The sequence below is a fragment of the Acanthaster planci genome, linkage group LG14 (assembly GCF_054643075.1).
Source record: "Acanthaster planci isolate LZ-2023a linkage group LG14, COTS_SCS, whole genome shotgun sequence".
In the NCBI taxonomy this organism is placed as follows: Eukaryota; Metazoa; Echinodermata; class Asteroidea; order Valvatida; family Acanthasteridae; genus Acanthaster; species Acanthaster planci.
Window position 1 is genome coordinate 10,054,895 of NC_141790.1, and position 118,757 is coordinate 10,173,651.

At 41.6% G+C, this 118,757-nt stretch overlaps 6 protein-coding genes, 1 long non-coding RNA gene and 1 pseudogene across 14 annotated transcripts; 2 read left to right on the forward strand and 6 right to left on the reverse strand.

Moving 5' to 3' along the window:
• Positions 1–6,784: 6,784 nt before the first annotated feature.
• LOC147796835 (ATP-binding cassette sub-family C member 4-like) lies at positions 6,785–24,877 on the reverse strand. Its single transcript, XM_087146063.1, has 27 exons — positions 23,939–24,877; positions 22,863–22,973; positions 21,471–21,591; positions 20,828–21,043; positions 20,568–20,657; positions 19,686–19,849; positions 19,441–19,566; positions 18,806–19,055; positions 17,025–17,396; positions 16,666–16,755; positions 16,089–16,280; positions 15,455–15,636; positions 15,050–15,146; positions 14,605–14,793; positions 14,215–14,352; positions 13,442–13,519; positions 13,123–13,327; positions 12,706–12,785; positions 12,328–12,478; positions 11,312–11,542; positions 10,672–10,778; positions 10,351–10,542; positions 9,739–9,894; positions 8,958–9,047; positions 8,339–8,511; positions 7,878–7,983; positions 6,785–7,515 (listed from the first exon to the last, which is right to left on the reverse strand). The coding sequence occupies exons 1-27, from the start codon at positions 24,088–24,090 to the stop codon at positions 7,297–7,299; spliced, it is 4,278 nt and encodes a 1,425-aa protein (XP_087002189.1). The 5' UTR covers positions 24,091–24,877; the 3' UTR covers positions 6,785–7,296.
• A 2,598-nt stretch (positions 24,878–27,475) lies between these two features.
• On the reverse strand, positions 27,476–47,594 carry LOC110980773 (ATP-binding cassette sub-family C member 4-like). Of its 2 annotated transcripts, none has more exons than XM_087145901.1 (28): positions 47,373–47,594; positions 45,635–45,745; positions 43,300–43,420; positions 42,650–42,865; positions 42,390–42,479; positions 41,471–41,634; positions 41,227–41,352; positions 40,603–40,852; positions 38,816–39,187; positions 38,454–38,543; positions 37,865–38,056; positions 37,327–37,508; positions 36,966–37,062; positions 36,520–36,708; positions 36,203–36,340; positions 35,387–35,464; positions 35,068–35,272; positions 34,657–34,736; positions 34,241–34,391; positions 33,353–33,583; positions 32,704–32,810; positions 32,382–32,573; positions 31,774–31,929; positions 30,999–31,088; positions 30,363–30,535; positions 29,538–29,643; positions 29,060–29,153; positions 27,476–27,756 (listed from the first exon to the last, which is right to left on the reverse strand). In XM_087145901.1, the coding sequence occupies exons 1-28, from the start codon at positions 47,555–47,557 to the stop codon at positions 27,602–27,604; spliced, it is 4,341 nt and encodes a 1,446-aa protein (XP_087002027.1). In that variant the 5' UTR covers positions 47,558–47,594; the 3' UTR covers positions 27,476–27,601. The 2 variants fall into 2 exon arrangements, with proteins under 2 accessions (XP_087002027.1, XP_087002028.1); XM_087145902.1 differs by lacking the exon at positions 47,373–47,594 and adding an exon at positions 44,875–44,980 and having other exon boundaries at positions 45,635–45,721.
• An 8,426-nt stretch (positions 47,595–56,020) lies between these two features.
• LOC147796836 (uncharacterized) lies at positions 56,021–65,165 on the reverse strand. The gene is made up of 6 exons (XR_015427730.1): positions 64,908–65,165; positions 63,747–63,862; positions 60,509–62,582; positions 59,503–59,595; positions 58,447–58,512; positions 56,021–58,149 (listed from the first exon to the last, which is right to left on the reverse strand). It is a non-coding gene; the product is annotated as an uncharacterized LOC147796836 (long non-coding RNA).
• A 1,079-nt stretch (positions 65,166–66,244) lies between these two features.
• LOC110980776 (uncharacterized) lies at positions 66,245–73,677 on the reverse strand. 4 transcript variants are annotated; one of them, XR_015427729.1, is made up of 5 exons: positions 73,042–73,677; positions 70,652–72,501; positions 70,031–70,169; positions 69,703–69,795; positions 66,245–68,503 (listed from the first exon to the last, which is right to left on the reverse strand). XR_015427729.1 is itself a non-coding variant. In XM_087146062.1 (4 exons), the coding sequence occupies exons 1-4, from the start codon at positions 70,808–70,810 to the stop codon at positions 67,928–67,930; spliced, it is 393 nt and encodes a 130-aa protein (XP_087002188.1). In that variant the 5' UTR covers positions 70,811–71,070; the 3' UTR covers positions 66,251–67,927. The 4 variants fall into 4 exon arrangements, 1 of the variants encoding a protein (XP_087002188.1); XR_015427728.1 differs by lacking the exon at positions 70,031–70,169 and having other exon boundaries at positions 66,246–68,013; positions 68,316–68,503; positions 73,042–73,662; XR_015427727.1 differs by lacking the exon at positions 70,031–70,169 and having other exon boundaries at positions 66,246–68,503; positions 73,042–73,670.
• Positions 73,678–74,718: 1,041 nt separating this feature from the next.
• LOC147796837 (uncharacterized) lies at positions 74,719–82,400 on the forward strand (annotated as a pseudogene). Its single transcript, XR_015427686.1, has 4 exons — positions 74,719–74,725; positions 76,055–76,312; positions 76,460–76,714; positions 78,566–82,400. The product of XR_015427686.1 is annotated as an uncharacterized LOC147796837 (transcript).
• Positions 82,401–86,425: 4,025 nt separating this feature from the next.
• LOC147796838 (uncharacterized) lies at positions 86,426–114,617 on the forward strand. 3 transcript variants are annotated; one of them, XM_087145810.1, is made up of 12 exons: positions 86,429–86,565; positions 104,410–104,455; positions 105,051–105,407; positions 105,582–105,809; positions 106,233–106,400; positions 107,498–107,815; positions 108,197–108,430; positions 108,707–108,871; positions 109,570–109,803; positions 110,080–110,244; positions 110,676–110,776; positions 111,347–114,617. In XM_087145810.1, exons 1-12 carry the CDS (start codon positions 86,470–86,472, stop codon positions 111,410–111,412), a joined length of 2,178 nt encoding a protein of 725 aa, XP_087001936.1. In that variant the 5' UTR covers positions 86,429–86,469; the 3' UTR covers positions 111,413–114,617. The 3 variants fall into 3 exon arrangements, with proteins under 3 accessions (XP_087001939.1, XP_087001936.1, XP_087001938.1); XM_087145812.1 differs by lacking the exon at positions 86,429–86,565 and adding an exon at positions 99,043–99,200; XM_087145813.1 differs by lacking the exon at positions 108,197–108,430 and having other exon boundaries at positions 86,426–86,565.
• Positions 89,936–93,247, reverse strand: LOC110983644 (uncharacterized). The gene is made up of 6 exons (XM_087146114.1): positions 92,985–93,247; positions 92,488–92,590; positions 91,857–92,050; positions 91,127–91,347; positions 90,644–90,803; positions 89,936–90,525 (listed from the first exon to the last, which is right to left on the reverse strand). Exons 1-6 carry the CDS (start codon positions 93,241–93,243, stop codon positions 90,308–90,310), a joined length of 1,155 nt encoding a protein of 384 aa, XP_087002240.1. The 5' UTR covers positions 93,244–93,247; the 3' UTR covers positions 89,936–90,307.
• On the reverse strand, positions 93,318–95,755 carry LOC147796839 (uncharacterized). Its single transcript, XM_087145773.1, has 2 exons — positions 93,835–95,755; positions 93,318–93,323 (listed from the first exon to the last, which is right to left on the reverse strand). Exons 1-2 carry the CDS (start codon positions 95,560–95,562, stop codon positions 93,318–93,320), a joined length of 1,734 nt encoding a protein of 577 aa, XP_087001899.1. The 5' UTR covers positions 95,563–95,755.
• Positions 114,618–118,757: the final 4,140 nt, after the last annotated feature.

Here is a 118,757-nt window from a genome sequence, read left to right on the forward strand (position 1 = left end):
AAAACCCTATTTCGTGCAAATCAAGCGATACGGTGGCCTGGAATTGGTACTAACATTGCCCAGCCCATTCAGCAACATGACTTCTGCAGAGAAAAGCAACCAGCACAGAGAGCAGAACCCATTATAGCCCACACCCTTACCACAACGAGCATGGCAACGCATTGCTTTTGACCTTGCAGAGCTGAGAGGGAAGGTGTACTTGGTGATCGTTGACTACTTCTCGAGGTGGATTGAGATTCATCACCTTGTGAAACCAACAGCATTGGTAGTCATCAACTTAATTTGCATGATATGAGATCCCTGAAGTTGTTGCATCTGATAATGCCCCACATATTCAGGGACGGTTTCAGCGATTCGCAAAAGAATTTGGCTTCAACCACATTAATCGCAGGCAGGAAAAGCTGTCTATATTACCAAGAGTATCCTGTACCAACCAGATCCCATTCAAGCTCTCGAGACATACCGAGCAACCCCACTCTGAAGCCTGGATGTTAGTTCAGGAAGTCTGATGATGGGCGGAGAGTTACGCACTACCCTACCAATGGTGCCCAATAATCTCCTTCAGGGGCCACTAACTAGACAAAGCTGCATCCAATTCTAAGGGAGAAGTTTACTTCAGCCAGAAGCACGGTGCCAAGTCATTGTACCAACTGGAGATTTTGCCCAGGTGAAGATACGGACGAAGGGAAAACTTGGTCCAGTCGGAGATGCAATGTCCGTACTGCTTACACAACCCTCTCCTACATCGGCAGAATTAATGGCACAGAGTATCGCCGGGATAGGCGCCGTATTGTCCAGATAGCACAACCACCAGCTGCACTGGACTTCGTGGAAGACCCAGCCCAGCATAAGCCAGATTCTCAGTAACAGAGAGCGAGACAGTCTGAGCGAATAAGAGAACCACTAGTATGGCAGAGGGATTACATTATGTATTAATCTATGAACTGTCGCCACTGAGTTACTCATACTCGATCAGCTGAACTAATCAATCTCACATTATCTCACACTGGTCTCAGAATTGTACACTCAGTCTGATTTATGTCCAGAACTCTAGAAATCTTTATAAACCAATGACATTGGACTCTTAAAGCTAATTTTGCACTCAACAATTTCTGGACTCTAATGGCACTAAACACTCAGATCCAGTCCTGTGTATTAACCAGTTTATGTTATCAATGGGACTCAAAGGGACCCAAATGGAATGTAAACCCCACGACTGTCTCCCATTGAAACCAACTGGATCCCATTTGGCCCCATTGTATCCAATTCGAACCTACTGGGTGCCATTTAAATGACCAATGGGATTCAAATGGACTCAACTGGAATGTGAAGTCCACATGAACATTTGAAACATTGAAACAAATGGGATCCCATCCGGTCCCACTGTACCCAGTTGGAACCCATTGGGTGACATTAAAATGACCAATTGGACTCAATGGGATTCAACTGAGATGTAAGTTTGTGTGAATATGTCCCATTGAAACCAATGGGGTCAAATCCGGTCCATTGTATCCAGTTGGAATCCAGTTGGAACCCATTGGGTGACATTAAAATGATCAATGGGACTAAATGGGATTCAACTGGAATGATAAGTCTTTGTGAATATGTCCCATTGAAACTAATGGGGTCACATCCGGTCCATTGTATCCAGTTGGAATCCAGTTGGAACCCATTGGGTGACATTAAAATGATTAATGGGACTCAATGGGATTCAACTGGAATGATAAGTCTTTGTGAATATGTCCCATTGAAACTAATGGGGTCACATCCGGTCCATTGTATCCAGTTGGAATCCATTTGAAACCCATTGGGTGACATTAAAATGATCAATGGGACTCCATGGGATTCAACTGGAATGATAGGTCTTTGTGAATATGTCCCATTGAAACTAATGGGGTCACATCCGGTCCCATTGTATCAAGTTGGAATCCAGTTGGAACCCATTGGGTGACATTAAAATGACCAATGGGACTCAATGGGATTCAAATGGAATGATAAGTCTGTGTGAATATGTCCCATTGAAACCAATGGGATCCCATTTGGTCCTTTTGTATCCAGTTGAGTTCTATTGGGTCCCATTGAAAAATCCAATGGGATTCAATGGGAATCAACGTCACGTTTTCAGAAATCATGCCGGGAAAATATTGAAGCAACTTCATTGCAAAATACTAAGAATATCCCGACCAGTCTCATAACCTTTGCGCACAGTTGTAATGTTCCGAGTATGGAAATCTGTGGTCCAGTTTCCTTTCCTACATGATTGAACTTTTACCACCGTAGAAAAAGCCCAACCATGGGGGAGTTTATAATCAATATGGATAGCTCCCTGATATGAGCAGGAGGTCTTGGAAACTGGTTTTAACTCACATGAAGAATGCTTTAGAGAAGACTCCTGCCCTTGACAGTGGATGTGTCTGTCTTTTGCTTTGGCATGGTGCCTCACAAGGTTTGATAATGACCCCGGACTCTTGAATTCCATTGCTGTCGCCCGCTGATGAACTCCAGCTGTCATGAGCCGCCATGAGAAGTTGGCCGGGTTTGTGTCTGTTGTGCTCCGATGAACCATATGGACGAACCATGGAAGAACAATATTACATGTACACGTACATGTACTTGTATTTGGTCGGGCTACAAACCGGAGCTTAATAGCCGTAGTACGTCCTTGACCTACTAGTCATGTTGATGTGCGCATGCCGTGCACACGTGGAGCACGCACTCTTTTCAATCGACTGGACGTTTATTGTGGTGGTCATGCTTTTTTGATCATGCCGGTCACTTCAAAATGGAGTCGCAAGTACGCTTGTTGATTTGGCTGGGGGACCCGGTAACCAACAATTACTGCGGTGTAAAAAAGCTCGATAAATCCACTTGACTATGCTGTAGCCTTAATGAAAATGATTGAACAGACCATCTCCATGAACAGACCTAACTGCTGTGATCAGTAAAAATAAAACGTTTTCTGTTGGAAACCTGTGCCATGTGACTTCGACCTAAAACTTAATGGTGTGACGTTAGCTCGTGCTCTTTAATTACTACTTTGCGAGGGGGGCTTGCTGGACTGTTTCAAACTTTACTGCCGTGGGAGAGCACACAAGACCATTATTCGCAAATATTTTTTTTTTTCTGTAGCACAAACTCGCTTCTCATCCCGCCTCCCCCATGTATGCTTTACACATTCGACCTTGCGGGTCCACCAACCCCTTCTACCAGCTACCAAACAGAATTACCTCTCTTTTCAGCCATACGGCAAAGCTTTATTTTACTAGCCATGCAGCATGCACGAGCTTCGTCCTGTCTGTCAGTTCATCCTTGCAACAGTATACATAAAACTTGATTTTTATTTTTTGTTGTGCCAATCTCAGAATTGGTGTTTTTCCCTTGAACAGAAATGTTCTCAGGGCTGCGAGTAAACCCAAAGACTTTGATAACGATACCATGCATGATATGGGCTAGAATTCGAATTTAACAAAGGCCGAAATACTGCAGGAGCTACCTCTGCCTTTATTCTTCAAGTTTTGTATGTTGAAGAGCTTTAATTTGAGAATAAATCTTTGAGTGACACTAACCAGTTATCACTCCAATCTGCAATGGAGACGTTAACGTGAATCGTTGGGCTCCAATGTACAATTGGAACTAAAGACTGGCAGGTTTGCAATATGCTCGTTCGCAAATCTGTTCCCGTATCGTGGCCCCCACAACCTGTCCAAGAAAGAAAAGAACAACTGGGGAACACCTCAATCGTCCAAGTTAATCCTGCTGTCTATGAAGTAAATTTGCTTCTATAGGTTATCGCCATGAGGGATCCATTCGACTTTCAAATCTATTTATTTTGTGGCAGAAGTAGAACATATCTATAGTCAGATCTTGAAGTTCTGGAACCATGCTGCCTTTGGTGATAATGGATACCACTCCTTTATTGTCAGTGCGTAAGTGCACAGTTTTGCCTCTGAGAGCTGGAGTAAACACTTTTAGTGAAAGGGGTGCCCCTTTTAACTCACGCCATGTGAAACTTTTGCTTCTCTCAACAGCCGACCAGTATTGCTGAGATTCCATTTTAATTCTTCGACAAAACAGTCCATGCACCGCACCCGGACTCGCTTAAATCCGTTTAAACCAGAACCATGCATTATGGGGAGGGAATAATCAAACAGTACTTAGTATTAGTACTTAGTATTTAGTTTAGGCAGGTCTGATTTCTAGAACATGAGTTCTCCGATAGCTTTACTACTGGGATGTATAGAGAAATTGAAGTCCCAGTGTCCTGTGTGCAATATATAACGCGACTTCAGGTGACAGATATTACCCACGACGCAAAAAAAAGGTATTTTCCCAGCTACACACAGACACCAACTTTCAGGCGGTCATTTTAAGTAGTTTTGTCAAATAATTGTAAAAAAAAATTATATCGTTTCTACTTAATCTCTTTCTTCTGTTGTTTGAGTGGAACCTTCTTTCCCTTCCCATGTTATTCTTAGTTCAATTGAGTTGTTATGTGGGTGGCTATTTTGATTTTTCCATGTTGGGAACGAGCCATATACGCGGCTAGTCTTTACCTCTTAAGCAATTACGTCACAATCTTGTTCCTCCCTTCCCTATCCATCATATACTTATTTACTTAATCTTCTTTCCCGCCGATACTTTCTGCCTCCATTTGACCCTGCCCCCGCGCGCGCGACGTAGCTGCATGTACATGTTGCACCTAGCCCCATGTAAGGCCAAGCTCTTTCAGTTCTGGTACTGTCGACCTCCTCCATGTTGTTGTGGGTCTTCCCGCTTCCTCTTTCCCGTGGTGTCCATCTCAGCGCCACCTTAGGGATGCGCTCCCTGGTCCATTCGGAGAACATGCCCCAGCCATCTCAAGCGTCGGTGCTTGATCTCAGCACTCATACCGTTGCACTTGGTCTTTTTGTAGAGTTCTACGCTCCAGATTTTCTCCGGCCAGAATATACCACATATTCGTCTACGGAAGTTATTTTGGAAGACATATAATTTCTTCATGTCTCCCTGTATAACCCTCCAGCATTCTGAGCCACAAAGCAAGACTGATCCACCGTATAGGTAAACTACAATGCACATACCTTCAATGGGCCACTAGTGGTCTGATAATCTTAGTAAATATATATGGAGCGGCAAACCATCAATGGTAGCACGTTGAATGCAATATATAATCATGTCACCCTGAACATGCAATGCAAACCCAAGGTACTGAATGTGTTCGCTGAAAATTTTGACGTGGTGGTACCTTCATTTTAAATCAGCAGAGAATATAAAAAACAGCCTTTTTGATATATCATAGTGCTCCATTCTAGTCCTCAAACTTAATCTATTCTTTCCTTACAAACTGGTTGACTACCTCAGATCTAGAATAAGTCTTTTTTTTGCCAGATCGTTGCACTGAAACCGTAGAAATTAAAAGACACGGCCCAACCGTATATTTCTTGAACATAGGCCTATGTTTGGTCCGGCAGCAAACCGGAGCCTTAAACTGACCCAGTAGCATTGGTACGTCCCTGGCCCAATGCGCACGACCTGGGGCATGCATTTCTTCAATCGACTGGGATGTTCATTGTGATAGTCATGCTTTGCTGATCATGTGGGTCACTTCAAAATCGAGTGGTATGACACTTGTTGATGTTGCTGCCCTATATACAACGATGAAACGGTGGCGTGAATAGAAGTCCTGGAACTGATTGTGTGGAGCGAACTGTCCTTACGAGCGGGTAACTGATGAGGGCACTGATAAGAGGGCTACTTTGAAAAAAAAAAAAACCCAAAACCGGGATGGGGCGCGGACTATAGTTTCTTCTAGAACTGTCGCCGTGCACCTGATTCAGGCAAATGCGTGCTCCAACTAGTGCTTACTCCAAAAGTCTTTACTTTGGGCAATAACTGCCCCGTTTGGGCTTGGAAAATGTGCAGAGAAGATTGTTTAGACGGTTGCCGACTGGCGAGTGGGGGTGTCTTGACTTGCCTTAGTTCTTATAAACGACAGTACTCTTTGTGTTATCATCAAGGTTGTCTTTGTGCAGTGTTCAGTGTGAGCAGAGATCTACGTGCGCCGTCGGAGTACATGTAGTTCCTCGTTGATACCCTTTGACCTTGTGCATGCGGCAAAAAAAGTGTAGCTAGTCGCCGCTGCAGTCGCATGTGTGCACTGTCAGCACGACCCGTAGATGGATTGTTTTGCCAATATGTCAGTAATTATCTTCAGATGGGGATCATTCATGTAGGCCTATTTATGTACATGGTGTATTGTTTTGTTGTGTCATTGTAACCTTTGTATTGCTTTGGCAAATCATTTGCAAAGTTTCCTATCAATTGCGAGAACAAACCTGTACATTCTGCGGTTGAGAGATTGAAGAATTTTTGTGCACATGTATACTGAATGGACGTCGTGCCTGTGGGTAAGCCGAAAAGGTTGCAATTATTTGTCCTTCTGTTATATAAATTACCATTGCGTGTAATAATGATTGAAACACTATATACACATGCATTTCTCTGCTGTGCAGGGGTTTTGTTTTAACTGTTTGTCTTGCTTGGAGTGCATTGCATTCTCCAAGAAGTCAAGGGGTCAATAAAAGTAGAATTTGGAAGAAAATGCCAGCTTTCTGATTCTACTGGTTCCAAGGACTGTCTTCCACCACCTGCTCTCTGATCACACACAGGACACCCCGGGGCACCTCACAGTGCGCCACCACTGAACCACAACTTTGTCAGTGAAAATTTAAACGTATGCAGGCATGAAATCTTTGTATCTGTAAAAGATAAACTTTATTAAATGCACTTTAAAGGCGATTTTATTTTACAATTTGTTCTAGCATTATTCAAAAGCAGTACTGTTACAGCAAACTAACGTTGTTGTTCTGTTGTTGGTCTGCCCAGTGTTGCAAAATAAGTAACATTTTTTTCTTGATACGTCAACCCTTTGGAAAAAAGTACTTATTACATAATAAAAATCTTCCTGTAAGAAGGTTGTAAACGCTTGATACCATGCAAAATTTAAACAAAACCTTCAGTTAGGAACGGGGAGCTCCCACAACAGTTTGCGAAGCATAGCAAAAAATCCACCCACAAAATTGCAGACATGAAAAGAGAGCTGGCTTTTTCAAGAACGCAAGTACGACTCTGTCATACCAAGCCCGATTCTGTCATACCAAGTACAACTTTGTCATACCAAACAACATATTTTACAGTAATCCACGGTCAGTGAACGAATAAAATTCCACACCAGCATGATGAGTGGCATTGACTTTATCGCATATCACTTCGGAAAATTTTAAATTATTTGTTGTCGCTTCAGGCCGATTGATTCTTTTTCATGTTACAAACAGACAGGTTATCAGCGTCTTCCGGGTCGTGGGCAGTTTTCTCCGCGTGTTTGTCAGCAGCGATGTGGAAGAGTTTAGCCTCCTCAGCCTTGCCTGTCTCTTGGACCATCCTGGTGAAGGTACTGCCCTCCTTTTGGAGCAGAATGTAAGGCTCGTCAAACTCAATCAGACGCCCCGCATCAAGTACCTGGAAAAGGTCAAGACTGAGCTATGAGCGACGTGAATGAGCCGAGTTGATATTTCAAAAAGGGCAATGTCATTCGGGAAAAAAACACATGTGCAGGGGCGTTGGTAGACCTCACGTGTTCGCATGACGGTTCCCTCCCTTGGGGGAGTTGGAGAGGCTTTATTTTGCGAATGCGTTGTTGGAATAAACACCTCAAGTAGTCAGAGAGTTGGGGTGAGATGAATTACGGTCTATTGTGCTTTACTATTGCACTTTCATACTCAACATGCAGTGTATGGACTCAAAATGTGACTAAAGGAGATTGTTTAAAGGAGATCCATTTGGGGTTTAAAACGGTGCACCTTCCATTGAAAGCCTCTTACCATGACCTTATCGGAGTCCATGATGGTGTTGAGGCGGTGAGCTATGGTTAGGACCGTGCAGTGCTTGAATCTCTGTCGGATAGTCGCCTGGATCAACCGGTCAGTTCTATATATGCAATAAAAGCAGCTGCGATTACTCGTATATTAAGAATGATGAGTTTTTTGTACGGTAGACAGACCTGATACGGGTCGACCATCACGACTGAAGAAGTCTTACAAAAAGAGAAAAAAAATGACTACATCCTAGCCAAAGTAACGAACCAGTTCCCCGTTTTCAAAGGGCAAGGTCATTCGAGAAAAAGCACTCGACATCACACCAGTTTGATCATGTCAGCGTGTGTCTGCCGTGTGGATAGGATCGACCTCGGACACACGTAATGATGCTGTATGACAGGCTTTACCTTCAGCTGTTAGTTGGGGTATACTTTGTCGAAGTATGGAAGCGAAACAAACACTCTAACCTGACGTCCACGTTGGCCGTGGCCTCGTCCACTATCAGGATCTTGTTCTTACGTAGGATGGCCCTGGCCAGGCACAGCAGTTGTCTCTGACCCACACTGAAGTTGGTGCCTCCCTCTGTCAGGACTGCCTCCAGTTTGTCAGGAAGTTCTTCCACTGCTGGCTTCAACTCCACCTGTCGAAAAGGTTTGGTTTTTGTTTTGGGTTTTTGGAATGCCAGGAAACAGCCTTCATGATTAGTGCGAGATTGGAATTCATACACTGGACTTGTGCGCAAGTGGACGAAGGATATTTCGATTAGGGACTGTTCCACAATGAGACACCTCATTTTCTTGATCCACATTTCTCAGGTTTATTTCCAATATCCAATCGTCCATCAAAATGATTCAAAGGCGCTGAACTTGATTTTGATAACTATGCCAATCAGTCCATGCTTTATAACTCGAAGTGGGCATACTCACATCGCCTGTTTAAAGTCTTGTAAAAAATGGCCTGACTAAAAAATATGTCCAATCTTGCCTTAAAATACAAGTAGTGCACACTGTTTGATCATACTGTGATTGACACGTGTGACGAAAATGGTATGAGCTAGTTTCACCCAATGCTTTCTACTCAACACACCTCTTCAATGGCTCTCCATATATCACAATCAGCGTGCTCATCGAACGGATCCAGGTTTTTCCGCATTGTTCCGCTGAACAGAATTGGATCCTATTAAAATTACAAATCAAAATAATATAATACAGCGATATATTTTGACGACTGAGTAAACACAATTACTTGACAATATGTCAACCAATCGTAAATACCCCAGACAGCTAAGCCACTCCTGTTGGTCGAGAGCCTGGCACGTGGCCAGTTTTACAAAAAGACGAAAAAGCACCGACTCGCGTGGCGGCAAAAACCATAACATGCCTGGAGGGTTGGGAGCACATTTTTCAGAAAAAAGTGCTTAATTTTGTTTCAACTCCTGATTCAAAAGGAATTCATGAATAAAAATAAAGAAATGGGATGAACAGGTGAATCGACACAATCAATTATGGAGCCAAAGGCAATAGTTGCGTCTACTCTGCTGAGCCAGTTTTGAACGGTTCTGACCAGCCTAGCACATACTGCGTCCCTTACTAAAGGCCTACAATCTGTTTCACAAAGTAGATAAAAAGATATACAGGCTAGTTGACTTCATTTTGCTAAAGATGCCTTCCGTAACTGGCATGATTAAAATGCATTACAATAGCGTGAAAATAAAGCTCAGTAAAGACAATACGACCTCTACAATCTCACCAGTGTCCGACCAAGTACTTGACAAAGGACTCTATAACGCAGAGGGTCTTGTGCTCTCGAAGGAGATCGAGGCTTTTTGAGCCCAGTTGAACTTGTGCTAATAAACTGGACCTTTTACCTGTGGGATGAAGGAGACCTTTTTGCGGAGGTCGTGCAGCCCGATCAGCGTCGTGTTGACACCGTCTATCATGATGGTGCCCGTGGGTTCGGCAAGTCGCATCAATACCGTCATCAGGGAGCTCTTGCCAGCCCCAGTCCTGCCCACGATGCCCACCTGAAAGCCGGAACGATCGGTACTAGTCATTTTAATACCACCTGTAATTTGCTTACCGTGCAAGCTTGATGAGTTTGACCTCAATTTAGCTCGATGTACATAAAATTATCAACCAAGATTTCTTGCACAAGTAGGTATCGGAACTGCAGTTGTTTTCAGCCATTATGACAGCCGTCGGAGTTATAAAGTAAAATGGCAGGCACAATGTCTTAAAGGTTCAATTTATGAATTTCTGAGATCTTCTAATAATTTGCACTTCCGAAACCCATACGTTTTAACATAACATGTTTTGCTCCCCACACAGACTTGATATGTAAAACTTATCAGAATCGGCTTTTTTCCTCTGAACTAAATTCCGATTTCAGGTTACAGGTTTATATTTTCCTTTGACACCGAAAGGGTTGTTCTTCCAAAGGTGGCAATCCTGATATCAGACATTGGTCTATGTAGCCATACCTTTTCTTTTGGCTTGATGGAGCAGCTGATGTTTTGCAGCACCTGAGGCCCGTCTTCAGTGTATCTGAGGGAGGTATCTTGGAGCGTGATACCTCCATCTTGTGGCCAGTCAGGAGGCGGCTTATAGTCGGTCTCCAATGGAGCCTCAGGCTCGATATCGATGTATTGACACACACGCTCCACAGATGTCATCTGAGTTTACAGAGGTTGACACTGGCATTGCCATTATTATGCTACTAATTTTGTCAAATGTACCATTCATATATGGATTTTCACTAGTCAAGCACAAATTTCGACCGAAATTTTTACAGGTAGACTTACCTGGTTTTCTAGCTCTGCACTCTGTCGAACCGCCCACTGAAATGACCCCGTTAAGCTGATGGCGTACGTCAGCGACAAGCCAACAATGCCAGAGTTCAGATCAAGGACTGAGCAAGCAAAACAACATTGTTGTGACATTTGTTATTTTGCGTTACATTGAGCGATTAATCTCGGTTTTACTGTAAAACCAAATGAGATCTTTTAAAAAACCCACCAATTACTGTGTACTACATTGTTGTCAAGATGAGACGCATTGGCAAATTGAAACATTTTTAACGATAAACACCAAACAATTTACGACTCAAAAGACCAGAAACGCGCATGCTTTCAAATTGAGGAGACTTGCACAGATGGATAGAGTTGAAGAAGCCTCGCCCAAATATCGAAATTAAGTACACGTCATAACAACTGGCTTGTTTTGTAATTATTGTCTCTATGACGCGCTCGTAAACAAATACACAAATGCGCACTTTTTGTAATGCTATCTGAGCAATGTTTTAATAAGAGTCATTGTGAACTGCAGCTTCCAAGAAAAGATGCATGTGGCGATGACCACTAAAATGAAAGACCAAGTCATCAAAAAAGATGTAAAATATGACATGTATATCGGTTTTATCTGTAGTGCGGTCGCCCTACTTACGGCCAGCCGCCATGACGCTTGTGAAGCTAACCCCACAAATGAACAAGCTGCTAAAGAAATCCAGCTGCACTCCTAACCAGCGGGACGTGGCCAGGAAGAGGAACCAGGCCCGGGTGTGGCCGTCCAGGTACCCGTCGAAGTCCGCAACGAAGCGCCGCTGGACCTTGAACGCCCGGACAGTGCTTAGACCAGTCAGAGTGGCTGACAGGTGAGAAAACACGGGGCTGCGAGCTGCAAACAGGAACACAAGATAAGACAATATTTGTTATCTGAAACTGCATTTCACTAACGAACTAAAGGAGTGGAAGACAGCGTAGTCATATTATACGGTAAAGCTGAAGTACATCAGCATTTGATGGTACATGCATAAAGGTAAGATTACAAAGCAACATAATGACTTCAGACCTTCACTGTTTGATTCAAATTAACTTTTTAGGACAAAAAGTACTCGGAAAGTACTCGGCCGAGTACTTTCCGAGTACTTTTCTCCTTAATTTAAAACTTAAATTTTACACAACCGGGAGTGTCTGAAGTCTAACATTTATTTTGTAATCTTACCTTTGCACATTTACCATCAAATGCCTGTGCACTCTGGCTTTTTTCCCTCTTACCCAGTTCAGTATTCGTATTTGGTACTCGGAAGGTACTCGACTACAACACTGGGAAATACCATCGTCTTTTACCAGATAAAATTGTTAAGGAAACTGAGTTTGTAATAAAGTAACGAATGCAAAAGTAGCTCCGGGCATTTACAACGACATACTTCTTTAATCTGTAAATCAGATGTTCTTTTCAACTTTTTTCTTGCGCCTTTCATCTTCAAGTAGGGAATTCAAAATCCTGCAAGGGTTGTTGAAAAACATTGCAAATGGAAAATATAAGTTGTCTCAACTAATTTGCGAAACTGTGTGAAGTACACATGCCTACGTCCTTTAAATCAGACATATATTGCTGCCAATGTCTTCAACTTTACTTCAACAGGTTTGTGACCTCTCCAATAAGATAAAATGACATACCTACTCCTTCTAGCCTCTTGACGTCCCGAGAAGAGGCTAAGTAGTATCTCCTTGTGAGGAAAAACACGATGGCGATTGGTATGGTGAATGCGAGGCAGAAAGGGTTGAAGATGGAAATCAAGGTGATAATGGCCAAGGTATTCACCGTGATCTGGACAGGAAGGTTAAAAAGAAGCCAAAAATCACAATTTACGGGACAGAAAAAATAAGCTTACCAATTTTGATGCAGTCAAAAATTATTTGAAGAACTGCTACAAAAAAGTAAGTTCACTTAAGGTAGGATGAAGAGGTTTGGGCTTTCGTCAGGTTTCCCATCGACACATTCAAATTAATGTTAATTTATATTCAAGTGTTCTCTTGAGTCTGAAAAAACCTTACCTGCAGAAAGTCTGTGAATGTTCCTGGCAAGACATCATCCATGAAGCCGATATCCTTGGCAAAGCGATTCAGAATCCGACCTAAAAATAGAACAATATATACTCAGTACCCCCAATCGTCTCTGTAATTTCTATAAAGTCGCAAGGAATAACGAACTAATATGAAAATGGTCCCTTTAACAGAGCATACACAGTCAATGCAGCATGTCACAATGCGAATCACTTGTCCAAATGTGTCCAATGAGCATCTACCAGAGTGTCGAGCTTGGCGCGGCCACCAGAAGGCTTTAGGCCACTTTTTTCCTGCAGGCAGCCATTCCTAATTCATAGATTCTTGGCAAATTACTACAAGACAAATACATGTAATTCCATTGACTTCGCACTAAAGGCGCTCTAGCACGCAGTCGAGTCGTCTTACCCACTGGGTTTGTATCAAAGAACTGCATGGGCGCTCTTATTATAGAGGCGAACATTTGGTTGTGAAGAGCCCTGGAGGCCGTCACGAACAGGTGGAAGAACAGAAAGCTACGGACAAACAAGAGAAGCGTCGATCCTCCACACAACATGGCGTAAATTCTGACGTAATACGACTGGTTGTCGTATGTGGTCGCATTTTGGTTATCCTGTAGGAAATGCAAAACGGATGAGACGGACAGAGAATAAGTGGGAAGCAATTACATCAGTAAATGTCTCAGGTCTTTTTTAAAACGCAGTCTGGAACATGATCATCAGCTGACCTGATTTGTGGCCGCTAAATACTGCTCTTCCTCGTAGACCCACGTCGCCAGCCAGAGGTCCGTGAAAGTCAGGGCAGCCTGAGTCGGAGGCAAAGCAAAATATGAAAGTGTCTTGTTGATTTGTTGATCACAATGCTGTTTGAACACCTTGCCAGTTTACCGTACAGCCCGATTTAACATACTTCTTCGGGTGGAATTTCTTCACTGTTCACAATTTTTGTACCGTGGCAGACATAGACCACTGTATACTCCTCAATGGACCATTCCGATTTCTTTATTACTAACCTGTGACAGTCTTCAGATTTGAGGACTTAAATGTTTCATTAAAGTGTCAGGGTGGAGTTGGGATGAAATAGGCTTTGCAATTCTTGCTAAAACGTAGCTTCAAGAATTTGAAATACTTGGACTTTCTTTTTAAGATTTGGTGGATATTCCTGGATAGGTCGCCTGGCACTGAAAATCTTATCTGCAAAGTACCTCACAAATTAATAGTCCTTGCTTCCCCAAAATGCTTTATTTCTATATGAAAACGTATAAAACTGAAGTTTTGGCTATTATTAAACAGCAGTCTGAGGTTTTGGAGGACAAAAACACTCAGCAATGCTTTCGCTGTTTCTCTTATAAGACTATCGTGAGCCGGAAAATTCGTTTTTCAGCATCATGCAAACGATTCAATACATATATGTATGTATGATATTGACAGTAAGTAGGCATTCTCCGGTGTCACTCGCTCCCACCTTCATTAGGTCCCCTTTACTGAGTTGTATTTTTACCTGTGCACCAACCACGATGATCAGCCAGACGAGCAGAAAGAGGAATCCCGCCGCTGCTCGGAGGAACCGTATGTACACCATCCACTCAACTGTACCTACCGCCATCTCCTCTGGGGCAATGCCCACAGGCGTCTCCACCTGACACAAGGGCGAAGAGGACGTGAGAAAGGGTGGAATAAAAGAAAACAAAAAGGAAAAATTGCCAAAAAAGAAAACGAGGCAGATACCAGCGCAGGAATCATCAAGAGTAGCAAAGACTCTTCAATGAACGTCAATTGTTTTATGTATAGATTATACACTCGGCAAAAACAAATGCATGTATGACAAAACAATGTGAATTTTTTTAACCAGGGTCAACAATATCTATATCTTTAAAACTAGGACACCAACCTCATCTTGGTCTGTACAAAACGAAGTGTTGGAGCACGTTGATATTTTCCTTTCTCTCCTCCACCCTTCGAGGACCTTTTCCTTATCTCCAGTGTCGTCATCGTCATCAGATTTCTTCTTCAGTAGGGCTGCAAAGTCTATGCCTTCCCTCTGCAACTCCTGGTAGGTTCCGTAACCAGATGCACTCCCCTGTCAAATTATGCCCCACCCCAAAGAAAAGCAACATGAATTATTACCAGAGTAATTTGGACAGCCCCTCAGGTCTAAGATTAGTATTCTGTACTGAAATGTCTCTGCAACCAGACAAGTGAAATGTGGCAAATGGCTAAATATCTTCAATGGTATGAAACTAACTGAATGCTTCAGTATCCACAGATTTGTGAACCGGAAAATGGACACTTCAGGTTTGAAGTTTTCAACGGCTTTTAATTTTAATCCGAATTACCTGTTTCAGGATGAGAATCTTATCGGCTTTGTCCAGGAACTGCAGCTGATGAGTTACCAGGATCCGCGCCTTGTCCCTCATTTGATGAAGGATGCACCTTTGGAAAACCACCTTCATTATTTGACTCTTAAATCAAAAAGAGAACTTTAGATTTCTGCAAATAAGCTTAATATATTGCTTAGATTTTTGTTTGTAATATAGTTTTTCCAATGTGCGAATCTGCACTGGCCAGAAATTGCAATACAGTACTTTACCGACACTTGGCAGAAATTGCCAGCAACTGTTGTGCTGTGCCGATCTTTAAATAAGCGAAGTTCAGATGGAATATTCTTCTCAAAGGATAGGATGTCAAAAAAAGGATATCAAATTAAAAAATGGATTCTATGAGAAATCGAGATGGCTTACCTTTCAAAGAGGTGTCTCCCAACCGCGGGGTCAACTGCACTCAGCGGATCATCCAGCAAATACACATCAGCATCACTGTACAAGGCCCTGGCCAGGCTGACCCTTGCCCTCTGACCTCCGCTGAGGGTCACTCCACGCTCGCCCACCAGTGTCTGATCTCCATGCGGTAACAGCTCAATATCCTATGGATACAAGATTTTTAAAATCCTTGAAGCCAACAATTGAAGCAAACAATTGGCGTTTAAGCTTGGTACATGTTCCTTGCTAAAAAAAAAAGCCTCACAAAAGAAGAATATGCAGTTATTCCAAGCTTTGGAAATCCAGTCAATTAGATTTTAATTTTTTTCAATAGAATTTCCATTTTAACTTCAATAAGCTCCTATTTGGGGGGGGGGGAAACTTTGAACTCTTGGCAATCTTCTACACCTCTAGCTTCGTGAATGTAGTCTCTTGGTTTGAGCCTAAAAATTAACCCAGTGGAGCCCCTTTATTATCTCAAGAAAGACAAAATCATTTCATGTGATAAAAATTCTGTGTATCCCATTCAAATATTAATGATACGGGAGCAGATGTTCAGCCCAGGCTGAAACAATACCAGGATTTCAAAAATAGCCTCTGTCTGCTGCAAACCTACCCTGGTGAGCGCGCATTGCTTGATGACTTGCTTGTACTTGGCCGGCTCGTATTCACTCCCAAAGAGGATGTTGTCCCTGAGAGAGCCAGACAGGATCCAGGGTTGCTGAGCCGTGTAGCCAACCCAACCGGGTAGGGCGTTGACTCCTGATACGGTCGGAAGCTCCCCCAGCAGGGCCATCAACAGGGAAGACTGTCAAGGGAAAGTAAACAAAGCAGACATGATAATGATGGAAATCTTTCTTCAGTTTGGCATCTTGTCCTATATTTGTGCAGCATATATGTAGATATCAAGGGTGGTACTGACCTATCGTCCCACAAGAGAACTGATTATACATATAAAGGTGCCTAATGCCCGTGCAGTTTCCTATACTCTAGTGTTATAAAGATATTAAGGCTGACATATGTCCATTGTCCCACAGGGCTGTATACAAGTAGATACATGCATATCAAAAGTATTGAGACTTTAGGTCCACTGGTCCCAATATACACTACGGGTGTATTTACAATGGTGCTGACTTAACACCACGCTTGTAGAGATATAGGCCTAGAATTAGGCCCTAGTATTCAAGACTCACCTTTCCACATCCGACGGGACCGACCACCGCGAGAAGCTCTCCAGGCTCAACGCGAAAACTGATGTCTTGAAGCACAGTGTTGCTTAAATCCTTGTTTTGAAAAAGTCAAAATAGAATGAGATTTCTCCACACAAAGGCACTTTAATTATACCAAATGCACGACACTGTGTTCACTGCCTAATTACAACTTGGGTGTGTGCGTCTGAAAGTGAACATAATGAGGCTACCAAAGAAATGTTCGCCAAACTACAAGCAAAACTTTTGTGGTGCCGCATAAACCATCTCCCTTCTCGCCGGAGTAATTGGATTAGAGAGGTACAGCAACGAATTTCATTTGTGAAGGCTTCATGTAACGGTACCTTGTTCCAGGAACCATATAAATTCTCCACAACAATTCCTTTCTCCTCTTCCGTTTCAAGAGAGGGTTCCGGCTTCTCAAGATCGTCATCTTCCTCCATCTCAGAGGGCCCAACGTAACCTCCAACCTCCTCAACTCCCTCGGATTGGATCAGATAGTTTGTACTGCTCATTTGTGCTTCTTTTTCCAGGCGCTGTGAGGCGTCCGTCCTTTCTTCCTCGGGGCTCTCATCATTAGTTTCCCTCGGCGCAAGAGCGCCATTTGCAGTTATCTCTTCCAACAGAATCGCGGACTTTTCCAATCCAACATTGTCGTTAATATCCACAGTGGCCTCACCGTCTTGTCTCTCAAGCTCTTCCATAAGCAGAAATTTCTGGTTATCAAAGGTAGAAATAGTTTGCATACGTTGTAAACACCTACAAGATCTCGAGACTCAATTAAGCACTGAATAATTTGGATGAGGAAGTGAAGGCTTCATCCCATTCAGAGTCGAGCTCTCTTATGGATTGATGTGGGAATAAACTTGGGTACTTTGTGGGCAAAAGTAACTGGGTAAAATACCCTACCCAACCCACTGCTTGGGTAACCATGACACTGACACCATTATTTACACCCTCTCGAGACTCCATTTTAGTCTCTATGTGGAAATTAATTTCACAAAGATGATACTGGCGAGAACGCATTTTCGTCCCTTCGGGGAGTCATTAGCCGCACGATTCCTGAGGAATCCAGGTATGGTTTTAGTGAGTCAGTGGCACTCACAAGATGGGAAATTTGGGTAGCCGTCTGTATGGGACATGATATTAACCACACATATTAGTTGGATGGGTTTTGTTCACCCAATAGGGAAGCTAGGATATTGAGGGTGTCATCGCGTTCTTCAGGTGTAGAGGACTGGTCGTTCTCGACATGGCTGAGTTTGGCTCTGACAAAATTTTTTTCTGGATGTTAATTGTTGGCTCTTTTGTAAGCAACCAGTGGAGGTTTGGGGAAAATCTCCCTGAGTAGTGGGTTGCTTGAGATAAGGTGCCAATATTCCAGAAGAGCATTTCTGACATACTTGTGTTTCAGTTGTGGATGGTGTGTAGTGGTAAAGACGAGGGGGGGTGCTCTTTCTTTTCCTTCGTCTTTCGTTCTGTGTGAATTAAAGATATCCGTTGTTGGAAATCGATAGATTGCATCGACTTCTGAAATTCCGCTTGGGTATAGCCTCGAATTCGAAGTTTTTCTTTGAAACGTTGCACCTTTTATAGAAAGTCAGCCTCATTGTTTGTATTTCTGCCATATCTCAGGATTTCACCTTTGATAAAGCCGTGGAATATGTGTTGTGGATGGGATGAATTCCTTTCCAAAATTGGAATGTTTCCGTTGGTTTCGTGAATACTTTATTATCCAGGGTACCAGTTTTGCAGAAACGCGGACCTTTGAATATGGTAAGGTCCAGGTAGGTGATGGAAATTTCAGATGCGTCAAAAGTAGATTTGAGGGTGGGACGCAATTGGTTCATATGGTGAACAAGTTTGGTGAAGGAATCAAGATGGCCGTTGTAGATGATGAGTATGTCATCTCTGAATCTTGCCCAGAAAAGGATTGCCTACGTTGTAAATACCTACAAGATCTCGAGACTCAATTGGGCGCTGAATAATATGGTTTGTAATCTGATATTCACATTAATTCAAAGCCTTCGAGGACGATGAGGTACTCCAGTTTATTCTTGGTTATTTTGGATAGTGAGAGATGACCATCCACCTCGTCCAAAGGTTTGAATTCTTATATCCTTACCTGAATCCTACGAATGGAAACGAGTCCCTCTGCCCCGTTCATCACACCCAACGGGAAAAATAAGGACAAGCAGAGTCGAGCGCCATAGAACAACGAGACCACCGGGTACACCTTGGACGACGTGACGGGGTTGCCGATTGAGGAGTAGACCACGAACGTGACGAATGTTGTCAGTAGGGTGGAATCGAACAGCAGAGCAAAGATTAGCGCTCGTAGGTAAGAGCTGTACAATATCTTGCGTATCTCCTTGCTGCAGACCAAAACAGCACAAGCAGAAATCGCTACATATTCTAATGTTTTACAACAAAAAGACTGACAGGAACTATGCTCAACTTGCAGTGACAAAATGGAGAGATAATGGTCCAAAAATCACTCCGTGAGTTCTCAACATTTTGAGCAGTAATGAATGATTGTCTCCAGCAAAATTCCTTGTCAATGTGAAACAATTGCTGTCGTGCATGTCCCATTGTTTCATTCCAGTTAAAACTTTTTCAAAGGGCTTCTACGCATTGTGCATGCATCCTTTTATTGAACTGTATTGTACAATTCCCGCAACCAAATTAAGAAACGATACGTTGGTATCAATTTTTTTTTGGCTGGTTTAAAATAGCATGCTATAATGACAATAAACTTACCCTCGGCTTTCAGCGACTAGTTTTCCAAAGGATTGTTCCCAAGCGTAGATCTTGATGACGCGCATTCCAGATATCACCTCATTCATGATGCGGAGTCTTGCATCAGACAACAAGGCCGTCTTAGATCTGACAAGGAAGGGAGGAGGAAAGGGAGAAAGAACGTCAAGAGTGTAAAGGGGCAGAAAGATAGAATGGACGTGTGCACTCAGGAACAAGCAAGTATCTCTTGACAAAGTGGATCTTACCTCAACTTGGAAAACAGCTTTCCCGTGTAACCCTGCAGGGGCGCCATCAAGATCAAGACGGAGAGCCCCGCCAGGCAGGAAACTCCGATCTCTCGCCAACATAAGACGAAAAGCACAGTCAGCTGGAATGGTGCTATCCACAAATATTGTACGAACATAAAGGCCTGCAAAACAGAGCCAATTATAGGTCCAGAGAATAGAGGGTGACAAAAAGTTTCGAAAGGCCGGTGTTCAAAGGAAAGCAGCTATAAAAGCAGTATAAAAATATGTATGCAAACATTTCACAACATTTCCAGACAAAGGAGCCACTCTGCTTTTGAGCATGTTTCGTGTGTCACAGGTTAAAATATTAGCCGGATAACGTATACCCCCGTTTATCTTAAAACTGTTTTCATTTCAATAACTTCATTATTGTTTATGAAGCTTGCAACCAATCATTTGAAAGGATCATTCGCGGGCCCCGCGGCTAACCTCAATCTATTGCTTGCCATAGCCGTGGTCAAGGAGGCATCTTATCGATGCTGTTCCTTTTCCCGCATTCATTACAGAATTGAAACTCCACCACGCCTAGCAGGTGTCTTTCAAGAGATAATAAGAACCAAAATCACAAGCCTGCTCTACCAGAATGGACAGGAACTTATGAAATTTGTTCACTAGTGTAGCTATTTTAACTATTCGACCTCTGTACTGGCTGGGCTAAGCCATCTCATGGGTTCATAGGAGACGGCAACTGGTGAAATGTTTCTCATAGGCTTCATCTAGATGTATTTTGTAGTAGAGTAAAGCTTAGGTCTCTGTTCCTTTATAATTCGTGGGGACACGCTGATAAAGTGATAAGACCTGTTGTTCGTGAAGCCTGTTTCCGACCCTCAGGCTACTTACCTGATCGAATCTGTTGACGTCATTTGATAGGATGTTCACAAGTTGACCGATTGTGGTCTCACCGAGAGCGAGATTGCTGAGCTTCAAGGCCTACAGCAAAATAAATTTGACAATGACAGGTCTAAAATGACAGTGCAACGTCTATTGTATATTGATTGCACGTCATGTTTTGCCTGCGTATCCGTATTTGGACAAACAAGGTGGAGCCCACTGGATTCTGGGAGATGCCGCCCAGAGCAAAGAAAACAAAGACCCATTACCTTTCTGAAGACAAGGGCCGAGCAAGCAGTTCTGAGTCTCATCCCCGTCAGGCCAAAGCCGAAGAAGCAGCAGTGGTGAGTGACGATGAGACATAGGGAAGACAGAGAGAGACCGGCGGCTTGCAGGTAGGCCTCAGTGGTTGATACAAGGTCCGTGGAGAAGTACAGAACCAATCGTGCCAACATCACCGGCTGGACCATCTTCAAGAAGACCTCCTACGAACAATGTCCTTGACCAGAATAATTACAATTAACACTAACAGAGCCGGGGGCAGAATCCACCCCTCCTACGACATTTTCTTTGATATCGTCGCAGTACATTTTTTTTGCAGGAGTGCAGCATTCAAGAGTTGTTGGAGTAACTCTTTGCAGTCATTGAGACACCAATTGATGAAAATCGAACACACTGCGAGTTATCTTCCAGCGTCCAAAATGTTACACAGTATTTGCAAATTATTCAAGAATTGTTTCTTAATGCTCACGCCAATACATTTTTTTTGTCTTACACCTTAAAGCATCTTTTTTCGGTTGTTTTTGCTTCTTCGGTTTTGAGGCTCCATCCAAAATGATCTCTTCAACGCTAAAGGAGTTATCCCATCAGTGGAAAACATTATTATCAAAAATTGAGCAACAGTTACGTTACCTCAAAGAAAGCGGGCAAACCGTATAACATGAACTTCACACCAAACGCTCTAATCAACGCCCAGCAGAGGGACGGAGGCCTCCCTGTGACATTACTTGTTTCCAGTTCTTTATTCCATTCCCTAGCAACAAAAGTAAAGCATTCGGTGGCTGTTAACAATTGTAATGGCGTTAAGAAAACCCCACAAAGATATTCATTCAGTGAACCCCAATACTTTATTGGGGGAAATGTCATTCTGTTGGTCAGAGTGTTTATAGTAAGTACATTTGTAATGGTAATTTACATTTATAGACGAAGTGATCCAATGCTTTATTATACACAGGGAATACAGACAGACAGTCGGGTTAATTCGCAGCCAGGCAGACCTTAACAGGGTGCCGTCCACAGCCGCGGCTTTGTGTGAGGATTAGTGCATACCACACTTACAGTCACCCATCCTTACACAGCTATACTTGGGGATATTTCCTTTGTTCTCGTGTACAAAACTCCCACACAACACGCAAAAAAAATTAAATCACTCCAATTTAAACCAAATTCACTTTCCTGGGTTGAAATTTCGACCGTATGTCCCATATAATAAAACACTTCAATTTGCGAAAAATTTCCCCTTTTTGAGTTATTTCCAGATATCAGTTTCGTGGGATACCAATTTTACAAGGTAAAAACTGGCCGTGTGGGGTAATTCCCATTGTTCCGGTACCCCACAAGGCCCCATGTATAAGCAAACACAAGTGTGTATTTGCTTGCAACTGGGGACCCCTATTGTTCCTCTTTTGTTGGACTTCAAACCCTTCACGCTGGGATTCTTTTGACCGTGGCTGCTGGGCTGTGGTATGCCCAGTATGCAAAGCTCTGTCCAGCAGCAGGCCCCATTGAAGCAGCAGCTGCATGGTGAATAGTGTGTGTGTGTGTACGTACAGTATGTATGCTTCTTCTTCAATGGATGAAGACTGCATGGAATCTTGCAAGAACTGAAAAGTGCATTTTTTTAAACATCCAAAATTGACTAAGCATGTGCAGACAAGTGAGGGCACTTTTGCCTTGATGTAAATCCAGGAAAAGACTACTCAGTTTATATGTCTTCATCAGAATGTATTCTCAGTATATTTTGTTACATTTACCATAGAGCAATGCTGGAAAGTACTTGATCTGTATTTGGAAAGGGGACCAACCATGCACTGATTTTTGAATGAAAAAAATCAAAACCAATTAAAGAAATAACAAAAGTATAAATGCAATACACCCATGGACAATGGGGGATCGATGCAAATGCAATACATTCATGGCCATGGGGGGAATCCTTTCCTTTAATCGTCATGGAAGCAACGAATGCTCGAAAGAATGGTGAAATCATTTGAAATTGTACTTATTAAACCAGCAAGACTTGCTTACCTTTCGAGTTTACTCACTAACACATTCGCAGAGTCTTCCGGCAAAACATCATACAAGTCTTCCTCCACAAGAGGTCTCTTATATCCTCGACGGAAGAAGCCAAACATCCAGCTGCAAAATCAAACAGGAACGCCATTATTATTACTGTTATATTTTGCGAAAGGCTGGATTTGGATTTTGGCTAATCAAATGATAATCACTTATCTTGACAGTGGTAAATATTGAAATGTTCGTTTCGTTTGGATAAAGAGTAACATTGTTATTTCACATTGTAAGTACTGAGCGGTAAATGTCTTGCATGCACTTTGATTAAATCAGTAAGTTATGAATTTCTCAAATCATTTATTCAATGGATTGCCCTTTGTTTTTGGTTCACTGCTAAACAGCTGAAAGTTACGGTGAAATTGAAGCGTATGGCAGTTCAAATGTGACACGATTTAAAAAAAAAAAATCAGGACAGCGACATGAGCAGATAACCGAAGGTGATATTCAATGAAAATCTTTACAAGCAAAATTTTACAATACCAAAAGCAAAGAAAACTGAATTAAATGAAAAACAAGAATAACAAACGTAGAAAAACAATAAGAACTGAGAAAGAGAATCAAACAACCTTCTAACTTCAATGAAGGTTGAAATCATCATAAAAAAAATTTAAAAACAAAGAACAGCAAAATGAAAAAAGAATCCCAGAGAACTGTTCGTATGGCAAGATCCAGTGAGCCAAAAACTTGACTCACAATTTAGGGCATGGAAGCGTTTCCTTGCAAAATACTGAAACCTTCAGACCAATGCGTCTCATGAGGCTTGTGCACAGGATGTCTTTTGTCACGTCCGTATATGTCATGCATGTAAAAACCTCTTTCCCAGTCCATGGTAACAGTGGTGCTATATCTCTTCTCCGTGATTGAACTTTTATCACTTTAATTTCCTTCCTCTATGCTATAACATAAAAGCCAGAAGACGTGAAGTCTTCTATGCGTGGATAACTCCATTATATTAGCAGGAACTCGAAAATAACCTGGAAATTAACAGATCACCAATATGCAAAGACTACATGTATTTCAAACCAACTTACATGAAGAACGCTTTAGAGAAGATTCCTGCCTTTGACAGTGGATGTGTCCGTCTCCCGCTTTGGCAAGGTGCCTTATATGGCTCGGTGACCCTGTACTCATGAGAACCCTTGCTATCGCCTGCTGAAGAAGGCTTTCTGTGTTGGGCCGCCATTAGAAATTGGGTGTGGGGCTACCTGCACGAGTGCTCCGATAAACCGTATGGACGAACCACGGATGAATAATATTACATATTGGCCTACATGTATTTGGTTCGGCTGCAAACCAGAGCCACAGTCTAATAGCCATGGAACGTCCTTGGCCCACTTGTCACGTTAAGCGCACGTTCACTCCCCCCACTTAGTTTTGCTTACTGTTTAGGGACGAACCTGACCCTTAGCGCAGCCTTTGTGGTGGAAACGAGATGTTTGATGTAAATCTTTTGTTATTTAGTCATCTAAAGCAGCAGCAGCCTTTTTCAATCGGCTCAGATGTTTATTGCGATGGTCATGCTTTGTTGATCGTGCGGGTCACCTCGAAATCGATTTGTAAGTAGCGAGCCTACACTTATTGATCCTGTTAGGGGGTTTAGGTAACGTGCCAACCTGTGGTGTACTAAAGCTCCAAAAATCTACTTGACAGTTTGTGCTTGTAGCCTTATGAAATTGCTTGAGCGGACCTCATCGTTGTGATCAGAACAAGCATTTTTCTCTGTTTGCTGTCTGGCTTCAACGGACCTAAAATTACGTGTGTTTTTAATTACCACTGCAGGGGACTTTAAAAATGCGTTGTTTAAAATGGTGCTGACCACAAAAATTGATTAGTAAAAGCTATCATATACAACATCAATAAATACCCATATTTCAAACAGTCAGGGAATATGCTCACAAGTTTCTCAGGTGTTCAACCTGAGAATAGGGCCTATCAAATTTAAGCTCACTATCCCACCTTTCATTTTCCTTTCAATTATCACTTTCAATGATATTTCTCTGCAGAGATATTCAACCCTCAAATCAGTGTTGGAGGGCCATCTTAAATTTGAAAAATTGATGCCTAGAGCTCAAATGCAAAATTGAGCGACTTGGAGGGCCCGTCGGGTCAGATGCTTTCAGAAATACAAGCAGTCCCGCTGCTAGATTAATTCCATCCAGTCCGCGTAGGCAATATAGTGGGCCAATTTACTGGCCTAGAAGCTTTTGTATTGAAGGTCCATTAATAAAACAAATCACAAAGTTTACCTGGAATCACAAAGTTTACCTGTAAGGTAAACTGCCTTTACCTTGCGGGTAAAAGCAATTTACGTCCTTAACACTGGATTTGGTAGAAGATTTTAATACAAATACGCTTATAGCTCATTGTGTATGTCGCATCAACAACTTTACTTCGTGCGTTCCTCACTCGCAGGGTCTATATGAGTTGCAACAACAGAGGAAATGGCAAGACTGATGTCAAAAGTATCGGGCTTGACCCTTTCAAAGTCCCGGACAATTGTTGCTCGTTCAGGGATTCATTATCACAGGCCTCCCGTATCATGTCAGCTTCCAGGTAAAATGAGATAAAAATGTTCATTACACAACCGCGACGCTACTTCAGAACATCTAAGTGACTACTTTGAAGAGCCGGGCTTTTTCCGAAATTTAAGTAAATGTTCTACGTTTCATTGTTCGTGTTGAGCAGTGTCATTTTTTTTGCAGGAGACTACTCTTTGAATATTACACGTGGTGCAGTGCTATACCCCTTGATTCTTACTCTAGATGTTGGCTGGAGCACGATCTCCTATAGTGCTTGTGACAAGAAGGGAGTTTCGACATTGAAACGATCTGTCCAGTGTGGAAATGTAAACAGGTCACATGCAGTAACTTTTGAAAGTGGTATTTCTCCTGGGCGAGAACGTAACTCGCCGCAGGGCATTAGTCTGGAAGTACAAATGAGCGAGTGGGTGAACATCGACGCAAAGTGGGCCTTCAGGCGATAGCTATATTAAGCTCTTTTGTCACGAGTAGGGATGTTTGCGCGTTTACGTGATTTAGTGCCAGTTTTAGTGGGAATCATTTTCTGCTGCTGTCTACATCTTTAAAATTGGATGAAAACTGTAACGTTATTGGTATCTAAGTGAAAAATAAAGGTCGCTCTTAAACTGAAAGTTCTGAGGGTCATGAAAAAAACCTAGTTCTCAATCTGTTGTCATGTGCCAATTAAAGCTGTTGTGAAATACTGAAATCAAAATTTGTCTCAAATATCACATTTTAGCTTTTTGGAATTAATATAGCATATCACAAGGGGAAATATTGGATTTAAGGTTAAACAAGGATTGCGATCAAATTTTACACCGCATAAGCCTTTTTAAGTCCCACGAAAAGCCTACGTAGTGTAAAGGTTAATGAAATCCACATAGATGTGCCTTTGTGTCTCAGTAATTTCAACGACCCACAACAATACATTATATTTCACGAGTTTGTATGCTTCATTCGCTACAATCTTCAGGGCTATTTGATACATTTTACTGTTTAATTAAAAATTCCACAAAAGAGTATGCAAATTAAAAGGGATGAATAAATTGTCCAACACCGCATTGGGATTTACGACCTTAAATTCTGTAACACCGACGCAAAGTTTTCTTTCCAGACTTATGACAGAAGCAACACGTTCATCGCTCTGTTTCTCTGCAAAATGGTTTCAGACTTTTTTAGTAGAAGGGGTGTTACTCCCAGGACATGTAAATGACATGTAAATACATGTCATTTACATGTCTGAACTACTAAAGCCACTGTTGCTGTACCTCGTGATTCGGAGCAAACTGTTCCTTAGTAACATAAGAGACGCCTTGCAACAATACACTGTTCTCAATGGATAAGAAAGGCAAAAAGGAACCAGTCCATCCCAGAGATGGTGGTCGCTATGCAAAAGCTTGCCCTGAATCACAAAGTATAGCAACAGTATACCCAGCAAGAAATGAGACTGAAGGGTACCCCCCCCAACATGTCCAATCCCTATACACATTCCAGACTATTGTTACTTAACACGTCCCCCCCAAGATGTCTGAAAGGAATTCCCCAGATTCCTGTGAGACAATGACCAGCACAAAGCGGGGGGGTTCTCTCCGTCTCATACCTTGCTGCATATGAGCAACAGTGTCTTTAGTCTGAGGAATTCAAATTGTTACGTTTCTGTACACTCAGATAACACAGGGTACCAGACTTTATTCAAATTTAACTCGCAAGTTGCTTATTGGAGTGACCGCGCGGCATATTCAATACAATGGCCTCCAACTTCAGTCCGTTCATTAAGTGCATTCATGCACAGTGCTGAAGTTATACATGGTGTGTTTAATTATTGTATCACTGCACCAATGTATAGCTTTGGCAGATCATTTGCAAAGTCTCTGATTTGAGCTGCATGTGCACTGAACATTCTGCAGTTGAATGAGCGAAGATTTCTGTGAACACACACTGAATATTGAAGTGCTGCCCGTTGGGTAACCCCAAACGGTTGAAACTGTCTGTTGTATTAATTACCATTGCGTGTAGATAGATCATAATAATTGAAACATAACACATGTATGTCTCTGCTCTGCAGAGGTTTGGTTTTATTTCTTTTCTTGCGTGGAGTAGGTTTTGTTCTCCTAGTAGTCAAGGGATCAGAAATTTTTTTAGCAGAAGTTGGAAGAAAAAGCCTGAGTTCTGACTCTACTGGCTCCAGAAACTGCGTCTCACCACAATGATCTCCAAGCACACGCCAGACACCCCGGGCACCTCACCGCGTGACACCACATTCATTTTCACACTGAACCACAACCTTGTTAGTGAAATCTTAAACGCATGCAGACATGACAGCCTCGCATCTGAAAAAAAAAATTCAATTCAACAACACTTATTTCTATTATTCCATGTATAGAATATAACAAAAATGCAAGTAAAAATGATGACAATAGAATATATTCAAGGAGTACAGATGCGAAAAGAATAAAGCAAACCGAAAGAAGCAGCCGCATGGCAATAATGGAGGTATTATCAGAAAGAGAAGGTCTTGTATAGACATGCGTTGAACAAAACAGGACAATACGGGACAGTAGGACGGGACAAAACAGCGGACAATTCAGTTAAGAGACGGGCTTAAATCTTAACTGGGATGGACAAAAATTAAGTGAGGCAACATAGATGGCTCATGACAAAAATGTTAGGACTGAATACAGAAGAAGCTATTCTAGATGACTCGAGACAAGGTACTTTTTGAACCTTTTAACCAAGCCAGAGATAACCGCGATTTGGTAGTGTTACCGATATTATTCCAAAGACGTGCGTGGTCTGTGAAATCTGAGGGTGTGCATGAAGAGAATAAGTGGTGCGTGTATATGGAAGAGGCTGGAGCGTGATCTAGTATAGTGATCATGCATGGATGTGAGTAATTGGTGAAATAAGAGGAGAACGCATTAGGCAAGAGATTTGCATATACTTATACATGAAAACACCAGTTTATGAATATCCATGAGTGTGAGAATGCGCAATGAAGCAAGTACTGGTAGCTATAAATAAATAAATGCAATTTAAAGGCGGTTTTATTTTACAATTTGTTCTATCATTATTCAAACGCAGAAATGCTACAGCAAATTAACGTCGTTGTTCTGTTGTTGGTCTACCCAGTGTTTTTAAAATAAGAAGCTTTTCTCTTGGTACCTCAACCATTTGGAAAAAAGTAATAATTACATAATAAACATCTTCCTATGTGCATGTAATGAATGCTTGATATCATGCAAAATTTACACAAAATCTTCAGTTGGGAACGGGGTGCTCCTAAATCAGTTTGTGAAGCATAGCAAAAAATCCACCCACAAAATTGCAGACATGAAAAGACAGCCGGCATTTTAAAGAACGCAAGTACAACTCTGTCATACCAAACAACATATTTTACAGTAATCCACGGTCAGTGAACGAGTAAAATTGCACACCAGTATGACGAGCGGCATTGACTTTAGGCCTATCGCATATCACTTCAAAAGTTTTAAATTGTTTGTTGTCACTTCGGGCCGATCGATATTTTTCATGTTACAAAAAGACCGGTATATCAGCGTCTTCCAGGTTAAGGGGAAGCTTTTTCCGCATGTTTGTCAGCAGCGATCTGGAAGAGTTTGGCCGTTTCAGCCTTGCCTGTCTCTTTGACCATCCTGGTGAAGGCACTGCCCTCCTTGTGGAGCAGAATGTAAGGCTCGTCAAACTCGATCAGACGACCAGCATCGAGTACCTGGAAAATACGAGATCGAGCTGTGAGCGACATGAATGAGCCGAGTTGATATTTCAAAAAGGGTAAGGCCATTCAGGAACAAACCACATTATGCAAGTCGGGGGGCGACCCCACGCCTGCGCGTGGCTGTTCCTGAATGACCTTGGAGGCGCTTCATTTTGAGCATGCGTTGTTGGAATACAACACCTCAAGTAGTCAAAGAGGTGGGTTGAGATGAATGTTACGATGAATATTACAACATTATATTATGTCTATTGTGCTTTACTTTACTTTATTATACTTAACATGCAGTGTGTGGACTCAAAATGTGATTAAAGGAGAATGTCTGAAGGAGAGTTCCAATTGGGGATTACAACGGTGCGCCTTCCATTGAAAGCCTCTTACCATGACCTTGTCGGAGTCCATGATGGTGTTGAGGCGGTGAGCTATGGTTAGGACCGTGCAGTGCTTGAATCGCTGTCGGATAGTTGCCTGGATCAACCGGTCAGTTCTATAAATGCAATAGAGGCAACAGCAGTCACACGGAAGAGCTTAAACACTACCAGCCGATTACTTATAACTGAGAATAATGACTGTTTTTGTACGGTAGACAGACCTCATGTGGGTCACTGTCACGACTGAAGAAGTCCTATAAAAACAGAAAACACTGACTATTTCCTTGCCACAGCAACGAACCATTTCCATATTTTAAAAAGGCAAGGTCATTCGAGAAGAAGCACCCGACATCACACACATACCTGTTTTACATGGAAAGTGTAGACACTCTTTTGTTCTCCTGTGGTTAAGGAAACTCGAGGAAAATGCTCCTATTTCTCCAACCAGGATAACTCCTTCGAGGTGGATTTTTGATGATGATTTCCTGGGCTGTTCCTCTTCATTTTGCCACAAATAATCTTGACCCCAAAATGCCTCTGAAACTGTTTTTCAGAGAGGGGAAAACATTGTGTGGACGTTTGCGAGTCCATACAACGCCATCGCACCCTACATTATGCGGACTTCTTTTGTGGACAGGTCCACACTATATATGCCACGCCTGCACACCAGTCCGACCATGTCAGCGTGTGTACGTGTCAGCTACTGCCTTGCTGCCATAGGACCGACCTCGCACACACAGATATGGATGCTCTTTGGTACGACTGACTTCACCTTGAGCTGTTAGATGTAACTCTGACCTTTGTCGTAGTATGAAAGCGAAACAAGCACGCTCACCTGATGTCCACGTTGGCCGTGGCTTCGTCCACTATCAGGATCTTGTTCTTACGCAGGATGGCCCTGGCCAGGCACAGCAGCTGTCTCTGACCTACGCTGAAGTTGGTGCCTCCCTCTGTCAGGACTGCCTCCAGCTTGTCAGGAAGCTCCTCCACTGCTGGCTTCAACTCCACCTGTCGACAAGTTTTGTTTTGGTTTTGGGTTGGTTGAGAATGCCAGGAAACAGGCTTCATGGTCAGTGTAGGAATGGAATTCGTACACAGGACTTGTGCGAAAGTAGAGGAAGGATATTTTGATTCAGAATTGCTGAAAATCGGGACACCTCATTTTTTCATCCACATTTCTCAGATTTATTTCGAATTTCCAATCGTCTATCGGAATGATTCAAAGGAGTTGAACTTGATTATGATAATTATGCCAAGCAGTTCATGCTTCATAATTCGAAGTGGGCATACTCAAACACATCGCCTGCGTAGAATTCTTGTAAAAAATGGCCTAACTGAAAATACGTCCAATCCTGCCTGAAAAGTTCTCTTCAAGTACAAGTAGCGCACACCTGTTTGATCATAGTGTTGTCACGTTTGACGAAAATTTCTATAACAGCTCGCTTCACCCAACGTTTTGTAATCAACACACCTCTTCAATGGCTCTCCATATGTCACAATCAGCATGCTCATCGAACGGATCCAGGTTCTTCCGCAGTGTCCCGCTGAACAGAATTGGATCCTGTTTAAATTGAAAATCAAAAAAAATGTCAATACAGCAATATGTTTTTACCAAAGGGTAAACATAATTTTACCCAAGATAGGTAAACCATTCGTGTTGGTTGAGAGCCCATCATATCACGCGGACAGTCTTACAAAAACATTAAGAAGGCGCCGACTAGCACGGCCGGCGGCACAAACCATAACATGGCTGGAGGGTTGTTGGAAAAAAAATTGTGAAAAAATTTTAGGAACCAATTTTTTCCAATGTGGAAATTTGTCTCAACTCTGGACTCAAAAGATGTGCATGAATAACAATAAAGAAATGGGAGAAATAGGGGAATAGACGCAATTAATTAAAGAGCCAGAGGCCAGGGCATTAATTGCGTCAATTCTGCTGAGCCAGTCGTAAGTCTTTCAGACCAACAAACCAATCTGTTTCACAAAGTGGATGGAAATATACAGGCCCTACAGGCTAGTTGACCTCATTTTGCCAAGATGCCTTTCTGTAACTGGCATGATTATAATACATCACAATAGCCTGTCAATGACTTTGACGAAAGACAATACGACCACGACAAGCTCACTGGTGTCCGACAAGTGCAAAATAAAGTACTCTACAACGCAGAGAGTCTGTGCTCTCGGAAAAACCGAGGCTTTTTGAGCCCAGTTAAACTTGTGCTCATAATATAAACTGGACCATTCACCTGTGGGATGAAGGAGACCTTCTTGCGGAGATCATGCAGCCCGATCAGCGTCGTGTTGACACCGTCTATCATGATGGTGCCCGTGGGTTCGGCAAGTCGCATCAATACCGTCATCAGGGAGCTCTTTCCAGCCCCAGTCCTGCCCACGATGCCCACCTGAAAGCCGAAACGATCAGTACTGGTCATTTTAATACCAGCTGTAATTTGCTTACCGTGAAAGCTTGATGAGTTTGACCTCAATCCAGCTCGATGTACATAATCAACCAAGGTTTCTTGCACAAGTAGGTATCGGAACTGCTGTTGTTTTCAACCATTATGACATCCATCGGAGTTATAAAGTAAAATGAAAGGCACAATGTCTTGAAGGTTCAATTTATGAATTTCTGAGATCTTCTAATGATTTGCACTTCCGAAACCCATAAGTTTCAACATTTCTTCATGTTTTGTCCCCCACGCAGACTTGATGTAAAACTTATCAGAATCGACTTTTTCCCTCTGAACTAAATTCTAATTTCAGGTTACAGGTTTATATTTTCCTTTGACACCGAAAGGGTTGTTCTTCCAAAGGTGGCAATCCTAATATCAGACTTTGGTCTATGTAGCCATACCTTTTCTTTCGGCTCGATGGAGCAGCTGATATTTCGCAGCACCTGAGGTCCGTCTTCAGTGTATCTGAGGGAGGTACCTTGGAGCGTGATACCTCCATCTTGTGGCCAGTCAGGAGGCGGCTTATGGTCGGTCTCCAAGGGAGCCTCAGGCTCGATATCGATGTATTGACACACACGCTCCACAGATGTCATCTGAGTTTACAGAGGTTGACACTGGCATTGCCATTACTATGCTACTAATTTTGTCAAAATGTACCATTCATATATGGATTTTTACTAGTCAAGCACAAATTTTGGTCAAAAGTGATACAGTTGGACATACTTGGTTTTCTAGCTCTGCACTCTGTCGAACCGCCCACTGAAATGACCCCGTTATGCTGATGGCGTACGTCAGCGACAGGCCAACAATGCCAGAGTTCAGATCAAGGACTGAGCAAGCAAAACAACATTGTATTGACATTTGTTATTTTGCGTTACATTCAGCAATTAATCTCGGTTTTACTGTAAAACCAAATGAGATTTCTTAAACAAACCACCAATTATTGTGTACTACATTGTTGTCAAGATGAGACGCATTGGCAAATTGAAGCATTTGAACGACAAAAACCAACAATTTACGACTCAAAACCCTAGGCCAGAAACACGCATGCTTTCAAATTGTGGAGACTTGCACAGATGGATAGAGTGGAAAAAGCCTCGTCCAAATATCGAAATTAAGTACACGTCATAATAACTGGCTTATTTTGTAATTATTTTCTCTATGACGCACTGGTAAACAAATACACAAATATGAATTTTTTGTAATGCTATCTGGGCAAGCAATGTTTTAATAAGAGTCATTGTGAATTGCAGCTTCCAAGAAAAGATGCATGTGACGATGACCACTAAAATGAAAGACCAAGTCATCAGAAAAGATGTAAAAGATGACAGGTATTTTGTTTTTATCTATAGTGTGGTCGCCTTAAACTTACGGCCAGCCGCCATGACGCATGTGAAGCTAACTCCACAAATGAACAAGGTGCTAAAGAAATCCAGCTGCACCCCTAACCAGCTTGACGTGGCCAGGAAGAGGAACCAGGCCCGGGTGTGGCCGTCCAGGTACCCGTCGAAGTCCGCAATGAAGCGCTGCTGGGCTTTGAACGCCCGGACAGTGCTTAGACCAGTCAGAGTGGCTGACAGGTGAGAAAACACGGGGCTCCGAGCTGCAAATGTGATCATAAGATATGACAATATTTGTTATCTGAAATTGTTAACGGACTGTATGACAGCGTAGTCAAATTATACAGTAAAATGAATCCAAACGGAGTTCTATACTTGCACAGTGGAAATCTTGTACAATGGAAAACGGTGGAAATACCATCGTCGTTTACCAGATAAAATTGTTAAGGAAACTCAGTTTGTAATAAAGTAACGAATGCAAAAGTAGCTCCGGGCATTTACGACGACATACTTTTTTCAAGATGTATTTTTTGCGTTGGGGAGATGTTAATTATATATATAACGGTTTTTTGCCCTTACCCAACGTATATTAATAAGCACTGTATGCTCAGTGCTTGTCCGAGAGGGTAAGGGCAAAAACCGTTTTATATATATAAACGACATACTTCTTTAATCTGTAAATCAGATGTTCTTTTCAACTTTTTTCTTGCGCCTTTCATATTCAAGCAGGAAATTCAAAATCCTGCAAGGGTTGTATGAAAAAACATTGCAAATGGAAAATATAAGTCGTCTCAAATAATTTGCGAAACTGTGTGAAGTACACATGCATACGTCCTTTAAATCAGACATATATTGCTGCCAATGTCTTCAACTTTACTTCAACAGGTTTGTGACCTCTCCAATAAGATAAACTGACATACCTACTCCTTCTAGCCTCTTGACTTCTCGAGAAGAGGCTAAGTAGTATCTCCTTGTGAGGAAAAGCACGATGGCGATCGGCAAGGTGAAGGCGAGGCAGAAAGGATTGAAGATGGAAATCAAGGTAATAATGGCTAAGGTATTCACAGTGATCTGGACAGGAAGGTTAAAAAGAAGCCAAAAATCACAATTTACGGGACAGAAAAAAATACGTTTATGTGGTTATCAATTTTGATGCAGTCAAAAATTATTTGAAGAACTGCCATGAAAAAAAGGAAAGTCATTTAATGGACGTTGTAGAGGCTAGGGGTTGCGTCGGGTTCCCCATCGACACATTTCAAATTAATGTTCATTTATATTCAAGTGTTTACTTGCAGTGCTTGATTAAGCAATTCCATTGAGTCTGAAAGAACCTTACCTGCAGAAAGTCTGTGAATGTTCTTGGCAAGACATCGTCCATAATGCCAATATCTTTGGCAAAGCGATTCAGAATCCGACCTGAAAATAGAAAAAATATATTCCACGCCCCCAATCTTGTCTGGAATTCCTACAAAAGTCGCAAGAAATAATAATTTAACAATATGAAAATAGTCCGTTGTATTAAACAGAGCATGCACAGTCAACGCAGCATGTCACATGTGCGAATCACGTGTCCCATACTGCCCAATGAGCATCTACCAAAACATCGAGCTTGGCCATGAGAAGGCTGTCGGCCATTTACTTCCTACATGCAGCCATTGCCATAATGGAAAATTACCACAAGACAAATACATGTAATTCCCTTGACTTCGCACCATAGGCGCTCTAGCATGCAGTCGACTCGTCTTACCCACTGGGTTTGTATCAAAGAACTGCATGGGCGCTCTGATGATGGAGGCAAACATTTGGTCGTGAAGAGCCCGTGAGGCCGTCACGAACAGATAGAAGAACAGAAAGCTACGGGCAAACAAGAGAACCGTCGATCCTCCACACAACATGGCGTAAATTTGGACGTAATATGACTGGATGTCGTACGTGGTCGCATTCTGGTTATCCTGTAGGAAATGCAAAACGGATGAGACAGACAGAAAATAAATGGGAAGCAACTACATTAGTAAATGTCCCAGGTCTTTTTTAAATCGCAGTCTGGAACATGATCATCAGCTGACCTGATTTCTGGCCGCTAAATACTGCTCTTCCTCGTAGACCCACGTCGCCAGCCAGAGGTCCGTGAAAGTCAGGGAAGCCTGAGTCGGAAAGCAAAGCAAAATATGAAAATGTCTGGTTTATTTGTTGATCAAAATGCTGTTTGAACTCCTTGCCAGCTGCTTGTCCGATTTAACATACTTCTTCAGGTGGAATTTCTTCACTGTTCACAAAAGGTCCAATGTGACAACACAGTTTTTGTACCGCGGCAGACATAGACCACTGTATACTCCTCAATAGATAATTCTGATTTCTTTATTACTAACCAGTGACAGTCTTCAGATTTGAGGACTTAAATGTTTCATTAAGGTGTCAGGGTGGAGTTGGGATGTAATACGCTTTACAATTCTTGCTCAAACGTAGCTTCAAGGATTTGAAATATTTGGACTTTCTTTTTAAGATTTGGTAAATTTTCCTGGATAGGTCGCCTGGCACTCGATCACTGAAAATCGTATCTGCGAAGTTCCTCACAAATGAATAGTCTTTGCTTTATTTCTATATACACATGTATGAAACTGTATTTTCTGCTTTGAAGAGTTAAAACAGCAGTCTGAGGTTTTTGGGACAAACGCACTCGGCAATACTTTCGCTGTTGCTCTTGCTTTCATTATGTACAGAGCTCATATACTATCGTGAGGCGGGAATTCGTTTTTCAGCATCATGCAAACGATTCAGTACAGGTATTCATATGTGTTACAGACAATAAGTATATTGGCATTCTCTAGTGTCACTGGCTCCCATCTTCACTAGGTCCCCTTTTTAATGAGCAGTATTTTTACCTGTGCACCAACCACGATGATCAGCCAGACGAGCAGAAAGAGGAATCCCGCCGCTGCTCGGAAGAACCGGATGTACACCATCCACTCAACTGTACCTACCGCCTTCTCCTCCGGGGCAATGTCCACAGGTGTCTCCACCTGACACAAGGGCGAAGAGGACGTAAGAAAGGGCAAAGAAAAGAAACCAAAGAGGAAAAATTGCCAGAAAAGAAAACAAGGCAGATACCAGCGCAGGAATTCTCAAGAGTAACAAAGACTCTTCATTGAAAGTCACTTGTTTTATATATAAATACACTCTCTAAAACTAGGACACCAACCTCATCTTGGTCTGGACAAAACGAAGTGTTGGAGCACGTTGATATTTTTCTTTCTCTCCTCCACCTTTCGAGGACCTGCACCTTATCTCCAGTGAAGTCACCGTCCTTGGATTTCTTCTTCAGGAGGGCTGCAAAGTCTATGCCTTCCCTCTGCAACTCCTGGTAGGTTCCGTAACCGGATGCACTCCCCTGTCAAATTATGTCACACCCCAAAGAAAAACCACCATGAGTCAATACCAGAGTAATTCGGACAGCCCCTCAGGTCTAAGATTAGTATTCTGTACTGAAATGTCTCTGCAACCAGACAAGTAAAATGTGGCAAATGGCTAAATATCTCAAATATTATGAAACTAACTGAATACTTTTATATCCATGAATAGGCGAACCGGAAAATGGACACTTTAGTTTCGAAGTTTTCAATGGCCTTTAATTTTAATCAGAATTACCTGTTTCAGGATGAGAATCTTATCGGCCTTGTCCAAGAACTGGAGCTGATGAGTTACCAGGATTCGCGCCTTGTCCCTCATTTGATGAAGGATGCACCTTTGGAAAACCACCTTCATTACTTGACTCTTAAATTAAAAAGAGAACTTTAGATTTCTGCAAATAAGGTTAATATTGTGCTTAGATTTTTGTTTACAATATACTTCTTCCAATGTGCAAATCTGCACTGTCAAGAAATTCCAAAACAGTACTTTACCGACACCTGGCACTGTTGTGCTTTGGAATATTCTTCTCAAAGGATAGGATGCCAAAGTAATGATGTCAAACAAAAAATGGATTCTATGAGAAATCGAGATGGCTTACTTTTCAAAGAGGTGTCTCCCAACTGCAGGATCAACTGCGCTCAGTGGATCATCCATCAAATACACATCAGCATCAATGTACAAGGCCCTGGCCAGGCTGACCCTTGCCTTCTGACCTCCGCTGAGGGTCACTCCACGCTCGCCCACCAGTGTCTGATCTCCATGCGGTAGTAGCTCAATATCCTATGGATACAAGATTATTTACAATCCTTGAAGCCAAACATTGAAGCCAAAAATTGGCTTTTAAGCTTGGTACATGTTCCTTGCTATTAACTTCGATAAGCTCCTTTTTTGGAGGGGGAAATTTAGAGCTCTTGGCAATCTTCTACACCTCTAGCTTCGTGAATGTAGTCTCTTGGTTTGAGGCCAGAAATTAACCCAGTGGAGCCCCTTTATTATCTCAAGAAAGAGAAGATCATTTCATTTGATAAAAATGTTGTGAATTCCATTCAAATATCAATGATAGGGGAGCTGGTGTTCAGCCCAGTCTGAGACATTACCGGGATTTTAAAAATAGCCTCTGTCTGCTGCAAACCTACCCTGGTGAGCGCGCATTGCTTGATGACTCGCTTGTACTTTGCCGGCTCGTACTCACTCCCAAAGAGGATGTTGTCCCTGAGAGAGCCAGACAGGATCCAGGGTTGCTGAGCCGTGTAGCCAACCCAACCGGGTAGGGCGTTGACTCCTGATACGGTCGGAAGCTCCCCCAGCAGGGCCATCAACAGGGAAGACTATCAAGAGAAAATAAACTAAGTAGACATGATAATGACGGAAATCTTTACCCCAGCTTGGCATCTTAGTATTTGGTCCATTGTCCTATATTTGTGCAGTATAGATATCAAAGGTGGTACTGACCTATTGTCCCATGATTATACATATAAAGGTGCCTGATGCCCGTGCAGTTTTGTATAATCTAGTGTTGTAACGATATTAAGGCAGACATATGTCCATTGTCCCATAGAGCTGAACACATGCATATCAAAGTGTTGAAGGCCTACTACTGTGCTATACTTTTGTGAGTCTGTAGGTCCACTGGTCCCAATATACACTACGGGTGTATTTACAATGGTGCTGAATTAACACCACGCTTGTTGAGGTATAGGCCTAAAATGAGTATTCAAGACTCACCTTTCCACATCCGACGGGACCAACCACCGCGAGAAGCTCTCCAGGCTCAACACGAAAACTGATGTCTTGAAGCACAGTGTTGCTTAAATCCTTGTTTTGAAAACATAGTCAAAATAAGATGAAATTTCTCTAAAAAAAGGCGCGTTAATTATACCAAATGCATGACGCTGTGTTCACAGCCTAATTACAACAAGGGTGTGTGCGTCTGAAAGTGAATATGATGAGGCTACCAAAGAAGTGTTCACTGAACTACAAGCAAAGCTTTTGTGGTGCCGCATAAACCATCTTTCTTCTCGCCGGAGTAATTGGATTAGAAAGGTACAGCAAGGAATTTCATTTGTGAAGGCTTCATGTAACGGTACCTTGTTCCAGGAACCATATAAATTCTCCACAAGAATTCCTTTCCTGTCTCCCGTTTCAAGAGAAGGTTTGGGCTTGTCAAGATCGTCATCTTCCTCCATCTCAGAAGGTCCAACGTAACCTCCAACCTCCTCATCTCCCTTGGACTGGATCAGATAGTTTGTGCTGCTCGTTCGTACTTCTTTTTCCAGGGGCCGTGAGGCAGCTGTGACATCTTCCGCGAGGTTGTCATCATAAGCTTCCCTTGGAGAAACAAAGCCGTTTGTAGCTATCTCCTCCAACAGAATCACGGGCTTTTCCAATCCAAAATTGGCGTTAATATTCACAGTGGCCTCACCAGTGTGTCTTGCAAGCTCTTCCATAAGCAGAAATTTCTGGTTATCAAAGGTAGAAATAGTTTGCATACGCTGCAAACACCTACAAGATCTTGAGACTCAATTAAGCACTGAATAATTTGGATGAGGAAGTGAGGGCTTTATCCCATTCAGAGTCGAGCTCTGTTATAGATTGATGTGGGAATAAACTTGGGTACTTTGTGGGCAAAAGTAACTGTTTAGTCGGAGGTTTGTCTTTTTCCAATTAATTTCCACATAGAGACTAAAATGGAGTCTCGAGAGGGTGTAAATAATGGGGAGGAACTGACTACTATAGAATCGGTGCCATGGTTACCCAAGCAGTGGGTTGGGTAGAGGTGTTTTACCTGATGCTATCGAGAATGCATTTTCGTCCCTTCAGGGAGTCATTAGCCGCATGATTCCTGAGGAATCCATGTATGGTTTTAGTGAGTGAGTGGCACTCACAAGACGGGAAATTTGGGTAGCCGTCTGTATGGGACATGATATTAACAACACATATTAGTTGGATGGGTTTTGTTCACCCAATAGGGAAGCTAGGATATTGAGGGTGTCATCGCGTTCTTCAGGTGTAGAGGACTGGTCGTTCTCTACGTGGCTGAGTTTGGCTCGGACAAAATTTGTCTGGATGTTGTTTGCTCTTTTGTAGGCAACAAGTGGAAGTTTGGGGAAAATCTCCCTGAGAAGTGGATTGCTTGAGATAAGGTGCCAATGTTCCAGCAGAGCATTTCTGGCATCTTTGTGTTTCAGTTGTGGATGGTGTGTAGTGGCAAAGACGAGGGGGAGTTCTTTCTTCACCTTCCTTTTTTTTCTGTGTGAATTAAAGATTTCCGTTGTTGGACATCAATACCTTGCATCGACTTCTGAAATTGGGCTTCGGTACAACCTCGAGTTAGAATTTTTTCTTGAAACTTTGCACCTTTTTCAGAAGTCAGCCTTATTTTTAGTATTTCTAGCATATCTCAGGATTTCACCTTTGATAAAGCCGTGGAATACGTGTTGTGGATGGGATGAATTCCTTTCCAAAAATTGGAATGTTTCCGTTGGTTTCGTGAATGCTTTATTATCCAGGGTACCAGTTTTGCAGAAACGCTGACCTTTGAATATGGTAAGGTCCAGGTAGGTGATGGAAATTTCAAATGCGTCAAAAGTAGATTTGAGGGTGGGACGCAATTGGTTCATATGGTGAACAAGTTGGGTGAAGGAATCAAGATGGCCGTTGAAGATGATGAGTAAGTCATCTCTAAATCTTGCCCAGAAAAGGACTGCATACGTTGTAAATACCTACAAGATCTCGAGACTCAATTGGGCGCTGAATAATTTGGTTTGTAATCTGGTATTAGGACAATGAGGTACTCAAGTTTATTCTAGGTTATTTTGGATAGTGAGATATGGCCATCCACCTCGTCCCCAAGTTTGAATTCTAATATCCTTACCTGAATCCTACGAATGGAAACGAGTCCCTCTGCCCCGTTCATCACGCCAAACGGGAAGAATAAGGACAAGCAGAGTCGAGCGCCATAGAACAACGAGACCACCGGGTACACCTTGGACGACGTGACGGGGTTGCCGAGCGAGGCGTAGACCACGAACGTGGCAAATGCCGTCAGAATGGTGGCATCAAAGAGCAAAGCAAAGATCAGCGCTCGTAGGTAAGAGCTGTACAATATCTTGCGTATCTCCTTGCTGCAGACCAAAACAGCACAAGCAGAAATCGCTACATATTCTAATGTCTACAACAAAAAGACTGACAGGAACTATGGTCAACTTGCAGTGACAAAATGGAAGGATAATGGTCCAAAAAATCACTCCGTGAGTTCTCAACATTTTGAGCGGTAAAGGAAAATTCCTTGTCAATGTGAAACAATTGCTGTCGTACATGTCCCATTGTTTCTTTCCAGTTAAAACTTTATCAAAGGGCTTCTATGCGTTGTGCATGCATCCTTTTATTGAACTGTATTGTACAATGCCTGCAACCGAATTAAGCAAAAATTCCTGGGTATGAAATACTTTTTTTTTTACTGGTTTAAAATAGTATGCTATAATGACAATCAACTTACCCTCGGCTCTCGGCGACTAGTTTTCCAAAGGATTGTTCCCAAGCGTAGATCTTGATGACGCGCATCCCGGATATCACCTCATTCATGATGCGGAGTCTTGCATCCGACAACAAGGCCGTCTTAGATCTGACAAGGAAGGGAGGAGGAAAGGGAGAAGGAACGTCAAGAGTGTAAGGGGCAGAAAGATAGAATGGACGTGAGAACTCAGGAACAAGCAAGTATCTCTTGGTAAAGTAGATCTTACCTCAACTTGGAAAACAGCTTCCCCGTGTAACCCTGCAGGGCCGCCATCAAGATCAAGACGGAGAGCCCCGCCAGGCAGGAAACTCCGATCTCTCGCCAACATAAGACGAAAAGCACAGTCAGCTGGAATGGTGCTATCCACAAATAATGTGCGAACACAAAGGCCTGCAAAACAGAACCATTATAGGTTCAGAGAATAGAGGGTGTTAAAAAGTTTCAAAAGGCCGGTTTTCAAAGGAAAGCAGCTGCGAACAACACAAAAGAGCGATTAAGGTTTTAAGCTCAGTATAAAAATATGTATGCAAACATGTCCCATTACTTCTCAACATTTCGAGACAAATGATCCACTCTATTTTTGAGCATGCTCCGTGTATCACAGGTTAAAATATTAGCCAGAAAACGTATACCCCCGTTTATCTTAAAATCATTTTCATTTCAATAATAAAGTTACTTAATTATTGTTTATGAAGCTTGCAACCAATCATTTAAAGGATCCTTTGCGGGCCCCGCGGCTGACGTCATTCTTTTGCTTGCTGCAGCCGTGGTCAAGGAGGCATCTTATCAATACTGTTCCTTTCCCGCACTCATTACAAAACGGAAACACCACCATGCAGACTGTCTTTCAAGAGACAATAAAGACCAAACTCACAAGCCTGCTCGATCAGGAACTTAATAAATTTGTACACTAGTGTAGCTATTTTAACCATTCGACCCCTGAACTGGCTGGGTATAGCCATCTCACCATCTGGGTTCGTAGGAGACGGCAACTGGAGAAATATTTCTCATAGGCTTCATCTAGATCTATTTTGTAGTAGAGTAAAGATAATGTCTCCACTCCTTTATAAATTCGTTGAGACACGCTGATAAAGTGAAAGGACCTGTCGTTCTGGAAGCCTGTTTCCGATCCTTAGGCTACTTACCTGATCAAATCTGTTGACGTCATTTGATAGGATGTTCACAAGTTGACCGATTGTGGTCTCACTGAGAGCGAGGTTGCTGAGCTTCAAGGCCTACAGCAAAATATATTTGACAATGACAAGTCTAAAATGACAGTGCAACGTCTATTGTATATTGATTGCACGCCATGTTTTGTCTGCGTATCCGAATTTGGACAAACAGGGTGGAGCCGACTGGATTATGGGAGATGCCACCCAGAGCAAAGAAAGCAAAGACCCATTACCTTTCTGAAGACGAGGGCCGAGCAAGCAGTTCTGAGTCTCATCCCCGTCAGGCCAAAGCCGAAGAAGCAGCAGTGGTGAGTGACGATGAGACATAGGGAAGACAGAGAGAGACCGGCGGCTTGCAGGTAGGCCTCAGTGGTTGATACAAGGTCCGTGGAGAAGTACAGAACCAATCGTGCCAACATCACCGGCTGGACCATCTTCAAGAAGACCTCCTACGAACAATGTCCATGACCAGAATAATTACAATTAACACTAACAGAGCCGGGGGCAGAATCCGCCCCTCCTCCGACATTTTCTTTGATATCGTCGCAGTACATTTTTTGTAGGAGTGCAGCATTCAAGAGTTAAAGGGTAACGTACTCTTTGCAGTCACTGTGACACCAATTGGTGAAAATCGAACACACTGCGAGTTGTCTTTCAGCGTCCAAAATGTTACACAGTATTTGCAAATTATTCAAGAATTGTTTCTTAATGCTCACGCCAGTACATTTTCTTTTGTCTGACAACTTAAAACATTTTTCTTTTTTGGTTTTTCGGTTCTTCGGTTTTCAGGCTCCATCCAAAATAATCTCTTTAACGCGAAAGGAGTTACTCCATCAGTGGAAAATATTATTATCAAAGATTGAGCAACAGTTACGTTTTATACCTTAAAGAAAGCGGGCAAACCGTATAACATGAACTTCACACCAAACGCTCTGATTAACGCCCAGCAGAGGGACGGAGGCCTCCCTGTGACATTACTTGTTTCCAGTTCTTTATTCCATTCCCTAGCAACAAAAGTAAAGCAAATCGGTGGCTGTTAAGACAACCCCACAAAGATGTTCATGCAGTGAGCCCCGGTAATTTATCGGGGGAATATCACTCTGTCGTTAGAGAAGAGTGTTTATAGTAAATAATAAGTAATAAAATGCTTTAAAGGTGGAGAACACAGACAGATGGTCGGGTGATCGTGGCCAGGCAGACCTTTAACTCTGTAGGACGACCCGATGACAAGAACCAGGAGCGTCCACAATAAAAGATGCACACTGAACGCTTCCTCATCAGCCAACGCACTGCTGACCAAAATCACCTGCTCATCAAGCTTAGGAATGCGCGCCCGAGTGACGGGGACACCACAGTAATAGTGGCAACGAATCGGTCTATAAGGTGCATGGCCATCATACAAATCAATCTGTACTTGAAATGCCCCTATTCTGTCCGAATAGTTCAAGTCACCAGTGGCCATGATACAATGCAAGTACAATGTTACAGTACAAAGGTTACACAAAAACTTGCTCATCATTGTTAACCAAACCGTTTGTGGCCAAAAGTTACGACGGTGTTGAGTGAGGGTAAAGCGGGTGGAAACGGTCAATTATATACGTTGGATCTAGCAACCAGGCAATCGCCTTGTCGACGTACTTTGCCAGGTTTACCGAAAAGACTCAAACTATTTACCCTCATACCTGCCGCCTGTCAAGAGGCTTGAGTTTTTCGGTATTCGCAATTTGAACAGATTTTCCTGGGCAATTTTGGAAAATGTGAGAAGCGTTTTATTATCGTGCAAATAGAATGAACGTTCAAAACCTGTTATGCGTGAAGTTTAAAAAAAATGATTGGGTGTGTGTGAGTTTGTTTTTGCATGCAATTGGGGACCCTGAACAATAGAGGACAATAAAGTCCCCGATTGACAGAGGGTCCCCGATTGACAACTGTGTGCAAAACGTATGGGTGGTCTTCTAAAAAATGTTGAAGTACAAACAATAGAGGAACAATAGGGGGTCCCCAGTTGCAGGCAAATACACACTTGTGGGTGTGTGTGTACTGCTCTTCTTCATTGGATGAAGACTGTATGGAATCTTGCGAGAACTGAAAAGTGCACTTTTTAAAACAACATGCAAAATTGACTGAGCATGTGCAGACAAGTAAGGGCACGTTTGCTTTCATGTAAATCCAGGAAAAGACTACTCAGTTTATATGTCTTCATGTTCGATTTGTGAACTCGAAATTTGCTATGATGACATCATTATTCTGTTCATAACATGCAAATGTGCATTAGCATAAAATAGAAAAGCTCTGATATCTGGGTTGAAATAGTAAAACAGTCATTTAAAATCAGGTTAATTGAAACCAAAAGGTGTGATTTCAAGGGGTTTTAGTAAACTTTGATAACATATTTCTATTAAATGGCCCCTTTAATGATGAAAATGACAATTAAGTTGTAAAAAAGTGAAACAATTACCAGCACAAAGCAAGGGGAGGTTCTCTCCGCCTCATATCTTGCTTCATATGGGGTAGGCGGCCGTAAAATGCAAAATAGCGGTGTCGGAGTGAACAGTTGAGCCGCTCTGTGTTGTGGATATAAATTGGATTGCAGGCAAAGGGGTCCCACACATTCTGTGTCTAGTATAATCCTTGTTGCTTCATCGTGAACCAGTGTTCCCATACCCATAGCCGACCCCTTAGCCTGTTAAACCTGTACTACCGGGTTTACTAAGAGCAACACTGAGCAGCCACATAGGCCTACACGTAAATATAAGCTATGGCGGAAATTGGTTTGTTTATCGTGTTCGTCCATGTAGGCCTACATGTATAAAGACGGATGTGTTTTGTAGGGGGACCTTTTCTGTTCAAATAGAGTTTCGGGTCAATACCTATATACTATTTATGTCTGCACACAGAATGTATTCTCAGTATATTTTGTTACATTTACCATAGAGCATTGCTGTAAACTACATGACCTGCATTTGAAAAGGGGACCAATCATTCACTGATTTTTGAATGAAAGAAATGAAAATTTAAAACCAATTGAAGAAATACCAAACATTTAAATGCAATACACTCACGGACACGGGGGGGTCGATTCAAATGCAATGCACTCATGGCCATGGGCGGAATCGATCGAAATCCTTTCCTATAATCGTCATGGAAGCAACGAATGCTCGACAAAAATGGTAGAATCGGTTGATATAGTACTTATTAAACCAGCAAGACTTGCTTACCTTTCGAGATTAGTCACTAACACATCCGCTGAGTCTTCGGGCAAAACATCATACAAGTCTTCTTCCACAAGTGGTCTCTTATACCCTCGACGGAAGAAGCCGAACATCCAGCTGCAAAAATAACAAACAGGTATGCCATTCCTATTATTATTTGGATTTTGGCTACTCAAATGAAAATCACTTATCACATGGGTAAATAGCAAAATGTTCACCTATGTGGAATCGTTTCGTTTGGCAAAAGAGTACCATTGGAATTTCACACTAGAAGTATACTGAGCGGTAATTGTCTTACATGTTCTTCAATTAAATCAGTTATTTGTCAACTTCTCAAAATCATTTTTTCAATGGATTGCCCTTTGTCTTCGGTTCATTGCTAAACAGTGGAAAGTTACGATGAAATTTAAGCAAATTCAGGACAGCGAAATGAGCATAGAATCAAAGGTGATATTCAATGAAAATCTTTACAAAGCAAAATTTTACCATACCAAAAGCAAAGAAAATTGAATTAAATGAAAAACAAGAATAACAAATGTAGAAAAAAACAATAAAAACTGAGAAAGAGAATCAACCAACCTTCCAACTTCAATGAAGGTTGAAATCACCATAGAAAATTTAAAAAACAAAGAGCAGCAGAATGAAAAAAGAATCACAGAGAATTGTTCGTATGGCAAAATGAAAACTTAACAAAATGCTGAGAGAAAATGATAACTTGAACGTGTTAAAATCCCTAATTTCCGAAAAATCCTTAAATCCAAGAAACAGTTTTACTTGGAGATATTAAAGCGTTAATGGATGCTATACCTCTTTCTGTGACTGAGGTTTCATTTCGAATGAGATGTTTCAGAGTCGGAGAAAAAAAATCAAAACTACACTTTACATAGATTTTTTAAGAGCTCTACCTAACTTCATTGAGTGACTTCACAGGAGTAAATTAACACGTACAACAAGGGTATGCTTGTGTGGCATAGGCCTAACTATGCCGGTACGGTCTTGACAATGAAAAAAAATCGATTCTTCTTTCCTACTGTAGTTTGGCAGACTCGTTCTTGAATAAAAAACTAAAAAAAATACAAACATGGAATTCCTGTCACGTATAGGCCGACCCTGCATGCTCTTCGATCAGGAAAACACCATGGCGAGGGTGCAAGCAAGCAAGCGCAGCGTTACGGAATTGGTAAGGTCATGCATTCAACAAGAGAAAATGGAATTGCAAACACCCAAGTACCAGTCAAGTTAACCAGTTGTAAACTGTGTATAAACTTGACTCACAATTTGCAGGGTGGCCTGTTTAGACTGAATCAGGGTGAATCGTGTAGTCTTTTACGTATCAAAAGATTTAACGGGCTCGGAGAGATTTTTTCTGAAACAATTAAACATCAGAATGCCACAATAAGTCACATTTTAGGGCCAAGTAGGAAATATATGGAAGCGTTTCCTTGCAAAATAATGAATCTTCAGACAATTTGCCTCATGATGATTGAGGCTTGCGCACAGGATATCTTTTGTCATGTCCGTCCATGTCATGCATGTTTAAAACTTTTTCTAGTCCATGGTTAGAGTAGTTCTCTCTCTTCTCCGTGGTTGGACTTTTACCACTTTTCCTTCCACCATGCTATGACATAAAGCCAGAACGGGCAGTGTCTAATGCATGGATAACTCCATGATAACTGAGCAGGAAGTTGAGAAGAATCCTGGAAACAGATCCCCGGTGTGCACAGACTGTTTCAATCCAACTTACATGAAGAACGCTTTAGAGAAGATTCCTGCCCTTGACAGTGGATGTGGCTGCCTTCCGCTTTGGCATGGTGGAGCTTGACAAGGCTCGGTGACCCCGTCGCCATGAGAACCCTTGCTGTCGCCCGCTGAAGAATGCCTTCTGTTTTGAGCCGCCATGAGAAATTGGGTGTTGGGCCACCGGCGCATGTGCTCCTATCTTAATATTGTTCAGGGCCGAACCTGAACCCTAGCACATCCTTTGTGATGAAAATGAGATGTCTGATGTAATTCTTTTGTTATCCCGTCATCTAATGCAGCAGTAGCCTTTTCCAACGGCTCAGTTGTTCAATGTGATGGTCATGCTTTGTTGATCGTGTGGGTACGTCACCTCGAAACCGAGTTGTAAATAGCTAGCCTACACTTGTTTATCTTGCAAGGAGTTTAGGTAACGTACCAACAATTACTGTGGTGTACAAAAGCTCGACAAGTCTACTTGATTGTTTGTGCTTGTAGCCTTAATGAAAATGCTTGAGCGGACCTTACCGTTGTGATCAGAACGAGCAACTTTTTCTGTTTGCCGTATGGCTTCAACGGACCCAAAATTACGTGCGCTTTAATGGTTGCTAACCACAAAAATTGATCAGTATAAGTTATCATATTCAATATCAATAAATACCCCTATTTCAAACAATCAGGAAATATACTCACAAGTTTCTTAGGTATTAAAGTCACATAGGACCTATCAAATTAAAGCTCACTATCCCATCTTTCGTTTTCCTTTAAATTAATACTTTCGATGTTATCACAAGATACACATATCACAAGATACACTAGATTTGTTCTGAACATTATTAAAGCTAGATATGGAAAAGGAATCACCACAATTAGTGTCGCAGTAACCTCACTCTTGAAAACGTCTAGAGTATAAGTCCCACTTTGAACTAAATCTTCGATTTTCACTGTTCACAATAGATAATTTTTTTTTACAGAGAAAGTACAGCTTAACCTTTTTTAAAAACTAAGATAGAGGGGAGCCTATTGTTCATCTTTGCTCTATAGATATGGAATCTAGCACATAAAAGTAGTAAATTAAGACATTCTAAAGTAACATTAATATTACCAAATAGCATAGTCTGATTGTCCAAGTACAATTTTTATACATGTTTTCTCCTTAATCCACGAAACTAGAGAGGACCAGAAGTTTCCTGAATAAGTACAGCAACAGAAAAGATGAATTAGGCATTCTTCCTTAGTTTTACAACAAGTACAAGTGTTGGAGTCAGCCTTGTTGATTTTGAAAAGAAATGAATTTGTACCCAGTATTCCATGAATTAGATGAAGCTGAAACCATCTTAATGTTGTGTCAGTTGTGCATGAGAAAGGAAACGTGAAAAATAAGGACCATTGACTTAAAATCATAGTCGATATGTAGCTTGTTATTCCATTTTCTACGTATTTCCTTACTACTTTCTTTGAAGAAATAAAAGTCTGGGAAAATCTCTTAGAACCACTATTATCCCGTAAAAGAACTTCAAAATTAAAAGGAATGAAGGGGTGGTTCACATTCCTGTTCTCCGTTTCAAGTATATCTTGAAAGGTTCGCTTAACAGCTTTAACAACAGCACCGTATTCAGTAAAGTTTGTTCGAACATTAAATTTGTCTTTAAAAGAATTAAGTGGTAGAAACCTTCCACTGTCATCTAGAAGATCACTAATATAAAGAATACTGGCCGACGTCCAGTGTCTATAATAAATACATTTGTTACAAACTTTAACAAAATCGTTGAACCAAAGACTACTTTTTAAGACGTCTTTGTTGGACATAGGTTTATGACAAGAGGTAAATTCATACCAGGAGTTTAATACATCTGCCCAAATTTGATTGTGTTCATATAAATGGTTATTAGCAGTGAACCAATGTTATTACATGGGTCAAAAGTGACTAGGCAAACTTAAAGCCTACGGAGCCAGGTAATTTTTAGAGCATCGATATCAGCTCTAGTATTTCTTATCTTCAAGCCACCCACGCTGTAGTCTTGAACCACCTGGAGCATCGATATCAGCTCTTGTATCTATCGTCTTCAAGCCACCCGCGCTGTAGTCTTGAACCATCTGGAGCATCGAGACCATCGATATCAGCTCTAGTATCTATCGTCTTCAAGCCACCCACGCTGTAGTCTTGAACCATCTGGAGCATCGAATGCATCGATATCAGCTCTAGTATCTATCGTCTTCAAGCCACCCACGCTGTAGTCTTGAACCATCTGGAGCATCGAGACCATCGATATCAGCTCTAGTATCTATCGTCTTCAAGCCACCCACGCTGTAGTCTTGAACCATCTGGAGCATCGAATGCATCGATATAAGCTCTAGTATCTATCATCTTCAAGCCACCCGCGCTGTAGTCTTGAACCACCTGGAGCATCGATATCATCTCTAGTATCTATCGTCTTCAAGCCACCCGCGCTGTAGTCTTGAACCATCTGGAGCATCGAGACCATCGATATCAGCTCTAGTATCTATCGTCTTCAAGCCACCCACGCTGTAGTCTTGAACCATCTGGAGCATCGAGACCATCGATATCAGCTCTAGTATCTATCGTCTTCAAGCCACCCACGCTGTAGTCTTGAACCATCTGGAGCATCGAATGCATCGATATAAGCTCTAGTATCTATCATCTTCAAGCCACCCGCGCTGTAGTCTTGAACCACCTGGAGCATCGATATCATCTCTAGTATCTATCGTCTTCAAGCCACCCACGCTGTAGTCTTGAACCATCTGGAGCATCGAGACCATCGATATCAGCTCTAGTATCTATCGTCTTCAAGCCACCCACGCTGTAGTCTTGAACCATCTGGAGCATCGAATGCATCGATATCAGCTCTAGTATCTATCGTCTTCAAGCCACCCACGCTGTAGTCTTGAACCATCTGGAGCATCGAATGCATCGATATAAGCTCTAGTATCTATCATCTTCAAGCCACCCACGCTGTAGTCTTGAACCATCTGGAGCATCGAATGCATCGATATAAGCTCTAGTATCTATCGTCTTCAAGCCACCCACGCTGTAGTCTTGAACCATCTGTCGCATCAATATAAGCTCTAGTATCTACCATCTTCAGGCGACCCACGCTGTAGTCTTGAACCACCTGGAGCATCGATATCAGCTCTAGTATCTATCGTTTTCAAGCCACCCACGCTGTAGTCTTGAACCATCTGGCGCATCGATATCAGCTCTAGTATCTATCGTCTTCAAGCCACCCACGCTGTAGTCTTGAACCATCTGGAGCATCGATATAAGCTCTAGTATCTATCGTCTTCAAGCCACCCACGCTGTAGTCTTGAACCATCTGGAGCATCGATATAAGCTCTAGTATCTATCGTCTTCAAGCCACCCACGCTGTAGTCTTGAACCATCTGTCGCATCGATATAAGCTCTAGTATCTATCATCTTCAAGCCACCCACGCTGTAGTCTTGAACCACCTGGAGCATCGATATAAGCTCTAGTATCTATCATCTTCAAGCCACCCGCGCTGTAGTCTTGAATCGTCTAGTTTCTAGTAACACGATCTTTTCCCTTCCACAAGAAATTGAAAAACACATTGTTCAGATCAACCACAATATACTTCGGAGGGTCAGGAATGGTCAATACACAGTACGTACGTTTCGACCTAAGAAGAGATTTAACTACAGTCACTCGGCCAAGAACCGTCAAATTCCGTTTCGACCACTGAGCAATGTCTTTCCTTGGCGATAATAAGACTCTATTATAATTAAGCGAGGCTATTGATCACAGATCTGTTGAAAAATAAATTCCGATCACTTTTAAAAGTATCCAGGGCTTCAATCCAGTTAACCATGAGGTCCTTACACAATTTTGCACTAGAATTTTTCATTGATCCAAACCAAAAAGCATTAGTTTTATCTACATTGACTCTCAATCCAGAAATATTTGCAAAACGGTCAAGAAAGCACCGTACATAAATCTTTCAGTTCCATCAAGAAACAAAACTGTATCATCAGCATTCTGAGATACCAAGAATTCAGAACCGTCCACCTGAATACCTTTCACATTCTGATCATTACATAACATCACAGAGAGTACTTCGGCGCATAAAGGAAATAAATATGAGCTCAAACTGTCGCCTTGTTTACAACTTCTCCTTATATCAAAAATTGTGAAACAAAACCATCGAAAAAAACAGAGGAGGTCGCTTGATCATAAAACACATAAATCCATTTTTTTGATGGAGGGACCGAAATTAAAGTTGTCGAGAACATTAAATAAAAAGTCGTCAGAAACTGAATCAAACGCTTATTCAAAGTCTATCGAAAGAAGTAACCCTGGAATATTTTGTGCTTCGGCGACACAAAACAAGTCGTACATGGTGGTAATATTTTCCCCAATGTACCGGCCAGCCATGGAACCTTTATGACGATCGTGGATAATCTGTGGAAGATAAGTTTTAATTCTCTCAGCAATACAACCAGAAGCTAGTTTATAAGCAGTATTGAGGAGCGTGATAGGGCGCCAGTTCTTAAGAAACTGACGAGGTTTATCTCCCTCTGGCAAGAGTAATAATACCATTCTTTTGAGTGACTGACAATTTACCTACAGTGTAGGCAAAATTCAGTGAACGAAGGAGGAACCATTACAGATCAATAACAAAAAACTTGTAAATTCGAAACTAAATCCGTCCGAGCCCGGAGATTTTTCGTTTGCATTTTTCTGCTCATTCTTTGACAGTAAGAGCAGAAATTTCTTTCTCTAAGCAGTGCAGGGTATTAACAGCCTGCTTTTTCTTCCACGCCGAAAGGATATTGTCTTAGCTCAGATTTTCATTAATAGGACCTCAAAAAAGCTGGTCATTAATTGTGAAGTGAATCCATTAATTGAATAAGGAGATGTGGCATATTCTTCTACAACTTCCCAAATGGTTTCCTTAACCAAATGTGCATAATTAACATCTGTGAGTAGGGCGCTATTGAACTTCCAATAAGCATTACCACGATCTATTTGGTTCAAGTCTAACTGCAAATCAATTAAAGAATGGTCACTTCTGTAACCTGGCTTGATATCACAACTAACCAACTTTAAATTAAGTTTAGCAGAGATCAGAAAGAAGTCCAATCTGGACTGTTTTAGAGTATCATGCTGTCTCCAGGTAAACCTCTGCAAATATCAGCTAAATCCCAATCGCCGCACAACTGCATCACTCTCTGTCTCGACAGAGGTTTATTAACCCCTCAGTAATTAACACAATCTCTGGACACATCTTATATCAAGTTCCAATCCCCACAAATAATCATGCGTGCGTAGCAGCAAAATCACACAGAATGTTAGAAATACCCTCACAGAAATTAGGCATATCTGTATTGGGTCCATATAGATTTACAAGCGTAATGTTATTATAACCAGTATCCATGTTTAAAACCAACAAGGTCCCATTATCATCACCCTTGACACTTCTAATTTTATAATCAAAATTATTACTAAGCAAAATGGCGACACCTCCTGCGTTACTTCTAAAGGAGCTAAAATAACACTGTAATCCCCATTCACTTCTCACTTTTCCATATCTTTGTCAAAATGTGCATCATGCAAACAACATATGGAATACTTCTCATTTCATAAAAGTGCAAAACATCTCTTCTTTTAACAAAGTTCTCCAAGCCTCGACAATTCATCGAGGCAATCGACAAATTGTTATGACCAGGCATTACTCCCGGTTACCCCGAACAGAAGTTACTATGTACCCGCTTTGCATATCAAATGCAAAGCATTTCAGCAATGTAGGCTTAATTTGCCTAACACCAATATGGGAACGCATCATTTGAGGAACGCAACTATGTTGCATACAAAGCGAACTGCGTATCTTCATCTGAATAATACCAAAGTGTGAGCCTGGGAATTTTACATATTCCACACCCCACCCGAAAAGAAACAAAAATACATATCCTCCCACTACCCCAGAACACGTACCCCTGGAAAAACCCAGACCCATAGAGCATTATACCCACACCAAAGAAAAAAAGACAGTGAGTCAGAAAAAATAGAAACCCCTCCTAAATGCAGCAACCAATGACACACAGCGTTTTTACCCCTGATAACGAGTGACGCACAGATGTACCCATCGGGGCTCACGTGTTACTAAAACATTAATAAACGATCCGACTAATCTGCAAGCCAACCAAAAGTAAAACACTTTAGTCAGGAATACCTTCAAGTTATGACCGAAAAAAACAACCCCACAGGGTACAGATTACGGAAAACCTGTTGGTGATTATACCCCTTACACGGGAATGTAAAGGTACCCAAAATTACGATTATTGAGACCTAAATTGTCCGATTAAAATCAAAGGGGACGCCGTTGTTGCTCCTCCAACGACCCGCGGAAAATCTCAGTTTTATATCCTTTTCATACGAAGACGGTACCTCCGTCTTCCAGCTTAGTTTTTCCCTCCTGTCCATTGCCGTCAGGTCGTCTAAGGTGAACATAGGCGTTCCCTCCAGAGCTTTACGATGTTCTTTCATCACCTTCAGCTTGTCCTGATAGCTCAACAGTTTCACCAGGATGTGAGCTGGCCTCCCCTGCTTGTCGGGACCGTCACGGTGGGCACGTTCAATCTTCGGAAAATCGCACCAACCGACGTTTGTACCGAGAATGTCCACGAATTTCTGCACGCAATTTTCTCCTAGGATCTAGGTACAGCCACCACCATGGACTGTTTTTCTAGCATGATCTTCGTCGATGAGAGCTCTGCTTTCAGGCTGCTGACTTCATTCTCCAACACTGATTTTGCTCTCTCGAGGTCTGAGATACGTTCACTGTTGAACTCAATCGATGCGGCTAGCCTGGCCTCAAGCTGTTTCTGACCGTCCATCAGTTTTACCTACATAGACCTGACGAACACCTCGAACTCCTGGCAGCTGGTGCCATCATCTTTTTCACTGGAGTCGTCAGAATCATCTCAACGGGAGGCCATCCGCATTTGTCCGGCAGAAGATGTACTTGCGCCGGTCCTTTTTCCACCACGTTGTTTAGGCGGCATTGCAGGTTGTTCTCGGTCGAGTGAGCTTGAATATAGCGGAGTCCCGTGAGCGTACGTCTTACTCCGACGGTGTCATCAGTTCATGAAAATACACCCGTAGTGTATATTAGGACTAGTGGACCCAAAGACTCACAAAAGTATAGGACAGTAGACCTTCAACACTTTCGATATGCATGTATCTACTACGATGTTATTTCTTTGTAGAGATATTCACCTCTCAAATTAGTCTTGGGGGCCCAAATCAAATTTGAAAAATGATGCCTACAGCTCCATTGCAAAATAGAGCGATTTCGAGGGCCCTGTTGGGTCACATACTTTCAGAAATACAAGCAGTCCTGCTGCTGAATTAATTCCTCCTTTACAAACCTCTACAAACCCATCCAGTCCGCGTTGGCAATAGTGAGCCTATTTCCTGGCTTAGAACTTTATGTATTGAAGGTCCATCAATAAAACAAACCCCTACCTCCTTGCAGGAAAGGCGTTTATGTCCTTAACATTGGATTTGGTCGAAGATTTTAATAACAAATACGGTTGTAGCTCATAGCGTACGTCGCATCAACAACTTTAATTGACGCATCCCTAAGTCGCAGGGTGTATAAGTTGCAGCAGCAGAGGAAATGGCAATGACCCCTGATCAGCTGCCGAAGTTCGATGGTCATCTGCTGCTTCGGGCCAACGGGGCACCGGTGCACACCGTCACATCAACACCACCATCATCACGACAGCCTCGTTTTCGACTCAGTCATTATCGTTGCCAGCCCCCCCCCCAACTCAATCACACTTTTTTTCTGCTCTCAAGAGATGCCTGCATCAGGGTTCAAGAATAGAACCGATTTACACGTGTGAGAGACACAAGCCATTATATAAGGTGAAAGAGATAAAATAATCATTAGACAACCGCGAATCGACTTAAGAACATCTAACTGACTACTTTGAAGAACCTTTTTTCCAAAATTCAAGTAAATTTTCCTTCTTTTCATTGTTCGTGTTGGGCAGTGTCAATTTTTCTTAACAGGAAAGTACTCTTTGAATATTACAAGTGGTGCAGTGCTATACCCTTTGATTCTTACTCCCTATGTTGGCTGGAGCACGATCTCTATAGTGCTTGTGACAAGAAGGGAGTTTCGACATTGAAACGATACAGTGTGGAAATGTAAACAGGTCACATGCAGTAACATTTGAAAGTGGTATTTCTCCTGGGCGAGAACGTAACTCGCCGAAGGGCATTAGTCTGGAAGTACAAAAGAGCGGTTGGTTGAACATCAACGCAAAGTGGACCTTAAGGTGAGAGCTATATTAGGCCTAAGCTCTTCTGTCCTGAGTATGCATGTTTGCAAGATTGCGTTTACGTGATTTAAAGGGGATAGTGCCAATTTTAGTGGGAATCATTTATTGCTACTGTCTATACCTTTAGAAGTGGATAAAAACTGTAACATTATTGGTATCTACCTGAAAAATAAATGCCCCTTTTAAAACGCTGAGGGTCATGAAAAAACCTTGTTCTCAGTTTGTTGTCATGTGCCAATTAAAGCTGCTGTGAAAAAGTCCAAATTATCTCCGAGGTATCAAATTTTAGTTTGGAATTAGTATAATAAACAGCAAGGACAAATATTGGATTTAAATCTAATGTAATTTAATGCAACATTTGCCGAATTTTCCACTGCTCGTGCTACTCCCGTTGCAGTAAGTTGCACTTCAAAGTATGAGCCGAAATCATAACCAGAGATTTATAAAAACTACAGAAATATACAAGGCAACTGCTGAAGACTTTGTAACACAAAACAAAACAGAACGAAACCCAAAACATCTGTAGCAGTTTTCATGACTATATACTTTTGGATTCCAGGGGAAACAAAAATCTGTCCAAATTTTCAACATAATGAGATGTTGGCATGATACCCATATAAACCCTGTTTTGGTATACAACCTGACTCTTTAAAATAAATTTCACTTCATATCAAGGTTCGGGGTCCTTTCGTTCCGACCCAACCGGCAGAATCTTTCTTAAAAGGCAACAAAAATTACACATGTACTCCTTTTACTTTAAGGAATTCTACTACCATCATAACGCAGAGCCCTGTTACTTTTAAAATTTGTGTATTTTTATAGTAACCTGATGGTTCTATCAAAATCATGTTTCCACAACGTTCACACGTGTAATATTAAATGTTACATGTTTGAAACTCTTAATTACTCATTTAAGATTTATGTTAATGCTTAGCAAATTATAGTACGTAAGAATATAAGTATAAAAAGAAAGGACTGCCCTCTACAAAAATGCTCCAGCTTGAGGTCAAATGTAAAGAAGCAAGTCAAAAACAAGCTTCTTGTCTAGCATTCATAATCCAAAAAATGGTTTGATGTGAGAGTCTACTTCAACCATGGCAAAGAGGATTGACAGAAGGAAATAACAAGAATCAAAGTTTTACCACTTATAGGGTGGCACGTGAATAAAGCCCACCACAAATCTTCAACATGAAAACGAAGTGATGGTAAAGTGATGAGAAAATGCATACAGACTTCAAATACAGGGGAGTGGGCTATTCTAGAATTTGGGGCTCTGGGGAAACAGTAAAAAGACACCAGTGTTTGCATTATAATAGCAATCTTTGAAAATGATATCTTCGTTTGCCCCACCAAACGTCGAATGTCGTCACTTTGTGGCCCCTGCTGCTCTGCACCGTTCAAAAGTGTGAGAAAAATGAGAGATGATTAATTCCAAGCTTACCCTGGAAATCCAAAATGCTACCTTGAATCTCTTCTGATTGTACAGCTTTCAGATGTTACGACATTTTCTCAAGAATGAGAAGGATTAATCTACAAAATGAACTATGGTAACTGTACTTGTCAAAATCCCTCCGACAAAGTTGTCTAAGACCCTAAAAACATTGTGGCAGCATTTTTTTGTTTCCTATGGCTCAAACATCATCTTGAACGATCCGATCATGGATCTTCAACAGAAAATCGGTGTTTTAAGCGATCGCAGCTTTTTCCCCACACGATCGACGTTCGAAGCGAGGCTCAATGTAAATGCGCCTACAGTACTGCACATAACCAAAAGGTTACGGTTTACTGCTTACAGTGTCGCTCCATGTGTATGGAACACCTACATATCCATCAACCAATCAATATCCACACCAGTACCTGTTAATTAATTAACAGTCATTATGAGATAGAGATACATATTTACAGAGATTGTTCTCCTGGAAAAGAAAGTCCCCTTTTTGAGAGGCGTGTAGTCAAAAAATGTGACTTTTTTTTCGATTTACATGAAAGCATCTTAAATTGTCGACGTTTGAAAAATGATTGGATCAAGTTTTACCTCCTGTTCTTGTCCACCTACAATAACAATTTTGAAACGTGAAAAAAAACTCTAAGGCATTCCAGGTTATCAGACATCCTAATGGACAATTACTTCTCGATAATTCCCAGACATTGGAAGAATTTTTTTATTGCTGCGACGATCGCAAAACCAGAGAAGAAAACTAAAAGGCCACTCTTACAAGTAAACCCTTCCGATGCTATGGACCGACATGCAGCTCCGAGTACTTTGGCAATCGACAACGACCATCCGGAACTCATCTCGTTTATGGTGTCGGAAAAATTCATCAGTATATCGGCTATGGAGTCCGGTTGTATACCATTTGCCGTGCATCCTACGAAAGGCGCACCGAATTGAACAGCCAGTAGTGCCACTACCCCTCCAGCGATTTCCCAGCACATCCTGAAGAAATTGCAGGTTTGCCTGAAATGATGTGAGCCGGAAAACAATTTTTGTGAAAAATAAGCCGGCTCACAAAACAACGAAAAAAAAAGGCAATTACCCGGGGTGACCCCTATCCCTTGTATCAGCCCTTACCGAATCAACCCAGCCCAACCCTTCCTGAATTGTAAATGATGCCATTTGCCACTTTTCAAGGTTGAGACAAAAAACTCATCTGGTACAACAAAACATCCAACAATGATGCCTCCAATGAAAAGCAGGAAAATTACATTTTTTTACAGTATCAAAATGGACGGCCTAATTATTGTTACTACTTACCCAAAATCACGGTGATAAAGCGTAGTCCAATTGACTGTGATGAGTAGATTATGGAAGGCCTTTCACCTTGATTAAAAAAGATCGACAATACGACTGTATGAACAACCTCTGGCAAAAGGGCGTGGATAATACACTTCTTGTTAAATAAATTGCTGGCTGGAGGTGTTTTTATACGTTTCGAGACGGTATAACCGGTCGTCAGGTAGAATCTCAAAAAACAATAAACAGTACAAAACGAACACGACTTAAACAAAACAGTACAATGGCATGTACGTGTAATATGTAAAGTTCTGACAGATAGCATAGAATTCCATATGGTATGTGAATGCATTTTGCATTTGTTATGAGCAAAGCCTTTAATGCAGCATTATTTGATATCATTCATATATTCACAAAATGAATTTTGGCAACTGAAAATCAGTATTTGTTTGTAAGAAGAAATTGAACACACGTTTAAAACCCTCAATAATGCTAAAAAGCTCATGCTAAGGAAGGTCTATGCCTCAGAAGAAGTACAAGTAGAGGCTCAAGGCGTCAGTCATCGACATATAAAAAAACGACTGTGGCGCAACTGAAGACCGTTTCGACCACACTGGCCGGTTTTAACCATCCTGTGAACTGTCACTGGCGAGGCTAGATAGTCCAGTCCCTTGAAAATACAAGACCAGGTAGTCTGGTTCCTTGACAAGGGATGAAATATTCCGATTCCTTGACATTACGATCCACTAGGCCTACTCCTTTTACAGGGTTTTGGTCAGGTAGCCTCCATCAACAAAATGGCATATTCGCTTGGAAGCCCCGAAGTGCCATCGTGAAATATTTTGATCTCATCGCTCGCATTTGCTTTAAATCTGAGGGTGGGCATTTTCTGAAAAATTCATTACGTGTTGACAAGAGGATAGGACACGCATTGAACAATCCAAATACATCAATCTTAAAACCAAATCAACGAAGCAAGCTTTGACAACAACTTCCGAAGAGCACGGTCAAAAAAAACCGGTCATTTTCGGCGCTGGATAAATTTGTCAGGTTTGTGTACCTGATTCTGGCACTTACCTGACTTTTCTTAACACTGAAGCTCGAGTCCTGCAGTGTAAGTTTCACTTTGACGGGGCGATCCCTTAATGATCTTCAGCCCTTGAATGGAGGCTAAGGAAACAAACCACGTGGTATTTCAGGTGTCGCGTACAAAGACCGGGTCTATTGATAAACGCATGTGCTGAAACACGACAGGGAAATCCCCCCATGAGAAATACTGCACTGCGGGTTACGCGGGTGTCTGCGGGTCAGAGGTTGACTACACTTGTGTTCTTGTATAAGCTCAAGTTTCCATCCACAAAATGATCTTAACAATATCACACACTAATTTTCATAAACACATGAAACCAACACAAAAAGTAACACTTTTTGGTGAATGCCGAAACCCTGTGATGCTATAATTCAACGCCCCGAAAAGGAACAGAACTCTATAACAAAAATTATGCCACATGCTTGTCGCCTGGGATGTTATAAAATGACTTTCTGTTTTATTTGCAATGATGCCATCTGACTAGTCACTGACGACACATGCTTCTGCGTTAAAGGCACAGAATTAATAAAGATGTGCTTAAAAACACATACAAATATCGGAATAGTTCTCACACAAAATTTAAGTTCTTTACCCAAATATTTTCCAGACAGCAAACGAAGACATGTTTAGACGAAATTTCAGTTTGAAAATTCAATATCCAACATAAGCACAGTTCAGTTCTCGGGCTGTATGTGTTGGGACGTTAAACAGACCCATAAAGTTAATATTGGACAAACGTTAACAATCAAATTATGCATGGAAAACATTGTAGCTCCTTTACGCTACTCAACGAGTTAGGAGTTTGTAGCCCGAACAGATTTTGAGATAAAAAAGAAACGAAGAGAACAAGTTTAGGAGGCATGTTTATTTATTGTGTACGCGCAGGTCGGCCCGTTTCCCGCGCTTTTGGATAATCAGAGATTGGATATGGACCATTAAAGTCACTTGTAACTTAACTGAAATAAAATGTCCATAAGCCAAAGGTGTACTCACCAAATGTCGATCATGCAGTGAGTGTGGAACTAAGGAATAGGTCAGATTATAGACTGAAATGTAACCAGACCTGTTGCTCTCGTTTCAATTTATTGTAAGTGCACAGAACTAGCTCGAGCTGGATTTGCATAAAGAACATAAAGGTCATGCATGTACGGTGGCCTAAAAGTGTCATGGGATATCAGTAATTGTCACAATAAGCCACTTGCGAGTTAAATTTGAATAAAATCTTTGTTAGAAATACGCTGTGTTTTCTGATCGCACAGGAAAGTAACAGTTTGAATTCCCCAGACTAAAGACACTGTTGCTATACCTCGTGATTCGAGGCAAGGTTTTGCATAGCGACCACCATCTCTGGCATGGACTGGTTCCTTTGTGCCGTTCTTATATCCATTGAGTGTTGTTGTAGTAGTGTATTGTTGAAAGGCGTCTTCATGTAACTTAGCAAGCGCTTGCCCCGAATTACAATGTATAGTAACAGTGTTTTTATATTGGAGAATTCAAGTTGTTATGTTCACGTGAATTTAAAGAACTCAGCGTACCAGTGATTTTGTTCAAATTTAATTATCAAAGGGCTTAATAGACTTCTTGACGCGTTCAGTGCCAGAGCAAAAAGTGTTATGGCATGCTTTTAATGTAAATCAGCTAATTTTTAACTATGTCGTTTTACAGACGAAATCAGACGGCTATGTTAGGAAATGACACACCACTGCTGTCAGTACTTTTGCTGCAAATCGCTTCAAGATTTGACAATTTTCAATTTTGAGATTGAAAGAACAAGTTTATGGGGATTAATTTTACTTTGTGAAACTTATCCTCAGGGCTGATTCGGCTAATCTAATTAAAAACTCGTTTTAAACACTATTTCCAAATTATCTATGTCTTTCCTGGCAAATGGAGGTGCTATTGTTGTGATGTCATAACGGAAGACACTTTGCTTTAGGTGGGAGTCGAATTCAATTTATAAAAATATTTGATTATAGGGTGAACAAAAAAATTGGCTGGAGCGGTATTTGAAAGTGCAACCTCGGGAATACCATACTGGTGCCCTACGTTGGAGGTTCTTCCCATTTGTCAACAACAGCTCGGTTTCTAAAAGTACGATGACAAAATATCTCCAGTGCCCTCCACCCCACTCCCAATACATCACTGAAGACAACCCTTTACTGCTATGTATATTAAAATAGCTATAAAATAGTCACACAATCTAAAATCATTTCGGTTTCTGTGACAGTTGCTTGAATGCTGGTGAAGATATGAAATTAGGATAGTAAGCGTAATTTAAAAACTAAACAAGTCTATCTTTTTGCCAAGTTTGGCGGTAGATACTGAAGAGGGCATTAGTATGCATAAGTAGGTAATGAAAACGCTATCTGAACTCAAGGGTTTTTTTCATATACAACTTTAAAAGCCTGGGAGTAAATAGTACTACCGAGAGCATTCATCACAAACTGACAAATTTCATACCGCATCCTTTCGTCGAGGAACACGTGAAGCATCTTAAGAACTGAAACAACCATTAAATCTCTTATTTTTTTCTAGGAAACTGGTAAATATTTGAAGATGACCGTTTTGAAAAGTGCTAAATCCAGCCCAAAATAGATTAGATGAATAAAAATTGAACAGCTTTTAGCAGTTTGCAGTTAAGTTAACCAGACCCCGTCTAAGTTATTTGACTACAGCCGGCATTAACACAGACGTTGAGGGAAGTGGCTGCAGCCGCTTCTAAAAGGTGCACGAGTATATCTAGCCCTAGCCTCAAATTTAGGGCGTATTTGGCTTATATTGATCCTACACCTGAGCGGAAGATAAAAATATATTTCTCTTCAAACATTTTGCTGACAGACTATGTCTAAATCGGTAAAAATTTCTTCCTTATAACAGGTTTTTATTAACTTTGAAATACAGTGTCCAATGCCAAAGCAGAAAAAAAAGCACACCCCAGCGCAGCAAATGACGCCCTCATTAGGGCACTGGTAGATTTGTTTTGCGACATAACCTGCCGCTATGCTTCCCAGCAAAGCAATTACTTCTCTGAGCATTGTCGGTCCTCAATGTCGGATCGTTTTTCCAGCTGAAACAGAGCATCAACAAATCTTCAGAAATATAATATAATTCATTGGCTTAATTGATCTGTCCGTTGATCAAATCAGTTATACTCTCGATACATGTACGTGGGCTGTCTTTCTGTCTGTCGGTGCAGCAGTGTTACATTTCTTTGCGATCAAATCCCTGGACTTGAAACACTTGGCTAAATATGCGTATGGCAAATGCCCAACTGGATCGTACGTAATAACTGTTATTAACCAATTGACTACAGGCATCGCCTATAGGAAAGTTGGCAACCAGTGATCATTGCCCGTGCATCTTGAATGCTCATAACTGGTCTCAAAACAAACATTGTACGCTGAACTTTCTAAAGGCAATCAGCTTGGACATAGGGAGAAACTAATTTAATGTTTACTTTTGTTCTATGCAAGTCCACAGACGTAAATCCTGCGGGACTGGGAAGAAATTTCGCATTTCCCAACAACCAATATGTATTCAATAACAATTTGAAATACATAATTATATGGATGTGCAGTATTAGTGTAATATTTTACGCGCATCTGTACAGTAAACATCACCCATATTGTGGCAGCTCCTTCCCCTCCCTGTCCCTTTCCAAATTTCTATAGCCGGGTGAGTCATCCCTGCACAACCCCTGACCTCCAAAGTTCCCAGAAAGAAGTCACGCTACTGTCATATCCAAATTTACACAGACTGCCTGCCGTGGCCTACAAAAAAACTCCCTACAACAAACGGCTTTCTGTCACGTGCCATAATTCCTTTACCGCGTGACCAATTATTTGTTAGTGTTTGTGATGGGTAGGGGTTGTTACTCAGTAGTGTAACTGGGGTACATTTGCAAGGAGGAACCCGAGGGCCATTGAGGGACACGGAGGTTTTCTGGAGCGAGCGTTCAATGGGTTTTGTCCTTTTGTAATTTCTGAGCTGGGTGGGCGTGGGGAGACACTGGACGTGGGCTCTATCATAGCGTGGGGGTACGGCTTATACATTCTAGTAAGCGCGCTATCACATAACATTTACTTAAATTAACACAATATCCTAAATTTCAATGCTAAAAAAGGCATGTGGTTGTTTGAGGACTAAGCCAAGCAATATAAAAGGAACAACTCCTTCCTAAAAATGGACAAAATGCTTCTTTATATCAACAAGACCAGTACATAGTACACACCTCAAGGAAATCAACACGAAGTCCGACTGAGCCTTCTTGATTCGTATAGATAATGGAGGCCAGCAAAAGCACCAATTAATTAAGATGTCCTCTGGGCCTCCTTCCTGATCTGGTACCTTTCAATAAGTAAAAAGAAGTAGAGTGACCCATCATTTTTTTCTCCTTGCAGTGTACCATTAATTTGAATTTTAGTATAAGTCACTGATCAATGTCATTTTATGTGCCTGTTGTAAAGTTTCATTCTAATTGAGTAAATTAATTTAGCCAAAAAAAGAGGGGAGTGTCATGAGTTTTTTTTTTTTGGCAAGCGTTCACAAGCTGAAGACAGCAACATTTCCCGGGGTGGGGCAATGGTTTAAGGAAAGGGGTGGAATTGTTTTTTAAAGGGTGATACAAGATGTTAGACTTTTACTTAACTCTTCAAGTAATATTCAGACAATAAAATTCGCCTGTCTCTAGTTTTAAAAATCTTCTTGGCTGGGGGGGGGGCAGGCGGCCCCGTTCGTTGCCTCTGGATTTTCCCCATTGTAATTGCCCGTAACGATGATTTTGGCACAAATACCTTGATATATGTATATAATCTGACAAAATTGCTCATGTGAAATCTTTCCAAATATAGGTTGTCCAACAATGCGTTCTCCGTGACACAATACTCAATGCACACTGAGACACGCAGTCTTTTATCAGTGTCATGTGATATCACACATACCATTGTCAAAACACGGTCATCAGAGCAACATATGTAATTTGCGCAACACTGTTCCTGCTGGAATGAGGAATTCCCCTCATGAGAAATAGTTCGATGAATTGTAAGTAGGTCAGTGCAGAGTCAAGGTTGGCAACTCGCCCGGTATTCTCAGCACATGTGTATGCTCCCCCTGGCGTCTAAGTATCCACACATTTCAGTTTTCAGCTGTGTTTCAAAAGTTCACTCAAAATACAGAGCACCTCATTAATTAAACACAAAACTAGTCCTGTTGCAGTACAGTCAGATCAGAAAATAGTGAATTTTAAGGTCTAAATAGCAGTAACATACCACTGTAATTAAGTAACATCTCATAAACCACGTTCACATGGTTCCACGTATTCCTATTTAAAATATTCTGCTTTTTCAAGGAGTTACAAAGAGTTGAAAGAAATGATAGAAATGGATATACTAACCAAACCATACGATGATACTGCGTTCTGCAAGAGATCTGTGATGCCCCGACACGTCGGCTTGCATGGGTTTCAACGTGAACAATGTGAACGTCTTGGCGACTTCCCTGCCCGCGCCTCGTGTGTGGTGCGATTGCGCACATTCAGTTCACAAATCCAGGCTTTGTAAAAGTTTCGTGTCTTCAGCTTCGTTTCAAAATCACTTAAGAGAATTCCATAGGTTTGGCTTTGTTCGGACATGTAGAATTTTAATGAAAATAAAAAAAACACAAAAAGGAGTTGCACTAGTACTGCAACAGAGGGTCTGATGGCACGTAAAGTTAAATGTCAAACCAAAGCCTGAAGCCACTGGTGCTGACGAAGTCGAGAATTGAAAATCACAATGCTTACTGACCAGATTAATCCGTTGAGGGGTTTTTGGAGTTTGCATAAATCTAAACATTGCTCAGCCGTGCACTGTAGAAGCCTGAACGTTTTTCATTCAATATTTGAACATGCAGAGCGTTTATAGACGTGAAACGAGTTTGACTTGTAAAGTGTTTATCATCGGGACATAAAACGCCTGTTTAGAGCGGATTAAAACGTGAACCCCACTATGCCACGCATGCCAAACAAATTCCCTAATTAAAAATTGCGTTTATGAAATAAAATTAGCGTTAGTGTTCAGCATATGAACATGTGGTATGTGCTCATTTATATTCGTGTCAAAATGTTTAAAAAGTGTCAAAGGTTTCCGTTTAATTTGCGTTTAGAAGTCCGCTTTTACAGTGTATTTCTCTGTGGCGAGATAGTAAATTAATCTGGAAGTACAAAAAGCAGGGGTGGAGGGCGAACATCGACGCAGGGTGGACTTTAGGATGAGAGCTATATAATTAAGATTGATTATGACTGTGCGTCAGCCTCAGAAAGGGGTAATAGAAATTTAAGTGGGAAACATTTTCTGGAGCTGTCTGCATCCTAAAACGGGAGGAAAACTGTAACATTAATTTCTCGTTGTCTGAGTGAAAAAGCCCCTTTATACCGTCATAATATGACAAAACCTTGTTCTCAATCCGTTGTCATGTGCCAATTAAAGCTGTTCTGAACTTCTGAAATCCAATTTATGTCCCAAATATTAGATTTCATCTGATTTGAATTAGCGGCAGAGTAATTCCAGGGGACAAAAAAATGTATTCAAGGTTGTACGACGATGTATATGAAACTTTAAATTGTACAAGCCTTATATGAAACGCCTAAGCAGTGTAAAGTTCAATTTCATTATAGATGTTGCTTTGCCTCACAGTTAACGCCTCAAGCTGTGAATTATATTTTTGTATTTGGGAAGAGACATCGTAAGTAAAGTAGACACAAATAACATTTATATGGTCGCACTCTTGCTCGACAAGCTTTATATAGTCTAAGGGCATTCATCTCAAACTGAAACAATACAGCATCCATTACTGTAATGTAAAAACAAATATTCTTGAGAACTAGGATATCGGTTATATATATCGCTCTCTCTCCGAAACTAACACAATTTTTTGAGATCTGAAAGTTAATTCAAGACTGGAAACAAGCCCCGAAGTATGAAAAAACTAAATAACATTTTGCAGTTGATATTTATAGGTCATTGACATGATGGGAACGCTGCGTTTCTACTAGTTCACAAACAAGAAATTCACCCGTTAAACGACCACTACAACTCGAAGGTGCCCATTGAAAACAGAGTGAAAACAGCATGTTCACTTATCAATAATATGCAAGTCCACATTCCTTGGTTTCCTTAAACAAATTTCAAATATCATTTTGTCCTTAATCTTCCGAATTCTTTTCATTTTTGGTGGAATAGCGATATTTATTTATAATCATTCAAATGTACAAAATCACCCAGAATAGTGATAGTTTCGTAATCTACACGTTGCAGCCATTTTCAAATGGCATGCCTATGGCTCAACTTTCTGAGCACTAAAGGACAATTTTCCAACTATTTTTATTCATTTAGCTCTCAGATGGAAGCCCAAAGAAGCAGGACGTTGATCCTGACACATTATTTACATAATCTCACCATTTTGGGTGCCCACCAATCTACTTGTTGAAAAGATACTGCGGGGTATTTTTCATGGTAGGCCTAATGAGCTGGCCAGAAAGTAACACTTGAATGAGTGGACTGTACCAATCGCTTACCAACAAAAATGGACGCTCCCAACTATTAAACACGGCTCTTTTCAGCTGATGAGGGGATGCTTCTGCGCAAGGCAGATATGCTCAGTTGTAGTAAGATGTAACACGCGTGCCTGGGAAGTGGCTGCAGCAGCTTTATACCATGAACGATATGCGGCAAAAGGGGACCCCCACCCTGTGATGCACAAGCTGTATACCCTAAGACTATTGTGCCTACTGCACCCCCCCCCCTCAGAAATCTGAAAGGAATTCCGAAGATTCCATCAACACAGAAGAAGACACACTAGAGGGGGTCCCCCTTTGCCGCATATCATGCATTGTAGGAGTAGCTTGGCTTTGGCTATCATAGACCCTTTTCCAGCTGCAGTCACAGCATGCAAATGCAGCCTATCTACGTGTTTAAACTTAAAGCTAGGACGTATAGCAGTTATTAGCCCATTTGCGGAAGGCGGGCACAAAAGGTGCGCTATTTGGTTTGGACGTACATCTTTTGGGTTTACTCCAAATTGTACCTACTCAAAAATAGCGCATCGTATTATGTCGACGATGCATCAAAAGGCCAATAGAAGTATTTCAATTCACAAATTCTCTCTACATTAGCAGGTTATAATTATACTCAACGAGTCTTAGCCCTAAAGTACTGCAATCGACCCATCTGCTCATCCCGCCCATGGTTTTTATTTTAAACCGGAGACAACAGTTTTGAAAGAGGACGCCCCTTTGCTTGCAATCTCCATAATTATACCCAAGGCTGTAATAAGGAACACGGATGTTAGAAACATCGATGCTAGTTTGCGACTGTTGGAGGTATTCCTGACTTGTAATGACAGTCCAAGGCTGGTGTCCTCGGTTTCCAGTTCTTTTTAGTTTAGCTCATGAGGCAGCATCCTCGCTCTGTGTATGTGCTTGGGTGTGCGAGTGCATGACGCAGAAGATGGAGCACCCAATCCTGTCAATTAATAAGTACTTTTTCGGTTTACTCCCTTATCCATCGCATTTCACTTTCCCTTAATTACAGTGGAGAATCTATAAAAGAATTATGCATGTACATGGACGCAATGTGGTGTGAAAAATACGCATATGGAATGGCACATGTACCAGCACCCCTCCCCCCACTCAAAGTGTACATCTTTTCCTATTCCAACAGTTCCATTGCCACACCTGGTAAGTGGGTATGTATGTGATTCAACTACGTCTAACAACCATCAAAATGTAGCACTGGGAAGCTTGCTGGATCAGTCTAAAAGCTACCTTTAATATTCTCTTGAACAATATGGCAAAAAAGCCAGCAGATTACACCACACCCTCCGCCACAGCAAACAATTTTAAATTCGGTGCAGTGAAAGACCTCTGCTGCCACAAGACCTGCAATTAGGCCGACTACCACGGCTATTATTTCTTTGCACATTGTTGGTCCTCAACTCCGGAATGCCTTCCAGCTGAAACAAACCACAAAAAAGGTAAACATCTAAATCAGTTATTCTTTTCCTTATCGGTATTGTCTGCGGCCTTATTCACATGTCTGTTGGCAGAATTTTCCAGCCGCTTCAATATCCACTTCGATTTTTGGACCTTATGCCACGCCTGTGTTGGCTGTCTTCTCAAAAAGGAAAAAAATACAATGAACACACAAACAGGATGCAGGATGGTGTCTTGCGGTTTAAATTAGGAAAATTGGAATTTCAGGATCACAATCCATACTTTCCAACTGTCATTCTCGTAACGAAAACTAAAGTGAGAATTGAATCTCACAAAAATCGTTTCAATTTCCGCCACGTCACACCAAACAGGCATAATAGACGCAGATGAAAGGTTAATGGCCGAGAAGGGGTGAACAACCTGAAGTTTGATTGTTGGAGTGTCGTGGCCCTGTGGTTAAGAGCATCGGATTCGTAGTTGGCGAGTGAAGGCGCAGGTTGGGGGTTCGAATCCAGCCTGTGGTCATGGTGAGTGTGCCCTTGGGCAAGGTACTTTGTCACTCATTGCCCCTCTCCAATAATAATTGAGTACCTGTGAGGGTGGAGGTGGCTATTGCGGTTGATTTAGCTTCTTTGCACCGAAATGGCAGCATCGAGCTGCCCCAGGGAGCTGAAATAGTATTTGGAATGTTTCATGGGTTTTCTGAATGAGTGCGCTATATAAATCTAAATTATTATTATTGCTGTCAAAAAGACCAATCTAAGCATGTAAGCACTCAATACTCTAGGATACCATGACCTATTTATATAAAAAAAGAGGCGGGGCTTTCCGAGTACTGGGTACCAGTACATTTGAGATTGCGCTCAGATCGGTCAATCCAATGGGCCTCGAGCTGGACCAAGAAAGGGCGCTATTCTCTCGGCAACAGAGGCTCCTTTGATAGGAACTGCGCATAACTGGTTTACAAACGACTTGGAAATGCACGTGTCACGGTTGCATCGGTGCCAATAAAATGACCACTCCCGACCACCTCGGTGCTTTCAACCAATGAGGGGGCGCTTCTGCTCAAGGCGGATTACAGTGGAACCTTTGATTAGGAAAACTGCTCTGAAAAAGGTACAACTTCAACAACTGAAAAAAAATCGCACAAATTAAATGGTTGACTCTTCGTAACAATTTTTAAAAAACGAATGACCTTCAACAAAAATATGGAGCTCACCCCACGGGAATTTTGACTGATTCCTCTTGATCCGGATAGAGAAGTCCGAAATAATATTGATGGATCGGTTGTCTCCTGCGTTTTCCCTTGAATCTGGTACAGTTAAAATTAAAAAGGAGAAAACTTTACAGTTGAAATTTATGTAGACCGCCTACGTTGACCACGGTGAAAAAAATTGCCGACGCTAGACTGAATAGAAACATCTCACACAACCTCACGCCCTCGGCAGGCTTCGAGTTTCGCAAACTAAAAGTCCAGCTCTTTCAAAGTCTAAACAAAGGTACACTTCTGTAGCGCGAGCATGTTTTTCGTTATATTTAGGACTTACGGGTCACCCTGCATGAATGTGACCGTGTTTGGTAAATTAAAACGTGGACGCTGACATGTTGAGCCCCAGACACCAGAGGAAGAATTGCATATTGGACCATCATAATATTGTGTCCAAAAAAATGGAAGGCTTATTGTACCTATGGGGAGAAAAAAAGTAGGATTAGCCTTTTTGTGTCTAATAGTGTTCCAACGGGCTGAAACTCAGTTTCAGAGTATACGCTATCAATGGCGAACGACTGGTAGTGGGAAATCCCTCAATGAGAAATACCACATAATAAGCTTCGGGGAGGTAGGTGCAGAGTCCAAGGTCGCCGGGCTAGTCTCCCGGTATTTGCACAGTTCGTCTCCCGATCAGTTTAAACAGATGCCTTTTTAAGAATTCGCTCAAATTTAAGAGTCCTGTACATGCACATTCCACACTTCAAATAGCCCCCTCTAATATAAAGCCATATATTAAACTCTATTGGTCTGGTTATAAATGAAGCTCTTCCTCCGGGAACATCTCATAAATCACGTCCAGTTAAAATGTCCATGTGGTCCTGCCATTAAAGTTAAGATACAAAGCGTTCAGGTAGCATTTGTCATAATTAAAAAAATATAAAATAATGGATTTACTTACCAAACTTTCCAATAATGAAGGAAGTCTTACGGCGTGCTGCAAAGCTGTGTGATGCCCACACGTCTCCTTGAGTCTCGAGTGAACCTCCGTGTCGTGGCCACAAACCCTAGTGCGACTGCGCACATCCAGTTTACAAATCCTGGCTTCGTCGACGCTCATGTATGACTTCAGTGTTTTGGGATGAATGTTAAATATTCACTGCTACAACTCAACGAAATTATACCCAGCTTTGGCTATGTTTAGACAACTTCAATTTAATTAGAAAATAAAATAAGAAATACCGCACAAAAATGTGGCTGCACTGAGCTAGAGACAGTCCGTACTTTTTTGTGACTGTTTTAAACCAAAGTCTGAATCGCGCCGCGGCTGGTGACAGAGCCAACAATTGTAAATCCCGTGCACATTTGGCCAGAAACGCCCCTTGGCTGAAGTATTGTGATGTTTTAACCCCCCCCCTTCCCCATCCAAGACCTGGATTCCCCACTCTGCATTTTTTTTTCAAATTCCAAATTCATCGAGATCTGTTCCCGTCTGTGGAACCACAATCACTTTAAAACATGTCATGTTGTCACCCAGCGGACATCGTTCCAAATTTTTCCTCTGCATGAATTTAATGAATGGTGACCTAGAGGGAAAAAGGTCGGCTTGAGGAACCCAAGTAACCCCCGCCGATAACAAATCCGCGTTGCGCAGAGTGAACAAAGCAATCCATTTTTCCCCCTCGATGTCAACAGCACAATCGATTTTTGAATACAAACCACTGACATTGTTGGTATTACTGTGGCCTGTAGATCCTTGATTCAGACAGTCAATGAACACATTATGCAAACACACCAGCCTGGGCACATTGTGCACATTGTGGTCTCCCTTATAAAATTCAATATACATGTACTGATAACTTCCGTTATTCAACAATTCATCAACTAGGATCAGTCTGTGCCCCTTCTTTCTTGCTTGTCCAAATTCAATGCCACACCGGCATTTCGTTAGGTTGGGGAAAACCAGAAGTGAGAAACTGTTCGCGTGGTGCCACCTCAATGGTGGATCACACAGACTGGTCTAGTAACATGGTTGTATTACTGCAATGAACATTATTAGCATACCAGCCAAGGCAAATACGCCGGCGGCCACTTTACCTGAGAATAACGCTTTACATTCAGGCGATGACGTATCCAGCTTTTGGTGGGGGGGGGACTCAAAAACAAATGCACTTTCGTGCTCATTCAATATGATAATGGGAGAACCTAGCCTATTTATTTGATCAATAAATTTACCGATTAGTTTCTTTCCTCCTCACCTATTAAGTATTCTCAGTTAAATCCGGGGGGGTTGCCCCTCTGTCCCCCCCCCGATAAGCCACTGCATTCAGGCCTCATACTTTGGATAGAAATATCACTGTTACATTATAATTTATGTATTCAATATCCTGCTTGATTCCACTGTGTTTTCTGTTGTCTTTTTAAATTCTATAATTTGATTAGATTTGATTTTTTTTTCAGGCACAGGTCAGGCCATTTCTCCCTGAGACCTGCATTTTCAACCGTGAGGACAGTTTAGCGCCCAAAGACTCGGAGACCTCCCGAGATGGCTCCGATGGCTCCAGACACGGCGTAGCCCGCAGCTCCTATGCCCACTGCCGGCCCCAACAGACTGGAGTGTGACCACGACTCCCCGGCTGCCACGCAGCCCCCGTTCGCGAGAGCCGATGCAGACATCATTTTGGCCCCCACTGATCCTGCAGCTATTTCCGACACCGTGAAGCCGAGTAAGGCTGGCCCGTAAGTCATGACGGCCAGGCTGACTGTCCCAACAACAAGCACAGTCCTTACAACCCTCACTCTGAAAGTCATCTGGGAAAAAAGTCAGTCCAACAGCTAGATTAACCACTTCAGTGCTGGGACCCAGTATGCACAATCGGAAATAATAAATTTTGAATAGATTACCCAAGTAAAGAAATGATGTGTCCTCGAGTATGCCCCTTTGAAAAAGGAAATGAAGTGCAACAGCCAATGGCACAAATGGAAACGAGACTTATTGCTGGGAAAATTGGGACTGCGCGAGTTGTGGGGACGGTTTTGATCCCAGATCGTACATTTGAGGGTTGGTTCAGAACAATAAAGGGGACAAAAACTCTTTTACAGTTGAAAATATTACGAGATTTTTTTTTCATTAAATGGAAAACAATTCTCTTCAGAATGCTGTCTCCATTGCATAGAATACGTTCATGCACTGAGATGGTGAGCACTGGCAAACGATGACTATTCCAAGACCCAACAGCTGGATAAGCCGCTTTGAGCTGTACTAAATTTGACACTGCTCTACGATTAGCCTTCGCTTCATTACCACTGACTTTCCTGTCACTGCCTGTGATTATTATGTCAAGAGCTTACCTCCTCTTTTTACAGATAGTTTTGCTCGGTAATCGAAGTTTAATTGTGATGATCTAGCCTACTTATACCAATGCCTCCTGTAATGAACATTGACTGTGTATACATCAGTCTTCTCACACATTTCATCACATACAGGTTTTCCCCTAAAGAGCAGTGCACGGTGGATCAGACCTGTTTATAGAGAGGGTTGTGACATTGTTTGGAATCAAAATGGTAGATTTTGCGGAAGTGCACATAGGAAAATAAGCACACAATAGCTCAACGCTGTACAACACGAAAAATGAAAAAGCCATTTGGGTTCCGAAGTTGGAAGTTGGCGCTACTCTCTCTGCAGCGCCGAGACGGAGGAGCGGGGTTGCGCCACCAACGTTGCAATTTATTCCACTTTAATTGCTCCATGGATGGACCGAAGCATGCACACTTCGCAGTCGGTCGAGCAAACGCAAACGGCCGGCGTGTGTTGTCATTGCTTTAAATACCTTATAGCACACAAACGGTCGTTTTTGTTCATGGATATTTACTCGAGCTATAAGCGTTCGCAGGCAAACAGCGCGCAAGCAAAATACGTCACCACTTGCTTCCTTCTTGGCCAGGAAATGAAAAGGAATCGATGCATCTATATCCACGTACTTTATTACACTGAACATTTTGTCAGAAACGCGTGATTTTATATAATTCATATAATTATGTTGCCTTGTCAGTTGGGCATTCTGGTTAATCATCAATGTTTCCAACTTGGCACTATTTTTCAGTATAACTATGGTTTGTTCATAAATTATGTAGCCTGCTAACAACGTAAGGTTGAGCTTGCACGTTCTATGATTCACAGGACTGGAAGTTCAGATAGAAAAATAAAAACATCATGGTCCATCAGCATGAAGCATTGTGAAGATCACCAGCTGTGGACAAACACTGACGTTGTGATATCAGTTCGCCATTCATTTTCCTCGTTCTATCGCCGATAAAAGGTCTCCTGTTTTGATTACGAGTGGAAAGTGTCAATTCTCAAATATCTTATTCGAAAGACACAAAAACGACAACTCAGAGAGACAACACAGGCCTTATAATCTTTTGAAGTTTGTAAGTGCTCAGTATTGTTGAAAGGGAGCTGTGAAGCTGTTTATTCCAACAGCGCATGCCCAGCAGAATTAGCCTTTGGTCACATCAGCGTAGTCATCGACCGAGGCGAACTACGCGTGCACGCGCGGCTTTTTTTCCCGCCTGAAATACCTTGCCTTTATGAAATACGAACGGGCTTGAAGTTCTGGACAGTGTAATAGGCAAAGCAGGGGACGACGTAAACGCTTCTTGAAACGGAAGAGCACAGCTTGTATAGCTAACTACGGTATCTTTCGCAGCTGCAAATTCCCCTGGTAACGAGGGCCTAGTACAAATACCGTTGTACGCTTCAGTGTTGAACTGCCTGCCAGGCTATCTGTCACAACTGGAATTTCCCCCCACGGTGTGAACATGTACAGTTCGGGGGTTTCCATCTGCCTGAATATAGCCCGCCATGCAGACAAACACAGCTGTTTACTGATTAGGACGTGGTATTACCCTTTGGTCGTAAATGTGTGATATTCCTAAAGTTATCGGCAATTTCTCCGTGTTTTGCGTCCTTAATTTTCTGAGGATTGAGTGCTTATGCGGTTCACGTTCTGTGCAGGGATAAACACCATGCAAGGTGAGCTAGGTTACAAATTTGCGGGGAGTTCACAGTTCGACAGTTGGCACTGATACGTGTGTGTTCCACCATAAGTCAGTTTGCACAACCAGGGTACCTCTTTAGTCCCGTCAAAATTGTACATTGGTAAATTGGCGGGTAACTGTACGCATTTATCAAGCTGATCATTAATACACGATTCACTTTGCAGACAGTTTGAAAATAAAAGGGGGATCCTCCACAGCCAAATTGTAACTTTAGATAACGGTGTAAATTCAAACTTTAGATTATAACCGATCGATCGATATCCCATTTACACAGTGTCGTAAATCTGTTTTGGAAATTGTGGGATTCGGGAAGGGTGGGGGACTAGGGCTGAGTCAATTCGAATAATTCACTATTCGAGTAATCGACCCTCAATTCGATCGAATATCTGGATATTCGGTCGTACCGACCGGCAGATTGTCGGAAAATAGTTTTCAAATGTTCGATACTCGATCGAATAGCCCTATGGGCGATTACTTGTCGGGCCAAGGAAATTGAAAAGGGGGGAGCGATGTTCATGATAAAGATGTACGTCTGTGTCAGATTCATGCAGAATCTTACACCAGAGTGGCAAATTTATGGCTTTCCAAAACTGTTTCCCTTTATAGTGATATTGCAAACATTTCAGTCGTTGGGAAGTCCTGAAAATTCTTCACATTCCCTTAATTTTTTTTCTCCTTACTAAAACAGTGGGAGAGATATATATATACCCCCATTTCCCGGGATTTACGCCCATGCATTCACATGCAGCAGAACAGAAAAAGAAAACTTCAATCCAAACTCCGTTCCTAGGCCCATGCTAGGTCCATTCGTGTTGTGGGCACTCAGTAAGCATTATTTTTAGCACAATTTTGTGAAAATTTGTTTGAAAATACACAGCCTACTGATTGACTCACCGAGTGAGCCAGCTGATGGAAGACCTGTGAACACGTGTATTTTCCCCATCCGGCACAGCAGTTTTCAGTCTCGATATGTGCCAACTCCTGCCTATGCTGGGGCCGGTGGAAATGGTTTTCAGGAGCGACCGAGAACTTGAAAGTCTAGGATTTCTTTAAAGCAAACATTTTGATGGCCTCTCTGAAGGGGTGCGGTTAAAATTTTCGCTTTTTATACCCTTCCAGAAGGAGAAAATCGTTGTTTGTTGTTTTGTTGAAAAAGAAAAAATGTGGCCTGGTGCATGACCCCTCTTGAACTCCCCCGATATGCCAGTGTGTTTCATATTGCTTCTGAAATCCTATACACTAGACTCCTTGCAGCACACGTAAAACCAAGTTATCTAACTGCATGCTTCTTTCCTGCATTCAGCTCCAAAGGTTTTCGATGATAACACGCTGGAATATGTGGCCAAATCGCTTGATGAAGCCTGGCCGACTGTGTCTACCTATCTGGGCTTCAACGACCGTGAATGCGAGACCATCATCGCCTCTCACCAGGGTCACATGGACCAACAAGCCCGAAAGATGCTGACTACTTGGAGGGCTAGGTACCCAGGGACAGACATGCTTGGTGACCTGAGAGGTGCAGTCAGAGCGGTTGGATTGTTCTCGCTGCTTCATGACCTCGGTAGGTAGCAACATTTTATTCTGTGATGCATTTTCTCGTCTTTTGTTGTTTTCTCATGTTTTGAGACTTCAGCATTTGCCCATCATGCATTTTTGCAATAAAACCTGATTTACAATAAGAATTTCTGTTTTGTCCTGACAAGAACAGGTGGAGAGGTTTTGGATGACGCAACTCTCCAGAAAATTGCAAAGAGCGTGGGCAAATCATGGCCTGAGTTGGCCCTGTATCTTCTCTTCAACTTGGAGGAGTGCCAGGCCATCCAGACAGCATTCTCAACACCGAAAGAACAAGCGGGTCAGATGTTGGCGAACTGGAGGCGCAACTTCACCGGCGATAACCCAGTGGAGTACTTGTCCAGGGCTCTGATGACGATGGACCGGAACGATCTCGCCAGGGATCTTGGTGAGAGCTGCATTTTGCTAATGGAATAGAGGTCGAGTTTGTTTGCGATAAACTGAATTAAAAACAATATATTTTTGGTGACGCATCTTTGGTTGACGGAATTGTGTCTGGCTCTCTGTGTAAAACTTGGAGAAGGCACAATGGAATGTGAAAAATAAACCCTTGAATCCTAATATTATATACCACGTCTGCAAATCCAACTGAATATTCCCACTCTAATGTTTTTAAAGTAAAAAGTCCATTCTTATTGCGAGAAATTTTCACTCTCTAGATATTTGTCTTGCTTATTCAATGTGTTGATTTATTGATTCATGGTTTGCTGTAAATTGTAATGTAGTCATGGGCTACGTTGCAACAAAATGTACATTAAATCAAATAATATTTATTAACAGCCAATAATAAAACTGCGCAATTTCCTAAAACATTTAAGTTGGTTTAAAGCATGACCATGTTCATAAATATGCATTATATAAGATTCCATTACATTCAAGTACACTATTCAAGCTTAGTAATTTACAGGTCATTAAACAAAAGCTGGGTATTAAATCTAAAAATACCAAAATACATGCAAAATAAAAGCCTCGTTGAAACATTAAAACATCAAACCATTCTACCAATTGTAAAAATAAGAAAAACTTACAAATCACTTAAAAGCTTGACAAAACATGGGAGTGCACTATTTTTGTATGTAGTCGTTGTGCACTTGATTTGAGGGAGACAATTCCAATTTCTGAGAGAGTTTTGCACCCTCTGTTTAACTTTCTGAGGGAACCATTCACACATGGGGTGTGTACATGTTCATTACAAATTGAAGGCAGAGGTTTTCCCTTCTTTGTTGAAGGTTTGTCAAGTGACGCTGTTGAAGGGCATGGTCGTAACACAAACTGCCAGAACCAGCTCTTTTTTGCACTCTCTCCAACATAGCAGTTTGAGAGACAGTTACTCCAGTAATTCAAACAGGCACGGCATACACTAACAAAGAGCCGACACACCCTTTGTACATTGTCAACAAATCATCGACTAATAAGGATTCAACTGTCAGTCGATGATTTGTTGACAATCTGTATTATTATATATAAATATATATAACTGATTACTGTACTAACCTTATGGTTAACTTGGGAAAAATGAAGTTCCCATTTCAAACCAGAACTAATTGTAACACCTAATATTTTAACACCGTCGACAATTTTTAAGTCTTAAGAGCACACCTTCAGTGGAATAACCTCTTGCAGAACCTTCCCGCAAACAACCATGTTCGCACATATAACTTGGTTTAGCTTCACATCATTTTGGACAGCCCAATCACAACAATTTTTAACGGTTGATTGAAATGATTCCTTGTCACCAATGCAAGAATTCTAAATAATTGTCATATCGTCAACATACTTGAGACCGAGGATCCGGCCACCATTGTAACTCGTACTCAGAGTTCCCTTGAATTAGGCTAAAAAATCCATTCGGCCAGACTTGGGTTCCCGTGGTACGCCACCATTCAAGTTGTTCCAATTCAGAAACCTGATTTTGTAGCGAACACACTGTGAGCGCTCCTCTAAGAAGCTGCACACCCAAGGGATTAACGATGGCCGAGTGCCCATGCAGGTTTAGAAAATCTTGAATATCGATGCTGTAGTTCATCGGATCAAAGATTTTACTGAAATCTGCAACAACGACTTAACTGTTCGATTTCCATTTGTGAAAATGAGAACACATATTGTTTACAAGTTTCACCAAATAATGGGATGTTGACATTCTCGTACGATTGCCAACTTGATTAGGATCTAAATTATCAGTCCCATAGGTTGCATCATCAGTGTCTCTGTAGCAATTTTCTCTTTCCAACATTCACAGCACCCCAAAAGACACTCCCAGAATGCACTTGTGGCAACGATAAAGCTCTCAAGTACCGATCGTACTTCAGCAAGGGAGATGACGGCAATCCGCGACTGCTTGGCATCTGCTGCACCAACTGCAGCCAGGAGTGGTAGGACGAACGGTTCCTGTTTCACCCGGACACCGACGAAACCTGCCCTTCGGTCAAAGTCTTCGGTGTCCTCCTGAAGAAACAACTTGAGGTACCCACAGAGCAAAACCCAGCATTCATGGTTAAAGGTAGTCGCACGAAAATTGAAAATTTCCGTTTTGTAGCCGATTACCTGAAGGTAGGAGATCATATCACTTGGCATCGCTGGTTGGGCCACTGGCATCACGCCATCGTATCAGATATCGATCCTAATACAGGGAGAGTTCAGGTTATTCATTGGAGCAAGTCGAGGTGTGGTGGGATACGGATCATCGAAAGTTGGTTCGATTTGATAGAAGAAGACAGTGAATTGTTCTGTATTGACTATCCAGTTGATATAACTAAGGTTAATACTCCAGAGTTAGTGATTGCCCGCGCTAGATCTAGATTGGATGACACTGGTTACGGGTTTTTCTCTGACAACTGCGAAGCGTTTGCTTCGTACTGTAAGACTGGGCTTGCAGAGAGTTGTCAGGTTGTCTGGCTTTATGAGAAGACCAAATCGGTCATGAGAGAAGTACTGATTAACGTAGTTCAAGGCTTTACCAAAGCAGGCTTCATCGTAGCCAAAGAGTACTTTAAAGAGGGTGCAAAAGTATTTCTTGAGAAAGGAGGGGCAGCAGCAGCCAGAGTTGGTGCCGCCGAAACGTTCGAGAGGCTTGCTAATGGCACTAATGCCGTTGGGGCTGGTTTCATCGTTTTCTTCGAGGGCTGCGCGTGCGTGTTTGATCTTAGCAAGATTTGGGAATCCCGGGAAAAGGGTGATGTTTCACGGAAAGATTTCATAGAAAGCACCTTCCAGCGGGTTACTGAAGCGGTCCTTGGAGCCGGGCTTGCGGTCGGGGGAGGTATCGCTGGGGAAATGGCTGGAGCAAGTGCGGGTGCAGGGGCAGGCACGCTCATATTCCCAGGGTTAGGAACGGTCGTTGGGGCCTTCATTGGCAGTATTGTCGGAGGTGTTGTGGGATCCACATTTGGCAGGTATTTAGGAACCTACTTAGGATCGCCGATCAGCCGTGCACTTGCCACCACCATCGGCACCGATGACAGGGCAGTGAAGAGCATTGAAGACCTCAACCCTGGTGATCAGGTTGTCTTCTATGGCAACCTGCTGCATCCCAGACACCACGCTATAGTCGTTGAGTGTGACAAGGGTAAGGGTATGGTCAGAGTGGTACATAACACCTACCAAAATGGTGTTGTAGAGGAATCCGTTGAATTCAGACCTCCCGTGTACAGGCTTGTTTACGACAAAAAGGATTGCTACCCACCCGATGAAGTCATAAAGAGGGCTAGATCAAAGATTGGGGATGAGACTTACAAGTACTCACTGGCTTTCAATAATTGTAAGAGCTTTGGCAGGTGGTGCAAAGTCAAATAAACTATATAATACAATTGCAAGTTTTATCAAAGACATCTAAGAGGTTTGAAAGTCTTTTTAAGTATCCTGTTCGTTACGCGTTTGGTTGTTTTTCTTGTGGTTGTTTTATGATACGTGCGCAATACATACATGTACACCACTTGCTTGTGCGCGGTTCACTTTCGACCTGCGGGGATTTGAACACAGCTGTGGGGAAAGGGCTCTCCGACATTTTTTTTTTCGAAAGGCTAGCCACCGACTAACAGCTGTTGCTACTACCAATAGACGCATGTGTTACAATAACCAGTCTCCTGGGCGCTGCCAATTGAATATTGAACTCGTTCCATCTTTTGGCATTACTTGCACCCTAAAAAATTGTAAAGCCGGCATGATTGGCCGTATTATATCAAATGCCCGGGTAGGGCTATGTTAGGTATATTGCACACCTCCGTGTAGCAGGCTTACGTTTTACAACTGTTTCAAACCCAAACTTATCGCCCTTCACATCCCACTTCACATCAAAGGTACGCTCTACTGGCAGATGATCAAAATCTAACTTCAGTACTGATTGGGCCCTCTCCTCAACAGGGATGGTCTCCATTACCTCACGACTGTTACAATCCCACTTCGTCAATCTAAATCCCCCTTGGCTAATAACTCGACGAGTTGATTGGCTAACCTGATGGCTTCGTCCTTTGTTCTCACTGACACAAGACAGTCATCTACATAGAAATTCTCTTGGACCGCTGTGACAGTTTTCTTTTCGACGTTTTCTCGGTTGTCTTCTGCTGTTCTTCTAAGGCAAAATCCGGCACAGCTAGGCGATGATGTTGCACCAATACATGCACCAGCATCTGATGGTTAGTCGGTTCCTTGGCGTAGTCTCCACCAGGCCACCACAGAAATCGCAGGGCATTAAAGTCATCATCTGGCACCTTAACTTGATGGAGCATTGCCTCAATGTCAGCCATTAGGGCAATGGGTCTCTCTCTCAACCTTGTTAGCACGCCAACCAGATTATTAGTAAAATCTGGTCCCTGCAGCAGTTGGTCATTTAAACAAGTATACGTGCTATCATGGACGAATAATTATGTTTCAAATAAAGTGTATTCATGGAAATCATGGAAGATGTACACAATCGTAAATATATATTTTTGCTTTTACTTTTCTAATTTGCTATATCGACGTCTAATTCCCTTCGGAACAATATAGGACCTCGGTTGGTTGTCTTATATATCTGCAAAAAGGTCTCGTACATGTTAAAATACAATTTTGCAATGATCTAAATTCATAATAAATGCTCATGTTGCTTCATAAACCATGTTGTAAAAAGATTTTTTTGAGTGAAAAGTCCGGGTCATACTTACAATGTTATGAGTTAAATTGGTTAAAGTATAAGATTGCACCCCATGAATGTAAAGCCTTTTTGAAGTAAAAGAAAAAAAGGCAATGGAAAACAAAATATTTCTAGTCCTGAAATTCAATCTACTTTTTATTAAAGAGAATTGTTTCGATTGTTTTGTTTCTCCTAAAACGTAGACAGGAGAGGTCTCTTTAGCACGGTTGCTGACTGCTACATCAAAGTCAATACGGATATTCAGTAAAATTGGGCATTGCTAGGTTGTTATTATAAAATGCATACTTTTGTGAATGAAATAACATTGCAGAAATGATATTTGTGTGGCTTTCACGCTTAATGCAACTTTGAAATACACCATTTTAATGCAACTTTGAAATACACCATTTCGTCTGCGTAAGATCTTAAAACGACCTCTTCTTTTGAGTGCTATTTTGGGGAAATAGAAGCACTGTAACGACGTTAACTATTTTGAATAGTTTGATTTACAAGTGTATGTTATTATTAGTATTATTCTATTGAATAAAGATCCAATTCGGTAGGTTTGTTTTGCATAATGCTGAAAAGGAGAACACTGTGCAAGGGAAAAACCAATTATAAATTACCTTACCCGATTCAAGGCAAATTACTATCATTAAGCATCCAACAGGTTAATAATTTGGATGGAAAAACGCCATTTCTTGGCAGTTAGGTTTCAATCACTTTTATTCAATTCTACAATTCAAAATAAAAAAGATTATTTATCTGGGTAAAATGCGTTTCCTGCATTTTTGCTTACCAAATACGCAGATTGGACGTTTGGGCCTTCTTGTTTTAAAGGTTTGATAAAAGAAACACATTTCTTTGGAAAAAAATTTAATTACATATATACATCATTCTAATCGGACTCTATGGCCGTTTCAAGGTTTTTTGCCTGGTTGTTGTTAAGTGTCACAAGTCAATGATATTTTACGCCTAGTGTTTGATTAATTTGAAGACACAAACTGTATGTTGCTAAGTTGGCCAAATTTCCTTATATGCCCTTTTATGCAAAGTAAGGTGGGGTCCTGTATGGTTCACACCTGCATGGGTGCACACCAGGCATGGGGTCCTGAATAGTGCTTTATAGTGCCTGCTCACTGAGGCGTTGTCCAGCAGTGATAGCCTTAATTAAATATGGGGGTGTGGTTCTGTGTGTCACACACTGACAGGCCTGTGGTGCGATAGCACAAGTTTGAGCGATAGCTCTCAAGCCAGAATTGTATGAAGCTTTCGACCTTGTTAATGTGGATTGAAAATCCAGTGTTGGCGGTAGCCATAAGTTGGGAGAGCGATTTGCTGCCCCAAATTTTCAGGAGAAAAGTTTAAAGAGGAAGGGCAGGCTGTGATAATTTTCAGTGTGCTGTAAGACCTCAGGAGCCAGTATATACTGTAAGTGTTCTTTTTAATTATTTTCTAATATGTAGCCATTATGTTTTGTCTGGTTTATGTAAGTGCTATTACTTTATATATCTGTGACAATGGGGAGTTCAAAAGCCAATTTTAGTGACCGATGGTCAAATGGTGCACAAATGTTTGCCGTAAGATGTACATGTGTATTAGCAAACATGAGTATGGTTATTCAATATTTCAGGGCTCCTTATTACGGAGTCGGAGCTCCCGTAAGTGGACCTCATTGAGTTCCGAGACACGATCAAGCCAGGTCCTGCATTGGCTGGATAGGAACAGCAAGTCTGCCGCAGGGGGACACGGCTACTTACCTGCCTGTTGGTCTGCTAAGTCCAGCCCCGACTCACCTGCATCATCCTCGAAGGATCGGCTGAGAGTCATGTAACAGCAGCGCATCGGACAAGTGACCAACTCTCCCTTTGAACTGTCCGAATTGGGCTAGTGGTAACTATTAACCAGCCCACCAGCCTTCTAGTTTCTAGGAAACCCATTTTGTTTTTAAACTGTTGATTTTCTGCATTTTGCTCCCCTTCAGTGTATTGTGTTTGTGGTTTGTATATTTATAAATAAATTGGTCTTCATTGAATTTTGAAGTTAAATTATCTGCCTGAGTGTACTGCATAATTTACCGTGCACACATTGCGTGTCAGAGGGTAGGGGGACCCGGGCTTGTGACATTAAGATTTATACAGAAAAATCCAATAGTCTTCGCATCATGGATTTTCAGTATTTAATACAATTTCTAAAAGCCGTGGAAAGAATCCCGATGCTGGAAGCTCAGTGGTACACCTACTGATTCTTAATGCTAAGAAAGTATTTTAAGACCTTGACTTTTGTTCACAAAAAGGTGTAACTACTGTTGGTTATGTTATGTTGAGACGCTTGAGAACTATATGCATTCATATTTTTCAAATTCCACCTTAGCTATGATTTAGCAGGGTAGAAATTTTTCTGATTCATTTATTGGAGGAATGTTACAGATGATTTGTATGCATAAGATTACTTTTAATTTCTTTTCATTGTTTGTGTTTTTTCATAGATTGTGTATAAAACATTGATTGTACGGTGGTTTTTCAAATTGTAAATGGAATACCCCCCCATTTCAGCCAATTGGTCATGACAGGTCAATGAAACAAAATAAATGAAAATGATGAGTCATAGTTGGCTTTTCAGAGTTTTATCTGTTGTCCCTGGAAGATTTCAGAAATTGTTATTTGATTTTGGACCGAATCAGCAGATCAGGATTGGAGGTTTCGTGAGTTCAGGCCATACAGTATTTTCGGTACATCAGTGTCTGCCACTTTGGTGAGATAAAGACAGCTAGTGTTTAAAATACATATATAGGTTCAACTGCACCTGTGGTAACCGCTTAGGCAACATATAACTTTCTGTTTCTCCTTACAGTTTTGATAAATGCTCACTAGTATTAGGAATGACTGGAGTAGTTCCGGTTACTTCGATGTTGGGTTAAAATTGAGTTTCAATTAAACCCATGGAACTTTTTCAAGATATATGGAAGTGATCAAAATAAAATGAGCGATGCCTATGTGCATTGTGACAGAACCTGTGCACGAATGTACCCCACTGAGCGTGTGGTTACTACTCCCCCACATTTTTCGATGATTTTGCTCTCCTACATCATTGAAAACACTGTAATTGCAGGTTGCCTGCACGCTGTGTGTGATATAAATGACACTGTATGACGCTGAACTTTGAATTGTGTCAGAAGATATGGAGATGTTCCAAAGTATCTGCCGCGCTGTTGTTGTCTTCGGGGAAAACCCCGATTATTTTGGAAACAATGTACCTGTGTGTGCATCGAAGATTCTTATCTTATAAAAATCCCAAAATTTCTAAAAATATCGTCGTGTGCCACGCGTTGTTTACTTGCCTTTGACAAAACAGCTTTTTAGATCATTATATTAAAAAAGTGCTCATAAGATAAAAAAGAGAATTTAGTTTCTCAACACGCAAAACTAAGCCTAAAGTGTGTTTGACACTCACAATAAAGTTTAACGAACTTAAGTGTAGGCCAATAACTAAGAAGACAACAATGGGTTGGAAGTTTCCGTCTCACGAATCGACGACAGCAAATAATCGTGCTCCCTGGGACATTCTTAAAAATGCCTACACGCCCTTAGATCATCACGTTCAAACAACAGACAACCTTTGAGTTGTTAAACATGCCACATCACTTCTTTTGCAGGCTTCTTTTTAAATTCAAAATCAGTCGTAAATAACTTGCAACTTTCCTCAAACAATAACTACCACCTTCAGTAAATGACACTTTCCCGGACAAAAAAATGCTCAGTCTCCAAGCATTACCATATGGGCCGCATTGGAAAGTATAATGTGATGCTTTCTGAAAACAGGAACTCAGTACTTTGCCGTCCAAAAACTTTACTTTTCCAATGGAAGTGGGTAGTCGTTTCAAGATTTTCAGAATTGATGGGTATAGCAGTGGCGTATTGAGCAAGGAGGGGGGTTGGCAACAGGGTCAGGGCAACTCCCCGATGGATTATTGAGTACGGCTTTTGAAATCTTTTCATTCCCAATATCATGTCGAATAAGCCCGAAGCCGCATTGGCTTTTGAATCCCCCCACACCGAAAACTGGATACGCCGCTTGGTATAAAATAAGAACCATGTGGGAAAATAGACAAAAGGGGATACCATAAATATGGCGTTGAAGTCTTTGGCCAGCTATAGTTATTGGGTAATCGATTGGGGGTTACGAGTTCAAATCCCGCTCTTGCCATTGCCTCTTAAGAGGCTCTTGCCTCTTGCCCTCACCCTGTTGCCAACCCCCCTCCTTGCTCAATACGCCACTGCTATACCCATCAATTCTGAAAATCTTATACTTAAATTTAAACTAAGCCTTCATTTTCATTATTGTACAAAGAGTCAGGAAAAAAATAAACAAACCTTGTGTTTGGACAAGAGCGGTTATCTTGTCTGTATACAAGGTATTCTTTGAATGCCAACTCTTACGGTTTGGACCAATGTAAAGTAATAGTTTAGTTTTTTGTAGTTACTTTTATAATATAGACGTCTGAGCTTGCTTCTGAGGGCACTTATCACAGTCGACTTTTCACACGGTCTGTTGTAATAAAGTGATTCTCAACACTCGTGTGCAGGCCCTATGTCAAAAAAAAATTATGAATGCAGTTCGATTTCCTCAGATTCATATGAATAGAACTTAGCCTGATTGGTTTTGAGAATATTCCATGGTTATATTATTAAAGGTATAGAAGATGTGGAAAGGAGCACTTCTCTGTAGGTTTCTTTTTATTTAGGTTATAACATGACTGTCGACAAACAAAATGAACTGCACTGTTACCGTCACCACACTTATTTCCCAGAACAATTTCGAGTCCTTAAATTCACAACAACTAAACGCGGTAGAGCTCGCACGGCCGACGCCACACTGCGGCCTTAAGGTAGCTAGCTCTGGCCTCAGCTAGCTAGCTAGCTACGCGCTGAGCGCTTTTGCCCGTACCGCGACAGGCTGAGCATCGCGTGATAAGTGCCATACCCTCTACAAAAATGGAATGGTCCTGAAAAGGTCATGACATTTCTAGTCACAAAATGGCGTCCATCATTCATCGGGCCACGCTGGAAGGATATTTATCTGTTATTTTGCCGTTTTGTGGGGCTACTAACAAGGTCTTATACCCGTTCATGGTGAGTCTTAGGAAATTATCGTCTAACCTTCGCCAAGTAACGCAAAATAATCGTTGTTAAGCTTGCATAAGGTTGACACACATTCTAAACCCATGGCCTCCTACATCATACAGATATACTCTGAGTGTGGTATCCATGTGATCTGAATGGGCAGGATGGGTTTAGGCCTAGTTCTCTCCACAATAAGTTCAGCCATACGAGGAGACCGTTTTCTGCCCCCCCCCCCAAAAAAAAAAAACTATCCCTAAGAACGATCCAGATTACCGATGCATGATGCACACAAATACACTAGGAACAAGACCTTGAACATTTAGCTTCTCTTCACTGGGATATCCTGCAAACAGAAAAACGACATCTCCTTGGTGTCACAGAGCAACAAATAAGCATGCCCTGCTACTTCAGGTTTTCGCTGAAAAAGATAATGTTGTTTACAAATAGGTGAAAATTGTCAGAGCTCGCAAATTTTGGTAAATTTCCGGCCGTTTGAAAATGCACAATGAGTGTGAGACCTGGGGCGAGGTGGAGATCTAATGCCTGCGGCCCATTTATTGGGCCAGAAAAGGCTTGCCTCACATCAGTTTTAAGTTAATGACTTAATGAAACGTGTTAACAACCTATTATAAATATACAATATAAACTGTAAAGCAATCTTGATAGAAGGCAAACAGGAGGTTAAGTTTAAAGGAAACAGTAGTTACAGAGTTGGAACGTACCATGATCAGAAGGGGTGATGTTGAGATGATGAAATCATCGAGTGAAGAAAACTCCAGTTTCACAAAGAGAAGTTTTCAACTGATCCAAAATCTGTTTTAGCTTATCAGCTACAGTGAGGTGTATTTCTTTTGCCAGGTTATAATTGCAAAGGTTTATGTAGCGTATATTTAGCCGACTTCCTTTACAGTTACTCAGCCAGCTAAGGGTGAAAAACGCCCACGTAAGCAATTTATTTTTTATTGCGTCAGCACAGGAATATTTTAACTGAACGGAGCGTACGAGATCTTGCCAGGCTTGAATAACCAAGGTGAAAAGCAGGGGTAGAACTGCGTGGCATACACAGTGAACATGTACATGCATACGTGAGCACCTGCTTTATAACCGATCAGTGGTTGACGTAAGTCTTGTAATTTTGGTATCATACCTTTCATCCCCTGTGACGTCACTCTATATACGTACCAGCGCTCCATTATTTTGCAAGAATGGAGCGTTCGAGCTGATATGGCCCGCCGCCTCCATCACTTTGCTCGTACTGTTTACAGTATATAAGAGGAGAAACAAATCCTGAAAATAACAAATTAACAGCAAATTATTTCTTCAATTCCCCAATTCCATGGCTCTCGGGACTTGCAGGCTTATTTAGGTTATAACTGTTTCATTTATGTGCTCGGGGACATATTTCTGGCCTATTTGCGAGATGCACCCATCACAATTGTCCAATATTCTGCTCCTGAATACAACAATGGCAAAACTGAGCTGCACTCGTGCGCTTCCTGATCAGAGGATTGAGCAAAATGGCAGCGCAAGCGTTTCGCGACGACTCCATGGCGTGGCGTGCACGGTAAATGGGACGATCTGTCTAGCCGCTATTTACAATTCAGTGCATTGGGGTAGGCAAGCAGTGTGGAAGTAGGCCCCAGGTCACCTTTGACACTTAGTGACCAAGCATAAAAAAGCATGAAAAAGCAAAAAAAAACAAAAAAACAAAAAAAAACAATTGCAGTTTACCTGAAAAAACCTATACAAAATAATCCTTAATCTAATCAGGGCTTTAAACCGTTCGGTGAAAAGATTTTTCACTGTACCTCGACCGCTATCCACGGTGTAAAGCATATAAAAGCGGGAGCAAATACGAAATCGTCGAAAATTCTTCTCTCAGTGGATGCAAAATATTTATTCTACATAGCAATTTTTAACTAGAGAACTATTCCTCAAAGGGAAATTTTAAAAAGAGGCTTTTAGTACTAAATAACCCGTAGCTGAATAAAATAATGCATTTAAGAGTCTTGAATTTTTCTAAGCTTTACCTTGAAACCAAGGAAATAACCCAGATAGCAAGCTTACGTTGGCCCAACGTAGGATTTAATCGTTGGCCCGACATCGGCGTGCCACATTGGCCCGATTTGGATTTGCTCATTGGCACACGGTTGGGCCAACATGTTGGGTTCACGTTGGGCCGATGACTTATACAGAATGACCGACCTTTGCCCATCGTTGGGCCAATGACAACATTTAATGGTTGGGCCAATGAGGAATCGGGGATTATTGGGTCGCAGTTGTGCCAACAGCAGACCGATCATTACTACCGACGGCCAACATCTAGCCAAGGTTGGGCCAATACTAAACATGCACGGTTGGGCCAATTGTGTTGAGCCGATTGTTTGGTCTCAGTTGGGCCAATCACAGGCCAACATATATAGCCATCATCGGTTGATGGATGGGCCAGGTAGGACGGTTAATTGTAGGGTTGTTCGGCGCGCGTCTTCTTGGAACCTGTCATTAAGATGATAATTACAAATGTTTTGATGGGGGGTATTACCTATAATACGCTATAATAGAAAGAAAAGATACTGCATTTACTTCTTTCTGAGATTTTTTTTTACCATTACGGATTGATTGGTCCAATGATCAAAATAAGTTATAAATAAGTTTACTAAATGAGAGATTGTACATCTGCGTTTCTCATGGTTGTTATACAGATAGTAAAATCATCATAGTATATAGACTTTAATCTAAATTATAACTGATTGCATTAAAATTTTTAACCAATCTGCTAACATTTTTCTTACAAAGTGATATTGCAGTCACAGAGTATTTGGAGGGCTGTCAAAAGTTAACTTTTGTATAGCAAAAACAGCAATGCAGTTTAAGTTATTCTATCTGCATTTGTTCTGAGATGGGTTTATAGAAACAATTACAAACAAAAACAATTACAAAGTTTTAACACAAGAATTGCCCCTGAGATTGTTCAAAGCTCAAAGTGTAACAGTTATATTTCTTAATAACAACTATTAAAAATATTAACACTTTTAAACACCTTTAACAGTAAACGGCAAGTGAACAGCAATATTGCCACTAATTTAATAAAACAAACTGTTGTCACCTCAACAACTGAAAATGAATCTGAGCAATCTCTCACTTTGCAGAATAAATCTTTGGAACTTTGCTGTAATCATTATTTGGGTAATATAAAAAGAAGCTTCATAGTTTGTTTTGCATTACCAGTTGCTCCACTTATTAAATGGTGTCACAAAAAATTTTGTTCTCGAAAGTTTCCCACATCATGCAAAGTTTTACATTAAAACAACCTCCACAAGAATAAGTTCACAAAGGATGTTTTACAAATGGTAATTGTAGACTACTTAGGTTGCAGCAGGCCTTAGTGTACTTGACTTTCACTCGGATTGGTAACTGGAAGTAAATCTCTCAGATGACACTTCAAGGTTTTATTGTAGATATTCACTAAATACCAGTGTTTCAAATGCCAAATGGAAACTAAATCAGGCTTTATGCGCCAAACCACACTGGTCATCACACAATCGATTAAGAAGCAAGACTTTTACAATTTTGGGGTTCATTGCAAAAGAATCACAATTTCAACATATGGAATCCACTGAAAAATAACACAGTAACACTTTTAAGATGCTACCTCAAAACACAACTATAATTTAACAAAGGCTTTTGAATGATACTATATAAACTGTTTAAATGAAGAATACATCTTTTATGAAACACCACTAAACAACACTCATTCCTTGTCACTGTTGCTGCTGTATTCCTCGGTGGATAGTTCATCAAGGTTGGAAGGGCTCTTGCTTGCTGCAGGTTCAGCTACAGCTGCAGCGGCTGCTCGTCTTGCTGCCCTGCCACCATCTCGGTCTTTTGAGTAGCGGAGCCACACTTTGATCACCTCGTCAATTTCGGCATTTGTGGCTGACTGCACAGATGGGTTTCTTCGAACAGCTCCTAGAAAACAATCCATAAGATTTTTTTTCATCAATGTTAAGGTGAGCAAAGACACTAGAATGGCAGGATTTCAATAAGTTTGCCCCATGGGATTAAAACATACAATTCAATTACTTACTGCGGATGACAGCAACAAGCCTCAGCTTGCAAAATGCTTCTTTTGTTCCTTTGCCGACCCAGTTATACTGTCGTGCTAGGTCGTTGCTGATGACGCATGTAAGGATTCTTCGCACGATGCTCTTCAGACCGTCTCCCCCGATGTTGGCTAAGTATGCAACCTGAGCAGACAAATAAAACGACTCTTTTGCATGGTCTACAAAATTGTAACTTGAACAATAAAGCTGACTATGCTTTTGATTGTACAGTCAAACACAGACAAGAACACTGTATACAACGTTATGAGTATAACAAGGGCATTTTTTGATCCCAGGTCTTTGTTCTTTTCTATCACCGATAAAAGAAGGTAACTGCTATAACAAGGTAATTTGTGAAGTCCCAAGGACCTTGTTATAACAGTGTTCACTGTAGTTGTTTTCAGTCCTTTAATAAAGAAAAAAAGGTTAATCCCTAAATAGCCATAAAAATGGAAGAGGTGGCCCACCAATTGTTTCTCCTTCTCAAAGTTGCTCAGGGTAGTTTCAAGGTCTCGCATGTCCTTCACCAACTTCAAAGGAAGTACCACATCCTTGGGAAGACCACTGGTTGAAGCTGTACCCTGCAGATAGTTGTCAAGCTTTCTACAGATGTTTATTAGCATTGCCCTGTTCTCCGCTTGAAACATCTTGACCTCTTCAAGCACAGTCAATACTTTCCTTTCTGTTGCTATGTGCATGGAAGTGACAAATGTAACACATAGACATATAAATACAATCTGGAAAATTAAGTACTGCTGAGAAATGATCTCCTATGTTAAGCTGAGAAGCCATGTGTTTGACATTACTGAACGAGGGTAAATAAAATCTCCTTGGATACATACAACCCATTTATAAATGGTCAAACAAAATAATGCAATTTCGGCCTGTAACTACTATACATTACATACGGTTTTACACTGTTTACAAAGCAAATTAAGATCTGGAAGGGTTCACAATCAGTTAACCAATTTATGAACACGTATAGATTGAACCAATTTTGAAGGATCAGGATATGAAGTAAGCCTAAGTTGTTACTGAGATGGGCATGTCCCAAATTGTTTCATGTTGTGAGCAAATCAATTTTGTGGCAACAACGAAAAACCCACCTGCCCTGGCCTACTCCCCCAATCTCCCCACCTAAAAAAGTAGACCAAAAATACTATTGTTTCCACTTGATAGGATGATTATAAAAAATACCTGTACAAACTGGAGCTGGCCACCGATTGATCAAGGATGAGGGTGGAGAAGGCAGGGCTTGAGCAGGCGTCTTTGGTGCAGAAGTTGCAGATAGATGTTGGTGCTTTTGCTGATTGCCTCTCTGAACGTTGCGTGGTGAGCCTGAGCAGTCCTCGTCAGAAGAGGAATCGCTATCCTGGTAACGTGGGTTTGGCCTAAAAGATTTGGTCAACAAAAGTGAAACAGTCCATTGTGTCACATACTATCTCAACAATGCAGCTCCAATTCAAAATAACTGACTCTTGGATGGAATTGATATTACTGTTCGATCATTAGGAAACCAAAAAGCAACTCGTGTCCGGCCAGTGATGGTACTCTCAGATGTCCCAGTCCAGCAAACAGGACCTGGCTTGCGCTTTCCAAGCCAATGTCAACCTGAGTACACAATTGTACAAATTCATACAGCAGTATAATGAACCATGAAAATGTTAAGTACCATCTGAAAATATTCATTTTCATTCTCAAGACTGTAAAGCAATTTTACTTGCACCATAGGTCATAATTTATATTCAGTAATCGATTTGACTGAGACAACTCAAATTTAGTTTTCTCTAGCTTTCATATCCGATCTAAACACTGTTGGAATCATTACCTTGACTGCCTCTTTGCAGGGATACCAGCACATTCGGCATCTGTGGCCAAATCTGAAACGTCCTCTGCCTTCCTCACTTTTGCCAAACCTTTTTCATAAAAACCTTCAAAAACAAAACAGGAAATATGCCAGCATCAATAGTTTGCCTATAAATACTTTGTAAAAGTTGCCTGGCAAACAAACTTCCTGATCCTGAATTATCAGTTTTTTAAATTAGGCTTAGATTCACACCCCCACAATGGTACACCATTTTCAAAACCATTTGCAATTTCATTCAACCTACCATCTTTCTCTAGATCAAGAGATAATAAACATGCATTTGTGACCAATTAAACATGTAAATGATTTTGAATGATGAAACGGGGGGGGACTACACAATATTTGTAAAAGGATTTTTAAAAGAGAAATGTGCAAATATATAGATCTACATTTTGAATGTGGGGGTTACACATGTGGAGCATGCATGACGATTTGTATCTACCCTATTTGAAACTTACTGGTTTTGTACAAAACACGGCATGGAAACTTCTGATATCCATCTGTTGGTGGTTCACGCTTCTGCACTGCTTTGTCTACCCTTGTCTGTGACTTATAAGGCGGCCACATTACAGATGTCTCATTGTCCACCAACCAGCTATCTGCTGCTAATGCAACCGACTGCTCTTCAACAAACTCAATCACTGCATAGATACTGAGTGACATAATATCATCTTCAATCAGGTTAAGGAAATTTACATATTTGCTTCTTCGGATCATTTCAAAGTATTAATTTCTAAAAGCCATGCTTTTGGAGATGGGGATAAAAAGTGCAAATTTCAAGGAAAAGCTCCTTAAAACTGGCAGAAAGGAAAAATCTCATTTAAAAATAACAATAGTCAAAAAGTACTTTTGATGCATCTATTTACAGATTCAAAACACCTGGTGATTTAAGGCTACAACTAAGTGGGCCTTTCTGCAAGGGAATATTGCACACTTGCATCTAATATCTACCATGGAGCATGAATGCAGTACACCATCTAGTCCGTTTACCTTGTGTATGCCAAGACACCCCGATGGCAACGGGGTCGTGAAGTAATTATCTACCACTTTGAAAAGTTCATAGATGACAATTATCTGGTCACCTAACAAAATGTTGCGTACGATCCCAACACCATCACCAACTTTAATGCAACTGTCTTTCCAAGTCAGTGTGATGATACATGAGCTTAAGTGAAGCTCTTTGTACTGCTTAGTACCGTGGGGCTGGATAAAATGAGGTAAAGGACCATTCGAGTGCTCTCTTTTCACACAAGGCTGTTTGTTTTTATCACATGAATGGGCCAGTCTGTCTTCCGAAAGCCGACGCACAGCCTGCACAAGAGGATATGATGGTTTCTTTATCAGTTTCTTTAGTTTCTGGAGAAAGTTTTCGAATGGAAAACTTGAAATATTATCCAGAGTTCCAAACTGCTTAGCATCACTTGCTAAGTGAATGAGTCCATGAACGTTGTAAACAAACTGACTCCTACCATAAATGCAACCCATCTCTTCCACAAACAATACAAGTAATTTGTGTGCATAGTCACTGTACAGTTGACAGAATTCTGGGTTCAGGAGGATATGCATTGAAACAGAAAGGAGCAGGAAGTGATCATAAACCTCCTTTGAAACCCTTCTTTTCAAAACTAATTTCCCAGTGTACAATAGAATCTGTCGGAATTCAGTCGCTTTCCACCTATCAATGTCCTTCAAGGACCGTGGGCGTCTTGCAAATTCTCGTGGAACACTGTTTCTGAGATTCACAAGGTCATCAGATATCTCCTTTCTTCTAATCCCACCTAATCGGCAATGCAGAGGGCCTTTAATCAGGAGAAGTAACAATCGGCGAGTAACACCCAAACACACCATATGCATATAATCAACTGGGAATGCAGAAACTAGGCCTATACCCATGTTATTCAATGGGCATGTTTCTATGTGATGATTCTCATCTGCCATTTTGAGAAATTCATCATCAGTTCTCAGTTTTGCATCAACTTGTGGAAATAACATTTTATTTTCCCACTTTCCTTCCACCCAACATTTATCACAACCATGATAACCACTGTGTGACTTTACTCTCTTGATGTATGCTCGGGCAGGTGTGTCACATACGACTGATGAAACTTGAAGAGTGAAATGTTTTTCATCCATGTCAAATCCTTCACTTTTTAGTCTGACAGCTTCTTCAATAAAGTCATGCAAGTACTCTGAAACACTGGTTGGTTTGGTTTCTCCAACAAACAAAGCAATGATGAATGGCTGTTGGCAACCCATCAAACGACCTAAAACAGGCCAAAATTGTGTGCTAGAGCTTCTAAATAGAGGCAATCCATCAATGTTCACTTGCAGATCTAGACATGACTCATTATGCAGCTCAACATGTGACTGAAGAATGTTTTTGATGTTATCTACGATTCCAAAATAATGATACTGGCCTCCAGCAATATCTTTTACAGAAAGAGATGTTTTTGTATTCAACAAAGTTCGTGGATCCTTTGGCATGGAAGGAAAATAAGGTTTCAGTATTTGCTGTAGTGAACCAAGAGCTGACATAGGAATATTTGTTTTTATAGCCCAATTTTTGATATCAGCTATCAACTTTGCTTCCGATCTCTCTGTCACACATTCGGCAAACTCGCAGTCACTTCCAGTACTACTAGAATACTCATGGTTGTTCTCATGGAAATGGTACATTTGCATATCTTCAGGAAGCAACATAAGGTGATCAAATGATTGGTTACAGTCTGTGCTGCAAGCAGAACCAAAGAAGTCATCTGTGGCACTTGCAGGCTCATCAATCATGTCAACATTCTTTAAGTTTGAATGCTCTTCATCAGATAAACTTGGAGTCAGTGCTCTCACTGACTCATCAGGAACTAACGGTGAAACAGAGAGGCCTTGTTCCCCATTGTTCGGAAGTAGGCCTAGGCCCAAATGATCCCGACAATTTGGCCTAGGCCGCTTAGGAGTACTTTCAAAGATGTCATCTATGTGTTCTGAAACTCTATCTTTTAATTTCCTCCTCCTTGTCCAATAAGACAATGACTTGTACATTTTATCCCCAAACTTTAGGCCTACTTTCTGACCACCGTTAAATACACGGTCAAAATTATTAGCTGAGTACTGTTACAGCCACAAGTCCAGCAAGATGAACGTCACGGAACTTGCACAATGTACATGTACATGTACTACATGTATCAATAATGTACATGTATGTAGGGCCAACGAAGGCTCAGGCCTATACCATTTTTACTCGTCGTGATGAGGCTGAAAAAAAACTGGGAAAACGTCTGTATACAAACCTCATCTCAACAAACTGGCATGTACTTCAGCAGTATCGTGGTCTTTGCAGTTGCACTGGACGGCAGGCAGATAGAGAGATACTAGGACGTGTGCTGCATGTACTGTTTGTATGTATGTATTGTATACACAGGCTAAAACACGTGTACAACGTGCGAACGATGCGCGCTACATTACATTGTGTACTACGTATACGACGAGTGTGTGCGTGTAGGAGTTATTTGGCCACTTGCCAGTTAACTGATGCGGACGCGCGAAATTTTGTGGTACATGCATTTCTATTTCATCATTTTAAAGCACGGACAATATTATAAAATGTTTCTAAATTTATTGTTTAAGTTTTTCATTCATAAATATCTTAAAGAGGTAATTATTTTAATACAACCAAAGAAGCCATTTAATTATCTTTTTTTTTAAGTTTGACATTCATACAATTTTATTGTGTGATATGCGTCGTTGATTTAGTACGATGCGAAGTGGAGTTGGGCCAACGTCGTGCCGATATGTGAATTGCCGTCAATTTCAGCAACATTGGGCCAACAACGGGCCAACGGTAAACTTTTTTTGCGAAGGTTAGGAAAACTTTCTGTTATTGGACCAACAATGGGCCAACATCTCTCAGCCAACACCGATATTTGGCCAATGAATCAACCATGAACCAATGTTGGCCCAACGTAAGCTTGCTATCTGGGAATGCAAAAATTGTACCACATTCATCCCTAAGGTGGATTTTGGAATCAATATTCCGATTGAGCCGCTTCAAATCGATTCACTTAAAACTATTACCCAAAGTATATTCCTAATCTGAATATGGTCCAGGCAGTGCTAGATGCTGTTTGCATTGTATGTAAAATTTCTTTCAGTTATTTTTGTCGAAAAGGTGGAATGTTCAAAGTACTTAATATTCTTTAATGCGAGTCTGCCAGGGATTTTACATGGTACGCAAGTTTGGTCGATCAAAGAGAGTGAGGTTTTTTATATTGAATTGGTAAGTGAATTGTAATTGTAATTCTAGGAAATTTGAAAATGGTTTGAATTCCTTATATTATGAAATTAAATATATTCCCTTTTTTTCAATCTCTCTTTTTACCAATTCGGGGGCCACAAAACCCCAAACAGCGTTGTGGATCTTGCTTACGACTGCAATTATTTAGTACTGTGAGTTGGACTGTACCCGCCGTACGGGCACTCGCTAGTCGCCCATCCCTAGTGTATGCATTGTATCCCCGCATGCATCATTCACATCATGTCCGCTCTCACGTCCATATGTGGACACGTGTATGTCTAGAAATAAAACCTCGTGTTACTTAACAAAATCCGATTGAGTCAACAGCATTCTTTATGGACCATGCTGTCTGGTAAAAGCATGTAAAATATTAGGGGTACTTACCCTCAAATTTTGCCATCTAAGGCTCTAAAGTGACTTTTGCTAGGGAATGATCATGTTTAGGTTGAGGGAAACAATTGTAGCATCAGTTTTGTGGGGTTTTGTTTTATGTTTGAGAGTTAAATTTCCAAAATCGATCGATTTGGGCACTAGTAGTGGCTGCAGTCCTGTTACTTTCATCATAGACAGGTGAACATACATCAAACATACGCATAATGTGCGGTCCACTTACAGCTCTTCATTAAACGAATCTGAAAACTTGTAGGATTTACATTTACAGATTTTTAACACATTGGTTACTGAGCTTTGAAGCTTTCCATGATGAAGGTGGCAAGTTAGGTAAAGAGTTTGCGGGTGCATCATGCAAAGATATTTCCCTTGAGTAGATGTGGCTCTAGAACCGGAGGATATGCTCTGTCCGTCGTCAGGAGACTGTGTCTTAGGAAACAGACTTTCAGGAAGAGTCAGACAGAGCATGCTGTACGACATGTTGAGTACCCCTTTGGTTCTTATCAGAACTGCGTATACAAAAGAGATATCCTTGCCAGGTGCTACCACTAACCTCTCTACTATTTTTGGTTACTGCAGGAGAAAGTAGTCCTTACAGAAAAATCCTTCCTATTTTATTTTCCCGGGAAAAAGTTGATTTTTTTTTTCATTTTTTAATCATTTCCAAGGCAAAAATGTGCACCATATGTCTTTAGAAAAAAAATCCGCACTTCTCGTGTCAGAAAAAAGCCGGTGGATAAACAGGGGTATCTTCGGTAGATACTAACATGAACGAGGTTCAACATGTGAAGCAAACATTGGACAGAGAGAACCCCCTCTCCCCCACACACACCATTGCTTTGGTCACTAGTTTTCAGGAATTCTTTTCAGACGTCGGGGGGGGGGGGATAACAATAAGCTTGAGCGTGTATAGGGATTGGACTTGGGGGTGTTTCTCTGTCCCATTTTGTGCCTGGTGTAAGTTAAAACAACCAAGAAGTACACAGAAGGAGTTTGAACTGCCCAATTACATCTGGCCAATTACTGCTTTCTGTCATTCCCGGTGCGGCGGTCTCAGCTGTCTCCCGATCTCAGCTCCCCCCCTTACCAAATATAACAAAAATACGTCATGCCATCTCTGCGCACAACAGTAGGAAAGTCATCCGTTTAACGTCCGGCTATCCAGGAGGGACAGCTGAGACCGCCACACAGGTATGTCCATAGCCAAGCGCAGCGTATCCTTGCTACGCGCCACCTGTTTCACAACCTTACGCCCCCTTTGCACCACACGATAATCGCCGCATTTTTCGCTGGTAATCTGCATCCTTAAATCATTGTGTACTGCAGTATAGGAAGTTTAATATTCATGCAATCGTTGGTGCTTGGTATGATCTGACTACAACATCAGTTTTAATGCTTGCGCAGTTGCTTCTATTATGGCCGTAAGTGTTCATGTGCAGTTATTGCCATTACCGAACGCTTCTTTTGGAATTATTTTGGGAATAAATAGCCAAGTTGTTTTTAAGATCTTTTGTTATATTTGATTCATTTTATACTGAATTTACACAAAAAGGTATTTAAATTACGAACATTGCATGGATAACGGAAGAAAATTGCATCAAAATCTTTTTTAAAAATTATTCCCTGCAGCAAAAGTAAATCTAATGCTAGATATGCATCTTTCTATTTCCCGGTCACTGCGACAAGTTGCAGTATATTGCACAGAAAACTCCAAAACTTAGGATATTGCTGGCCCCCACTGTAATGTATTGTGCATGATCAGAACTGTATTACTTATGCACACTATGAATATTCATGTAACTGATGACGTCACGCAGTGTCAGCATAATCAATCACCTTCTCCAACATGGCAGCTCCTAGTGTCGCTTGTCCACATTGTTACCCTCGGTATAACCCACGCAAATACATGACAACTGGCGACGAGGATGAGTTTTAATGGAACATTCAGTTACAAGAACTTATCCACTATTGACTGAAAGTGATTTTCTTCACCGGGGTGAGCTGGAAATCGGTGAATTTGGACGGTGTTTTACGTCAAATTTTCGCGGCGTGCAGTACGTACATATACACATAGACTTACCATTGTGTTTGCCTACTCGTGTAGCGTACATATGTACTGTAATACAACATGGCTAGTCCATCGTTAATAGGTAGAATCGATCCCTTTGATCGTACTGAAGAGGATTGGCCAACATATATCGAAAGACTTGAATAATATTTCGCCGCAAATGCAATCTCTGATGATCGAAAAGTGCCTGCATTTATAAGCCTGATTGGACCAAAGACTTATGGACTGTTGAAAAATCTGACGGCTCCTGATAAGCCTAGTGCTAAATCATACCAGCAATTGGTGGACATACTAAAGAAGCACCTTGCTCCTAAACCCTTAGTTATAGCTGAACGATTTTGCTTCCATAAGCTGGACCAGCATGAAGGGGAGTCTGTCACAGCATATCTCGCTGAGCTTCGCAGATTGACTGAGCACTGTGATTTTGGCAGTTATCTCAATGAAGCGCTTCGTGACCGCCTAGTTTGTGGGTTGCGAGCAGGCAGCATAACAAAACGCCTTCTCGCAGAAGCAAAGCTCACACTCGAGAAAGCCATTGAGATAGCCACTGCAATGGAAGCCGCAGCAAAGGATGCGGTGGAATTCTAGCAACAGCTACATGTTAAACCAGAAACTTTGGTGCACAAATTTGGAGCCAAATCACAACCAACATCAACATCATCATGTTATCGCTGTGGGAAATCTGGTCATTCGCCCAATCAGTGTCACTTCAAAGATGCTACTTGTCATAAGTGCAACAAAAAGGGACATATTGGAACAGTTTGCCGCTCGAGTGCAAGCCCTCAGCAGAGTGGTCGCCCACGTAACTCTCGCAAAAGCCAACCCCAAGGCGGAAAAGCGAAATCAAAACCGATCAAATCGGTTGAAGAAGCAACAAGTGATGGTGACGACATCACATACGTTGGTCGACTCGGAGTCAATAATCTGGACTCTCGCAAAGACAGCACGATTTGGTTGACCCCAACAATCAATGGCACCAAAATCCGCATGGAAATGGACACGGGGTCAGCTGTTTCGGTGATCTCCAAAGCAGAGTATCAGCAACATTTCGCAAACTTAAAACTCGACTCGACTCCAGTGACGCTGCAGACTTACACAGGTGAAAAAGTCTCACCGGTCGGCTGTCTGCAAGTTGATATTAACTACCATGAACAACGACACACTGGACGCTTGTATGTTGTTCAGCGAGGTGGACCGGCATTATTCGGTCGCGATTGGCTTGCACACTTCAAACTGGACTGGCCAACCATATTCACTATGTCAGAGCACCCACAAATGAATATGGAGGCTAAATTGAAAACTGTATTGGACTCGTATCCTGAGCTGTTCAGGGACGAAATTGGAGAACTTAAGGGAATGAGAGCCAAGCTGACTCTCAAGGACAATGCCCACCCAGTGTTCTTGAAGGCGAGGCAAGTGCCATATGCGCTGAGACCACATGTTGAAGCTGAACTCGCAAAGCTTCAGCAGGAGAACATCATCTCACCGGTAGAGACTAGCGAATGGGCCACGCCCATAGTGCCTGTTCCTAAGAAAAATGGTTGGGTGAGAATTTGCGGTGACTTCAAAGTGACTGTGAATGCCAACTTGCACGTTGACCATTACCCATTGCCAAAGATTGAGGATGTGTTTGCCACACTAGCGGGTGGTCAGCGCTTTAGTAAGCTTGACCTCAAACAGGCTTACTTGCCCATGGTGATGGATGAACAGTCAAGCAAGCTACTCACCCTCAACACCCACAAGGGACTGTTCCAAATGAATCGACTTGCCGTCGGAGTAGCATCAGCACCCACAATATGGCAACGAACAATGGAGCAAATTATCCAGAGCATTCCAGGCGTGCAGTGCATTCTGGATGATATGCTCATTACTGGTCACAACGACACAGAACATCTTCACAACTTGGAGAAAGTTCTTTCTGTGTTCTTTCTGCGTCTCAACAAATCCAAGTGTGAATTCTTCAAGAGCAAGGTTGCCTTCTGTGGTCATGAAATTGATGCACAGGGGCTGCACAAGACGCAGGACAAGATCAACGCAGTCAAGAACGCACCCCGACCAGCCAATGTTGGACAGGTACGTTCATTCCTCGGGCTCATTAACTACTACCACAGATTCTTGCCCAACCTCTCCACTGTACTGCACCCACTCAACCAACTCTTGGAAAAGAATCACAAATGGATGTGGTCTGCAGAATGTGAGAAAGCATTTGAACAGGCAAAAGCTCTGATCAGATCTAAGGAAGTCCTGACCCACTACGATCCACAGTTACCTGTGAAATTAGCTTGCGATGCATCACCGTATGGGTTGGGCGCCGTCATGTCCCATGTAATGCCGGACAACACAGAGCGACCAATTGCGTACGCTTCGCGATCATTGTCATCTGCTGAGCGAAACTACTCGCAAATCGATAAGGAAGCGTTAGCACTCGTGTGGGGTGTCAAGAAATTCAACAATTAACTGTGTGGACGAAAGTTCACATTAGTGACTGACCACCCGCCGCTAACTTCAATATTCCACCCCACCAAGAGCGTTCCTGCAACAACAGCTTCGCGCATGGTTCGCTATGCTGTATTCCTTGCCAGCTACGATTACGACATTGAGTACAAGAACACCACTAAACACTGTAACGCGGATGGACTTTCGCGAATGCCACTTCCTGAGGTCAGGGCAGAACACACTGACCCAGATGCCCTCCTACACTTGTCGCAATTCGACACTCTACCAGTCACCAGTGACCAAATTCGTAAGGAAACTGCTCGCGATGTCACACTCGCAAAAGTCTACGAGTACACCATGAAGGGCTGGCCTCACTCCCATGACTCTGAACTTAATCCATTCCATGCACGCAGACATGAACTCTCTGTGCACAATGGATGCATCATGTGGGGACTACGTGTTGTAGTGCCAGCCAAGCTCCGCGACAAAGTACTCCACGAGCTCCATGAAGGTCACTTGGGGGTAGTGAAAATGAAAACCCTCGCACGTGGCTACGCTTGGTGGCCTGGCATTGACAGTAACATTGAACGGCTTGCCAAGGGTTGTTCTGGATTCCAGTTAGTCCAACACAATCCCAAATCAGCACCACTTCACACTTGGGAATGGCCCATGTCTCCATGGCAACGTATCCACATTGACTATGCTGGACCATTTCTTGGTCAAATGTTCCTGATCGTAGTGGATGCGCACTCCAAATGGCCAGAAGTGGTAGGCACCAAATCATCCGATTCATCGCACACCATCGATATTCTCCGAGCCATCTTCGCGAGAAATGGAGTGCCAGAGCAACTCGTGAGCGACAACGCGCCTCAGTTTACATCTGATGAGTTTCAAATGTTCCTCAAGCGCAATGGTGTGAAAAACATCACATCTGCCCCGTACCATCCGGCAACAAATGGCCTAGGTGAACGTTTCGTGCAGACCTTCAAACAGGCAATGAAATCCATGACGGGGGAGAAAGGAAGCACATCTGCTAAACTGGCTAATTTCCTGTTAGCATACAGGAATGCTCCTCACTCCACGACTGGACAGTCCCCAGCTACACTGTTCATGGAACGCAATCTTCGTTCGCGATTGGACAGTCTGAAACCCAACATTCGCTACCATGTCAGCAGTAAGCAGGTGGACCAGGCAACATCACACAATGCTGCCAGTGTGACCCGAGAGTTTCACATTGGCCAGACAGTCTCTGTTCGCGACTACCGTGGTTAGCAGAAGTGGATTCCAGGGATCATACATGCACGATCTGGTCCGCTGTCATACCAAGTTTGCGTTGGACCAAACATGATTTGGCGCAGACATGTTGACCAACTTATCGACTCCGACACTGGAAAACCACCGGATCTGAACAAACCACCTGATGTAGTTTCAGAGATACCTCTACCAGACCCAGTCGTTCCTGCATCACCATCTGCACATGCGAAGCCTGAACAAGCTGTGCCCAGTCAAACACCAACTCCAGTAGAACCACCCATACAACCAAGCCCAACTGTGGTGGAACGCCGCTACCCATCGCGCAATCGCAAACCCCCAGACAGACTCAATCTGTGACTGTTTCAAACAAAACTCAACCTGAAACACACATGCATTATGTTTTAACCGTTTAATTTCTATACCTTGGTTTGCATCTTCTCTATAAGTCTAGAGACCAGCATAAGCAAAAAAAATTAAGAAACGCAAATCAAAAAAGTGTTGTGTTACCTGTTTAAAAAAAAAAGAAATTGCCATTTCGTCCAGGATACCTTCAAAATGAACATTATATTAATGTTTATTGTATCACAAGGTATGATGCACTCATTTGCAAACCCTTAACAAAATACTCACTTGCATCATCATTATTTGGAAGCCTCCTCCAGCTTGTGAACAATCCCAATCTAAACTTTCCTTAACATTTCAATAATGATATGAATGGTGAGGAGGAAGTGTATTGTATTGTGCATGATCAGAACTGTATTACTTATGCACACCATGAATATTCATGTAACTGATGACGTCACGCAGTGTCAGCATAATAAATCACCTTCTCCAACATGGCAGCTCCTGGTGTCGCTTGTCCACATTGTTACCCCCGGTATAACCCACGCAAATACATGATACCCACTCTTCTGGCTAAGCTACAGGCAGTAATCAGCCATTTTGGTAATACTTGCTATTATTTGTCTGACCGGGCGGCGATGATCATCGAGCACTTTAATGTGCCAGAGTTGTGACTCCTTCTGTGTACTTCCTCCATGTTAATAAAGTCAACGAGGGTAACCTAGCCCAATGGAATATCTCCAGGGATAAAACTGAAATATACAGTGCTGGACTTGATTATCAAATCTTGTCGAATAGGGCATGAAGCAAATGGTATCAAGAACAATGAACAATAGATTTACTGCATAATCTCCTTCATCAGAATGTCAACGGAGTCTCGCATTCTGTTTGATTGCATCGCAGAAAAAAATAGCCACATTTAACAAAGGTTTCTCCGTAGTCCTACAGCTCCACATTTGTTCTTTCCTGTTGACAATTCTCTGCAAATGCATTTTCAATTTTGTAAATATTGCAAAACGGTAAGACTTTTGATACTGGCCCTTATGAAGGCCACACATATTCTGTGGGGCTGTATATTAACATCGTTTACTCTTCTTTTTTTCAGAAACAAAATACGATGAAGCCGCTGGCTGTCTTTGTGTCGTTGTTCAGTAAGTGCAGCATACACTTTGCTTTTCACTTGAATGATTCAGTGTTAAAAATATTTTTTAAATAGTAAGTGAATGTGCTTCACTTTTTTTCCAGAGAAGCTATTTTATTTATTTCACATCAACTGCAATTTGATAACGATGATATACTAATGTTTAACAATACCTCATTCTGTGCCAATTGCTAGTAGTTGAATGCACTCTGCAATGGAAAAGGTGCAGGGTAATTTTCCCATGTCATCCAACATTTCTGGAAGGTACCGTTGACAACACCTGAGTAGTTTACACTCGTATAATACCCCAGGATGTCCTCCTTCAAAACCTCTACTGAAGTGCGTTTACCGTTCACTTTTATTTTACAGAGGTGAAATCTAGAAATCTCATTTCGAGCACTATTATATAAAAAACCAACTGGAATGATGCTAGGCATCTTGTCAACACTTGCTGTTATAACTCCCTGTTGTAATTCCCAGACCTTTTTGTACCTATCTCTACTTTTGCTTTCTAAGTGTTTCTTTCCCTACCCGTTAAACCGATTTATTTGTATTCTTTGATCTCCTTTAAACGTTTGTCTGTTTTACTATTCTTTTATGGACAGTGTTATCGTTGTGCGTTCCAGTACACAGCGAGATTGAGGTGAAGACGTTGTTCTTAGAGCGAGGTTACCGGGGGATTGTGCCTTGCAACCCCAATGCATCCCATGACTACACGTTTGATGACCTGGAAGGCGTGTACTGGTACTTCGGTCAGTATGACCGAGACCATTTCATATTCTCCTACTTCCAAGGAGCCCTCTATCAGGGAGACGGCATCCCTGAAAGAACCTACGACATCAGTAGCAACTTCGGGTTGATCATTCAGAACGTCACAGACTCAGATGAAGGGAGGTATTACTACAAGGTCGAACCGAAGGTGGGCCGAATATACCGAGGATCCGAGAAGGTAGCAGTTAAAGGTTAGTGCAAAGTTATCCAATGCACAGAGGAACGCAAAGACAAAACAAAAAGATGTCATGGTAAAATTCATATTGTGGATTGTGGTGGCAGCTGAGATGTTACATTTTCATAATGTAACATCCACATAAGACGGGTGTCATCACCTGTTAAGATAACGTAAATTTGATTCACAGTGACTTCTAAGCAGTTGTTTCCTGCTGTTCCTGAGTGTGATCTTCGCCCATCGAAGCCAGTAGATACCTGCATTGTACGCGTACCATACGATGAGGTGACTATCAACCTGACGTGTAAAGTTGAGCATGTCAAACCTGCGGTAGACATCTCATGGTTTCATGTGCTTCCAGACGGTGGCGCTGAGCAAGTCAACTCATCAATTATGATATTGCCTGTAAGCAGACCAGGTAATTTATCAATTGTTTCACCACCCGAGTCCACTTGTCTTTTTTTTTTCTCTTAACGTGATCCATATGTCTCTTCTTTTATTGATGAAACAACTTACAGCAATTATAAAAGGGCATTCCATCACACCTTTTGTCATGTTGAGGAATCCATAAATTATAGTTTCCAACGAACTATCATGAACTGACCAAGACCCGTACCTGTTACCTGTCCTTTTGGACTCCAATATAAAACAAAGAAATTTCCTCAGACAAGTCCAAACAAGCCTTTCCAACCGGCTAGTTTTATACAAGCATTAAGTTCCGGATTGACTGATAAAAGATCAGTGTTTGGAAGACTGTGAAAGAAACAATTAAGTTTAAGTGTTTTGTGGCGTAGTAATTTTAAATATTCAAACTTCAGCTGAGAGTTTTTTTTTAATTCAGGTTCATCTTTCGACAACACTTATACGTCACTATTAACTCTCCATCTGCCCACAACGGGTGATGACATTATGAAGTATAGATGTGAGGCTCATGGCGTAGCTGTAGAAAGCGAGAATGGAAGACACTTGTCGGTTAGCATCAGGAAAATCTCACCAAACGTCCATGCAGGTAGGAATTTAAATTAAGGTGCATAACTTTTGAAAAATACTGTCAGTTGTAATCAAAACGCCGATAGTTTTTATGTATTGGGAGTTTTTTCACAATTGTATATCGTAGTGGAACTCTTACTGGGTTATCAAAGGCGTGGAAGTCGCTGCAACAGACAACGTCCGAACAACTCATGTCTACTACATTGTTGTGGGCGGTGTGCTTGAACCTGTTTGGATCAAGCTGGCTTATTCTCGTTGTTTTGTGTTGCTTGGTCGTCTGCCCCATTATGTAAATCGGATTTTTTATAAAAGAAGCTCCATTTAAAATTGAACTTGTGATGCAACACTCCAACACAGGCCGGTATGACCATGATGATGTTATTCCCATCTATGCACTGGGCACATCCTTGATGATGCCTGATGTGCCTACTGCAGGCGGCCAGGACATAATTTCCTTGCCATGTTCCATGTCGCAATACGCCCCATCCTTGGTACATTGCGATGGGAGTTCTGTCACACGTTCCCTGTTTGTCTGCTAGCTATCCATGGGTGTACATCCAGGGGTTGGAGGGAGATATGCCCCGCCCCCACTTTCTGCTATTGAAACCCCCATACTCTTTCCGGTAGGCAAATTAAAGCTGATTTTCGAAACAAATTTCGGACTTCTCAACGTCACCTAAAATGTATTCATTATCACTCAAAAGAGTGTAAATAATTTTTAAAAGCAATAAATATACCATTCCAATGTAAGATTCTGTATGTCATGAACACTGTCCTCTATATGGTGTGAATCTCCCCCATCCCACCCCACTTTCCAAATTTCCATGCATAACTTAGAAAGTCATGCCCCCACTATCTCAATCCGTAACCCCAATGCCCGGCACAAATTTACGCCACTGCTGCTACCCTACTATTTAAAAGACAAGCAAGAAATTTTCCCCCTTTTAATCTACTTATTCGTCTTTATGCAATAATGTCATGAATTTAATAATTTATGCCTCTTGTGTATGCTATAAAGTTTCAAGCAATGCAGCCATATTGGCTGCTACATGGTTCTTGAAATATGACACCATATAATAATAAATTGTATGCTTGTACTTTACATTTCGATTCAAGATCGGGTCGTATTCTTGGAGCGGGGTCAACATGGGATTGTTCCTTTTCCCCAAAATACACCCTTCGCATACAAGCCAGAAGATCTGGACTGTGTCTTCTGGTACTTCGGTTCGAGAGACAGAGAACACGCCATTGGCTCCTATTCACATGACACCATCAGTCCCCAGAACGGCATCTGTCTCGGCTGTAACAATATCAGCAGCAATTTAGCTTTGGTTATCCAGAACGTCACCGACTCTGATGAAGGGACATATTTTTATACAGTTGTACCACATGTGGGCAGATTACACGAAGGAACTGTAGAGGTAGCCGTCAAAGGTGAAGAAATGAACTTGTGCAAAAAGAGATCATTTTGTAATTAGCAAATCTTCATTTCATAGAATGAGTCTAGGGGCCAGTTTGTTTCACACGGATCCGTATTGCAATAAGTGATTCGTCATTGGTTCACTGACACAAAAACCCACTTAATGGATGAGGCGAACCAGCGATGGGATAACTGATTGAAATCCAGATTCGCGTGAAACAATCTGGCCACAAGAGAAAGATTCATGTACTTTTCAACTTGCTATGACAGTAAAAATTTTGTCGTAAACCCTGATAGCAACTTCCCATTCCTATGTTAGTCCCTTTTACACAATTACCACAAGAAGTACATTTATACCACATGCGATCATTCCATTTTTTCCCTTCAATGCATAGTTTCCGCAAAAAAGCCGTTTCCTGTTGTTCCTGGGTGTGTTCCACAGCAGTCAGAGCTTAGTGATGAATGCATTATTAGCGTACCACACGATATGGTAAATGTCACCCTTACATGCAAAGTTGAACAAGTCAAACCCCCGGTAGCTATCCGATGGTCCATTGTGTTTCAAGACGGCCGCGTGGAAGAGGCTGAATCTACCCATACCAGGCATCTAAAAAACGCCCATTGGCCAGGTAAATTGACATGTACTGATCCAAGTCCACTTGTAATAATGAAAAGAGTCTCTAATTCTAGTTCGAGATCGGTGAATTCTAACTTGTATTATGAAACTACTTGAGTAATAAATCAGAGATTGGCCGCCTTCTTTTGTGTTTACAGGCCGTTTCCTTTAATTTTCTTTTTACATTTACAGATCTAAAATTGCTACCATTTTGGTTCGCTTGCCATAACAAGCTAGTATTCCTAATGATTCCGAAAAGTCATTCAGTACTTTTTAACAAATATTCCAGGCTCCTTCGACAACACTTACACGACGGTATCTTCCCTCTATTTGTCAACAACGGCTGACGACAGTATGAGATATAGATGTGAAGCCCATGGGGTAGCAGTAGATCGCGAGAATAGAAGTCAAATAAATGTTATCGTCAGAAGAGATTCAGGGATGGTTCAGGCAGGTGGGAACTGATATTTCTACCTTTTAAACCATATTCTCAGTAGTTAACTTCATTTGCATTTGGGATCCCGGCTGTGCGCATGGATTGGCCTATGCTAGACCAACATGTGCAAGACCATGACGGAGACGGGTAGCACGCATTTAGGCACGTCATATCTTCCAGAAAACTGAGTTAACTTAACTGAACTCAATTAAGTTTTGAAGGTTCCTGTTTAGGTTCGAAAGACAGAGGACACGCCATTGGCTCCTATTCACACAACACCATCAGTCCCCGGAACGGCATCTGTCTCGGCTGTAACAATATCAGCAGCAATTTAGTTTTGGTTATCCAGAACGTCACCGACTCTCATGAAGGGACATATTTTTATACAGTTGTACCACATGTGGGCAGATTACACGAAGGAACTGTAGAGGTAGCGGTCAAAGGTCAAGAAATGAACTTGTGCAAAAAGAGACCATTTTGCGATAAACTATACAACATTCCATAGAACGAAGTTAGGGGCCAGTTTGTTTCACACGGATCCGGATCGCACGCGATCAGTGATCTGTCGTGGGTTCAGTGACAAAAAACTCGCTTAATAAATGGAGCGAACCAGCGCAATAGCAACTTCCCCATTCCTCTATGGGTTGCTTTTCACGCTTTCCACTAGAAGTGCATGTTTTACTCTATGCGATCATTCCGTTTTTGTCAATTTATAGTTTCAGCCAAAAAGCCGTTTCCTGTTGTTCCTGGGTGTGTTCCACAGCAGTCAGAGCTTAGTGATGAATGCATTATTAGCGTACCACACGATATGGTAAATGTCACCCTTACATGCAAAGTTGAACAAGTCAAATCCCCGGTAGCTATCCGATGGTCCATTGTGTTTCAAGACGGCCGCGTGGAGGAGGCTGAATCTACCCATACCAGGTATCTAACGGAAGTCCATCAGCCAGGTAAATTGACATGTACTGATCCAAGTCCACTTGTCATGTTGAAAAGAGTCTCTAATTCTAGTTCGAGATCGGTGAATTCTAACTTGTATTATGAAACTACTTGAGTAATAAATCAGAGATTGGCCGCCTTCTTTTGTGTTTACAGGCTGTTTTCTTTAATTTTCTTTTTACATTTACAGATCTAAAATTGCTACCATTTTGGTTCACTTGCCATAACAAGCTAGTATTCCTAATGATTCCGAAAAGTCATTCAGTACTTTTTAACAAATATTCCAGGCTCCTTCGACAACACTTACACGACGGTATCTTCCCTCTATTTGTCAACAACGGCTGACGACAGTATGAGATATAGATGTGAAGCCCATGGGGTAGCAGTAGATCGCGAGAATAGAAGTCAAATAAATGTTATCGTCAGAAGAGATTCAGGGATGGTTCAGGCAGGTGGGAACTGATATTTCTACCTTTTAAACCATGTTCTCAGTAGTTAACTTCATTTGCATTTGGGATCCCGGCTGTGTGCATGGATGGGCCTATGCTAGACCAACATGTGCAAGACCATGACGGAGACGGGTAGCACGCATTTAGGCACGTCATATCTTCCAAAAAACTGAGTTAACTTAACTGAACTCAATTAAGTTTTGAAGGTTTTTGTTTAGAAAAGAGCTTCCAACGCTTCTGCGTAGATTCGTGTATTTATTGTAAACTTTAAGGTCTGGTTGTAGTCACTGTCCCCAATATTGTCATGCTTTGATTCTGTAACAGCTTACCAAACCTACACAGCGCTAGTAGGTTTTGTAAGCTGTTACAGAGTCAAAGTGTATAGTGTTCTAAGCGGCAACATTTTGAGATGGTCCGATCTTTATTTATTTTAGAAACAACTAGGACGACAAACCCTGGTCTTCAAAACAATCCTTTCTTCTTCACGACTGTGGTGTTAACCATCACGCCAATAATAAGCATTGGCATTTATTTGGTAAGTTCTTCATCGGACGGCACAGGTACGTTAGTGGTACGCACAGCGTCATGTTGAGGTACATTCGCCTTAATAGAAAAGTGTTGAAAATTAAGAAAAGAATCCAAACACTTATTACGTGTAACAAGAGTAAGGATCGTAACAATGTAATACTATCATTCCTGGAACTTGTGCACAAAGGAAAGGGCGAGTCTACTCCGACACTATCTGCCTTCCCCCTCCACACACACACACACCCGCACATGTATGGGTGTGTGTGTGCGTGCGTTGGTCCGGAGTGTCTGTTTTGTTGGTTGCGATGCGACCGTATTGGGTGCTTCTTCTAGTCGTTCGTAAACTAGTGGAATTCAGTTCTAAGAAAAAGGCACCCACCCTTGCTCCAGCTCGGGGCAAATATCATGCCAGCTGCAGCTGTGCACCACGGGACACCGTCAATAATCGTATTCGATATTTTTCTGAGCACTTGTACTCTTACTTCTCTCGAATGCCTTATGTTACTTGAATCGTTATAGTCAAGGTCAATTCGTTATAGTTGAAGCACCTTTCCCTTGTATTTTACATCCTTTTTAGACAATTAGATGTCTCCAGTGGCGATTGGGAAAAAAACATAAGAGTGACAAAGTTGCAGAAGTGTGAACGTTGGGGTATTTGCCAGGCAAGTATGGAGACACGTACAGCTAGTCCCTATCTATTGGGCAGGCTGATGTGTTAATTCGGTTGATTTCATTTTTTACTTTAACAACAATGTACAATTGCTTGTAAAATATTATGATATACCTCTTTGCAGCTTTTCCTCTTGAATTGAAAATTATCCAGGATAGCAAAGATTTCTGAAATGCTCTTGAAGCCTTGTGTTCTAAATCAAAAAAAATGCTAAGCCTTTCCTAAAGGATGAATTAGAAGCTAGTTTGGCTGAGGTAAAAGACCCAGTGAACAATTTTACAGACAACCTTAAATTGTAAATAAAAAGTATGCATATACTTCGAGTAATTTTGTTCACCCATGCGGCACATTGTCCAAATTATGGCCAAATCATATGTTATTTTAAGGACTCATAAATCGCATTCTCCCGCAAACTTTCTGAGTAAAAGAGATGGAAGCCTTCTCAGGCGAGCCTGAATTTTTTTCCACATGGCCAGAATCAGATTCCAGGGGGCTGGGATTTAGGTCAGTAACCTAAGTTAACCTTTTATCAAGACGTCTGTGGCGAAATGGATAGTCAAGACCACAAAACGAACTGCATTTAAGCCCGAAATTAACCATGCATGCAGTAGCTCAGTTGTGTGTGTCGTGGACTGTGCGCACATGGAACAGCCGTCGAGATGATGAGGGGTCAAGTGACGTAACCTTCAACGACTTTATTTTAAAGATGGCGACTGTGAGAGCAAGCCCGTTAGATTGAATGGATAAAGGCAAAAAGACTGGAAAATACCTGAATAACGTGAGTGAAATCATTCAATAAATGGTTTTTAGAAAGCGCAAAGGTCAAGAATCATCATGTTCGTGTGCAAAATAAATTGCGCCAACGATGATAAGTGGGTGCGCCGAAATGTTCAATACGCCGACACGAAATTGCACATACGGACGTGTGGCTAAGGATGGATCGGGAGTGAGAGTCCGTGCCACGCTACTAGTGGGGCTACCACCTTTGGAGCTTTGTTTCAAGTGGTCTATCTGAATTATTTAATGTGCTAATGTTTATGAATTATTCACATTTCTCTGAACCAATCGTGTTTTGGGGGCTAAGTAGTCCAAGTATGTGTGGGCCACTTACATTCATGAAGTCTTTGCACAACGTTGCGGCCTGGTATTTGAAACTTTTCCCATAATCCAGTTAGAAGATTGACAAATACGTCTCGACTTCCTGGACAGCCTTCACGACACTTGCCGTGGTGTCAATTTGTCGATCGGAATACCAAGCTTCGGTGCTACAGGTTTGAGGCAATTCAGGAAGAGGTTGTCGTCCAGAGCTTATACCACTGCTGGAAAGGACGACCTGTTGAATACGCGCGCCATTGTAATGTGACTAATTTATTGCATGATCCACAGAGGCGATCGTTTTGATTGGTGGAGACTTACGAATAGCATAATCGTATCTGCTACCGAAACGGTAGCAAATGTGAAGAAAAACATAAGCCACGTGGGGAAGAACTCCAGAGGCTTTCGGGCGTTCGTGCGGTTCGTCGTGTAGTCTTTCTTCGTGTGTTGTTTGGTGCTGAAACTATTCTCCTCCAGCTCTTCGCTCTTGAGCGACTATCAGTTTCGCCGCGGACGCCTTGATCAAAGGCTTGTAAACTATCTGCTGGGCGCCAGCCAGAAGTCTCCAGACATGCTTACAATAATAAGAAGCATGACTCAGTGGCCTGGTCCACTTTGACAAGAGGGGAGAGGGCATTTCCTTTAGACACATGTAGCAGACACGTGGCAGTAGGGAGTCTGTGTACAAACTTAATATTATGGGAGTCTAGGGTGGCCCGCCCCGTTTCAGTGACTGCCCGGATGACTCCATTAGTGAAAGCCCCTCCAAAAGTAGCGTCAGGAATAAATGAAGTCATTGGATGTGGATTAGGTAATGTGTAGCGTTTGGTTGACCGAACATAACACGTGGTTTCTGGCCACTGTGTGGACACCCTACAACCACGAACTATCATTCGCTTTGGTTGTTTTAAAGCTAACTATATTACTGAACATTTTTGAACCAATTTTTCTGTGTAAATTAAGCGCCTGTAGAACTATTATTGGTCGGCATGTAAATGAATCATTAGTGCTGTTCTATGTTTCTTGTAGTTGCTAACGCTGTTATTATCAGGTACTACATGTCGAGGTTCCAATTTAATACACGTCCAATAAACAAGGCAACTGACTCCCAAGTGTTCAAGGGGAGCATGGGAGATTATGAACGTGACGCACCTCTCATACAAACGGTCTTTCAGGGTCACCTGACTCCACCAAACAAGTCACGGTGTTCTAACTCATCCATATTAACTATCCTTTAATAGAGGAGTATATCTGAGGGCTCGTTGGCTTCAGTCTTTTATTGGAGTCACCGTACACAAATCCCTCACAGTAAAGTGAAACATATTGAACCTCTTTCCGATGTGAGTGTTTTCGCAACAGACGGTTAGTTTGTGTTACTATTACAAGGATGGTGAAGTCAAAACTGCAAGTATCAGTGCCGCAGGATTTGTGGACGTTTCAAATAAGGTTAGAAGCAGTTAATGCCTGGTGGAATTTGGCAGAGTCAGGGTTGACAAACGATAAATACAAAATATTCAAATTAGGAGAATGAATGGTGAACCATTTATTTTTGTTGTTTTTGCATTTTATATCTTTCAACTATAATCCAAATCTGCTTAATGCTGCAATATTCCTAACTTATTAATCAGAGTATATAGTATTTTTAAGCTGATCCGACCACCCACCGCTACTTATAAGTGAAGTCTGTGCAGCAACATTGCCTGCAAGAACTGTGATGCTAATATAGTTTCGTATGATGCAATACAGTAGGCAAACTTATAAGTGAGGCTAGACAGCGTCACAAAGATTGGCAAGCAGAAGGCTCCAACAAGCCTGAGTTGTAAGTTTACCTACTCTATTGTATCATACGGTAATATATTAGCATCACAGTTAGAGCATGGCATTGCTGGACAGGCCTCGCTTATAAGTAGAAGTGGGTAGTCGGATCAGGCGATTTTTTTTATCTACACCTTTTGTTCGAATGTTGAAAAAAATTCCCTGCATGGTTAACCTTCCGTGTCACGTGTTTCTGCAAATGTAATCAAGATTTCACAAATTGATTCAAATTTTACATTGATGAATAAATACGCAAGCCACTGGTCAACACGTTTTAAGCAATGTTGAATTATTTTGACGTCTCTTTGAAATCGGATTTCCAGGTCGACCTCCGCTCATTGTCTCAATTTGTACCTTGATAGAACAACTAACGCACCCCCAGCTGGCGTGTAAACAGCAGATGGGGCGTGAAATCCGCCGACTGTTGCTTCATTTCAGTATTGACGACCTTACCTTGGCTTAAAGATAGATATAAGGCCTGGAGTATTGTTTTCTCTTTCTTTCTTGTCTCCTTTTCCTATAACTGCATCCATTCCGTTTCGATACAAATACAACGACTTTTGTTTTGTTGCTCTACCTGTTATTAGCAAACCCTGTTGCCGGCAGTGACCCTTAACCGCCTGTACATTTAGGTTTGGAAGGTAGGGTATGCCATGTGTCCTTTTGTTGTCACTTTTATCACTTGAAGGACGGAAATTCTTTCTAAAATGGGCTTATTTACTCGCCCGTACGTCAAGCTTGATTGGCAATGTTGAATAGCTTTTATTAAAGGGCTACAGAAATAGAGAACATTTAGTTCGCAAGAAGTATTTCAAAGTAACAGTAAATACTTAACCATTTCAAAAACCCCATAAATTTAATATTTACCCCATTCAATTAATTGTGACCGCAAAATGAATAAACAGATCCTGCTTTTCCTCGCACGCAAAAGAAAAAATCCCCTTTTGGCCGTTCGCGCTCCAAGGCTGATTGGATGACGTTATGACCAGAACGTTGATGTACAGTCTACATGTACATAGCATACAGCACATGCAGTAGACATTATGTTTGGTGTAACTTAGCCAGAAGTATGGAAACTGCCGGTTCAAGCGCACCCTCCTTTTCCACTCTGTTTCCTCACTCTCCACCGCCCACAGCACTGGGGTTTCCCACTTCACTCACCTTGACCTTTGCCCCAACGTTTTTACCCCACAAACATTTTGACTCTCAAACAAAAAGGGACTTCCCCTCACTTTTCCAACCGTACCGCTCTTGCACTGCACGAACAGGGATTTCCCTCGCTTTCCCGGTCGCTACAAGTCTCGACTGGTGACTCCTCACAGTTTACGACCGCCTGAAATAAACGGACTATATATAAAAACAATGTCTAACCAAACCTACATCGTAACCGACGATCACTAGCGTCTCAATGCCGACAACTGCGATCCCAACGTCACCTTTGGTCCTTTTGACCCGAGTAAATTGATTATTTCAAAACCGGTGATTAAAGACAATAAACATGCAACTGTCTGCAGCTTGTCTATTTTTATGACCACAACGGCCGAGAAAAAAGCCTGTTAATTATGATGATCGAACCCTGTTACGGTATGAACCCGCTGGTTAAATACGGTACTAAAGACAAAACCCCCAAAAATATCAAGGGCCACCAAATCTGTTACCAAATTGAGCAACCTACTGCAAACATACCCGACCACACAAATTTAGCTGTTCATAGGTTTATCGAATCTCAAGCTGGCACCAAGTGTAACATTCCGTCTAATACCATAAACGCCTACAAAGCTAGTCGCGATGTTGATGATTTGAACAAGATCGAATACGTCGTTAAACCACCTTACACGGCCAAGAACCGAATGTATGTTAAAATAGATCCCTATGCTTCCCAATTTGATAACCGAAAAAGACCTATTGACTAATCAAATATCGAAAATTTTCTGATAAGAGATGTGACGCGCAATTTTTTATTCACCCAAAAGAAGTATACCAGGGAACTCACGGTTCAATGTCGTGTGGTGCCAGTGTTAGGTATAAAGTATTGGCGGCTATGTTGAAAATTAGAAATGAAGGTCTTATTTCAAATAAATCTATGCTGCAAGCATTTAGTGGATTTGAATATGAAGACGAGTTTGAAAATTGGTGAAAAAAATTAAAAATTTGTTTTGGAGATTTGTTAAAAAACTAGAAATGCAAAACAATGAAGATTTGAGAAAAAATGGAAAAAAAATATTTTAGAAACTAATATAAAAACAGACCTGGAAAATAATGAAGATTTGAGAAAAAATGAAAAAGCAAACCTGGAAAAGATGTTAAAAATGTGAGAAAAAGAATTGTAGAAACAGCTAAAGAAAACGTTTTTGCAAAGACGTGACAGCGTGCCGTAACTTAATAGACTGCTCTAATTGCAAACACTGCCACAATTCAAAGTTTATTGGTTCATGTGAAGATTGCTTCAAGGCCTATTATTTTTTTGATTGCCCAGATTGTTTTAACTGCAGATATTGTCAATTTTGCGAAAGCTGCCATAATTGTGACGCTTGTCAACTATGTATTGAATGCTTTGATTGCTATTCTTGTTATCGTTGCGTAAATAGTATAGGCCTGCGACACGAAGATTTTTTAATATTTATTGGCAACCTAAATGATGGTTATTATAAAAAACTAAAATTTATTACAGATGACGACTTTAAACCCCAAACAGATTTAGACAAGAGGTTGGAAAAATTAGGGCTAATGATCGACGAAAACGCAAAGGTGGATTTAAACAGAGACGACGAAGAAGAAGACTTTTGACTTTTCAAATGGAAACTTTATTTCATTCCACTAAAATGAACAAAAATACAATAAGTTACAAGAAATTAGAATATTTACACATAAAAGATTTGTTTTAACATATTCGAAAAAAACAGAAGAATGTATTAATAAGAGATACAATATAACCGACTGTTATCAGTTGAAATTTTAACAATCGACAAGAAGTAGGTAGGGTGAACAGAAGAGAAAAACAGCAGCAGCAAAACTTAGGAACATTGTACAATACATGGAAGGAAATATACACTGTTGACAAATTAATTAATGAAAATATTCTATGTGGCTCAGGGAGGGGTACTGGAAGGAGAGGTGGAGGGCCTGCGTCACGAGGCAGAGGGACTACGGCCCATATTTCTCCCAGGCGAACTGCTGCCCCGGACTCAGGCTGAGAGAGGGGAGGTGGGAGAAGGGGAGGAGTAGGCCACTGGCGTCTCTGGACGTGGGCAATTTTGCGCACTGCCGTGGCTCCTGGAAGGGAGTTCACTCTTCAATATCTTCGGGAATTTCATGATAAATTTGGGCAATTTCTGGTCCCAAATCGTGAGCCTTAACTACTTTCAATGAATAGACTATTATTAAAAACAATGACAGACGCAGAGATTTATCATTTAACCTGCTCGTTGCCTAAATGTTCAACCCCACCACCACAACCAGAAAATACGTGCCAGCACTACATAGTAGAAATAGATGACAGATATGCATGTCGACATTGTGGTTTAGTGTTTGGGTGATTTCCTTCATACGCACCAGAAAACGTGAGGGGTAAATATTACCAGCGTTACGTTTGGAATAAACCACCACCAAAATCGAGAAAACTTTAAAAGAGTTTAACGTTCAAATGGAGAACGGCGACGCGGGTACCGTAGAATATAAGTTAAACCGAGTTTTAGATGGCAAGATCTCTAGAGGTAAATTGTTGAAGGCTCTAGTCGCGGTATGTTATCAAGACGTGACAAAAGAACCTACAGAATATGTAAAAGACTTTTTCAAGTTTCGGATAAGCACTGGAAAAACGCCTTTGAAAAATTAACCCTCGCTAAACAAGATTTTCAAAAAACGTATAGATTAACCAAACAAGATTTTTCAAAACGTATATAATAAAATGGAGACACACACGTTTAACATGACCAAAAGCGAGCAGACGTTTATAATCCCATGAATGTTTTTTGCAGACGATTTGTAATTCCCTTTAATGCAGAAAACGTAGTACACATACATGTTTACTCTATCAACCCTACACTCCATGATGAATGTTATCTAGCCTACTGTAGATAAATTAAGGTCATTAATACATTGGGTCAAAAAAAATTACCGATTCCCGGAAAACCTAAAATAGCTACACCCCACGCAACAGAGTAAACAACATCAGCAATGTCATAACAAAGACACATCACTATCACCATCAGTTAGTTTTCGTTTTGCAAAGATACAGAAAATAGTCATTTTGTCAGGCTTTTTGACCAAATCTCAACGCCTTTACCAAGGGGATATATGGGTTCTGCTTCAAAATGGATACGCGTACATTTCGCAGCATGATTTTGTGTGTTTACTGAAAACGCTACCGAGTCATAGGATAAGGTCTGTGACGTCAGGTATGCCTGTA

Coding starts and splice junctions, on each gene's coding strand:
- LOC147796835 (XM_087146063.1), bottom strand. CDS start 24,090: ATGGCGGCCCAACACAGAAAGCCTTCTTCAGCAGGCGATAGCAAGGGT. Junction 15,637..16,088: donor AGCAATGCGCGCTCACCAGG/GTAGGTTTGCAG, acceptor TTGTATCCATAG/GATATTGAGCTGTTACCGCA. Junction 14,353..14,604: donor TTTGTACAGACCAAGATGAG/GTTGGTGTCCTA, acceptor CCCTTGTGTCAG/GTGGAGACGCCTGTGGGCAT.
- LOC110980773 (XM_087145901.1), bottom strand. CDS start 47,557: ATGCGCCGGTGGCCCAACACCCAATTTCTCATGGCGGCTCAAAACAGA. Junction 39,188..40,602: donor TTTCCATTCGTAGGATTCAG/GTAAGGATATTA, acceptor TTTGATAACCAG/AAATTTCTGCTTATGGAAGA. Junction 37,063..37,326: donor GGGAGACACCTCTTTGAAAA/GTAAGCCATCTC, acceptor GGTTTTCCAAAG/GTGCATCCTTCATCAAATGA.
- LOC110980776 (XM_087146062.1), bottom strand. CDS start 70,810: ATGAGCGTCGACGAAGCCAGGATTTGTAAACTGGATGTGCGCAGTCGC. Junction 69,796..70,651: donor CTTCATTATTGGAAAGTTTG/GTAAGTAAATCC, acceptor TAACTGTACCAG/ATTCAAGGGAAAACGCAGGA. Junction 68,504..69,702: donor TCAGTCAAAATTCCCGTGGG/GTGAGCTCCATA, acceptor GGTTTGTTTCAG/CTGGAAGGCATTCCGGAGTT.
- LOC147796838 (XM_087145810.1), top strand. CDS start 86,470: ATGGCGTCCATCATTCATCGGGCCACGCTGGAAGGATATTTATCTGTT. Junction 106,401..107,497: donor CTCACCAAACGTCCATGCAG/GTAGGAATTTAA, acceptor TTTCGATTCAAG/ATCGGGTCGTATTCTTGGAG. Junction 108,431..108,706: donor AAAAAACGCCCATTGGCCAG/GTAAATTGACAT, acceptor CAAATATTCCAG/GCTCCTTCGACAACACTTAC.
- LOC110983644 (XM_087146114.1), bottom strand. CDS start 93,243: ATGATCCGAAGAAGCAAATATGTAAATTTCCTTAACCTGATTGAAGAT. Junction 92,051..92,487: donor CCTGCAAAGAGGCAGTCAAG/GTAATGATTCCA, acceptor CAAATCTTTTAG/GCCAAACCCACGTTACCAGG. Junction 91,348..91,856: donor GCCAGCTCCAGTTTGTACAG/GTATTTTTTATA, acceptor CCATGCACATAG/CAACAGAAAGGAAAGTATTG.
- LOC147796839 (XM_087145773.1), bottom strand. CDS start 95,562: ATGTACAAGTCATTGTCTTATTGGACAAGGAGGAGGAAATTAAAAGAT.